Source organism: Budorcas taxicolor, chromosome 16 (assembly GCF_023091745.1).
Source record: "Budorcas taxicolor isolate Tak-1 chromosome 16, Takin1.1, whole genome shotgun sequence".
Taxonomy (NCBI): Eukaryota; Metazoa; Chordata; class Mammalia; order Artiodactyla; family Bovidae; genus Budorcas; species Budorcas taxicolor.
The window spans coordinates 57402570-57546748 of NC_068925.1; the positions used below are offsets into that span (position 1 = coordinate 57402570).

The following is a 144179-nucleotide window of genomic DNA, read 5'->3' on the forward strand; positions in this document are numbered from 1 at the left end:
AGCCTGGTGGGCTGCCGTCTATGGGGTCGCACAGAGTTGGACACGACTGAAGCGACTTAGCAGCAGCAGCAGCAGTACTTACTATACAGCCCATGGAATTTTCCAGGCCAGAAAGCTGGAGTGGGGAGCCTGTTCCTTCTTCAGGGGATCTTCCCAACCCAGGGATCGAACCCAGGTCTCCTGCATTGCAGGTGGATTCTTTACCAACTGAGCCACAAGGGAGTCTTAAAGGCTGGCAGGAGTTTTCCACAAATTTGTCATCTCTTCCCTACCTCTGCCCCTTCACCTTCTAGAAATAAACCTGGAGAAAGTGTTTACTGCGTTCGAAATTATCTGATCGGGAGATGCAAGAAGAAACTGTTTGGGTCTTGGGTCTAGGTGGTGAGCCTATTGAGGTCATTGGTAGGGTGTTTTCTTTTTTTATAAGCACATATCCTGATGTGTTTGCCATTAAACTGCTTCTGAGCAAAGTCCACCTCTATTCCTTCTGAGTCCCTTGAATGAAACTGTGGTGTGTGAGGGTGAGCTCTTTGTGACTATTGTGTTCTGGATCCATCTTTGGGAAGAGCACAGGTGCTTGGAGAAACAGCATAAGCAGGAATCCATGAGTCATGTTATGAAGCTTTGAGTCCAGTTGACCATGGGCCTTGGGGAGATATTGACATACAGTGTCTCTTAACATTGGTGAAAACTTGTGAGAAAATCACTCTACCTAATAAAAGGAATCTATAAATCCTTTTTATAGGAAGTTAGGTGAGCTGGTCTTTGAAGTTCCTTTCTTTGCTTTGAAATTCTTCAACAGGAATCTAGGCAATGCTGCTGATACTATTTATAAAAATGTTCCATAGGATAAAATGGTTCCAGTAGAAGACAGATTTTGGTTCCCATTGATGTTTCTTGGCTTTCACCTGAATTGACAACATGAGGACCCATCATCTTTTCCCGTCTCAGTTCCCTCAATGAGGTGGGCTGTGTTCGTACCACCCAGAACCCCGGGTTCTGCTTTTATGGACGAAATGAGTCCAGCCACTTTCTTGGCACAGTCTTCTTTGCAATGTTTTCGTGTGTGTGTGTGTGTGTGTGTGTGTGTGTCTATATGTCCATGTGTATATGTTTTACTGATGCCTTCTGAATCAGCTGTTCTTTCTCTCTCTCTTTCATAAAGCAGGGCTTCTAGTGAATTTTCATTGCTTAGTTGTGCTTGCTCACCGGTGCCAATTTCCATGTTCAGATCAGAGACTAGCCTTACTGACCGTCAGAACTGAAAGGGAAGTTAGAAGCCATTCTAGTCTCATCCTACCAGATGAGGAAACTGAAGCCCCAAGAGGTGAAACAACCTTCCCGAAGCCATAGCGCCAAAACACGGCAGAGCTGGGCCCACCCCTGAGACCCCAGGCTCCTCGTCCAACAAGCTTCTTGCTGTTCCCTGGGCTCCCACTCTCTAGCTCAATCTTAATTAACAGGTTTCTTGAAAGGATTGTTTCTGTTTCTTCTTCCTTCCCCCTAGTTTTCTGAAGCCCATGGTGAACTGAGAAATGGGAATGTCTCCTCCATTTCCGCCACTGGTCTGACAGTCACAGCCACACCCTGGCAGTGGGCAGTGAACAAGACCTTGGAGACCTACTAAAGGCAGAGGGCAAGGGGCAGCTGACTCCATCCTTGTTACATCCGAAACGTGGTTGCCAGCCTGAGGGACTGTCCGTCCCTGCTTAATAGAGCTCAGTTACATTGGGCATGTTTCCGTTAGAAAATTGTCAGCTCTCAGGCTCATCCAGTGATTGGCTAGGAAAGGCCCAGGATGTCTCAGTTTGACTAAAGGTGGACATTACAAACAACAACAACAAAACCAAACCTGAGGCCTTAAGGAAAAAGAGAGAGGAGGAAACAAGAGGCTAGGGAGACTGGGCATGAATTTTGGCAGACACCGCAGGAATGCTTGTAGCTGACATTTGGTTGGAGAAGTTGAAGGGTCACGGCTTTAGAGCCTCCAGCTCTCTTGGGTATAAAAATCAAATCATGCTTGCAAAGAGAGCACATCTCATAAAACGGGAGGTAGGCCCATACTTCTCCCCTATTCACCTTTGGATTTCTAGATGTAATTTCCTCTGGCACTTTTCATTTTTCCTCTCAAAGGCAGAATAAAAAAAGAAGATGGAGAAAGGCTTCTCGTGAGCTCACCTCATTAAGGAGGTCATTCCTGTTTCTCACTGGACCAAAAGAAAGAGGAGAAAACTGAAACCCAAACCCTGAAATTCCACCTCTTCCCAGAGATTATCAGTCAGGGGAATGGCTGGCTGGTCATATGACTTCTCCTGACTCTTATTAAGCCACTTGCCCTAAGGAGAGCCTGGCTGAAATGAGAGCCTCAGAATTGAGGCTTTAGTTTGCAATTCAGGGAAAAAGAATCCATGACAAATAGGACCAGAAATAGAGAAAATGGAGCTAGGTGGGATCTATGTTCCCCATGGCACCTGTGATCTCAATGGCAGGTTCCGAGGGGAACCCAGATCTGCTTCTTCTGTCTTTCCCTCAGTGCCTGCCCCAAAGTGCTATGAACCATAGCTCTCTCCCCTTCCCAGCTTCAAAGACAGTTGACCTGAGGGAGGGGGCAGGGACTTATGACCCTCAGGCACATGGCCGCTGTGCAGCCCAAGCCAGGTGCAAGCAGCACCTTGGGAACTAGAATCCAAAACAGTGGCTGGGTTTGTGAGGCCACAGGGGATCTTAAGGTAGGATGGAAGTGGGCAAAGGATGGGTTGGCTAGAAAATAGGCCCCTCCACTTGGAAGGTGACAGAGGACACTTGGCTGGTAAGACTAAGAATGTTTGATAAGAATCTTTGGCCCATTACAAAGGACTTGGGTTGCTGGGACAGGATGAGGTTAATCTGTTTCCTTTTAAGGGGACTTGTTGGCAAAGCTCTCTTGCTGGGGCTTCTCTCTCTCTTCTCGGGGCTGGTGTGAGAACCCGGCCACCGAAGGCAGTGACCAGAGCTCGGTTCCTGGAAGTTAAGGGTATCTCAGAAGGAGGGCAGAAAAGAAGGCACGTGCCTGTCACCGATCTGACTCCATGATCTGGCTTTGAGTTGGTCTTTTAAGAAAATGTCTCACTGTTCCTCCTTGCTGGAAAAAGGGGGGATGGTTAGGGATGGCTGGGTAGGAGGGAGCATGGAGACTGAGGGGCAGGCCCGGGGGCAGCAGAAACCACGAGCTGCTGATTCTCAACTGATTCCTGCTACATCCCGCTTCCTTCAAACACTCTTAACATGTTGCAAAGCACATTACTATGCCCCCACCCCTTGTTTCATATTATAAAGTACAAACAAATGACAGAATAGGTCAGTTGGCTCGTAGCCACCCACTGCTTAGAACTGCAAGGACCGCCGCTTTCTCCCTGCCACGAGACGGTGGCTGTATGGACGCATCTTCATCTCCACGAAGGGGATGGAGAACTCGTGGCCTTTCCAGTGGTACCAGTTGATCCCCTGGGAAGGAGAAAGATGAGCCTGTCAGATCACCTTTCCCCACTCAAGCAAACTCCCAGCCTGAAAAGAAAGAGGGTGCTGAGAGCGGGGAATCCAAGATGAACATTTAGCCCTTTTCCATTAACTTGAAGCTTTGTGTCTGAGTTCCTTCCTCCCACAAAAGGGGCCAAAAAACAGATTTTTTTTTTTTTTCTAGCTTTTCTCTTTAGGCATGCTTGTGGTCTGGGCCTATAATAGGAACGTGTAGCAGGTCTTTCCTTACCACTGGCTTTCTGGTTTGGGCTTTCAGGATTGGCATGCACCAGTAAATTTGAATTTCAGATTCCCAACAGTATAGAAGCATTTTGAAGAGCATAACTGTGTTTGACTGCTCATTCTTGATGGGAGTGTTAAGTGGTTTCCATCTATCAGGTGACCAACCATCTTGGTTTGCGCAGGACTAAGGGGTGCCCCTGGCTGCTGGCCTTTCCTGTGCTAAAACCAGAGAGGTCCCAGTTGGTCACCCTATCGTCCAGCCCAACCGATGGATGTGTAGTCTCCAATGGGGAGACATGGTCTCTTTTACACTGCTATTTCTGCTCTCTCCCTTCCTAGGATACTTCTTTGGATGAAGCTGAGCCGAACCTTCTTGGATGAAGTTGTCCCTGAACTTGATAAGCTCTTCACGGGATATCCTAGAGGAGGAAATTAAACGGGACTTGACTGGTCATCAAGGTTTCTCTGGGTGAGTTCTAGCTCCCGGGTCCGGGTGTGTTCCCCTTTTCTTCCTCTGGCTTTGACTCTGCCCTGTTCTTATCTCAGTGTCTGCATTATTTTCCTTTCTATAATAGTCCGTTCTCAACACTCTTGAGTGTATCTTTTTTAAAAGGAAATGCAAGGCCCACCTGTGTACTTAGGACATGGAGCTAAGGCATGTGGGCTGCACGGTGCTGGCTCATCTATGCAGCGGCAGAGTTTCACCCACCTGACTGTGCCTGGACTCGCCGTATTTCCCATTGAGGTTGGTCCGGTGGCAGTTCTTATACCACCAAGCGCCCTTGTATGACATGGCACAGTTGGTAACTGCTATGTCATTGTCTCTGTCCTCCGTGGAGAATGGGCGGCCCTGATGGTAGCTGAGAGAGTCCCCTGGGAAAAAAAACACATGCTTGAAGCTGTCCTTGAACCTGTCATTCTTTTGTCACAACGTTCTGGACATTTGGTCCAGGCCCCAACAAACCTGGCTTCTGCTTCAGAGACCTTCCACTTACCTCTCTGTGTCTATTCAGCTTCAGCCTGGCTATACTGAGCTCTTTCTCCATGTACTCCTGGGATCCGCTACATCTGTGCTGCTCTCTCCAGCTCAGTTCCTCATTCCCCCAGCCTTCTGCTCAGAACTGTGTTCACTCAGCTCCGCCTCGCCATCCCTGCCTGTTTCCTCCAGGCCGGCACTGGGACACAGGCGTGGATGGCTCCTTGTGTCTCAGAGGAGACAGTGATGAGTCATGCTGCCCTGGATAATCCGGGTCACCACTGTGCAGCCTGGCTTTCCCCAGGCTTTGGTCATGTCCAATATCCGCTTGTTCAGAACTTGGGTCCACATGTGAAGAGGGACATTAGCTAACTAGAGTTTCTGTCCGTAGGAAGCAAGATGATAAGAAAATTCTAACCATATTAGAGGAGAAGTGATTGGGAAAACCAGGGCTGTATCTTGGGGAAAAGCAGACTTGTAAGGGGAGACAAGGTTCTAGATCACCGACTCCAGATATTTGATGGGCTATTTAGCAAACAAGCAGAACTCCACCAAACAAACACTCTTTGGAGAAGTATGAGGATCAGTAGGTAGAGACTGTGAAGTTAGAGCTGTTGATAAATGGGATAGACTACTTGGAAATATGGGGATATCTCTAGTTTTAGAAGCTGGGGGTTTTCTTGTTGGGATGTTGTGCAGGCCACGCATATGAACTGAGTATTTAAGTAAGGTATCAAGCTGTAATTAATTTATAACTATTGGCCAAACCTCTGGCAGAACTCGTGGTTAGATATGTTGTGAAGGGTCTCATGCTATTGAATGAGTGTTGTCTAAGATGCTTCCGAGGTCACTTTAAGCCAGGAGAACTCATGGCTCTGGTCCTGTGGCTTCCTGAGTCCACACTCACAGTGGCCCCTCAATGCCTCCAGGTGCTTCTGGTCACAATTTAGTTCTTAGGAGGATGGTCTTTCTTTTATAGGGAAGCCTGGTCCATTCAGGCCAGCTTGGTCCCTAAGTCCATATGTTATTATTTCTATCCCATCGTTTTTATCTCCCTCTCTCAGTCTCTAAACAAACTAGGCTTTACTCTACCCAGAGCTAATCCCACTGACCTACGACTCATTCTTTCTCGTCTCTTCCAGGTCCTGGAGAAGGCAGAAAAGAGTTCTTACTTTTTTTCTTTTTTTTTTTTCATATAGATACAGATAGAGATAGATATATATTGATATTTTGGCATTTTCATTTCTTCTCACCCTAACTCATACTCATTCCCTGTGTCTTAAAAAATACTGGCTTAATCCTACTTTCTAGAGATTCTTTCTTTACCATCAGTCCCCTATTTTGTCTCTGCCCACGTTTCTATATTCGCATCTCCTGCTTATCTCTCTAACCTAGGAGCTGCCCTCCCTGGGAACTGTTCCCTCCTCACTCCCTGGGAACTGTTTCCTCCTGCTTCCCCTTTGGATGTTGCCTGCTGCTGTCTCAGATATGATCCTGATGTTGGTCTTTGTCTCCTCCCCAGATCTGGCCCCCTGCCCATTCCTACTTCATAAATCCACCTCAAATGTTCAGTTCATCTATTATCTAAGTCTTAGTTTTTCTCTCTCAAACTGCTGTTCAGATTGACGCTTTTCTCTTAACTCCTAAGATCAGTCAAGGCTCTTGTGATCTCCTACCAAGATTAATGCAGCAGCTCCAGCTGGTCTCTGTTCTTCACTCAGGTTTGCTTTATCCTATTTACGGCTGACACTTGGATCTCCCTAAAACTCCACGTCCGCTATGTCACTCAGGACCCGCCATGGCTCCCCACTGCCCACCGTATTAAGACAGAACTCCTCTGTCCCCTTAGCATTAAGGCCCTTCAGGGTCTGACTCCACCCTACTCCACCTGCTTCCTTTCTATTCTTTCTGAACGCACACCTTGTCCTGGGCAGCCAGGTCCTCTGCACTTGCCCTCCCTCCACACTAACTGCTTCTTCTGTGACTTCTCCCCCAGGATTTTCTTTCCCTGGAATGTTCCCTTTCCCCTTGGGATCCCAGCCAAATGCTGCTGCTTTCATGAAGCCTTCTTCAACCTCCAGGACCCCCCTTCTCCATTAAACTGGAAGTGAGTACCATTCATTTTGTGGTGAATTGCTTCCAAACTGTTTCTTTTTCAGATAAAAGTTTAGTTCTTGCAGAGGTCATGCCTTATGCTCCTTATGAGTCCTCACAATTCGCACGATGAACTTTTGGAGGTTGCTCAACAACCTTTTAGCCATAATTTGACTTGTAATGTTCAGCTCCAATTCAATTAAGAGTCCTGGTTAGAGACTTGGGTTTTTGCAGACTTGAGAACAATGGAGATGGGAGAAGGGACTGAACTTGGCACTGAAGGCCATGGAGGCCACTGTTCTAGTGGGGCCAATAAAGATGAGCAACATGAAAGACAAAGGCCAGGGGACTTGGGCAATAGTAAGTGCCAGAGAGAGGATGGCCCCTCCTCCCCGGAGACCTTCCAGTCTGGAAAGAACCACCATTGTGTGAAGTTGTCCAGAGAAGGGGCCTACATAAGCCTAGCTTCTCATGGTTTGAAGAAGATGAATTGAATGTTTGACCTACGAGCTCAGACTGCAATTCATTTTTGATGATTGGCCAAACTGTTGGTGGGACTTGCCTCTGAAACGTGAGAGTAGGGCACAGTCCAACAGCTGCGACCTTCGCGGGGTCCAGCAGTGAGACAGAGCTACCCAGAGACTGCAGAGGTTGGGCCCAAGTTCCCCAGGTAAGAGCCCAGCCTGGGGCTGCTGAGGAGGAGGGAGGGGGCTCAGCCATGTGAGGAAGTGGGAGGGCTTGCCTGTCTTTCTGTGGGAGAAATAAGAATGGATTTCTGCAGGCACGATTCTAATCTTAGGGAGTGGTTGGTATCAGGTTATTTCTGAAATGGTTTGGTCTGACATTTTGTGTAATACACTCCATTTCAAATGACTATTTTACATCCAAAGTGTGGGTAAATTGGATCTTTTATTGGGGCACTTCGGGCAAGTCTGATTGCCATGGGGCATGATCTCTCATGTGAACAACAACAAGGGAAAGCATGTCTTATCTTGGGAGAAAAGACATCTGGCTGAGCAGAGAAACAGCTGAGCAGATGCAGTCACTGGAGAGGCAACACTTGATGGTCTTAACTCCAAGAGTCTTGAACATGTTGCTAAATTTATACCCTAGCATTTAGCCATATAACTGGAGTTAATGAAAGGACCAATAACTCCATGTACCAAATACTGGAATATTTGGCAAAACAGGTTTTAGGATATGTACTGGAAGGGAACCTAGGAAATAGATAGGCAGAGCCTAAGAATCAGACTGGGATATGATGTCCTGATAAAACTCTTAATGCGACAGAGCTTATAGAGATGGTTGTTGTACTTAGTGGAAGTGTCATAAAATCTACAGAAAACGTGACCCTCTATGGGTTCTTGTGGAGGACTGAAAAGACATGTGGCCTGTGGGGGGACATGTAGAGCTGTTGTTTGTTCCCTGATGGACGTGTGATGAAGACTGCTGATAGAGGAGGGGACAGCTCAGAATGAGGGCATCTGTCTTATTTTCATTAGTTCAGAGATGATTTTCCTAGCTGTCATTGCAGGGGAGATTTCTATCCAGACAATAGATGATTATGCTTTCACTGGATGAGAGCCCATATTGACTAATCTAGACAAGAAAAATAATCCTTCACCGTTACATGGTACTTTTTTTTTAACTTCCAAAAGCACTTTCACTCTATTTATCACATTATTTTTTCTGTCCGCTCTGTGAACTAGGGCAGGCATCATTATTAAGATTTTCCAGATGAGGAAACTGAAGTCCGTGAGAAATTGATTGCAGGTCACCTGAGTGGTGAGGAGCTTGCGTGCGTGCGAAATCCCTTCAGTTGTGTCTGACTCTTAGCATCCTTATGGACTGTAACCCCCCAGGTTCCTCTGTCCATGGGATTCTCCATGAGAGAATACTGGAGTGTGTTGTCATGCCCTCTTCCAGGGGATTGTTTCAACCCAGGTTGGGGGCAACCTGACCAGAGCCAGCACTTCCAGCCCTCCACCCTCCTCCTTGGCCAGCAGGGACTTCACCAGTACTGTGGGCGCTGCTGTTACTGCCCAGAGCAGCTTGGCCTGGAGTGTGGGGCCCTACTGCACGTCCACTACCATCGGGGGCTGCTCGGGGGCCAGGGTACCTGCGGTGCCGTTATAACCTCCTAGGCGGAGTTTGTACAGGCTTCTGCTGTCCTCAACGGAGAACCTGTCGTAGGAGGCGAAGGCGGCCTCCTGCCCGTCACGCATGTCCACGCGCAGCTCGTAGCGGCCCTGGGACGTGATCCTGTGTATGTTGTCCAGCCCTGTGGAGAAGAGTCAAGATCGCAGTGAGCCTGGCCGTAGTGGCTTTGGATATGGGTGGCAGAATGCAACTGTGGCCTCAAAACAGATGTTCTGGGAAAGAGGAGGAGTACTGGAATTGCTTTCGCTTTTAGCCCTTCCCAGCTGGTTATCAAACAGACCCTTGTTGTTGTTGTTGAGTTCCTAGGTCATGTCTGACTCTGTGACCCCATGGACTGTAGCCCACCAGGCTCCTCTGTCCATGGGATTTCCCAGGCAAGAATACTGGAATGGGTTGCCATTTCCTACTCCAGGGGATCTTCCCGACCCCAAGATTGAACCTGCATCTCTCCTGCACTGGCAGGCGGATTCCTTACCACTGAGCCACCAGGGAAGCCCAATCAGACCTTACCAGACCCCAAATTTCCTCCTGCAAAAAAGCCACCCAGTTCTGCTGGTGAGTTCCCACTGCAGGTCAGCTCAGGGGTCCTGCCATCAAGTACTGACCCAGTAACTGACAAGCTCTGAGCCATAGGATTCCTGGCCTAGGCCTGCCCTCTGCCCCTCCTCCACCTCCCACTCCAAACCAGAGTCTGGATTGAAAATGATGAGCAGCATTATGGGGGTGTGACTCCTTTGGTGTGAGTGGTAGGAAGCGGGAGGTAGGAACATTGATCAGGGGAACTCAGAGTGGACCCTGAGGGTCCAGAGGATCTGGACATCCTACCCAATAGCCTGGGAGGGGGTTCCGTCCACCTTTAATTACAGTGTCTTTCCTGTTTTCTGCTTCAGCCCTCCTGAGGCTCCCATAACTGGGTCAGAGAATATTGTCCCCTGTCTCCTGACGCTAGTTCCTGTCTCTCAGATCTATCTGTTATATCTTTGCGCTGCCACCTCTGCACTCATCTATCTGGTCAGTCACACACCCTCACCCCGCCAGCCCACCCCCTTGGCCTTCCACCACTGTCTCCTTGGCCTCTAAGCTTTCTAGCCTTTGATCTAATAGGTGCAAACCCCAGAAGTCCAGAGTTAGGCAGAGCCCAGATCCTTCTTGGTGATATTTTCCCATATGCATTTTCTTGTCTCTTTGCTCTGGCTGGCTGTGCTCTGGATCTTTCTGATTCTGACCTCCCTGCCCAGACTTGGAACCGCTCCCACCCCCACATTGCTGGTGATCTTGGAATCCTCCTGATTTCTACCTGCTTGCTGAACTGGGGTCCTCTTGCTTTGCTGTGACATTTGATATCTATCAGAATACACCATGATATAGAATTGAAAACATTGCAGATGGAACGGAATTTAGAGATGACTTAGGCTAGTCTCTTTGTTTTGTTGAAAACGTGGCTGAAGTCCAGAGAGGTGACATGGCTGATGGAGGGTCACCTGGATCTTTCTGTTTCCCTGTCCTGTTTGAGAGTTAAAGCCTTACGTTAATTATATATTATATGTTATATAACTGTTTGCTATTTGCTGTTTGCTGGGTTACTGGTACCCTACACTTGGCTTGGGATGTGGTGGATCTTGGTGGTGCCCTACCCAGATGCCCTTTAACTGGTCAGTGGACATAACCTCAGCTGCTAACAACTCACAGCTTTATTGCCCAAACAGGAGTTGCTTCACTCTGGAAGTTACCCTCTCCCTCCCCCATGCCTTGGGGCAGAGCCCCATCAGTGCCTGATATGGCGGGGGGGGAGGTAGTCCCAAATCCCAGCCCCTTTGCTCCACTGGGGACCAACTCTGAGGAGCAGTTCTTGCTCCAGAGCTTCCCTGGAGATCAGACCGATGCTAATCTCCCACCAAGATCACATTGTTAAACTCCTCCCTGCTCTATCCTGTTTCCCCCACCCACTTCTGAGAGCACTCGCCGGATAAATGGCTTGAACAAGAATCCCAGTGTCAGACTTTGCTTCTAGGGAACCCAGCTTACAACATAAACCGTGGTCAGAGTATTACCCCTCACCTGAGTACTGCCACCACACTATACGTCACCAGACTGTGCTTCTACTTAAGCGCCCTCCCTGGCTCCCTATTACGTATGGCATTAAGTCAAAACTTCCCTTCCTCACTCGAGGGACTGTAACATGTCTTCGTTCAACCCACCTCACCTCATTTTCTTCTTTCCCTGAGCTGCATCTTTGCTCTGATTGGATGGTTTTTCACTTTCCCATGTGCTCATGTCAACAGGATCCCTGCCTTCCCTCTTTTCTTATCCCCCTCCCTCCTTCATCCTTTTTACTCACCTCTCAATGCCTTCTGCAGGAAGCTGACTCTTCCTTCTCTGAATATCTGTGGCCTAGCTCATAGATGAGTGCAGTGTTTCTGAGTGTGAGAGGGCATCTCTGATGATATGAGAAGTAATTGGGGAATGTGCTTAGTCATGCCTGACTCTTTGTGACCCCATGGACTATAGCCCACCAGGTTCCTCTGTCCATGGGATATTCCTGGCAAGAATACTGGGGTGGGTTGCCATTTCCTCCTCCAGGGGATTTGCCTGATCTAGGGATCGAATCCATTTCTCCTGAACCTCTTGCATTGGCAGGTGGATTCTTTACCACTGAACCACCCAGGAAGCCATTTTTAGAGTAAGGACTAAATAACTTTAAATGTGTAGGGAGAAAGGTATTTCCAAATTCTGTCTCTTTCTCCGTAGATGGAGGGGAAGCCTTAAGCCTGATTCTAACCATTTCCTCTCAGTCTGGATCTAGTACTTTGTGCATATTCATTGGAAGGACTGACATTGAAGCTGAAGCTCCAATACTTTGGCCACCTGATGCTAAGAGCTGACTCATTGGAAAAGACCCTGATGCTGGAAAAGATTGAAGGCAGGAGGAGAAGGGGATGACAGAGGCTGCGATGGTTTCATCAACTCGATGGACATGAATTTGAGCAGACTCCAGGAGATAGTGAAGGACAGGGGAGCCTGGCGTGCTGCAGGTCATGAAGTTGCAAACAGTCAAACATGACTTAGCGACTGAACAGCAACAACAACAAAAGCTTTGTGGTTTAACACTCAGCACTTTCTAATCTCCATTTTTAACACCACCAGCACCAGCAACAATTGGCATTTAATATTTTTGCTGTTTTCATTGCATTTATTTTTAAGATTCCCTTTTATTTATGGCACATGATGACTCGCTTTCTGTTTTTGGCAATGCTGTGATGTTTCTTTCACAAAAGAATAGATTTCATTTTAAAAAAGTGATACATAGGGACTTTCCTGGTGGTCCAGTGGTCCAGACCCCAAGCTTCCAATGCAAGGGGCCAGGGTTCAGTCCCTGGTCAGGAAACTGGATCCCACGTGCTAAAACTGAGGATCCCATGTGCCACACCTGGGACCCAGCACAGCCAAATAAATAATTTTTTTAAAAGTGATATATAGAAAATTCAAGCGTGCAACAGTTCAGATGTTTCCCAGAAGTGACTGAGGCTGGGGAAGCATGAGCACTGTCCGCTGTGGGCACATCGATTTCTGTGCTTTACACTTACCTCCCAAGCTGTTTGCAAACTCTTAGAAGGCAAGGATACTTTCTATTCACTTCTCTTTCCTTTTTTACCTTCTATTTTTATTACATTCATCAGCAAATACAGATCTGGGCATCTAATAGGCACTCAATAAATTCTTATCAATTGAGTGATTGGTATCTACACTTTCAGTTCAGTTCAGTCACTCAGTCGTGTCTGACTCTTTGCGACCCCATGAATCTCAGCACGCCAGGCCTCCCTGTCCATCACCAACTCCTGGAGTTCACCCAAACTCATGTCCATCGAGTCGGTGATGCCATCCAGCCATCTCATCCTCTGTTGTCCCCTTCTCCTCCTGCCCCCAATCCCTCCCCACATCAGAGTCTTTTTCAATGAGTCAACTCTTCGCATGAGGTGGCCAAAGTACTGGAGTTTCAGCTTTAGCATCATTCCTTCCAAAGAATACCCAGGACTGATCTACTTTAGAATGGACTGGTTGGATCTCCTTGCAGTTCAAGGGACTCTCAAGAGTCTTTTCCAACACCACAGTTCAAAAGCATCAATTCTTAGGCACTCAGCTTTATTCCCAGTCCAACTCTCACATCCATACATGACCACTGGAAAAACCATAGCCTTGACTAGATGGACCTTTGTTGGCAAAGTAATGTCTCTGCTTTTGAATATGCTACCTAGGTTGGTCATAACTTTCCTTCCAAGGAGTAAGTGTCTTTTAATTTCATGGCTGCGATCACCATCAGCAGTGATTTTGGAGCCCCCCAAAATAAAGTCTGTACTTTAGGTACCTACTATCCTCAGCCACTGTGACAGGTAATGAGGTTGAAAATGAATATGGTTAGGTCCTAGGCCTGAAAGAAGTTTACATAGTATAGTCAAGACAGACAGAAAGGAAAATAGACTCTGATTTGGGCCACAAAGGAGAGAGAGTGCTCCTGCAGGCAAAGTTAGAGAAAAATGGATAGGACAGGTCCTACTGGGGAAGAGGAGGTGAGCTGAGGCTTTGAATATGCAGAGAAGCACAGCAAGGTGTATGGGGGTGGAGGAGAGTTGATAGACAGAGGTTCCTTGCAAAGGAAACATTAGTGATTCTAAGGCTTTGGAGTCTGGGGAAAGGGAGGGATGAATTGGGAATTGGGAGTTAACAGATACACATTACTATATACAAATATTGTATTGGCTAAAAAGTTTGTTTGGATTTTCCCATACTACCTTGCAGAAAAATCCAAACGAACTTTTTGATGAACCCAATAGATAAACAATAGGACCTACTATTTATAGCACAGGGAACTATATTCAATATCTTCTAATAACTGATAATGGAAAAGAATCTGGAAAAGAATAGATATCTATATTTATGTGTGTATGTATACCTGCACATTTTGCTGTATACTTGAAACACTGCCAATCAACTATACTTCAATAAGAAAATGTTTGGAGTTTGGTGCAGGGAAGGGGAATGGGGCTCTTGGTGGTGGGGAGCAGGCCCAAGAGGAGGGCCTTGTAGCATAGCTAAGGTGCTGGTGATGAGGACTCACTTAGAAGTTCTACAAATGGGGCTAGCCATTGCTCAGATTTTGGCATGAGGGAGACGGTTCTAGTGGGCATGTAGACAATGGTTGATCCAGGAGGCAGGAAGGCCAGTTATGGGGTTCTTATAGGAGCATCTGAGAGAAAGATGGTGAGGCTGAGCGGGAGATAGAGAGGACCACAGAAATAGAAGACAGTTATTGCCTTTCCTTGGCCTCCCTTCATGATCACTGTGAAAATCTAACAGGGAGATGCAGGCACTAATAAACGTACTGCTTTCTGGAACTGGATCCTCTGCCTTCTGCCTGGGTCGGGTGTGTGTTTACCTTCTCACACCAGTTCGGTTCTCAATCTACACCTCCTGCTTGTATCAGACCTCTAGGAAATTGCCAGTCACCTCTAATGTCATTTTCATTTTTTCTTTTTCCATCCCAAGTCAGGTAATAATATTCCTCCAAGGAACAAGGTCTGAGTGACTGTCTCATTTTCCTCCTGGCCTGTAGGCTGGCTGGCTGATGCCTGGCTTCTGAGAGATGACCCGCCAGCCTATTGCTCCCCCGCCCCCCCCTCCCCCATCAGGCAGCTCACTCCCTTTGTAAAAGTTGCCTCACATCAAGACCCATCAGCATAAGAGACTATTATTAATGAGGATGGGAAGAGACAGAGCAAAGAGGAAAACACCACCACAAGATAAAAACAGATCAATAGTGGAGCCAAACAGAGCAAGAGGCACTGAAAGCAATTCACGAGCTGTCAACTTCTCAGCAGACCCAGGGTTTCTGATAATCCCAGATGGACACAGAAAGGAGAAAGACGGACAAAAAGCCAGAGTAGCATTCCAAGGGAAACAAAAAAGGAGGTGATACCCAGCCAAAACTCATCCTCCAGGTTCCCAAAGCCAACACGGTACTCAGCCCATTTCCGGAAAAAATCAGTTTGGCCATTCTGCCGCCTCTGGAACACCTGTGAAGAGAAAGGGGGACACATGAAAAAAAAAATGCTAAGGAAAATAAACTTTAATGAGTAAAGCTGCTGTAACTGAGTTTTATATCTGCAGTGACAGAGACAGGTAAGGACCACTGCAGTAGAGAGTTCGGGATTTGCACAGTGGTCATGGCAGGAGATGCTTGGAGCCCTTCTCTGAAGCACAGGGGCCTTTGATGAATAGGCTGGGGTGTGATGTTGACACTAATTTGCACCCCTGCAATGTAGAAAGGATTCAGGATACACATCAAACTCCCGATAGTCAAGGGAAATAGGCTAGGCTTTCAAATTCATCTTTTCACACCGTGGCATGCAGCAGAAAGCATTTTTCACCAAAAGAACGGGACCCATTTCAGATCAGCCAGTAATGTCATCATCTTGTTCCAGGCAAAGCGAGTGTGTATCATTCACTTTCTGAGCCGTTTAAGTGCTAATTTCATTTAACCTCCAATATATCAGCCTCGACTTCAACTTCCGATTACGCTTCAAGAAGAAGGCACAAATATGTCAGAAACATAGAAGAAGACATCTCCCAAGAGTGACTGTTTGGAGCCCAGCCACCATCTGACTCCATTCAACAACCATCCATTTGGCACTGTGAAAAATCCAGCAGGGTGTGTTGGTGCTGGAGGCGGGATCCTCAGGAGGAAGGGGGGTGAAGGGGTTGGGTTTCCATCTGCACTGACTTAGCTAATGCTGGGCTGCTTTCCAGCCCAGCTGCCAGACCTCCCCCACCTGCACAGTGGCCTGCAGTGATGTGTGAGGCTGTTGGCCAGGCCGCTCATTCTCTTCTCTGTGTACTGCCCTATTGGACATGGGAGGAGCGGGATAGGAAATGGAGTTTCTCTTTCCCCCACCACTGCTGCTCCCTGAAGACTACGGGGAAGAACCAGAGAGGCCAGCAAAGGATGGAGACAGCCTTTGTAAACAGAGGTGGTCCTCCACTTTCTGCCCCTTAACTGCTCCGCCATATGTGATTCTCCAACAGAAAGATACTGATCACCTCCCCATAGAGACTTCCCTCCTCCTGCGAGGGACTCACCTCCTCTACTCCTTATCATAGCTGCAGTTTTCAGCAGGCAAGACCCTGGGCCTCTCTGAGCTACTTCTCCCTTTCCTTGGCATCCTCCTGCATGAACTATCTCCCCACAAGGAGCTGTTTTCCTGGGTCCCCCTTTCTTGGCTGGGCCCCTGCAGCCTCATATTCTTTTTTCTTCTTCTGCCTGGTCAAACCTGTGATAGGGCTGCTGAACAAGGGCCCTGAGGACGATGCAGAGCTCCAGAGTGGACCTGTGGGGTGGGGGTGGAGGAGAGTGGATGAAAAAATGTCCAAAGAATGGTGAAGTGTGGATGGATGGGTGCTGAGCCAGGTGGATGGAGGCACCAAGATTGCCGGCATGCCCGGAGAACAGCCATAGGTACTTACAATCCAACCACCCCCATCGGTGGTCATGTCGCAGTACACCTGTAACTTCTGGCTTAGCTCTCCGTTGAGGAAGATGGTGTAAACCCCACTCAGAGTGTCTCCATTCATCAAATGCTGGGCACAGTCTTGAGGATGAGGGAAGACCCGGCCCCCTGCACAAGAAAAGAGGCAGTTTCCATAGTGGGGTAGGGACCTCCCACTATGCATGAGAGCCCCTTGGACTGTAAAACATTTTAGAGAATCTGACAGTGCCTCATCAAGAGCTGTAAGGAATCTTCACTGAATCTTCAACTGATGTTGGGTTTATCAGACAGTATACAGCTTTATGGGATCCGAAGACCAAAGAGCTGGGTTCACTGTGTGACTCCTCCACTCCCCCACTTGTTTAGCTTAGGCAAATAGCCTGACTTCCTGGCATCTGTCTTCTCATCAGAAAGATGAGGATAATAAAAATATTCCTCCAGCAAGGGTGAAAGTATGTTAATACAGAGAGTGATGGGTTACTTAGGCGATGATTACAGATACATGGGCCACAATAAATCACCGCAGAGCCCACATCTCAAAAGAATGAGAGGGATTTAAGCACAGCCGTCCACCATCTTCACAGCTGCCCATAAGGAATGCCCCAAACAGGCTTAGTATTAGCAAGAAGATGGATATCTGCTTCTCATGCAAAATAATCTCCTGATTGGACTAAACAATCAAATGGCCATGTTTTACAGTTCAGTTTAAGTTTAAGGAGAGGGCAGAGGAAATAAATTGCTGCTCATCTTTCAGAGAGAACAGCCCAATTTGTAGAACAATATCTAATTAGCTGAAAGAGAAGCTTAAATCATGTGTCTTGAAGAGCTTGGCTTCAGGGCAGATTTTAATGCTCAACAGGCAAGCCAGAAAGCAGAGGTCCCATGGGAGGAGATTTACTGGACTGCAGGAGCTGATGGGAGCTAGTTAAAGGCAGAGCTTGCCACGGGAGGAAAAGTGCCTTGGGTGCCCTGTAAACATAAGATCTCTGGGTCAGTGGAAAGGGTGGTGCACTGCTGTGGTTCTGCATCTTGCGAACTGTAGCAGAATCCTGAAGAGAAGTGGGGTAGGGACCTCATGGGACCCTATAGCGGCCCCTCGTGGCAGAACCGGTGCACTGCAGGTATAACAGAGGGCCACTTGGAGAGTCATCCACTGGGCCGGAGCAAGCAGCAGCACAATGCCGAACAAGGGCGATGACAGCAACCTGAATGAAACATCTGTGTTAGTAAGAGCTTCTGGCGGTTTGGTAGGCTTTATGCAAGACCCCTATTGGAGATGTGTTAACTCCTCTTGCATAAGGAATGTCCAGCGTGCTGCCACACCATGGATTAGGTTCCCCTCCATTTAAGGTAGTGTAGAACAAGCCACCACCTGCTACAGGCATGTCCCGCCAGGGAATACAAAATAGTCCTATAGAACTAGTACTTTACCAGTGTGCATTTATTTCCATGCAGTTCTTGCAAGAAACGTGAGAGGAAGACATTGTTATGGATTGAAGACTTATTTTACAGAGAAGGAAACTAGCTCAGAAAGATCACATGACTTCCTCTGTTCACTTGAACTTAGGTTTTCAGACTCCAGGTCAAGTGCTCCTTACACTACTAAAATGGGGACTATATCTTATGATACAGTTAGCTGGATCTACAGCTATCCAGACAGCAAATGATTAACGAACATCGTATGGATCATCATAAGAATCTGCCTGCCAAGCAGGAGACTCAGGTTCAATCCCTGGGCGGGGAAGATCCCCTGGAGAAATGGAATGGCAACCCACTCCAGTATCCTTGTCTGGGAAATTCTATGGACAGAAGAACCTGGTGGGCTACAGTCCATGGGGTCGCAAGAGTCGTACATGACTTCGAAACTAAACAACAACAAATATTTATCTTATTAGCATATAAGGCCCCAAAGATTAAAGTTAGCTCAACGTTCTTTGTTCACATGAAATATCGTAACCCTCCAAAATGTATTTCTTTAATAGCTATAGAAAAGCTCTCAACTTGCATCTCCAGCCTGTCCAAGAGCTTGTTAGAGTACCTGATCCCACCTGTTCCTAGAGGGTCCAGTTACATTTCAGGGACAGGTGTGAGTGAGCACCTCCCCGCTGCCCCCCTTGCCACCTTGGGAGCACAGTGATTATTTCCTGGCTTCCAGGATATTCTCTAGCTGGTCTTTAAAGCAACTGGCTTGTCTGCCTTCCTTTTTCCTTCATTTTCTCACTGCTTGAGTTTCTCATTTTAGATCAACATAAAACATGCTTGTCTTCAGCTCACTTCTGCCTCATGCACTGATAGCCCTTTCCTCTGAATCCGCCTCAGTTCCTTAAAGGGGCCAGAACCCCACATTTCTTCCCAATACACATATAACACCAGGCCAAACTTTAGAACAGACAAATAAATGATCCTATATAGGCTCCTTCACATTGATAATGTTGATTATCTAATATTTCTGTTTAGATCCTTTCAAAAGGCTCAAAGATATCAGTTGTTTTAAAGGTAGAACTGCCAACAACAAATATAGGACAATGAGATAACTTGTTCTGGGGGAGAGAAACTTTTACATATCTAAATGGCTGTCATATAAAACAGGGATGCATTTTGATAAAGTCAGAAAACAGGGATAAAAATCAAATTAAGAAAAAAGTGGACCTAAGGAGTGTCCTGGGTCAGGAAGATCCCCTGGAGATGGGATAGGCTACCCACTCCAATATTCTTGGGCTTCCCCTGTGGCTCAGCTGGTAAAGAATCTGCCCGTAATGCGGGAGACTTGGGTTTGATCCCTGAGTTGGGAAGATCCCCTGGAGAAAGGAAAGGCTACCCACTCCACTATTCTGGCCTGGAAAATTCCATGGACTGTATAGTCCATGGAGTCGCAAAGAATCAGACACGACTGAGTGACTTTCACTTTTACTTTCAAGGAGTGTATAAGTTTGGATAGGATGAAGGTTCCAGACTGCACCCTGGGAGAGGAAGGGGCATGTTCTCTTCCTTCTGGGACCCCCCACTGGACTGGTTAGTGGAGGAGCTCACCAAACGTGTGCAGGGCTGATGCATGGTTGCTAGATGTGCTTGCCTTACCTTTGACAAATGGCAGGTCCACCTTGTAGCTTAGAGTTCCACTTACTATAATTTAGTCTGTAGCATTAATGGAAAGAATCAAAAGCATTTTGCTTGCATAGACTATCTGGGGCAGCAATATTCACATCTTGGGAGCTTGAAGGAGACGTTTACTATGAAACCACTGCTCTCCATCCTACTCCAGCTTTCAAGACTGTCAAAGTCTTACCTCCCACCACCAGTCCATGATCAAATTATTCCTTTTCAGCTGTTGAGAGGAAGCAGACTCATTAATTGTTCCTAAACCAGAAACTATTAAAACTGAGTTCCCTGGGTTTTGCAGCAAATCTGCTCAATCAGAATGCTGTGGGGCAGTGGCGGGGGGAGGGGTGGCGGGAGGGGGCTGGGTGTCAGGAATCAGTATTTAACTAAAGCTCTTCAGATGAGCCTGAAGACCAGCTGGATTTGAACTCCACAGTTCCTCTAGTATGTTTTCCTCTTCTTAAAGAGTCCAGAGGTGGAATTGGTTAGCTAAACTGTGCTCTAAGGGGTGCAATGATCCACTTTCTCTGCTGACATCCACATGGCAGAGTGGATAAACAGACTGTCTGTCTCTCTCTTGCCCTACCTCCCCTCTTTCCTTCTTTTCTTTCCCATTTTCCCTTTCCTTCTCTCTCCCTTTCCCAGTGGGCACGTCTTGAGTAGGCTGGTCCCAAGATGTGTAGATTGAGCAAGAAGGGATAAGAGACTCTAATTATCCTTGAGTTTAAGCCTTGTGTCCCGGTTTTTACCATTAAATTCTCCTGTGGGGTTATTGGGCCCTGGTTTAGTTAATAATATATAACACACTGGTTCCCAATTTGCTTTGTTCATTGCATATACACTGTGGCTTCATATGTTTTTAGGAGATGATCAGGGCATTTTGGGGGGCATCCTTAGCCCTCTGGACGTTATACATCTAAAATACCAAAAACTCACCTTTAACCCTAACATAGATCATCCCAGTAGTTTTTCCAAGACAGAAATTTTAGGATGAAGACCAAAACTGGAAGGCTTTCCTTCTCTTCCCCTTTGATACAATTACTAGGACCTGGCCTGACAAAGAGGCTTTTTTCTTTTTCTTTCTTTCTTTCTTTTTTTTAAAGCACAGGCTGTGGTGATTACCAAGTTAAGAGGAAAGCAATGCCAAGCGATCGGTACACTGAAATGTCTTACAGCTAAGTGTTTCTAGATGTAATTGGGAGATCCACAGGGTTGGGGCATTCACTGGAAGAATGGCTCAGAAATTGGTTTCTGTTGGGCATCTGGAGGCTGAATGCCAAGTAGAGGGAAGTGAGCTCTGTGATAAACAGTGCAAACAGAGCGCCCCCAGTGGGCTGTCCCTGCTCTGTCCCTTACCTGCTTTGTGTTGTTGAATGTGGTCTTTAAAATGGTCAGAATTAACGGCTTTGGAGAGTGTCTGCCCAATCTACTGGCCTTAGCATCAGAACTGAACTATGATATCAGTATTTATCTCTGAGAACAATCTCAGAAAGACTCTGCAACTGCAGACAAAAGGTGCCGTTTCATATTAGCACAGGTGAGACTACCGCTAGCCACCCACCCTTACACTTTTTTCTCAGAAGTGGGTTTGTGGGTAGCAAAGTTTGGGGAACAAGTCTGAGGCTGTGGACAGAGAAAAGTTATCTGTTTAGCCCACATGGGCTGTCAAACCTACCACCTTGGCCTCCTTCACAGTATCTTCCAATTGATTTATGTGTTTATTCTTTTGTGTATTCATTCAGCAAACATATAGGAAGTGTCTATTGGGTTTTAAATATTGGGATAAGAGATTGAAATATAGGGAAGCATAAGACACAGTCTTATTTTTCAGGTTGCTCACACTCTGGTGGGAGAAAAAAAGCAAATAAAACCCCAAGTTCTGAGTACTCTGGAGAAGAGATAAACAGGAGTATGTTAAGGCTGTATATTGTCACCTTGTTTATTTAACCTATATGCAAAGTACATCATGCAAAATGCTGGAATGGATGAAGCACAAGCTGGAATCAAGATTACCAGGAGAAATAACAACCTCAGATATGCAGATGACACCACCCTTATGGCAGAAAGTGAAGAGGAAAGTGATGAAAATGAAAGAGGAGAGTGAAAAAGCTGGCTTAAAAATCAACATCCAGGAAACTAAGATCATAGCATATGGTCCTATCACTTCATGGCAAATAGATGGGGAAACAGTGGAAATATTGAGAGACTTTATTGTTTTGGGCTCCAAAATCACTGCAGATAATGACTATAGCCATGAAATTAAAAGATGCTTGCTCCTTGGACGAAAAGCTATGACCGACCTAGACAGCATATCAAAAAGCAGAGACATTACTTTGCCAACAAAGGTCCATCCAGTCAAAGCTATGGTTTTTTCAGTAGTCATGTATGGGTGTGAGAGTTGGACCATAAAGAAAGCTGGGCACTGAAGAATTGATGCTTTTGAACTGTGGTATTGGAGAAGACTCTTGAGAGTCCCTTGCACTGCAAGGAGATCAAACCAGTCCATCCTAAAGGATATCAGTCCTGAATACTCATTGGAAGGACTGATGCTGAAGCTGAAGCTCCAGTACTTTGGCCACCTGATGTGAAGAACTGACTCATTTGAAAAGACCCTGATGCTGGGAAAGATTGAAGGCAAGAGGAGAAGGGGACGACAGAGGATGAGATGGATGGCATCACCAACTCAATGGACATGAGTTTGAGTAGGCTCTGGGAGTTGGCGATGGACAGGGACTCCTGGCATTCTGCAGTACATGGGGGTCACAAAGAGTTGAACATGACTGAATGACTGAACTGAACTCAACAAGGAGCTATCAAAATATGGAAGTGCACGTGTAGTGAATTCTGTGGCTGGTGAGGGTAGGGTGAGTGGTGGAGTATGGGGCAGGGGTTAGCAAGTGCTAATCAGAAAGTGCTTCTTATTTTAGGAACCAAAGTAGAAATTAGTCACAAATTGATGGAAGAGGGATATTCTAGGTCTGTGCAAAATGTGGTCTATCTGGGAAACTGTAGGTTTCAGCCAGGAAACAAGAGAAAGAGGTGGATTGAGTGGGTGAAAGAAAGCCTTAGGGAAATAAGAGGGACTGGATCACGACATTTAAGGAACTGGGCCTTCTCCTGAAGGAAATAAGATGAAGAGCCCACTAATGGACTTTAAGCTCAAATTTTTAAAATAGCATTTTCCCTGTAGTGTGGAGAATGAATTAGATGGGGGTGAGAGTGGAGGTGAGACCTCATTCAGGAGGTGGCAGTAGGAATCAAGGTAGAGAGGTAACAATAGCCTTCAAGGAGCCAATGGAAACATAGAAATAACTGTGCAGTCAACAGCTTGGATGGCTTTATCTTAAGCAGAGTTTCTGAGGAAGGTCTTTACGCTCTGAAGACCACTTGCCTTCTACCTACCAAGGGCTAACATAACAGGCTTCTAAATCTTCCCTTTGAAGATCAACTAAAAGCACCCTAAGAGCAAAGAAATGTTCTGACATAATTTACTATTCCTTAGATTTACTAATATGAGGAGATCCAATTCTATGGCAGATTAATTGATCATGGGCTGGCAGTTTCCAGCCTGGCTCTTCTCTGTGGCTCTTGATTTAATATCGCAAGGAAAGGGTGGGGTCATTGTTATGCCTCCTACCTGGTCTCTTCCTGCCATACTGGCCCCACTTGCATCTATTCTCTATATTTTAACCAGGGTAATATTTTTATAATGTAAAAGTGGTACTATCTCATCCTTTCTCTCACTTGCTGAGACCTTCCAAAAGCTCCAATCAGTGGCTCTGATTGTAATGGCTTTTTGCAATTAGAACAAAATCTAAAATCCTTAGCACATCCTATAAATTCCTGCATGGTCTGCCTCTGCCTTGTACCCCTCCCTCTTTCCATTGGCTTTCTTTTAATCTGTTGAATATGCCAAACTTATTCCTCCCTTGAGGTATAGTAATTACTCTTCTCTAGGCTTGGAATGCTCTTCTGTGTGATTCATTCTCATCATTCAAGTCCTGGCTCAAATGGCTCAGCTCAAAGAGAGGTCTTTCCTGACCACCCTTGTTGAGGCCAGAGTCTGGGATGTGGGAAATAGTGGCAAGTGTGTTCCAGTGCAGAGGAGATAATTGGAAAGAAGCCTGGGTCAGACCCACTTGCTTATCTTGGAGAGCCCCTCAAAGAGGCAGAAGGCAACTGGGATGGCCCCTGGGGACATAGATGCTGGTGACAGTGATTTTGGGGAGTCTGTCCTACCACAAGGACACTGGTACTGGCAAGTGCTATTTTGAAATCCTTTCTCTATTCTATTGGCACAAAGGGTTTACCCACTTATCCAGCATCAGCCTTGGACCCCCTGGACCACACAGCTAGCCTTGCCAGAATCTGGCACTGCCCACCATGGGCCAGCAGCTGCCACTTGGCTCAGAGCCTGGCAGCCAACCAGGCCAGGGGCCAGTGCCACCTTCCAGAATACCCACAAGAGTCAGTCCCCCTACAACAGAAGGACCCACAGAGTCCACACAGGGAACACTCCTAGCGTATATAACTCTGTGACCAGAGCAAGTGTGCTGCTGGGCTCCCTAGGATGTTCCTACATAAGGCTACTAATCTGAGGTCAGGAAACATAACTGACCTACTTAATACACAGAAATAAAAACAGAGAATGAGACAGAATGAGAAGACGTAGGACTATGTTCCAATGAAGGAATAAGACAAAACTTCAAAAGAACTAAACAAAGTGGAGATAAGCAGTCTATCCAATAGAGCTCAAGGTAACAGTCATAAGGATGCTTGATGAACTCAGGAGAAGAAGGAATGAACACAGAGAGAAGTTTAACAAAGAGTTGGATGATACAAAGAAAAACCAAACACAGCTAAAGAAAACAATAACTTAATTTATAAAAAAAAACCAACACTAAGAGAAGTCAACAGTGGATTAGATGATACAGATAGATAGATCAGAGATACAGATAGATAGATCAGAGAACTGGAAGACAGACTGGAAATTACCCAAACTGAACAGAAAAAAGAAAAAAAAAGACTTAAACTTGAGGATAGTTTAAGAGACCTCTTGAACAACATCAAGTGTACTAGCATTCTCATTATTGGGGTCCCAGAAGGAGAAGAGAGAGAAAAGAGGGCAAAGAACTCGTTTGAAGAAATAATAGCTGAAAACTTCCATAACCTGGGAAAGGAAACAGACATCCAAGTCCAGGAAGCAGAGTCCCAAGCAAGATGCATCCAGAGGTCCACGTGAAGATGCTTTATGTTTAAAATGGCAAAAATTAAAGGTAAAGAGTCTTAAAAGACTTCCTTGGTGGTCCAGTGGTTAAGAATCCACCTGCCATTGCAGGGGACATGGGTTCAGTCCCTGGTACAGGAAGATAAAGAAAGCTCAGTATCGAAGAATGGATGCTTTTGAACCATGGTGTTGGAGAAGACTTTTTTCTTTTTTTAAATTTAATTTGGAGGCTAATTACTTTACAATATTGTAGTGGTTTTTGCCGTACATTCACATGAATCAGCCATGGGTGTATATGTGTTCCCCCTCCTGACCCTCTCTTCCACCTCCTTCCCCATCCCATCCCTCAGGGTCATCCCAGTGCACCAGCCCTGAGCACCCTGTCTCATGCATTGAACCTGGACTGGCGATCTATTTCACATATGATGATATACATGTTTCAATGTTATTCTCTCAAATCATCCCACTCTTGCCTTCTCCCACAGAGTCCAAAAGTTTGTTCTTTACATCTGTGTCTCTTTTGCTGTCTTGCATATAGGGTCATCATTACCATCTTTCTAAATTCCATATATATGTGTTAATATACTGTATTGGTATTTTCCTTTCTGACTTACTTTGCTCTGTATAATAGGTGGATAAGACTCTTGAGAGTCCCTTGGATAGCAAGGAGATCAAACCAGTCCATCCTAAAGGGTATCAGTCCTGAATATTCATTGGAAGGACTGATGCTGAAGCTGAAGCTCCAGTACTTTGCCCACCAGATGCAAAGAACTGACTCATTTGAAAAGACCCTGATGCTGGGAAAGATTGAAGGCAGGAGGAGAAGAATACGACAGAGGATAAGATGGTTGGATGGCATCACTGACTTTGATGGACCTGAGTTTGAGCAAGCTCTGGGAGTTGGTGATGGACAGGGAGGCCTGGCATGCTGCAGTCCATAGGGTCACAAAGATTCGGACACGACTGAGTGACTGAACTGAACTGAGGGGCAACCAAGCCCATGCTGAAGTCTGAGTGCCTAGAACCCAAGCTCCATAACAAGAGAAGCCACTGCTATGAGAAGCCCCTCACAGTGTAGCATAAAGTAGCCCCTGCCCACTGCAACTAGAGAAAGCCTGCACACAGCAACAAAGACCCAGCACAGCCAAAATTAAATAAATTAATTAATTAAAAAAGAATCTTAAAAGCAGCAAGAAAAAAGCAACTAGTTTCATACAAGGGGACTCCCATAAGATTTTTCACTGACTTTTCGGCAGAAGCTTTGCAGGCCAGAGGGAATAGCATGATATATTCAAAGTGATAAAAGCAAAGAACCTACGACCATACTCTACCCAGCAAGCCCCCCTTTCCAATTTGAAGGAGAGATAAAGAATTTTACAGACAAAAAAGCTAAAAGAGTTCAGCACCACTAAACTGGCATTACAGGAAATGTTAGAGAGACTTCTTCAAGCAGAAAAGAAAAGACTATTATTAAAGACATGAAAATTGCCAAAGGAAAAGTCTCATTGGTAAAGGCAAATGTGCAGTAAAGATAATAGATCAACCAGTTATAAAGCTAGTAGGGAGTTTAAAAGACAATAGCAGTAAAATCACCTATATCCACAATAAGTAGTTAAGGGATACGCAAAGCAGAAAGATGTAAAATATGATGTCAAAAACATTAAATATGGTGGCAGGCATGGTTAAAAAAACCCACAATGTAGTGTTTGCGAAAGAACAGATCAAGAGAGCATGGAATAGAATAGGGAGTTCAGAGTTCAGAGATAAATCCATGTATATATGGGACTTAATATACAATATAGCACCACGAATCAATTGGTTATTCAGTAAAAGAGGGGTTATTCAGTGCTGGGGAAATTGGCTCACTGTGTCCCTACCGAATTTGGTGTTATTGTTTAGTTGCTCAGTTGTGTCCAACTTTTTTTGCAACCGCATGGACTGTAGCTCCACAGGCTCCTCTGTCTATAGGATTTCCCAGGCTAGAATACTGGAGTGGGTTGGCATTTCCTTCTCCAGGAAATCTTCCCAACACAGGGATTGAACCTGCATCTTCTACACTGGCAGGTAGATTCTTTACCACTGAGCCACCTGGCAAACCCATCCCGAACTTATACTGTAAATAAAATTAAGACTAGGTATAACAATACATCCAGAAAGTTAATAGAAGAACATGTAGAAAATATTTGTGTCCTACAGGCAGGGTGAGATTTTTTAAAGAAAGACTTCAAAAGTTCAGATAATTATAGCTAATACTTAACTAGCACAGGAACCCTGATGGAAAGATGGACAAACTATATGAACAGGTAATTTACAAAAAAGGAAACTCAAAAGTCTAACAAGGATTTGAAGAGATATTTTAAAAAAAACATTATTTAATGAAATTCAACTAAAACAGTGACATATCAATCATGCCTATTAGACTGTCAAGAATTACAAAGCTGGATCATGTCAAGTCATCAGGAATGATGTATATCATTAGAAAACAGGATCCTTTGTGCACTGTTGGAGGCAATGTAGACCAGTACAACCATTCAGGAGAGCAGTACTTAGTTAAGCCATATAAACACATACCCTAAGACCCAACAGTTCTCTTCTGGATACATATATCCCAAAGGTATTGCCTCAATGATTTATATGTGGACATGTAAAACATTTGCTTCTGCTTTATTGACTATGCCAAAGCCTTTGACTGTGTGGATCACAATAAACTGTGGAAAATTCTGAAAGAAATGGGAATCCCCGACCACCTGACCTGCCTCTTGAGAAACCCGTATGCAGGTCAGGAAGCAACAGTTAGAACTGGATATGGAACAACTGACTGGTTTAAAATAGGGAAAGGAGTACATCAAGGCTGTATATTGTCACCCTGCTTATTTAACTTACATGCAGAGTACATCATGAGAAACGCTGGGCTGGATGAAGCACAAGCTGGAATCAAGATTGCCGGGAGAAATATCAATAACCTCAGATATGCAGATGACACCACCCTTATGGCAGAAAGTGAAGAACTAAAGAGCCTCTTGATGAAAGTGACAGAGGAGAGTGAAAAAGTTGGCTTAAAGCTCAACATTCAGAAAACAAAGATCATGGCATCTGGTCCCATAACTTCATGGCAAATAGACGGTGAAACAGTGGAAACAGTGTCAGACTTTACATTGGGGGGCTTCAAAATCACTGCAGATGGTAACTGCAGCCATGAAATTAAAAGATGCTTACTCCTTGGAAAGGAAGTTATGACCAACCTAGACAGTATATTAAAAAGCAGAGACATTACTTTGTCAACAAAGGTCTGTCTAGTCAAGGCTATGGTTTTTCCAGTAGTCATGTATGGATATGAGAGTTGGACTATAAAGAAAGCTGAGCACCGAAGAATTGATGCTTTTGAACTGTGGTGTTGGAGAAGACTCTTGAGAGTCCGTTGGACTGCAAGGAGATCCAACCAGTCCATCTTAAAGGAGATCAGTCCTGGATGTTCATTGGAAGGACTGATGTTGAAGCTGAAACTCCAATACTTTGGCCATATGATGCAAAGAGCTGACTCATTGGAGAAGACCCTGATGCTGGGAAAGATTGAGGGCAGGAGGAGAAGGGGATGACAGAGGATGAGATGGTTGGATGGCATCACCGACTCAGTGGACATGAGTTTGGGTAAACTCTGGGAGTTGGTGATGGACAGGAAGGCCTGGCGTGCTGTGGTTCATGGGGTCGCAAAGAGTTGGACACGACTGAGAGACTGAACTGAACTGAACTGATGAGGTATTTACTATAGTACCATTTATGGTGGAGGGAGACTAGAGAAGATGTGATGTTCATCTTCAGGAAAATGAAGAGGTTAAATGCAATGTGTGCACACCATGCAATATTTTGCAATGGTTTGAAGCAAATGATTTTATACATGTATAACACTGTGTGCAAGACCAGGGTTAGTCGTGTCCAACTCTCTGTGACGCCATGGACTGTAGCCCGGCAGGCTCCTCTGTCCATGGAATTCTCCAGGCAATACTACTGGAGTGGGTTGCCATTTCCTTCTACAGGGGATCTTCCTGACCCAGAGATTGAACCCGGGTTTCCTGCATTGCAGGCAGATTCTTTACCAGATGTCTGAGCCACCAAGGAAGCCATTATAACAACATAGATGGATCTTAAAAATGGTGCTGAGCAAAAAAATAGAATAGAGAATGAGTTATGCAATCTAATAACATTGACATACATTTAAAATATACTTAAGGCAACATTTCAAAAATACATTTAAAAAAACACAACAAAAGTTTACGAATTTAGCACATCAAAATGGCTCCATATGAAAGGTGAAAGAAAAGATGGGAGGTAAACAGAAATAAATGAATAAACAGAGAGGGACCTTGCTGGAGACTGACGCTGGTCATATGTGATAAACTGTGTGGTATGATTAATTCAGACCTCTCATCTGACACCCATCTGTCTACCCATGGTGGGCATGCATGGGAATGGTGTGTTCAGATGGGATGTTTAGAGCCCTACCAACCTTCTTCAAATCCAGGTCCCAAAGAAAGGAGAATGTGGGCCTCTCCTTTTAGGGGTCTGCTTGTTTCAACAGCAAGAAGTCAAGCTGTTTCTAAGTAGTGGAGAGGGAAGAAGCCTCTCCAGTGTCCTACTTAGGTGTGGGGAAATATGGCATAGATAGGAATAGATTGCAATGAATAGCGGTCATCATGCTCTCCTTCCCCACTGATAATGATGTGGACTTGCATGACCCACCGTCTGTTGTTCCAGAACCCAGGGTTTGCCCATCTTCATTAATTTTCACAACCTCAGAAAATGAAGCTCATGTTAGATCACACTCTAGGAGTTTTCCTGAAAAGCCCCAGAGAGCAGCTCAGTCTGGCTGCTGGGAGAGCCAGGGACGGAGTGAAGGCAATAAAGAAAACTTCTCATTACCCATCTCTGGGTGCCTCCGAAAATGATTGTCTTCGCTTAACCTCAAGGTCAAGACAACCTTTTTTATAGTGTTCACTGTCTCCGAGGACAAGCTTTAGTGAGCGCCTTGTTTGCTTCTCATAGTATTAAAATAGACAATGAAATCTGCTTCTCGGAAGATCATTTCACCAAGTCCCTGTTGCTCTGTGGGGAATATTTGTTTCCTCATTTATATTCATGTCTCTAAAAGACAAGTAGGCCTTGGATGAAATTTCAGGCGACAGTAAATTATAAATAATGTATCCATATTTTTTTTTCTCTTCTATACTACTTGTATTTAATTCCCCCCAGAGTCTTGTGCAAACACCAGAGACAAGAGGACAGGAAGCTATTAACATGATGGAAACAATGAAACGGGCTTATATTATATGGCAGGAAGGCAATGAGAAGAGACATCTTGATCAAAGGAATTTTTTGAGGTTTTGTGGGAGCCAGTTCTTTTCTTTTTTCCTCTCTTATATTATTTATTTATTATATTATTTTTTTAACATCTCAACTTTTTTTTTTTTTTTCTAAACCATTAAATTGGCATCTGCATGCAATGAGTTCTCTTTGCTTGGCCCACCCAGGATACGATGAGGGTTTGTCAGTGGAGGGAGGCCACTTTGGGGTCCAGCCTTAGACTCTTTTGTTCCCTAAACACGACATAAAAAATACGTAGAACAATCAGCTGAGATCAGTCTAAGAACAGGATACTGCTAAGTGGAAGTTCAGGTACTATTAGTGAAGTCAGAAAGGGTGTCAGTTACTAGAATGAAATTAGCCTATAAACCCATCATCCCTGGTGTTCCTCAGATCTCTTGCTCAGCAGGAGTGATTCATGGGGTTCAGGAAGGCAGCCCTTCAATCTTTTGAGTAAGTGAAGATAACTCTGCTCTTTGTTTTTGTTTCTTTCTCTCCTCTCTCTTTCTCTCTCTCTTTTTAAAGGATGCTGCAGATGGAGCTTGCAGGGTGCTGCATTTGGCTTCAAGGGTGTGCGGGGAGTATGCTCTGGTCCTGCTGGAGGGGCAGGGAAAGGATGGGTTAGAATGTGCTTAGTGTCAGCAGAGGGTGGGGAACTCAGAATTGCACAACCAGGGCTGAGGCACTGCTGCTCCAACCACTTTTCCCAGAGGAAGTCCACTCTCAGGGGATGTCAGGAGATATCCAGGGCAGACAGGGGACTTCTGGGATGAGAAACACCTGGATGCCCAGGTGCCCAGTGAAAGTGAAAGTCATTCAGTCATGTCCAGCTCTTTCCAACCCCATGGACTATACAGTCCATGGAATTCTCCAGGCCAGAATACTGGAGTGGTTAGCTGTTTCCTTCTCCAGGGGATCTTTGGAGGCCTCTTTCCCCCTACCCCACTCCCAGACTCTTCCTCAAGGAGTCTAGCTCATGTCACCTGTCAAGTAAACCCCAGTCCTTTTCTTCTTGGTAGCATCTCCACTCCTACACTTAGAAAGGTCACACACTTGTATTCTCTTCATCTCTAAGAAAATTTGCTTTTTTGGTGAGGGATTTAGGAGAAGGGGGAGGGCATGGCACAGGCAATGAGCACTCGTTAATACTGACATGCATATTTCCAAATTATAGTTTTCTCCAGGAGGAAAGATTGCCTTTCCCCGACACCCTCTTCAGCATTTATTGCTTGTATTTTTTGATGATTGCCAAGCTGACCAGTGAGGTGGTGCCTCATTGTAGTTTTGGTTCGATTTGCATTTCTCTGGTAAGTAGTGATGTTGAGCATCTTTTTATGTGCTTTTTGGCCATCTGTATATCTTCTTTGGAGAAATGTCTATTTAGATCTTCTGCCCATTTCTTGATTGGAATTTTTTTAATATAATAAGCTGCATGAGCTGTTTGTATATTTTGGAGATTAATCCCCTGTTGGTCGCTTCATTTGCAAATATTTTCTCCCATTCTGTGGATTGTCTTTTCATTTTATTTATGGTTTCTTTTTCTGTGCAAAAGCCTTTAAGTGTAATTAGGTCCCATTTAATGTACCCCAATGTCAGCTGCAGCACTGTTTACAATAGCCAGGCATGGAAGCAACCTAAATGTCCATCAATGGAGGAATGGAGAAAGAAGGTATGGGAGACATATATCTACCTCGAATGGAATATTATTAAGCCACAAAAAGGACAAACTAATGCCATTTGCAGTGACATGGATGGGCTAGAGATTGTCATGTTGAGTGAAGTAAGTCAGACAAAGACAAATATCATATGATATCGCTTATATGTGGAATCCAAAAAAATAGTATCAATGAACATATTTACAAAACAGAAAGAGAGTCTCAGATATAGAAAACAAACTTATGGTTAACAAGGGGGAGAGGAGAGGGATGAATTTGGAGCCTGGGATTGACATATACACACTATGTGTGTTAGTCACTCAGTTGTGTCTGATTCTTTGCAACCCTATGGACTGTAGCCCACCAGGCTCCTCTGTCCATGGGATTTCCCAGGCAAGAATGCTGGAGTGGGTTAGAATACTGGAGTGGGTTACCATTTGATAACTAATAAGAACTAATAATAATAGCACAGGGAACTCTACTCAATATTCTGTAATGACCTCTATGGGAAAAGAATCTAAGAGTGGATATATGTATATGTATAAATGATTTGCTTTGCTGCATAGCGGAAACTAACACAACATTGTAAATCAATTGCACTCCAATAAAAGTTAATTAAAAATATTATCAAAACTTTATGGTCACTGTGTCCATTGTGTCTTCATCTTGTCCAGAGCCTGTCATCATGTACACTATAAAATTTACTGTGTCAGTTGCTTTGAATCTTAAAGAAAGTACTGACATGGAAATGACTCTGTAAGCTCTGTGTAATTAATTCACTTGAGGAAATCTGCATGTGAGGTGGCAGAAAGAGCCTGCAATCAGAGAGACACGTGCATCATACTCTGTAAGCAGTCCCTCTTCGCATGGGCTGTCCCTGTAAGGGGTACTGAAAGTCTCCTCCTACGGCTTTTTCATCAGAAACGCCCCTTCCCGGGCTCTGCACCTGGGATTTATCTGTTCCTCTCAACCACCATTTATTATGTCTGCTATGTGCCCAGCTTTGTGCGAGGTGATGTCTTGTGCATTGCTTCTGTCCCTGGGTGGTCACTATGCCACCGGTCACTTCAGTGGGCTTGGGGTGCATCAGTGATTGAGATTTAAATTTGAGCATTCTAGGGAAACTCTGTGAAAACTTCTAGACATAGACCCCTCTTTGCCATGTACCACTGTGGTTGTAGTGGTAAGTCCATCTCTGGTTCCCCAAACTGCATGGAACAACTTGGGTAGTAATTACACTGATGTTACAGGCAAGTGGGCTCTTCAGTGCTTTCCTTTCCAGGGGGGTAGTAACCCTGTGCTGTGGGGGCTCAGTGTCAACAGAAGTCTCACAAAAAGAACAAACACCCAAACACCTAAATACACTGTGATGGTCCCTCTGTGCTGTCCCCGGAACAAAGCCACTACCCTGGGCTCTGTCCCAGATTTCCACAAATTGTCAACCCTCTGTTTACTGGACCTTACTGGGCCCCCAGCTGGATTTGGGATTCTAGACTCAAAACTATTGCACACCCTTTGGCGGTGACTTCATCTAACAGAGGCTAGCGGAGGGCATGGAATCTGGCATGCTCTTACAATCCAGGCAGATACGGAGCAAGGCACAGCTGCAAGATACTGCAGAAACCCCAGGCATATTGTAATCCTGCCCAGCACCACTAGCTGTGGTGTTACTAGGATGGGAATTGAAAGCTCATACTACACTGAGCAAGCAGTGAAACCCATGCATTTGGGGAATGAAATGAGTAGTTTAGACCTAATAAATATGCAGATCAGGGGCTTTGTTTACGTTTCTGTCATCTGTGTCCTTTTTAGCAGAAGGAAAATTTTAATTCAGTGAAAAGCTCCAATCCCTGGGTCTTGGGGGTGGTGGCTTGAGAAGGGAAACCCTGGAGGACCCTTTAATTAACCTGTGAATGTGCAGGGAAGGGCTTGAGCAAGATGGTGACACACCTTGGTTCTGAGGTAAGACACCTCTAGAAAGTCATGGAGCTTGAGCTTACTTGACTTCAGCCCCATAAAAGAGATCAAGTGTCCTCCAAATTCTGCTTGTCAAAGACCCATGTTGGATATATGTCTTCACTGAGTCACCAAGGTTTATTTTCATGTTTTAATTAAAAATCGTTTTTCTGATTATCATGCTCATTGTCAACACTTTGAAAGATATTGAAAAGTATAAAAAGGAAGGAAAAGGGGGACTCAGTCATAATTTCACTACCCTATGGAATCACTAGTGATATTTGGGTGTATTTGAGCCAGTGCCCAGCTTTGTCTTTCAGATCAAGTCTAGTTGGGGAGGTGGAGAAGGCAATGGCACCCCACTCCAGTACTCTTGCTTGGAAAATCCCATGGAAGGAGCCTGGTGGGCTGCACTCCATGGGGTCGCTAGAAGTTGGACACGACTGAGCGACTTCACTTTCACTTTTCACTTTCATGCGTTGGAGAAGGAAATGGCAACCCACTCCAGTGTTCTTGTCTGGAGAATCCCAGGGATGGGGGAGCCTGATGGGCTACCGTCTATGGGGTCACACAGAGTCGGACACGACTGAAGCAACTTAGCAGCAGCAGCAGCAATGGGGGAGACACCTGGGTAGATGGGCGACTTTCTGTCACCTCTCTCCAGTGATGGGAGGATGGGCTCTGGGGGTGGACAGGAATCCAGTCGCCCTGGTGCTCTGAGATGACAGCAGAAGTGTGTCTACAGATAATGAACATGCCTTCACTTGCCCCTGCTGGCTCAGATGGTAAAGAATCAGTGTGCCGAAGCAGAAGCTGCAAGAACTGTGATTTTGATCCCTGGGTCAGCAAGATCCCCTGGAGAAGGAAATGGTGACCCACTCCAGTATTCTTGCCTGGAGAATCCCATGGACAGAGGAGCCTGGCTACCATCCACGGGTTTGTAAAGAATTGGACAAGACTGAGCAACTAACAGCACACTTGCCCCACATGGTGTACAGCCGCCCTCCCCTAAATATGGGGAGACGGAGGATACAGTCTGGACAGGGCAGCACTGCATAACAGACTGCAGAGAGGCACCCCGGAAAGTGGCAGGAAGGGTTGTTAACAACACAGACCGCAGAGCTTGCACACCTGGGCTCAATCCCAGCTGTCCTACCTGAGAGCTATGGGATCTTGGGTGAGTTACCTTATCTCTCTTTGGCCCAGTTTCCATATCTGTAAATAAGGATACTAGAACATACCTCATAGACTGCCATGAGGATTAAGTTAGAATACATAATACTGTTATAACAGTGCCTGTCAAACAGCCCTCAAATATCAGGTGTTAGTTTATTTCCTATTGTACACATTAGATCAACCTTACCCCTTAAGGTGGGGTTCCCTGGTGACTCAGACAGTAACGATTCTGCCTGCGATGCAGGAGACTTGGGTTCTATCCCTGGATGAGGAACACCCCCTGGAGAAGGGAATGGCAACCCACTCCAGTCTTCCTGCCTGGAGAATTCCATGGACAGAGGAGTGTGTAGACTGCAGTCCATGGGGTTGCAAAGAGTCAGACATGACTGAGTGACTAACAATTTCACTTCACTTTTCATCCTTCAAGGGTATTTCCAGTATCTTCTGCTGATATTGGGTTAGCCAAAAAGTTCATTTAGGTTTTTCTGTACAATGAGATGTAAAAACCTGAAGAAACTTTATGACCAACCCAATATTTAGATGAAGGAAGGCAGAAGGAATGCTGGATTTAGAAGTGGAAGACCTTGGTTTAAGTTCTGACCCAGCACTTACTACCATGTAAGTCATTTGATTTCCAGGCACCTAAGTTTCATCATCTGAGGTGAATGGGGATAATAAGACCCTTCTTACCAGTTGTTGTAAAAGAATGGGTTGCTACCATAGAAATGCAGAAGTGCTTTGTGGATGGAGAACCGTACACTTCATACTGGGGCTTTATTTGTGCAGGTTTTACAGGCAGCAGAGGCAAGAAGGAGGGAAGGACAAGCTGTGCTGGAAAAACCTTTGCAGAAAATCTGCACAGGAGCCTGCTCTCTTACTTGGTGCATTTAGTTGGTGCAGGAGGACCAGGAATTTGTGCTGTTGGTTCCTATGGTTGCCTCGGTAGCAAGAGGTTCCTGGCAGGGCTGTGGCAGTGGGGGAAGGCAGGAGTTCAGTTCAGTTCAGTCGCTCAGTCATGTCCGACTCTTTGCGACCCCATGAATCGCAGCACGCCAGGCATCCCTGTCCATCACCAACTCTCGGAGTTCACTCAGACTCATGTCCATCGAGTCCGTGATGCCATCCAGCCATCTCATCCTGGGTCGTCCCCTTCTCCTCCTGCCCCCAATCCCTCCCAGATTCAGAGTCTTTTCCAATGAGTCAACTCTTCGCATGAGGTGGCCAAAGTACTGGAGCTTCAGCTTTAGCATCATTCCTTCCAAAGAAATCCGAGGGTTGATCTCCTTCAGAATGGACTGGTTGGATCTCCTTGCAGTCCAAGGGACTCTCAAGAGTCTTCTCCAACACCACTGTTCAAAAGCATCAATTCTTTGGCACTCAGCCTTCTTCACAGTCCAAATTTCACATCCATACATGACCACAGGAAAAACCATAGCCTTGACTAGACGGACATTAGTCGGCAAAGTAATGTCTCTGCTTTTGAATATGCTATCTAGGTTGGTCATAACTTTTCTTCCAAGGAGTAAGTGTCTTTTAATTTCATGGCTGCAGTCACCATCTGCAGTGATTCTGGAGCCCCCCAAAATAAACTCTGACACTGCTTCTACTGTTTCCCCATCTATTTGCCATGAAGTGATGGGACCGGATGCCATGATCTTCATTTTCTGAATGTTGAGCTTTAAGCCAACTTTTTTGCTCTCCTCTTTCACTTTCTTCAAGAGGCTTTTTAGCTCCTCTTCACTTTCTGCCATAAGGGTGGTGTCATCTGCATATCTGAGGTTATTGATATTTCTCCCGGCAATCTTGATTCCAGCTTGTGTTTCTTCCAGCCCAGCCTTTCTCATGATGTACTCTGCATAGAAGTTAAATAAGCAGGGTGACAATATACAGCCTTGACATACTCCTTTTCCTATTTGGAACCAGTCTGTTGTTCCTGTCCAGTTCTAACTGTTGCTTCCTGACCTGCATACAGGTTTCTCAAGAGGCAGGTTAGGTGGTCTGGGATTCCCATTTCTTTCAGAATTTTCCACAGTTTATTGTGATCCACACAGTCAAAGGCTTTGGCATAGTCAATAAGGCAGAAATAGATGTTTTTCTGGAACTCTCTTGCTTTTTCCATGATCCAGCAGATGTTGGCAATTTGATCTCTGGTTCCTCTGCCTTTTCTAAAACCAGTTTGAACATCAGGGAGTTCACGGTTCACGTATTGCTGAAGTCTGGCTTGGAGAATTTTGAGCATTACTTTACTAGCATGTGAGATGAGTGCAATTGTGCGGTAGTTTCAGCATTCTTTGGCATTGCCTTTCTTTGGAATTAGAATGAAAACTGACCCTTTCCAGTCCTGTGGCCACTGCTGAGTTTTCCAAATGTGCTGGCATATTGAGTGCAGCACTTTCACAGCATCATCTTTCAGGATTTGAAACAGCTCAACTGGAATTCCATCACCTTCACTAGCTTTGTTCATAGTGATGCTTTCTAAGGCCCACTTGACTTCACATTCCAAGATGTCTGGCTCTAGATTAGTGATCACATCCTCATGACTATCTTGGTTGTGAAGATCTTTTTTGTACAGTTCTTCTGTGTATTCTTGCCACCTCTTCTTAATATCTTCTGCTTCTGTTAGGTCCATACCATTTCTGTCCTTTATTGAGCCCATCTTTGCATGAAATGTTCCCTTGGTATGTCTAATTTTCTTGAAGAGATCTCTAGTCTTTCCCAATCTGTTGTTTTCCTCTATTTCTTTGCATTGATTGCTGAAGAAGGGTTTCTTATCTCTTCTTGCTATTCTTTGGAACTCTGCATTCAGATGCTTATATCTTTCCTTTTCTCCTTTGGTTTTCGCCTCTCTTCTTTTCACAGCTACATCTACTACTGCGGGCAGGAATCCCTCAGAAGAAATGAAGTAGCCATCATGGTCAACAAAAGAGTCTGAAATGCAGTACTTGGATGCAGTCTCAAAAATGACAGAATGATCTCTGTTCGTCTCCAAGGCAAACCATTCAATATCACAGTTATCCAAGTCTATGCCCCAACCAGTAATGCTGAAGAAACTGAAGTTGAATGGTTTTATGAAGACCTACAAGATCTTTTAGAACTAACACCCAAAAAAGATGTCCTTTTCATTATAGGGGATTGGAATGCAAAAGTAGAAAGTCAAGAAACACCTGGAGTAACAGGCAAATTTGGCCTTGGAATGCAGAATGAAGCAGGGCAAAGACTAATAGAGTTTTGCCAAGAAAATGCACTGGTCATAGCAAACACCCTCTTCCAACAACACAAGAGAAAACTCTACACATGAACATCACCAGATGGTCAACACCGAAATCATTGATTCTATTCTTCGCAGCCAAAGATGGAGAAGCTCTATACAGTCAACAAAAACAAGACCGGGAGCGGACTGTGGCTCAGATCATGAACTCCTTATTACCAAATTCAGACTTAAATTGAAGAAAGTAGGGAAAACTGCTAGACCATTCAGGTATGACCTAAATCAAATCCTTTATGATTCTACAGTGCAAGTGAGAAATAGATTTAAGGGCCTAGATCTGATAGATAGAGTGCCTGATGAACTATGGAATAAGGTTCGTGACATTGTACAGGAGACAGGGATCAAGACCATCCCCATGGAAAAGAAATGCAAAAAAGCAAAATGGCTGTCTGGGGAGGCCTTACAAATAGCTGTGAAGAGAAGAGAGGTGAAAAGCAAAGGAGAAAAGGAAAGATATAGGCATCTGAATGCAGAGTTCCAAAGAATAGCAAGAAGAGATAAGAAAGCCTTCTTCAGCGGTCAATGCAAAGGGGGGAAGGCAGGAGTAGGGGAAAATAATTATTTTCTTTTGCAAGAAGAGGCAGTTGAGTTTCTCTGATGGGCGCCTCCCTGGCCAAGTCTCAGCAGAGGCTGCTGAGGAGCCCAGTGCTATGTAGGGGAGGAGAAGACAGCAGGGTGGAGGTACCCCTCTCACCTGTGGCAAAGGCGGTGGAGGTGACGCTGCTCCGCTCCATGTCCTGGGCCGCCTGCAGGAGCACCGTGTAGTCTGTGCTCTCCAACAGGCCCTCCAGTCGGATCCACGTGTCCTCCGCGTCCACAATCAGCTCCTGCAGGATGAACCAGGGGAGGGAGGTGGAAGGATGGAGGGGATCAGGGAAGGGAAGTCCAGACCCCATGGTCACTATTACTGTGACTATTTTTATTCCACATCACATAAGGAGAAGATGTTCCAATAAGCAGAGAGAACATGTCCTATGTGGGACTGACGCCAGCTCCCCTCCCATGGATGCATGCTGGACAAGCTTAGCCGTGGGTTATTGAACTCTGTGGTTTTCAGATCACACGGGGTCTCCTGGAGGTGTGATGAAGGGAGGAACCTCCCTCTTCCACACCCGCAGACTAGCTCTATTGAAACCTATTCTGTTTATTTGGTTTCTGAATATGATTTCACTTTACAAAAAAAAAAAAAAAAAAGGATTTCACCATTAACAAACATTTGACAACCAGTGCTATAGGTGGCCTGTTTCAACTACCACCTAAAACAGAAATTTGTGACCTCTTTACTGTGGGCTGTATAGATGGAGCCTTTATCGTGCTTATCGAGAGGCACATGAGACTGTTGAATCTGGTATCCAGCTCATGTTTGCATGGCCCTGTTACTGAAAATTCATTCCAACACTATGTACTTATTAATTGGCTTGGAAGCTGGTATTGGCAGCATCAGTCACAACCGAGTGAAGTTGCAGGGTAAGATGCCCCTATTACCTAGAGCAGAAACTGAGGCTCAGAGAGATTGAGTGTTTTGCCTTAACTTGCACAGAGACTAACACTCAAATGTCTGGCTTGCAGATGAGTGCTCTTTCCTCAACAGCCTGCTGTGTATCTGTAATGGCAAACTTGGTTTACTCCCTGTGGGTTGCTTCCAGAAAAATCTCACCTTGCGGCTTCCATCAGTGGATTTGTAGGTCAAGATGTAGTTTTCAATCTCTGCTCTGGGAGGCTGCCAGGAGATCAGGGCACTTTGTCTGGTGACTTCACTAGCTGTCAGATTTGCAGGAGCATCCAGGACTGCAAAGAAGAGAAAATGTGAGGAGTGGACACCCCTCCAGCTCCTCCCTCTTTGATGCCAGGCATGTGGACCAATTTGTCTATCTATGTGATCTCTGGGCTGCTCACATGGTGACCCCAGTTCTCGTTTGGACAGGAGCATAAAGGACACTCCTGGGCAGAAGGTAATCCTTCAGCATCATGATCATTCCTAAAGCTATCCCCTCTTCCCTCACCTGGTCCCCTGGGCCTGGATGTGGCATCATCCAGTCTGAAATCATGACCTTGTTAAACTTGCATGTCTGTGAGTTCACTCTTGAATTTACATCATTCCCACATGTAGAATTTTGTCTACTGTCCTCCTGGCCATGACAGCACCTGGCAATTCTCTCCCAGATATTAAGCCCTTTAGTATCCATCAGACTTTAATGGGCCAGATGCATTGCCGGTACTGGCCTCTCTTGACCTGGTTCTACTGCTCTCAGCCAGACTCAGGAAGAGAGTTGCAGCCCACTTTCACTGGCATTTGGGCTGCAGTTAACTAAAATAAGAATACCTCATAACTGCATTGTCCAAAACCTATAGACTCTAATCTAGTCTAGCCCTTGGAAACTGATCATTTTCAGGATCCATAAAGGCCTCCCGGGATATTGACATGGAGCTGACCACTCGAGTACTCACGGGTAGAGAAGTTGGTACTGACGGTACCACTGGTGAGAGGCCCGCTGGTGGCATACATGGTGACAGTGTAGTGGGTCCTAGGAAGCAGGTCAACAAGCTGGAATTCCTCACTGTCCCCATCAACCAGGATGGTCTCTCCAGCAACTGAAATCAGATGGATATGGATAAGGATTGAACAAGACTATTCAAATGCACTGTTAGAGTATTTTGGAAAAAATCCTTTAGAGGTTATTTAATTTGGCATTATATTCCATACAAAGCTCCCCCTCATCTTGTTTTTCATCATAACTGAGAAATTATTTGGAGGCCAGGTAGTCTTTCATATAACATCTACTTGGGTCTCTGGAGTTAGAATAAACCAAATCTCTTGTTTCATGACCCCTTCCTGCCCTTCACTATTCCTAATCAGGTTTTCTCTCCTCTAGACTAAGAGCATTCAGCCCAACCCCCATTACATGTATGAAAGTGAAAGAAAGTGAAGTCGCTTAGTCATGTCCAACTCTTTGCAACCCCATAGACTGTAGCCTGCCAGGCTCCTCCGTCCATGGGATTTTCCAGGCAAGAATACTGGAGTGGGTCGCCATTTCCGTCTCCAGAGGATCTTATGAGATGATTCTAAAACTGTCACATTCCTGGCCACTTTTCTCTAAACAAGGAACTGTTTATCAGTGTCCCTGCTGAAATGCAAAACTCAGAAGAGGACTGAGAACAATAATTGAGATGAGCTGACAACGAAAGAAACAGGTTAAGACTCTGCTTTTATTTGTGCCAAGTATGTATATTAATCCTGGTCCTAGGATATTGTTATCATAGGCTGAGATTAAAAATCATCAAAGATCATGTTTAAAACCCCTCCCAAGCTTACCTTGTGTAGTTGATTTTTTGCACCCATGGGAAGGGATTTGCATTCATTTCTACTGCATTTTTCCTTGTTGACTGAGTGTGGGGCTACCACTGCAGTTTACTAAAATATATCTGAATTTGGATTCTAACAATCACAGTTTTGTTTGAAACATAAATTTTGTATTCATATCTTTTCTATATTCATTCAAGCTGTTGATAAAACTGTTCATTAGATCAAGGCCAAGCCTCTTATTGTGTCTTGAGAATACTTCTGAGTCATTCAGCATTTAATAGAGTTTACTGGGCACTTCTCCAAACAATGGCAGGGCTGAAGTTTCAATTTTTTGTGGTCTAATGACATAGAAGAGCATGCGAACAAGTTAAAATCTAAACTAGCCCTTTGAAAGAGCTCATATAATGGCTCTATCTTTTTAATCTCCTTTGCAACATGGTGCCAATAGTCAGTGCTCCAGCCACATCAACTATGGCAGTTCCTGAGACTCTCCAAGCTTTCTCTCTAAATGCACCACAGGCTGCTCTTTTTCTTGGAGTTCACGTCTTTTTCTTTTTCTCTTTTTCTCAGATCTAAGATCTGCCTTCTTTCTTCCCCTCCACACCCTCACTCCAAATCATAGTGGCCCATCAGGTGTGGCAGACTGGTATTTCGTACTTGCCCACATCATGATGCTGCCCACATTGGGTTGTAACTTGTTACTTGTCTGCATCCTTACTAGAAGTGAATTTTTCGAAGATAAGAACTCGTGTTTTGCTTTGAATCATTGTAGTCTCAGAGAGTGCATGGCACTTTGGAGGAAAAGCAAAAGTAGTTGTTGAATGAATGGAAATTGCTATGATGGAACTCTGTCCTTCATATCTGTGAGCAGGTGCATCTGACTGCCTTAAGGGAATAATGAGAGCTTTGATCTAGGAGATTGTGTTGGAACTGAGACTTAAAGGATGAGTTTAGTAGGTAGATAAGTGGGAAAAGAGTTTCCTGGTACAGGAAAGAACATGTGCAAATGCATGTTGGCTTGAGAAGGCAGGTGAGAATTTAGAAATGCAGGGTCATAATGTGTAGGGAGGGGTGGTAGGGTTGAAGTGGCTTGCACATGCACACAGCAGGGTTAGGATGTATCCACAGTAATGATGTTCATTCTCTGGGGAGGGTCAGTCATTCAATCAGCTGTAACTCCAAATATGATCCACCATGCAGTTTTCCATCTAAATGGGAGGTGGGCATTCTAATGCCTTGCTGAGGTACTGATGTGCCAGCAGATTTGCCAGTGAGAAAAAGGGGGCAAAAAGTGGTTTGGGCAAAACTCATACTTTGCGAACCTGTTCTGGTATGTAGTAATCATTAATTCCTTTCCAACTTATTTAATAGTCTGTTTTGGTTTCTACTTTCCCAAGCTTTGACAATCAGTTTACTTTGCAGCTTACAGAATTGACTTAATCTGTCATTTTTGAAAATCAAGACATCTGCCTGCCTTCTGTCTTCTGGTATCTTTGTTCTCTGGATTCCTGCCTATAACCCACAATATTCTGTGAGCACATGTATAATTTAGACAGAGAAATAATTTCCTAGGCCTAGACACTTGAACTACTCAATAGCATTCTGCTTTGGGCTTCTCTATTCAACTTCAAATAGCATTAAGGTGAGTAAGTATGGCAAAGAAGACATTAAAACTCAAGATCTCATGTTGGCTCAACCTTTGGGGTTGGATATGGGTAGAGAAGATCAAAGCGACAGAAAAATTTAGTAGTTCTGAATCCTTTGTCACTTGTTATCATGGATGGTCCTTTAGCGTTTTCTTCACTTTGTAAAATATCTAGAAAAGTCATCTTTCTTGCCCATAACATTCTGGGGCAAATTCTGAGTTTTGTCTTTCAAATGCCACTTCTGTTTCTGTATTGGTTACATGCCCTTTTTGTACTTTTTAGATTTAACTTCTCAACTCCCATAGTTGATACAGTTCTCAGAGTTTGGGGGCTATCTTGAGGGCTTTATGCTGAAATTAAAGCAGGGAAAATTTTTTAATTTTCTTTCAGATTAAAAAGATTTTTAAAAAATTTTCATGCTGGTCTTCAGCCCCAATCCCCACCGTTCCCACCTGCCTAATGCATTGACCTGCAGACACCTACCTGCAAAGTGGGTGAGAACAATGACGTAGTTCTCTACTTCGCTCATGGGCGCCTTCCACTGCAGCAGGGCTTCGGTTGGGGTGATGTTGGTAGCAGTCAGATCTGCAGGATTGTCCATGGCTGAAACAACATAGGAAAATACCAGGTAAAGGTAAGAGGAACTGCAGTGTGGAAGAGGAGAGAACTATCTCCTGTAGTTTCACCTAGAATGCATGGCTGCTGCTGTGTGACACAAAATAATGAGGTGAATGAAGACCTCTTTTCTTTCTCCCCTTCTGATTCCATCAGCCCCTTCCCCTTCTCCCATTTCTCCTTCCTTTCAAGCACGTAGCACTCCCTTAATTATTCTCAGATCTTTTTTTTTTAATTGATTCATTAACTTCTTATGTGCAGAGCAGTCGGGTGTTATGGGGGAGTCCAAGGTATGACTCTTGTGCTTTAGACATTTAAACCTAGATAGAGAAACTAAGAACACATCAAAACTGTTATATTTTTGTAGCTGATGATCTAATATGCTTCCCAGGCTCTTTTTACTTGTATAAATGTTGATAGAAGGGGCATGCCATGTGGAACAGTCTCTGTTGATGAACTGCAGGAAGTGTAGTGGGAGTTCCATGAAGTCAGGGAATAACCCCAGCACCTAGAACTTAGACGTTGCTCAGTAAATACTTGTGGAATGAAGAATGGGACTCAGGTTGCCTTTAAAGTCATATCTGTTCATTGAACTCTTGCTTTGCTACTCACAAGGCTGACTCTGTACTGAGTCCTGGGCTCTTTTTTTGGCATAGAGAGTCAAGGGACTTGGTCCAGGCTTAAAGCCAGGAGTGCCTGTTGACGAACAGAGTTAGTTTGTTCATCATAGCACCATATTCTTATTCTCACTTGCACATGTGGTTTAGTTGCTTCAGTCACGTCTGACTCTTTGCGACACTATGGACTGTAGCCCACCAGACTCCTCTGTCCATGGGATTCTCCAGGCAAGAATACTGGAGTGGGTGGCCATTTCCTTCTCCAAGGGACCTCGAACTCTCATCTCTTACATTGCAGGTGGATTCTTTACTGCTCCTGTTCCCTGCCTCATTTCCTTACTGCACCTCTGTTTCATAAAGTTGGGATTTATCTTAGAAATGCAGGTTATTACAGTAGTTTAGGTATCAGCTCAACCTATGTGTCATGTATTTTAATTTTGGGGACCCAGATATACTATTAATCTCTTCCTCTTCTCTAACTGGAGGCTCTTATTGCTTGTCTATGTCCTTTATTTCAAAGAAACAACCATTTACAATTTTAACATCTGAATTGTGTCCATAATCTATGCCTTGAACAAGGTCTTCAAATGCAACCTTCCAAAGAGGAACAAAGAAGAAAAATCTTGAGAGACTACATTTAGCTTGACCTCTCTGAGACCTACCATGAGACCTTGAGGAGTAATCATTGTCAAAAGTTACAAAATCATAGACCTCACACTAAAGCAACAGCAGCAGCAAAAGAACAAAATAAAATGTTTCTGTGAGTAATCTAGTTGTTGGGAGTTGCCAAAATAGCTCTGTCTGAACTTGAAGGAGGGAAGCTGGGACAGTGCACTATAGAATATATGATTTAGAAATACTTACTTATGACCAAGAACTCAAGGAATGAGTGTTTGACCTAAGTTGTTCTCTTATACTTTTGGGTTTGGAGCCTCGTGAAATCCATTTTATTGTCCTCACTGAGAAAAACCCTAATTTCTTTAATGTGAATTTCTAAGACATAGAGGAATGGACGAGGAGGGTTTCTTTACATTCACTGGGAATGAAATAAAATGGACTGGAATGGGTGAATTTAACTCAGATGACCATTATATCTACGACTGCAGGCAGGAATCCCTCAGAAGAAATGGAGTAGCCATCATGGTCAACAAAAGAGTCCAAAATGCAGTACTTGGATGCAATCTCAAAAATGACAGAATGATCTCTGTTCGTCTCCAAGGCAAACCATTCAATATCACAGTTATCCAAGTCTATGCCCCAACCAGTAATGCTGAAGAAGCTGAAGTTGAATGGTTTTATGAAGACCTACAAGACCTTTTGGAACTAACACCCAAAAAAGATGTCCTTTTCATTATAGGGGACTGCAATGCAAAAGCAGGAAGTCAAGAAACACCTGGAGTAACAGGCAAATTTGGCCTTGGAGTGCAGAATGAAGCAGGGCAAAGACTAATAGAGTTTTGCCAAGAAAATGCACTGGTCATAGCAAACACCCTCTTCCAACAACACAAGAGAAGACTCTACACATGGACATCACCAGATGGTCAACACCGAAATCAGATTGATTCTATTCTTTGCAGCCAAATATGGAGAAGCTCTATACAGTCAACAAAAACAAGACCAGGAGCTGACTGTGGCTCAGATCATGAATTCCTTATTACCAAATTCAGACTTAAATTGAAGAAAGTAGGGAAAACCACTAGACCATTCAGGTATGGCCTAAATCAAATCCCTTATGATTCTACAGTGGAAGTGAGAAATAGATTTAAGGGCCTAGATCTGATAGATAGAGTGCCCGATGAACTATGGAATGAGGTTTGTGACATTGTACAGGAGACAGGGATCAAGACCATCCCCATGGAAAAGAAATGCAAAAAGCAAAATGGCTGTCTGGGGAGGCCTTACAAATAGCTGTGAAGAGAAGAGAGGTGAAAAGCAAAGGAGAAAAGGAAAGATATAGGCATCTAAATGCAGAGTTCCAAAGAATAGCAAGAAGAGATAAGAAAGCCTTCTTCAGCGATCAAAGCAAAGAAATAGAGGAAAAGAACAGAATGGGAAAGACTAGAGATCTCTTCAAGAAAATTAGAGATACCAAGGGATCATTTCATGCAAAGATGGGCTCAATAAAGGACAGAAATGGTATGGACCTAACAGAAGCAGAAGATATTAAGAAGAGGTGGCAAGAATACATGGAAGAACTGTACAAAAAAGATCTTCACGACCCAGATAGTCATGATGATGTGATCACTAATCTAGAGCCAGACATCTTGGAATGTGAAGTCAAGTGGGCCTTAGAAAGCATCACTACAAACAAAGCTAGTGGAGATGATGGAATTCCAGCTGATCTGTTTCAAATCCTGAAAGATGATGCTGTGAAAGTGCTGCACTCAATATGCCAGCAAGTTTGGAAAACTCAGCAGTGGCCACAGGACTGGAAAGGGTCAGTTTTCATTCTAATTCCAAAGAGAGGCAATGCCAAAGAATGCTGAAACTACCACACTATTGCACTCATCTCACATGCTAGTAAAGTAATGCTCAAAATTCTCCAAGACAGGCCTCAGCAATACGTGAACCATGAACTCCCTGATGTTCAAGCTGGTTTTAGAAAAGGCAGAGGAAGCAGAGATCAAATTGCCAACATCCGCTGGATCATGGAAAAAGCAAGAGAGTTCCAGAAAGACATCTATTTCTGCCTTATTGACTATGCCAAAGCCTTTGACTGTTTGGATCACAATAAACTGTGGAAAATTCTGAAAGAGATGTTAATACCAGACCACCTAACCTGCCTCTTGAGAAATCTGTATGCAGGTGAGGAAGCAACAGTTAGAACTGGACATGGAACAACAGACTGGTTCCAAATAGGAAAAGGAGTATGTCAAGGCTGTATATTGTCACCCTGCTTATTGAACTTCTATGCAGAGTACATCATGAGAAATGCTGGACTGGAAGAATCACAAGCTGGAATCAAGATTGCCAGGAGAAATATCAACAACCTCAGATATGCAGATGACACCACCCTTATGGCAGAAAGTGAAGAGAGGCTAAAAAGCCTCTTGATGAAAGTGAAAGAGGAGAGCGAAAAATTTGGCCTAAAGCTCAACATTCAGAAAACGAAGATCATGGCATCCGGTCCCATCACTTCATGGGAAATAGATGGGGAAAGAGTGGAAACAGTGTCAGACTTTATTTTTTTGGGCTCCAGAATCACTGCAGATGGTGACTGCACCCATGAAATTAAAAGACACTTACTCCTTGGAAGGAAAGTTATGACCAACCTAGATAGCATATTCAAAAGCACAGACATTACTTTGCTGACTAAGATCCGTCTAGTCAAGGCTATGGTTTTTCCTGTGGTCATGTATGGATGTGAGAGTTGGACTGTGAAGAAGGCTGAGTGCCAAAGAATTGATGCTTTTGAACTGTGGTGTTGGAGAAGACTCTTGAGAGTCCCTTGGACTGCAAGGAGATCCAACCAGTCCATTCTGAAGGAGATCAGCCCTGGGATTTCTTTGGAAGGAATGATGCTAAAGCTGAAACTCCAGTACTTTGGCCACCTCATGAGAAGTGTTGACTCATTGGAAAAAACTCTGATGCTGGGAGGGATTGGGGGCAGGAGGAGAAGGGGATGACAGAGGATGAGATGGCTGGATGGCATCACGGACTCAATGGACGTGAGTCTGAGTGAACTCCGGGAGATGGTGATGTACAGGGATGCCTGGTGTGCTGTGATTCATGGGGTTGCAAAGAGTCAGACACGACTGAACGACTGAACTGACTAACTGACTGAACTGGGCATCCCTTCAGGTCAACATGTATTGATACTTTTATGGTCATAGATATCTTGATTTGAGGGGTAAGATTGAACCCAAAACATGGCTGTGCTATATGTAGTCACAGGCAAGGAAGGACGGTAGGGAAGATGTGAATGTCCTGTGATGTCTTCAGATAAATAACTTTTTGAGTTTCTGAAGGAATATTTCTTTGGCCGTGGTCTTAGAGATGCTCCTTCTGGGCTAGTGAGCGTATCTAAAAGAGCAGTGAGGAATTCCAAGTTGCTCTCATTCACCAAGTACTGTTCATTCCCCGAGGGAAGTAAACAGCCTCAGGAAATCCAGGTGTTCTCTTAACGAGGCAAGCTGGATGCCCTCCTGTGTGCTGCGTCAGTGCCCTACTGAGTATATGCTTCAATATACAGGAACTATATCGTCACTGAGCCTTGCGTCTGGGGTTGGAACCAAAAACTTTCACTGTTCCCTCTTATGTTTTCTGTGGAAAACCTGTCCTAGTTCTGCGTGATGAGCTGGCTGAGGAGTCGGAAAAGAAGGGCAGGGTAGGGGCTGTCGGAGCCCTGTTCTCAAGTCCATCATTTTTTCCAGAGAAAAGCACCTCCTTCCTTCTCCCTGGATGATAAAGCAAAAGCAAGTGCAGCTACTTGGTGGTTCTGGTCATGTAGAATAAGGGGTTTCATGATTCCAAGGGTCGTTACTGGAATAACAGACTCCTTTTGTTTTTTCTCTAAGGTAAAGTTTCCCTGTCAGAGTCTTTTAAAAAATTAGATGGGATGAATCACATGTCTGTTCTGGAATTTACTTCTGTCACAAGTCTTTGGAGGGTTACTTTTCATATTGGAAATGCCATGAAAATGTCTGACCTAAACCGTTAAGACTCTTAGAGGGTGACTCTCTAAACTCCTAGTATTACAGAGGAGCTCCAAGGGAGGAACTTTGCAAATTGCTTCAAATTGTGAGTCCAAGGAACACCCTGGAGGGCAACCTCCCATCCCCAACCCAGAACCAGTGTCCTCTGAGTTAGCCAGGATAACTTCTGTTGGTCCCAGGTCCTCAGCTGGGGTCCCACGTTGGCCCTCCACGGGGAGATGTGCCCACCTGTGTGCACAAGAGTGCAGATCCGCTCACTCTCCTCCCTTCCCCGCACACTGTTGAGGCTGATTTCATATTCTGTAGCTGGGTATAGCTTGGTGATGGTGAATTCTGTCACCGTGTTGGGCACCACTGAGCTGTCCAGTCGTCCTACTAAGTAAGAGCAGAAGCCACAGGTCAAGTTCCATGAATCTCACATCAATGCAGCTCATGATACAGGATCTCCCAGGGGCACTTTGTCATGCAGGCCATATAGATGAGCACAAGGGTCAGCACCCAGTTGGGAGAGAGGGGGCTGGGAATGTTGGAATTTGAAGATACCTTGCATGCTGATCCCACCCCCATATTGTATAGGATCCTAAGAACAAAGGGGGAAGAAAACTATCTATTAGGTGATTTTCTAACAAGCTGGTCTTCAAGTAGTATAGAAAGCATGGCTGCAGACTGGCCCATGCAGCCCAGAGATCTGGAAAATTATGCCTCCAACTCACTGGAAGTAAGCATACCCTCTACTTCCTTAATAATTCCACATGCAGCAGCAAGAGCTGGCAGGATGCAAGTGAGGTCTGGCCCTATTTCTTCTGACTTGGATGGAGCAGCAGTAACAGGACCACCATCATGGTAGTTCCCTCCATATGACTGTGGTATCTTCAGGCACCCCCAGGGGGTTTAGTCTTGGACTTGAATTCTCTCAGTAGTGTCCTACTCTTTGAAACTTCTCTGGTGGCTCAGTCAGTAGAGTCGGGAAGATCCCTGGAGAAGGAAATGGCACCCCACTCCAGTATCCTTGCCTGGAGAATCCCATGGACGGAGGAGCCTGGTAGACTACAGTCCACGGGGGTTGCAAAGAGTCGGACACGACTGAGCAACTTCACTTTCACTTTAATTCTCTCGGAAAGGTGCATGTGACCCTGGCTCTTGGCAGATTCTTTTAGAGTTCTTTGTTTCTCACTACACTGTCTGGATAGTGGTGACTGATGACCAGGTTCACTCTACCTGTAAAGGGCCTGCTTCCTGTGTGAATATAATCAAGCCTTTTGTGAGAGGAGCTGGTATGTTCTGGGTTCCTTGGCTACTTCTCATTACCCACTCTCATTCTGATGGAGCGTGCTATAGAGGAGGAAATTGCAGGCAGGGGGGTGATATCCCCTGGGATATGCTAGTTCTGCCATAATAGTCTTCATCCAGTTCCAAATTCTATTCATCTTTGAGAAATCAAGTAACTGTATTACCTTGTGTTGGCCGATAGGATACTCGGTAGTAATCAAAAGATGCAACGGGAGGGCTCCAGGAGACCATAACTGAGTCCTTGGTCACATTGCTAATTGTGATGTCTTTGGGAGGATCAATTCCTACAAGGATCCAGGTGGTTGTGGGGAAAAGACAGAAAGCATAATATGAAAAACAATTTCCTATTTTTGGTTTTATGTGGACCAAGAGCTATTGGTGTCTCAGAGGCAATCAAGACCTTGCTTTATACTAAGGCAACCTTAAAACCGTGATCAGGCTGAAGTATCACTTGAAAGCTCATAGATATGGCCAGAGCCATGCACCTAGAGAGTATCTTAACAACATGAAATCAAGCTGTCAAGGTCTATGCCTCTGTAGCGACTCTTACCTGTCTGAAGGCCAACTGGAAAATATCCTTCAAGTTTGTTGTTTTGTTTTGAACTAGGAGTAATGGTCATTTTCTTTGGGGCAGCTTCTTTTGAACAAACCCAACTCTCTCTTTCTCTTTTTTGTATCAACCACCTTTGGTCAATTTGGAAAAATTGCTATTGACTGTACAGGGATTTCAGAGTACAAGCCTAGAACAAATCCACTTTCCTAAACTGTTTTTTTATTTATACTGTATGCTCTATTTTTTTTTTTTTTTTTTTTTTACTACTGGCAGGTTACAGGGCCAAAACCAGCTGAGTGTTTTATCTACTTGTTCAATTCTTGTATATAAGAAATCACTCAAACACACATGTTCTCACCCACATCACACTCGTATTTGTGACTGTATGTAAGAAGGATGAGATGCAAGTGATTCAGTGCATCTCAGAGTACCTGTGTTTTTCAGACAACATGCAGATCAACCCCATTCTCAGAGTACCAGGTCCCTATATAGTTGCATGCCAGTCTCATATGATTCATCATTCACAAATTGAACTGATTGGGCAGTCAAGAGATGGCTCTCCAGAAAAGGAACAGATGTCTCCTCACTGTAGAAGGGTGTCCTCTTGGATACTAGCTCTCTCCAGAATTTTCTTCTAAGTTGATAGAAGGATCATCATTGAACCTCTGGATCAATGCATTAAAGCCCTGGCCTCCTTAAAACATCAAGTCCATCCTATCTTCTAAGTGGAAGCTTCCTATCTTATACATTTTGTGCAGCCCTGGAAGAGGTGACTGTTTAAGAACAACTCATACATAGACCCTCTCTGAATAAACAAGGTGGTCCCCTACTCCTTGGGTGTTTCTCTTTGTAAATTTCATAAAGGTCACCGTGGGAATCCCCATTATCACCTGCTGCCAAGTCCTCCAGCCCCACCTGTGGTGATGGAGCCCACGATGGGCTCAGAGGTCACTGTGCCATGGACTGCCACCAGATTCACAATGTACTCGGTAGCTGGCTGCAGGCCCATCAGGACAGCATGCCTCTTGGTGGCATCCAGGGAGACCTCCATCATTTCTTCCTCTTCATCCCGGGGGCTGTAGTTGAGAATGAGTCTGTCTGCCGGAGGGGATGGGTCACTCCAGGTGATGTTCACACTGGAGGAGGTCACGTGAGAAAAGTGCAAATGGGAGATGGGGCGGAAGCCTGAAAACAGAGGAAATGAATGGTTCTGAAATGCACATAAACTGGTGGGGCCACTGGGATAGAGGAGGTATCTGACCAAAGAAATCTGCTTTCCCTGTTAGTAAGGACTACACCTGCACTTGTTAACAGAGCGCCCACATCCTCACTCTGCTATCTCATCCACTCTCCTTTCTCCAAGCCAGATACTGAAAACTGAATGCCCTCAGCAGTATAAAAACAGCATCACCTCTGTGAATTATTCATAATACTGATGGAGGATTTAAAACTTCTATCCTGGAAGGAATTGAACATGATCCCATGGACCCTCTGAATGCCCACTGACTTAGTGCAGGCAGAAAATGAACAGAATTAACTACTCTGACCAGCCTATAGGAAACCAGACATAATTTCAGGCACCCAGGTAGCCTTGTTCATCTCTCCCCTTCACCTCCAGCCATTCTCTCTTAGGCTTCCCAGATGACTCAGTGGTAAAGAGTCTGCCTGCCAGTGCAGGAGACACACGGGAGACAGAGGTTCAGTCCCTGGGTTGGAAAGATCCCCTGGGGTAGGAAACGGCAACCAACTCCAGTATTTTTGCCTGTAAAATTTCATGAACAGAGGAGCCTGTTGGGCTACAGTTCATGGGGTTGTAAAGAGTCGGACACAACTGAGTGACTGAGCACACACATGCACATTCTTTCTTGAGGTACTTATTAGTCTTCTCTGTCCCTTCTTTTTCTCCCTTTCTCTAGAATTCTTCCTTTCTTTAGAGGCAATGGGGTGTTGGAAGAGTGGGTTGCCTAGATGATCTTCTCATCCTAAGACCCACTGATCCCTGAACCCAGCTGAGATTTCTGCTGCCCTGATACCTGTGAAGGCATCCACGGTGGACTCCAGGCTCTGCTGCCGGCCCCTCTCGGCTGTGATTGAAATGATGTACTCTGCCCCGGGCTCTAGATCTGTCAGTGTATACGAGGTCCTGTCCTTGGGCACGGTGACTTCAGAGGCAATCCCAGAGGATGGCGTAAAGGTAATTCGGTAGTGGTCAATGGGGCCGCTGGCCTTGGTCCAGATGAGGGAGATGGAGGTTTCCGAGGAGGCTGTCACCATGAGGTCTCGAGGACTGTCGAGTTCTGTAGGTCAAAATAAGCAGCGTATTTTACGTAAGTTCCACACGAGGGCCAGTATTTATTGGAATTAGGCCCCCAGTGGATTTCTAAGCTATCAGCGGGTCTGCTGACCATGAAGATTGGCTTGTCATTGCTGATACTAATCTCACACTTTGTTAAGCACCTTCCCTTTGAAAGATGGCCAGGGGCTTGGCATATAGATGAATAATCTGCAGGAAGGCATTAGTAACTCAAGACACCCACCTGTGGGACAAAGCTGGCTGCTGAGTTTTAAGCTCTCCATTTTCTCCCAGCCTTTCTCAGTAAGCGAACCAGGGCAAAACAGGTGCTACCATCAAGTACGGATATGCTGCTCCTGGCAACCATAACTACCTCTGTTCCTGGTGACATTCTGACTGACCTGGCCACAGGTGTGTAGGCAACAAGATCTGAGGACTCCTGGGGACCCATGTCTTGAGGTTCTCTAGAGAGGTTGTCTATGCTCGACAACCTTGGGACAGGGATTGGTTCAGAATTCCCAGCCCAGCCCAGGCTGCTACCACTTACTAAAATGACTTTGGAATTTGCCTGGGATTTGAAACCAGAATTGTTGAATCCAGAATAGCAAGAGTCTCAGTGGACTTCTTCTTTCTCCAAGCTCAGATGGGTTGTTTCCAAGTCTAGACCTTCAGCCTGTGGCCTTTCTGAAGGTTCTGTCCTATGGGGTGAGAAGTATCACATTCTGCCTGCTGTGAGACGATCTAGAAGGAAATATGACTTGCTACAACACTGGCTTTTATGGGGCTTTACACCTCTGCTCTGCACAACAGTGGGCAACCCTTCAGACCATTGGGTGCCAAGTGTGAGGGGAGGGTGGGGCTCCATCCTGCATGTCAGATGTCAGAGGGTAGGCACAGGGAATCAGAGAGCTACAAGTGGGTGGTGTTGCTAGGCCAATAATCCTCACCCAGGGACCTGTTCGCTGGGGGGAATTGCCATCTGACCAGTCCTCGGTGTCCCTCAGGTCACAGAGTGTCCTGGGCTCTTTCCACACCAGTCTTCCTACTCACCAGTCCTGGCATTCATGGTGGCTGGTACACTTTGCTGTGAGTTCATGACGGCAGATATTCCAATTCCATACTCAGTGCCAGGCACCAGATCTGTTGGTAGATGCAGAAACAAATGTCATCCCATGTATGTCAGGGATGGGGAAGGCTGAATTGGGATGGGGTGGAGCAAATGACCTTAGGCTCCTGTTCAGATCTTGTGTTTAATTCCCTCCTAATTTTATCCATTTGCATTGCATGTGCGCACAGTCATGTCTGACTCCTTGTGACCCCATGGACTTAGCTTGCCAGGATCCTCTGTCCATGCGATTTTCCAGGCAAGAATACTGGAGTGGGTTACCATTTCCTCATTTTACCTATTAGGAAATCCTAATTTCACCACGTAGGAAATCCACACCAAGTCAAGAGGATGAACTGGTCAGGGCACAGCTTCCTTTTTGCTGCCAGTCTCCTTGGGAGGGCAGTGGGGCTGTCCTGGTCGTGACCTTCAGAACTGTGCTCTGCTGTGGAAGTCTTCTTGAGGCACTTAGAGTCTCAGGTTGGCTACAGCTGGTGAGGGTATTTCTTGCTTACACTGAATTGGGGGAGTGTGTAATTGAGGACTTTATGGACATAAGTTTGTAAAGCATTTGTTGAACATTGTGGATGAAGAACAAGCTGTACCTGTTATAGACAGGGACTAAGGCCATATGAGGATGTCTGCCTCCTTTCTGGGGAGCAACTGTAGATGGACTGTCTCACTGAGCACAAGGCTGTTGGGTCTTTAATGTAAGGGCATGTAGTGCCCTGTAGTAGCTACCAAGGGCACTTCAATGTGAGGATGACTTCTGGGGGACCTAGGGAGCTGGAGAAAATAGAAAAAAACTTCCCAACTACAGAGGGAAATTCTTTAGGATTTGATACAAAGGATCTCTGGGGATCTCCCAGAATATCTAGAATTATCTGGGGTGTCTCCCTATCCTCTTACCTACATTCATTTTCCGTTCAACCAGTTTGATGGATCTATTAATTTCCTATTTATGTTGCAACAAATTACCACAGGCTAGTGGTTCAAAACAATACATCTATTATTTTACAGTTCAGGAGTTTGGCAGGGCAGTGTTCTTTCTGGGAAAGAATTTATGTCTTTACCATTTCTAGCTTCTACAGGTTGCCTGCATCCCTTGGCTTGTGGTCTCATAATCCATCTTGAAAGTCAGAGGTATAACATTTTTTCAAATCGGTTTTTTCTCTGAGCTCTTCTTCCATGATTCCATCTTCTACTCTGATCTCTTTGCATCCTTTAAAAAGGATCCTTGAGATTACACTGGTCTTGATTAGCATGGGATTGTCTCCCCATCTTAAGACCCTTAACCTAATTACATCTATACTTCCTTTTGTCAGTGTAAGATGACATAGTCACACATTCCAGGGATTACAATGTGGACATCTTTGGGGGCCTTTATTCTAGCACCAAACTAGCATCAAACTCACCCTCATTTATTAAGACTGAAATTGTAAAAAAAACAATACAACAAGATCAAATCATCATCTGTGGGTCCCTTGTTGTCAGTCTGAAGCCTTTTGGGTCTCTCTTTGTGTAGGCTCAACTAGAACCAAGATTGATGATCATGCTGTTCTGTATTTGTATAATAACACTTGTTCTTTTCAAGCTACCTGTTTTTTGACAAAAAATATTTTATAGGAATACAGTTGCTTTACACTGTGTGTTAGTTTCTGTGTACAGCAAAGTGAATCAGCTGTATGTATACATATACATATATTCCATCTTTTCTGGATTTCTTCCCATTTAGGTTCCTCAGTGCTCTGGTGATCTGACTGTGTTTTGATCGTTACCACAACCTTATGAGGAATGTGAGATGGGGAGTCTTTTCCCCATCTGCCTTAGTTTCCCTCATGACTAGTCATCTCCCAAAGGCTCCATCTCCTAATATCATCACACTGGAATGAGGATTGCAGTAGATGAATTTTGGGGGGACACAAACATTTTGGGCTTCCCTGGTGGCTCAGTCAGAAAAGAATCCACCAGCAATGTGGGAGACCTGGGTGGCCGCCATGACAAAGGATGACAAACTTGGCTTAAAACAACAGAAACGTATCATCTCCCAGTTCTGGTGTCTAGAGGGCCAAATCAAGGTGTTGGGAGACCCATGCTCCTTGCAAAGGCTTTAAACGGGGAATATTCTTGGCTCTTCCTAGCTCCCAGGAGCTGCTGGGACTCCTTGGTGGTGTGCCTTGGCTTACCAGCTGCATCACTCCAGTCTCCACCTCTGCTGGCCCACGGTGTCTTTGTCTGCTTAGGCTGCTATGGGCTGGTGACTCAAACAATAAACATGTGTTTCTCACAGTTCTGGAGGCTAAGAAGTTCAAGATCAAGGCACCAGCAGATTTGATGTCTGGTGAGCTCCTGCTTCCTGGTTCATGGACCATCTTCTCGCTGTGTTTTCATACAGCAAAAAAAGCAAGACAACTCTCTGAAGTCTCTTTTACAAGATCACTAGTCCCATTCATGAGGACTCTACCCTCATGACCTAGCCATCTCTCAAAGGCTCCATCTTCTAATACCATCACACTGGAATGAGGATTACAATAGATGAATTGTGGGGGAAACACAAACATTTCAGACCTCCCTGGTGGCTCAGGTGGTAAAGAATCTGCCTGCAATGTGGGAGACCTGGGGTCAATCCATGGGTTGGGAAGATCTCCTGGAGGAGGCCATGGCAACCCACTGCAGTCTTCTTGCCTGGAGAATCCCCAAGGTCAGAGGAGCCTGGCGGGCTTCAGTCCAAAGGGTCACAAAAGAGTCGGACATGACTGAGCGACTAAGCACACACACAAGGCAAAGAGTAAGTCTGTGACCAGCTGGAGATGACCCTTGGCTTCTGGCCTGAGGGGTCAGGGCTTTTAGGACTGAATGCCTTACTCTTCCCTTCAGTTCTTCCCCTTCCCAGAGCAGTTGTGACCTCCCAGGAGCCTTGAAGGAGGAGGGACGATTTCAACAGGAAATGCATTGAGCAACCCTTCCTTAACAAGGGCTTGGTTTCAGGAGGGTGAATGCTGTGTGGGAGCCAGAGGGTTCTGCACTCCCTCCTCAGTGTGATTTTAGTACAGCCTGTGCAGTGAGCCCCTCCATGCCTGGGTAAGGCCTTACTGACCAGGCTCTCAGGTCAGAATGTGTTAGAATCAGCCCTTTTTTCCCTCTTCTCAAACCAGTTCCAGTCAGTTCCTTACCTTTAGTTCTTTCTTTCTCTAAAGTGTCAACATTAGTGGTCCATTGGTTAAGAATTGCCTTCCAATGCAGGGGATGTGGGTTCAATCCCTGGTTGGGGAACTATGATCCCACATGCCAGTCAGGAACTGAGCCTGTGAGTCACAACTACTGAGCCCACGCACTCCAGAGCCCACACACCACAACTAGACAGAAGCCTGCGCACCGCCAACAGAAGATCCCACGTGAAGCAGCAGAGATCCTGCATGCCACAACTAAGACCTGGCTCAGTCAAACATAAAAAATAAATATTAAAAAAAATAAAGTGTCAACACTGGTGGAGGTGAACTTTGAGGTCTGCTGGACATTAATATTCAGGTTCTGCCACTTTCTATTAGGTTGGTTCAAATGTAATTGCAGTAGTTTTGCACTGTGAATTTTAAATCATTGTAACTCATTTCAAACACATTTTTATTAATTAAAATAGGAATCATTACAATTAACACAATTTTTCCAATGAGAAATAAGCTTGCTTATTCCTATAGTGTAAAAAGCCATGCTTCAGGATTTAACAAACTCTTGGAAAGCATCTTTTGTCTCCTGGTGGTTGTGGAAGTGTTTTCCCTGAAAAAAGTTGTCCAGATGCTTGAAGAAGTGGTAGTTGGTTGGCGAGCGGTGACGTGAATATGGTGGATGAGGCAAAACTTTGTAGCCCAATTCGTTCGACTTTTGAAGTGCTGGTTGTGTGACCTGTGGCTGGGCGTTGTTGTGGAGAAGAACTGGGCCCTTTCTGTTGACCAGTGCCAGCTGCAGGCATTGCAGTTTTCAGTGCATCTCATCAATTTGCTGAGCATACTTCTCAGATGTAATGGTCTCACTGGGATTCAGAAAGCTGTAGTGGATCGGACGGGCAGTAGACTACCAAAAAGTGCCCATGACCTTTCACTGGTGCAAGTTTTGCTCTGGGAAGTGCTTTAGAACTGCTTAGTCCAACCACTGAGCTGGTCATTGTCAGTTGTCATATAAAATCCACTTTTCATCACACATCACAATCCAATCAAGTAATGGTTCCTTGTTGCACAGAATAAGAGAAGATACTTCCAAATGGCATTTTTTTAAAAACTTTTGGTCAGCTCAGGAGGCATCCACTTATTGAACTTTTTCACCTTTTCAATTTGTTTCAAATGCTGAATGACCATAGAGTGGTCGACGTTGAGTTCTCCGGCAACTCCTCACGTAGTTGTGAGAGGGTCAGCTTTGATGATTGCTCTCAATTGTTGTCAACTTCTGATGGCCAGCCACTATGCTCCTCATCTTCAAAGCTCTCATCTTCTTTACAAAACTTCTTGAACCACCACCGCACTGTACGTTCATTAGCAGTTCCTGAGCCAAATGGATTGTTGATATTGGAAGTTATCTCTGCTGCTTTACAACCCGTTTTGAACTCAAATAAGAAAATCACTCAAATTTGATTTTTGTCTAATATCACTTCCATAGTGTAAAATACATATAAAATACACAGCAAGTAATGTCATTAGCAAGAAACCTGAAGTGAGAAATATGCATTAAAATGATGTATAACATAAGAACATTTATTTAAGAATGTATTCCAATATTCAATGGCAAATTCCAACAATGCAAAACCTCAATACCTTTGCACCAATTGAACATACTTGTGTAACTTTGATTCCTTCATGTCTTTGAGCTTTATTGTCTGTAGAATGGTAAGAGTAGTAGTGTCTATCTCAGAGGGTCCTGGGGATTAAATGAGCCAATGTAGAGAAAGTGTAGTACCTGCTGCATCGTAAGAGTAGCCTGTAGCATTATTACCTCGCTCAGGGAACTATTCTAGAATTTTGAGTCATTTTTTGGTGAGCCCCAGACAGGTACAGGTTGGTCCTCAGCACACCTGTTGTCAGTTTGCTGAAGCTTAGCCCACTGACTCTGATGAAACCAGGGATTTAGGGAGTTCAGGTGTCAGCAAGGAGCTGGCCCCTGGCTGGGCTGGTACCTGGCACTGGATTGAGTTGGGCTATTGCAACACCCCCAGATCCGTTCAAAGCACATATTTATCTCCACCAGTATGTTCGGCAAGTCCCAGATACATACTTGGCTGGAGAAATTAGATTACCTTTGGGACATAAACTACTCTCAGACAACTGATTGAGACCTTCAATTGCCTATAACGAAGTAGAAATTTTCCAACGTAGATGGAGGGTGACAGATTGAGGAAGGAAGACAGAAATTATATGTTGCCAAACGGATCCAGCATGTACCGATTTCATCTGAGTTTCTTATTTATGAAGCTTAAATGAAATGTTCAATAATTTACAACGGAATCATCTTCTCCCAGAAAAGTGCAGAGTAGAATTTAAAGTGCTCTCTTTCCAAGCTTTCTGTCTAGGGGATGGGGAAGTGGGACTCGCTTATAGGCTCCTGCCTGCTGCTTTTCTTTGATTTTCAGCAGCTTTCTTCCTGTGCTACAAGTGAATTGTTGCTCTTTGCCAGCAGGTAAAATACACTTTCTGCTGGAAAAGGAAATGCGTACCCAAGGCATAGAGGGTACACTTATATATCAGCACTTGGAAGACTCCTAGAGATTTCTCACTTTTTAAAGACTCCATTGCTCTCTGTCAATGCTCCCTTTATCTTTCTGTCCAACTCCTGCAAGTAGTAGCATATGAATGGCTCTGCTCCCTTTTTAACAATAGCTCAGAAAATTCATCCCATGGGAAACCACCACTCTCCATCCCTTATAGAACTTCATTGGTTCAACTCAGAGGATGACACTTCTCTCAACTCTTTCCCTGCGTATCCATTGTTCTTTGAACACGCAAAGCACACAGTTCATGCACTCAACAAACATGACTGAAGGTCTCCTTTGCACTGGGCACAGGGTTGTGTACTTGATACAAGGGTGAGCTGAATGGAATCACCCTTGTCCTTAAAGATATAAAAAGAAGTTTGTACTGAAAAGGAAATTCATTACTTGTTGAGCACCCATATATACCTTGAATATTCACTGGAAGGACTGATGCCAAAGCTGAAGCTCCAGTACTTTGGTCACCTGATGCAAAGAGCTGACTCATTGGAAAAGGCCCTGATGCTGGGAAAGATTGAAGGAGAGGAGAAGGGGAGGACAGAGGATGAGATGGTTGATTGGCATCATGGGCTCAACAGAGTTTAACTCAATGAGTTTAAGCAAACTCCAGGAGATAGTAAAGGAAAGAGAAGCCTGGTGCGCTGCAGTCCTTGGGGGTCTCAAAGAGCTGGATATGACTTAGTGACTGAATAACAAGAATATGCCAAGCACTGAGCTGCAGGCAATGGGTAATCTACAAGAATAATAAAAAAGAAAGAGAGGGAATAAAGGAGGGATAAAAATCAAAAGAGAACTTTGAGTGCCTGGTGGCCAAGAGGTCCATTATTGATTGACTAGTTTCTTAGAGATTCATACATGTTATCTTGTTTTCCACTCTACCGGGAGGGCATTACTTATGGGTAAACAGAGGACTGGAGAAGTCCATTTCTCAAACCAAGGTCACAATGCTAATACACAATGAAACAGGGTTTGGAATCCAGGTTCACTGTTCTTTCTGATACATCATAGCATGGTCCCTATGAGTCTTACAGGCTAGGAGAGGGAAATGGAGTAAGCAAATTGGAATTTGAAGGTGATTTGGTACCACTCCATGGGAAGCTAAGAAAACAGTTTCAGAGTGGGGATGAAATCAGCATGGGCTGGGCTGGAGTAGCCAGAGAAGACTTTCTAGAGAAGGGACTTGAATTGAATCTTGAAAGCTAGCCAAGATTAGGAAAGGTTGAGGGGCGGAGATATGGAATTCTCCAGTGGGCAGGATGGGGCATGGTGAACAGGAAGAGATTAGAGCTAGAGAGCAACTAGCTCTAATTATGAGCTCAATGAGCCCAACTAGCTCAATGAGCAGATTCTCACCTGCACTGCAAGGACTGTGGGTGGGTGATAAAGGCAGGATGACTCACTTCCCTCTGTCTAGGAGACCTGTTCTTCATGCTTCCTGCTGCTGGCAGGAAAGTAGTGGGAGAAGGAGGCCTAAGAAACTGAGATTGCTGTGTCTTTCCAGCAAAAGCATGAATAAGACACCTGGGGTCTGCAGGCTTGGTTAGGTTCACAGGGGCATTCAGAAATATGGAACCTTTCCATCTCTAAATCCCTGTGTTCATCTCCAGAGTATCTGTGAAGGTCAAGCCTACCAAACTGGGGTTGGGGATTTGGTTTGCTGAAGCATCACTACGAACAAAGCTAGTGGAGGTGATGGAATTCCAGTTGAGCTATTTCAAATCCTAAAAGATGATGCTGTGAAAATGCTGCACTCAACATGCCAGCAAATTTGGAAAACTCAGCAGTGGCCACAGGACTGGAAAAGGTCAGTTTTCATTTTAATCCCAAAGAAAGGCGATACCGAAGAATGTTCAGACTACCTCACAATTGCACTTATCTCACACAGTAGCAAAGTAATTCTCAAAATTCTCCAAGCCAGGCTTCAACAGTACGTGAACTGTGAACTTCTAGATGTTTAAACTGGATTTAGAAAAGGCAGAGGAACCAGAGATCAAATTGCCAACTTCAGTTAGATCATCAAAAAAGCAAGAGAATACCAGAAAAACATCTATTTCTGCTTTATTGACTACGCCAAAGCCTTTGACTATGTGGGTCACAACAAACTATGGAAAATTCTTAAAGAGGTGGGAATACCAGACCACCTGACCTGCCTCCTGAGAAATCTGTATGTAGATCAAGAAGCCACAGTTAGAAGTGGACATGGTACAACAGACTGGTTCCAAATCAGGAAAGGAGTATGTCAAGGCTGTATATTGTCACTCTGCTTATTTAATTTATATGCAGAATACATCATGAGAAATGCTGGGCTGGATAAAGCACAAGTTGGAATCAAGATTGCCAGGAGAAATATCAATAACCTCAGATATACAGATGACACCACCCTATGGCAGAAAGTGAAGAAGAACTAGAAAGCCTCTTGATGAAAGAGAAGAGTGAAAAAGTTGGCTTAAAACTCAACATTCAGAAAACTAAGATCATGGCATCTGGTCCCATCAGTTCATGGCAAATAGATGGGGAAACAATGGAAACAGTGAGAGACTTTATTTTTGGGGGCTCCAAAATCACTGTAAATGGTGACTGCAGCCATGAAATTAAAAGATGCTTGCTCCTCGGAGGAAAAGCTATCACCAACCTAGACAGCATATTCAAAAGCAGAGACATTACTTTTCCAACAAAGGTCTGTCTAGTCAAAGCTATGGTTTTTCCAGTAGTCAGGTATGGATGTGAGAGTTGGACTATAAAGAAAGCTGAGTGCTGAAGAATTGATGCTTTTGAACTGTGGTGTTGGAGAAGACTCTTGAGAGTCCCTTGCACTGCAAGGAGATCCAACCAGTCCATCCTAAAGGAAATCAGTCCTGAATATTCACTGGCAGGACTGATGCTGAAGTTGAAACTCCAATATTTTGGCTACCTGATGCAAAGAGCTGACTCATTTGAAAAGACACTGATGCTGGGAAAGATTGAAGGCAGGAGGAGAAGGGGACAACAAAGGATGAGATGGTTGGATGGCATCACTGACTCTATGGACAGACATGAGTCTGAGTAAACTCTGGGAGTTGGTGATGGACAGGGGAGCCTGGTATGTTGCAGTCCATGAGGTTGCAAAGAGTCTGACATGCCTGAGGGACTGGACTGAACTGAGTGCACTTAAAAGATGCCTGCCTTTGGACTTCCCTGGTGGTCCAGTGGTTAGGAATCCGCCTGCCAATACAGGGGATGTGGGTTTGATCCCTGACCCGGGAAGATCCAACATGTCCCAGGTACCACAACTACTGAAATAGCACAGCTAAGCCCGTGCCCGGCAACTACCGAAGCCCACGCACCCAGAGCCAGTGCTCCGCAACAAGAGGAGACGCCGCAGGGGGAAGTCTGCGTGCTGCAACTAGGGAGCAGCCCCACTCACTGCGCGAGAGAATGCCCGCACACAGCGACAAAGACTCAGCACAGCCAAAAATGCATAGATGGTGAAACCAAGACCTTTAAAGGAAAAGAATGACACCTGCCTTTAAAGGAGGGGCAAACCAAGGACCCTGTCCCCAGGGAGTTTGCAGCTCCTCTCTTAGTGTTCCTAACAACCATGCTGCTGCTGCTAAGTCGCTTCAGTTGTGTCCGACTCTGTGCGACCCCATAGACGGCAGCCCACCAGACTCCCCCGTCCCTGGGATTCTCCAGGCAAGAACACTGGAGTGGGTTGCCATTTCCTTCTCCAATGCATGAAAGTGAAAAGTGAAAGTGAAGTCGCTCCGTCATATCCGACTCTTAGTGACCCCACAGACTGCAGCCTACCAGGCTCCTCCGTCCACGGGATTTTCCAGGCAAGAGTACAGGAGTGGGGCGCCACTGCCTTCTCCAACAACCATGCTATTATGTTGTTATTGTTAGTTTTCTCGTTAGTCTCCTCGCTATACTCTTAGGTCTCTGGGTCAAGCGACGTGATTTTTTAAATATTTTAATTCAGTGTGTAGTATAGTGAAAAAAATGTATAATGTGGACAAGCAGCGTGGCAGGGCCAACAATGATGTTGGGAAGACTTCTATGAGAGAATATCTGAGCTGAGTCTGAATGATCAGGGGATATTTGGTTGGGGAAAGAGCATTGCAGGCTGAGGGAATAACATAGGCAAATATCTGGTCAAAGAATTCATGAAAACCAGGGACCCAGTTTGGGACTTCTCACAGGGAAATCTCCAGCAGGGAATTTCATAGATGGTTTCATGGATGGGGGGATATTTGGAGACAGAGGATCTTCTGGGAACCCCTGAAATCATGCCAGGTAGGCAACAATCTACTTTTTGCTGTTCTGGGTCTAACCTCTCAGGCTTCCCCCTTCTGATCTTGTTGAGGGGAATGGCAGATGCTTCTCCAGGGTTCCCTGAATGAGAGAGGCTTTGGAGGACACCTCCCTGATTTGAGGCTGTGGATGATGTTCAAGCATCAAGAGAAGACTCCATGCTGACTTCAAGGAAGGGACTGGTCCTACAAACTTATGTTTAAAACAGAAAATCATCACCAAGGACTGTTCTCATATACAGCTTTTTTGTTGCCAGTGGGATTAATGAGGAACATGGGTCATCACCCTCTGTCCTATAGGAACATCCCACCTGTGGGTCTTTACTGTAAACAAGCATTCCCTGCTGAAGAAGTCAAAGCAGAAACAAAAATTCCCACCTGGCTTGACTCCTGGTCCCCTTGTATCAGCCCTTTAGTGCAAATAGGGAGCAGAGGCCCGTAGGCACCAGCTATGAGGATGGTGTGGAAGCCTCCACTCTTTCTGTCCTTTCTTCTGTTTGGGTCTCTGCAGCCCCTGGGAGGTGGTGCTACGCTCAGAGGGTGCCTTACCAAAGTGACCACTTGGGGTCACTGTGACTTCGCCCAAAGCAGGTTGAGCACCATCTGGCCCCGGCCCCAGGCCCATTGCCCAGCCCATTGCCAGAAGAGCCTGCAGGGTGTTGAAGGTCTGGCGCTGGGTCTGGGGCTTGTGGCCTGGCATGTCAGGGAGTGCAGACAGGATGAAGTGAACATCAAGTGCCTCCATCAGCACCGATTTGCCAGCTGGACTGCTTTAAGGGGGTCTCGGGTTTCTCCATGGAAAGTCCTCCTGTGGACAAGCACCTCTAGGAGCCCCTCTTCTCACCACGAGACCTCCACTGGGGCCCCAAGGGAACAAAGTAGGCTCTGGTCGAGGCCTTGCTTTCCTTTCCCCAGCTACCATAAGCCTGGAGGGCAGCAACTCGCAGGGCCTGACCGGGGCATGCTTGTAGACATCAGCCTTGTGCTAGTGTGCGTGTGTGTGGACGTCGTGTGTGGCTGGCTGCAGGTCTTTGTTTTCTTGTGGTCCCGTGTTACACCATGAGGTCTGTAGGAATCTGCACGCCCCTGGATTTCCTAACCCTGTGGATGATTTTTCTGATTAGCAGTTTGTGGACTGGAGTTCCAGGTGGTCGCCATGCAGAGGCAGCTGGTGAGGAGGTGTCATCAAGAGATGTTTAGGGGCTGCCCCATGGAGAAGAGGTGATAGCCAGGTCCCCGGAGCTGGGTTACAGCCTAGGGCTCACATGGCCCTAGGGGTCAGCTCCTTTTGCCCTTCTCCTGACCACAGGGGTCCTCAAATGTGGGCTCCTGTTCCTGAGGGGGACCAGGCAAGACTCTTCATGGCTGAAGACACCCCGTTCCCCTGTCCACAGAATACTGCAGCCACAGGATTTTCAGAGGGCAGGGTAGTAGAGTCCCTTCAGACACAGGCCAGAGCAGTGTTTATAACCTGCATCAATCTCAGGCAGGGTTTTATTGTTGTTGTTTTGTTTTTTTTAACCAAAGCCCAGTCAAACAATGAGGATCTCCTTCCTTCCCCCTCCCCACTTCCTCACTTCCTGCCACTCTCCCTCCACTAGGAGTTTTCTGTATGGTTTATGGTTTGTCACTGCTTTTCAGGAAACAGTGGTGATGCCAGTCCCTGGCGCCTGCTGCCAGTTCTAACCTAGAGGGAAGTCAGTGAGTGGTGAGCCTATAATGGTATATAATACTCAGGGACCCCTTTGGGACTCCAGGTATGGAACACAGGCCAAGCAGACACGGTCCAGGCTGAGCGCGTGAGTGCTAAGTAGCCTCAGTTGTGTTCAACTCTGCGACCCTACAGACTGTAGCCTGGCTCCTCTGTCCATGGGATTCTCTAGGCAAGAATACTAGAGTGGGTTGCCATGCCCTCCTTCAGGGGGTCTTCCCAACCCAGCGATTGAACCCCCATTTCTTATGTCTCCTGCATTGGCAGGAGAGTTCTTTATCACTAGTGCCACCTGGGAAGCCCCCCAGGCTGAGAGGCTGAGCCTACAAAAAAAGACTTATCATTAAAGACATAGAAGCTACCAGAGCAGAGAGAAAAATCACTGTAGACATGGAGTCTGTTGTTGAGAAACAAATCCATACTCCAGAGGGAATTTGCTGGGTATTGCCTAGAGAGACCATTGGAGAAGAAAGGTTTGGTATTCTGTGTCCCAGCCTGGCCTCTGCATTGCAAAGGGTAGGGTGGGTTATATGATGGGGGAGGTGGGGTGGGGAGGTGCTGTGAGCTCTCTGTGTGACTCTGAGCCCTGGAGTCAGGAAGGGCCTGTGTTCCACAGTAAAGGGGTAAGAGGTGACTGCAGAGACAAGGGCTTCTTCAAAGAATATCCAATACAGGTGCCATAGAACTTGAGGGACTTGGAGTCACCTAACTCTGAGAATAAAGGGCATGTGAACTTGTGCCTGGGAGAGGCCAGGTTGCCAGGGACCCAGGCTGAGCTTTGTAGGGATTAAAAATGATAAAAGGTTAAATGGCTACTGAATATTTGTTATGTGCCTGTGTTCAGATACATAAATAAATATGATTTCATTGAATCCTCAAAACAACCTGTGAGGTAGACCTGATGTCCTTCGGGCCAGGAAGCAGAAACACAGAAATTGAAGCAATTTGCCAAAGGCACACATCAATGAAGTTGGTCTCAAGCCTAAGTGGGCGATTTCAAAAGCCACGCTCTAGGTATTCCTTTTTATGGCTGAGTAATAGTCCATTGTTATATGCACCACATATTCTTTCCATTCCTTTACATAAAGCTGGTTCACTTTGCTATGCAGTAGAAAGTAACACAACATTGTAAAGCAACTATACTCCAATAAAAATGAATAAAACATAAAAAGGCAGTGATGAAAACTTGGTAATCTAAAAAAGAAGAAGCCACGCTCAGACTGGGTGCTTCTTGCCCATTAATGTGCACACAGATCCCCAAGGAGCTTTTAAAATGCAGACTCTGATTCTATAGGTCTAGGGGGAGAGGGCTCTGCCCATTACCACAGGTCCCCCCACACACCCCACTTTAAGAAGCTGGGAATCTGCTCTGTACCATACTTATACACGGTGTCATTCCAAACCATCTCTTAGCTCATAGACCTCCTCCTCTGCCTCTTTATTCATCATCATCATTGTCATCATCTGAGTATTGAATACTTTGCTATGTTAGAAGAATGGCCTTAAATTTATTAAGTTCATGATCTCACTAAAGCCCCATCAAATGCTATGAGGCAGGTGGCAACAGTCCCTTTTTACATATGATGAAACAGAGGCTTACAAAGGTCATGTCAATGGCTCCAAACCACACAGGATGTAGTTGAGCCTAGATATAGAGTCTTAGGACCTCCCTGGAGGCTTAGATGGGAAAGAATTTGCCTGCAATGTAGGAGACCTGGGTTCAATCCCTGGATTGGGAAGATCCCCTGGAGAAGAGAATGGCTACCCACTCCAATATTCTTGGCTGGAGAATCCCATGGACAGAGGAGCCTGGTGGGCTACAGTCCATGGAATTGCAAAGAGCTGGATGTGACTGTGCAACTAACACACACACACACAGTTTAGAGTCTCGGCTCTTAATGTGTCCCATGGAACTGAGCATTCAAATAAAATGGGGCAGGAGAGATGGTACCTTCTGTTATGGTTGCAGTTGTTTTTTACTAAGGGATAGGGAGGGTTGGGATAGCAGCACTGAAGTTTCTAGTCCTTCCTGTGCTTTCTGGCCAGGGAGGAATTGTTTCAGATGAGCCTGGAATTGTACTTCCCACTGAGCCCAGAGTCCTGTTTTATATATACAAGCAAATAACTTGCTGGGAACCAAAAACAAACAAATTGAACAACAACAACAACAACAAAAATCCCAAAACAAGTCTTGGGAGCTGAAAAACTTGCCTTTTTAGCATCCAGGTAGCACAATGAGGGAGAAAACAGAACTATTAAGAGCTGGGATCAAACTTCTCCCTCTTTTTGCCTTGCCTCCAGCAGGGTCCTTCCTTCTCTTTCCCTAGACACCACAGTAAGAGCGCCGGTGATCCTTGTAATTGGTATCTCAGCAAGTACAGACATACTTGATTTCCTTACATGCCTATAATCCCTTTTTAAATCACATAAGGTTATTTGCCTTTATAAATCTTCCCAGCAGTGAGCTCCCTGGGATAATTATACGTAATATATATTTATAGTTTTATTTCATAAGCCCAACTCAAATAAAAAAACCAACATCTCTGAGCTCACTCCTTGATAATAATCTTCCCATTCCTTGGAAGTCTGCAACATTTAAATTTTGACCCTTCCTTCACTGTTGCTTCTTTAGTAAGAGCAGCTGTGAAAATGGATGGGAGCTTTTGACTAGGCGTCACAACTGCCTTTCATGGCTGCCTGGCTAGTTTTGGGGACACGGGCAAGCTTCCAAACTCTCTGAGCCTCAGTTTCCTTATCTGTAAAATGGGGATGATGACTGGGGTGGCTGTAATGTGATGGCTGACAGCTGTGGCACCTTAGTTGACTGATATGGCAGGCAATATTTTTGTTCCCATGTCCCTCACGAGTCTTGTTGTTGTGAAGATGAAATAAGCTAAAACTATGTGAAGGTCCCTGGAATAACAGATGACCAATGAATGTAGGATCTTCTTTTTTTCCACTAATGGGAAATAATAGCTAGGATGTGAGTGAGTTCTTGTCTATATCCCGTGATTTTATAGTGTATCCTCCAGCCGAACATCAAGCCATCATCTTTGTAAAGCTGCTAATTGCCAAAGCAGCCTGTGGCTCTGGGCAGGGATATGCTATGCCTAGAACCAGTTCCCTCTTGTATCATTGCAGGTTTTTTTGTTTAGCTGAATTTTTGTGCATGTCTCCAGCTCTCTGGAAAGGCCCTATGCCAGCTGGTCTGTTCCTGCTATGTTTAATTCACCCCCATTAACCTGCTTGGTCAGCATATCTTTCCATCTCTTTTCTGTGTTTTCAGGAGTGCGTCTGTCTGGAAAAAGCATTTATTATGTTTACTTTAACTAGCCTCATTTGGCAAGGCGGTCTGGGATTTCAGTTCAGGAGGAAAACAGCTCTGATTATCCTGCCCTTGTTTACTCTACGCACTCTTTGCTGTGGATCCCTGGTCTACCGAGATGACAAATGCTTTTGCGAGAAGCCAAGACACAGGATAAACAAAGTCTCTGTCAGCACACCACCAGCCTCTGGTCCATGGCTGTTTTGCACAGTCTCCATCTAAAAACTGTACCCCCATTTCCAGCCATCTATCTTTCAGCAAAGCCTAGCAGGTAGGTTTTCCTGGATGGGTGTGTCTAAGGCCCAGGAAGAGCATTAGCTGGGCTCCACAACCACATGGGGACACACAATGCTCCTCAGCTAAGCATCACAGTGACCTGGGGCATCGTGTTAGTTCACACCACTACTATTGCTCCCTTTGACTCCGAACAGCCTCCTGACCACTGTCTGCCTCTGACCTTGCCCTCCTGTCTGATCTCCACTGTAGCTGTACAGATCTGCACTGCATCACCTATTTAAGACCTTTCAACAACTCCTCACTCACACTCTTTACAGGATGCAGAAGGCATGACCAGGCTTTTAATTTGTCAGCTTATCACTGGCTTCTTGTAGCCTGTGAGCTGTTGCTCTCATTCATGCATGCACGCATTTATCCATTCATTCTCCACTTATCCAGATTTATCCATTCATTCTCCATTTATCCAGGACCTAGTAAGTGCTAGATGTTGTCTAGATGCTGGGGAATCATGGTGATCAAAACCAGACATGATCCCCCTTTCACAGAGCTTCAGTCTAAGCTGGAGATTAACAACTCAGTAATCATACCCACAAGCGCACAAGGATACCTTGAGAAGTGCTGTGAGGTGAGGGGTTACCAGGCCAGGCAGGATGACCTGACCTCACCTGGGAACCAGCCAGGGTTCCAGAGAAGTGACAGGTGAACTGAGAGCTGGAAGGGAAGCTGCCATCATGAGGTGAAGAGAGTTGTGGGGGGAGAGAGCCTGATAAGCAGAGGGAATGTCATGTGCCAAGCCCTGGGGCAGGAGGGTGTTTGAGGAACTAAAAAAAGTAGGCCTGTGGGCCTGGAACACTGGGAGCACCAGGAGATATGGGAGATGGAGGAGACTGGAGAAGACGGTGGGGAAACTAAGGCCATGGCAAGGTTTGGAGTGTATCATAAAAGCAACTGAAGTCCTTGAAATGGATGCACAATAGGATGGCATAGTTAGAAATGTACTTTGAAAAGATCGCTGATGGAGTGAAGAGGACAGTGGAGGGGCCAGGAGAGAATGGGGGGTTATTGCAGTGGTGGAGACAAGAAGTGATAGTAGCTTAGACCAGGGGATGGCAGTGCAATGGAGAACAGTAGATACATGCCATAGGTACTTGGTGGGTTAAATCAGAGGGATTTGGCAGTGGCTGGATGTGGGCTTGCAGGGCTGGGGAGAGCGCTGGGAGGAGCTCAGGAACTGCCGTGCCCCCGGGAGCCAGGGCTTACTCACCGGTGAGTGTGGCTCTGCTGGTTGGTCCGATGCTTTTAGAGACCAGCAGCTCATGGTACTGCTCGCCTGCCAAGGTGCTGTACTCAACCTTGTACTCTTGAACCTCTGCTTCACTGTTGTCCCACTCGAGGTCAAGGCTGGTTGCTGTGCGGGAACCAACCCGCAGGTTCTTGGGGGCATCAATCTCTTAAAAAAAAAAAGACATCACCGACATCACACAGGATAATGTGTACTTGCCGTGCACCTTGAACTCGAATAGGCTCTGCAGTGACAGCCCACATCTCACCCTCTGCCTTTTGTTTGAGCGAACCCCAGGCGTTGCCCCTTAGCTTTTGGTCTGCCAGGTTGGCCATGACAGATTCCATGGGCAGGCTGGAGAGTTTTATTTGGTAGTTAGACATCAATACACTTTACACGTCCCCCATTCCCATTCAGGAGTTCTAGTGGTGTTCTAGAAATTGACAAATGAACTAGTTAGTATCATAAGCCTGAGATTAAGGGAATTCCTGGAAGGAGGAAATCAGAGATGGCACCCGATTGAGATGAAGGAGTGTAATTTCATAGTTGATCACCAAGCAACAAATCAGAGGATTGGTTGCAAGATTTTGAAGTATAAGATGTCTTCCCTTGGATTTACTTGCATAGACATGCTGAAAGGTTTGCACAGCGAGAGGGGATGTGATATAGTGGAAACCAGTCAGCTTTGGAGTCAGGTCAGTTTGATCCCCACTTCTAATTCTAAATGTAATGGGACCATAGGCAAGTCTTCATCTGGCTGGGCCTTGATGGTCACATCTGTAAGATGGGCTAACAATACTGCTTTTCTAGTTGTAAAGATGGGACAATGCATGTGGAAGTGTACAGTTTGGGGACTGGTACAAAATTAGGTGTTCACGCCCTGGGTTGACTTAATGGTGCTTCCGCAATTCTCCCTGAGATCTAACAATCTGGCACCCCCATGCCTGCTCCCTGGAGTTCCAAGAACTCCACAGTAATGAAAAGACCTCTGGCGTTGGTGTCTCTCCCTCAACTGTGGGGGGCTGGTTCTCTCTCCCAGGACTGGTCATTCTGGCAGGCTTATTTGAGCAGAAACAGCATAAAACAACTTACAGGGTAAGAAGGTGCTGTCTTGACAAACTGTCACTTGAAAAGTTCTAAATAGGTCTTGACTTTCAGACTTGAATTTAACTTTGGAGTGGACCAGCCATTTGTTTTGGGAAAACCTCAAGTGGACTGTTTTACTTTGTAAATACCAGGCAAGTCTCCACCGATTGTTCTTTTGGAAGATGGGATGTTGTGAATCGGTCTGAGCGCAGCTGCTGCAGAGTGAGAAGTGTTCTGTTTAGGGATGTAAATTGGGTGAATCTCTTAGCAGATTTATGCCTCTGCAGCTTATTTTTCTGAGAAATGTTTCCTTACTCAGTGTGGGTTTAGCATGCGGGAAACCGTGCATTCTGCACGTGCTGTGTGTGTAATTTCTCCAGAAATTGTATGGAGAGAGGAGCTTGAGTAGAGGGGCATGTGGGAGGAATACTCTGGACTGCAGGTCCCTAAATCTCACATCCCTCAATCTTTCTGGGGATGGGGTGGGGTGTGGGGGAAGAGAGGCTGGCAAACGACTGGGTGGGGCTTAGGGGTGTGGTCTGAATGGAACTGGAGCCAAAAAAAAAAAAAATCACTTAGGTTCCAGGTTGAGTCTCCTATTTACCTACTGCTCTTCACAACTAAAGACCTTGGAAATGGTAGACTGTAGTTTTTTGGAAATGGTAAACTGTGGTTTTCTTTGCTGCATTTTTTGGGGCCTTAGGGTCTATGCCCTGTGGACAGGCAGTGGTGTTTCTTCTGAAGGGACTGGACATTTCCAATGTCAGGGATCCCCAAAGAGATCAGTCCTGGGAATGAGAACTGGAGAAGGGGGGTGTCTTAGGACTAGGGTGGAGTGAAATGGTTTGCTCCCCCTTGGAGCCTGACCTCCAGGAGGGCCAGCTGAAGGGCCCTCTGGCAAGTGGGAGCTGGGCTGGCCTCTGCAACACGCCAGCAAGCCAGGGGCAAGGCAAAATCAGATGCCCAGTGGAGGCCCTGGGGAGGGGCTGGGACTGTGGACTCTCAACTTGAAACATAAATTAGATCAAGCACTTCGGCTGAAAATTTTCCATTGTTTCCTACTACAAGTTCCTAATGGTAGCACACCATTAGCTGGTGATGGACAGGGAAGGCTGGCATGCTGCAGTCCGTGGGGTCGCAAAGAGTTGGACACGACTGAGTGACTGAACTGAACTTCAAGGTGGCCCACAGGGCTCGGCATGGTCAGGCCCTGCCTGCTTCTCAGGTGGCACCTCAGAGCATTCTTCCCTTATTCATTGTGCTCCAGCTGAACTGCCTTTTTCCTACTCCTGACTCATTCAAGCGTATTCTCACCTCTGGGCTCTGCACTGACTGCTTCTTTTGCCGAGAATGCTCTTCCCAGACCCTCACATGGCTGAGGTCACTTTGCTGTTGGTGTTTAGTCGCTAAGTTGTGTCTGACTCTTTGGCAACCCCATGGACTGGCTCCTCTGTCTATGGGATTTCCCAGGCAAGAATACTGGAGTGGGTTGCCATTTCCTTCTCCAGGGGATTGAACCTGAGTCTGTCAGGCAGATTCTTTACCACCAAGCCACCTGGGAAGCCCATATGAGGTCACTTAGGTCTTGATTCAAACCTCAGCCCCTCAGAGAGACTTTTCTGACTACTCCCTCTGTGTCATTAATTTCATTTTTTAGCATGGTCCTCATAATTGAGATGGTCCCATATGTTCATATGTTCCTTTTTTTCCCCTTGTCCAGTTCCCCTCACTGGAATATAACTCACATGCACTGGGATCTTGTCTGTCTTGTTTATTCTGCAGCCTTCCTGCCTAGGACAGTGCTTGGCACCTCTAGGTGTTCTTGAAACACATGTGAAACAAATACTGTCCATTCTCTGTCTTGTCTGTTCCTTCGAAACCATCGAGAAAGTCTTGTTAGATATTCTGGCTGGGGACTGTGAGGATGCTCAGGGTGAGGGCGTGCAGGAAGAGCTTTGACTGAGGGCAGCTGGTCCTGGCTGGCTGACAAGCACCATCAGGGTTGAACTTGCGGAGGCATTTCCTGGGGAATCCCAGAGCATACTCCCTGCCCAGCAGGTGGGAGCTCCAACTGTTGTGGGGCCTTTGAATGAGTTTCCAGGACTGCTGCAACCAAGGGCCACAGTCTGGTTGGGCTTACACAATAGAAACATATTGTCTCACACACTGGAAGTCTGAGATCAAGGTGTTGGCTCCCTTCTGAGGGCTGTGAGGGAGAATCTGAGGGCTGTGAGGAAGAATCCACCAGAAGAGGAGCTTCCCTGGTGGTCCAGAGTTTAAGACTTCCCCTTCCAATACAGGGGGGATGGGGTTCGATCCCTGATCTGGAAGCTAAGTACATGTCTTGTAGCCAAAACACCGAAACATAAAACAGAAGCAATATTGTAATGTGCTTTCTTACTTAGTCGTGTCTGACTCTTAGCGACCCCATGGACTGTAGCCTGCCAGCCTCCTCTGTCCATGGGATTTCCCAGGCAAGAGCACTGGAGTGGGTTGCCATTTCCTTCTCCAGGGGATCTCCTTGACTCAGGGATCAAACCTGTGTCTCTTGTGTTGCAGGCAGATCCTTTATCTGCTGAGCCATCTGGGAATTTAATAAAAATTTTAAAATGGTTCACATAAAAAAAAATCACCAGGAGAGTCCTAGGAATTCCCCTATGAGGGTAATTGCAACCAGAGCTACGTATGGAGAGTGGGGAAGTTCATGAGACTGGCCTCCGGGTCTCCCTGGACCCCTTCTCTCTAACCATTGGCTTTGGTGGGCTTCCATCAATGCCTTCCTTTTTCCGAGCGGCAATAAGACCCAGGCAGATATCCTGCTCACCACTCGGGAAGCAAATCTCTGTTTTAATTGCCTGTGCAATTAGTGTGCTCCTAGTGTCGAAGCCATCACCTGGAAAAGCACTTTGGCTAATTTGAATTTAAGCGGAGTTCTAAAATGACTGAGGGCCCTGCTGTGAGGGTCCAGGCACCATCTCATCATTCAGCACAGCACCTGTCAACTCTGGGCCCTGAGAGCTGGTGAGCAAATCTGTCCACAGCTCCCCGCCCCCACGGCCCCCTCACCCCCCACCCCCTCGAGCAGGGCAGGGCAGGTTGCAGGTACAGGCTGCTGCTGCGTGCAGAAAGCAGGCACCTAACAGCTGCCCATGCACCAAGCAACCAGAAACAGAATCACGCCAAGAACGGAAACGCATGTTGGGGAGTGGGGGCCTCTAGGAGGCAGGATGTAATTGTCTTGATTGAAATTTTCCTGGGCCACCAGCCAGTCCTGCTTCTATCTCGTCAACCTAAACATCAAGAATTCCCTTTTCGTGCTTCCGCCTGAAAGCTCTCGTCTCCTTTTCAGCCTCTTCAAACTCCTTATCTGAGCACAGCCACAAAGAAACCACTTTTCACACAAAAACTATCTTGACATTGAAAAAGAATGCAGGACTTGTGGCTCTCAGGAGGTCCCACCACCTGAGCAGGCCTTGCTGTGGGGGTGCTAAGGTTGGGGGTGGGCAGGACTGACCTTGAATTCACCAGGAAGGGACCTTGTGTGAGGCTCCGAGCAGCTTTGGCTGAGTGAGGGAAAAGAAGGCAAGAGAAATGGGCAGAATGTAGTTCTTTTGTTCTAAAAATACACAGTCACGGGGGAACCCAACATCTGTTCAGTAGAAAATCAGACCAGGGACCCCTGGCTGGGGTGGAGTCTAGCACAGGGGCAGGAGAGAAAGCATGAGAGGGTCTCTTTCGGAATCAACTGTCTTCGTTTCCTCAGTGTTCACACTTGGTCTCTTCAATAGGGAAATCTTCTCCCTAACCCAATGTTTCCTTTGAGGTGGAGGGAAAGCTGTTACAAGATTCCCAGCCTTTTTCTTCCATGGGGAAGATGGACTCGCCTCAGTGGTGAGTTTTGTAGTGAGACTGGGCACAACCCTTCTGTTTCCCCTCTCAAGGGAGCCCTCTGCCCGTGGGGATCAGCCTCTGCTTGTTCCTCTGTGCTATAAGCCCTAACCTCAGTAGCCCCCAACTTCTACCACACGGGGGTCTTGCCCAGACTCACAGGGGCCATCAGTTGGCAAGCCCATTCGACCGTAACACTAAGCTGCCTGTTTTAATCTATGGGATATTTTGGCCTCCATCTGTCTTACTCTTGGCTGTATTTATCAGCTGATTTTAAACACAAGCAGAGGGTAATGGAGCCTCCCTGGAGCCCCTTGGCTGACTTGCCCCATCCTGTAACAGGCTCTTAGGCCACCACTTAATGTGGGATGCTTGAATTAGTGATTCTCCTACTTCATTCTGATGGAAGATGCTGGTTCTTAGATCTTACAGATGCCTGCAGTTCCCTTTGATCGCTGTGCCACCTTGGAAGCTGGCAGAGACGTTCCTTGACCTGTGACCTCCAGAGGGCAGATAGGCCGAGACACAGAGTCTGGATTAGATAGAGACTCACTCTTGGATCTCAGCCCCCGCTGATCCAGGAAGAGCACTGGCGAGCCTGCATCTGCATGTGCCTGACCTACTTGTCCACTAGCTGGCTGGCCGGATGAGCTCCAAGAGAGCCAGGGAGCAAGCAGGTCATGAGGTCTGGCCTTTCCTAAGGCTCTTTAAAAGTCCTGACAGCCTTGGGAAGTGGGTGGCGGGTCATCCCAGCTGGGCAGGAGGCACTGACATAGGCTTCATTCAGCCTGCCCTCTGTGGGAGCCAGGTCTACGTTAGCCCTCTTGCAAGTGCTCACAAGGATGAGTAAAGCATTCTCAGGCAGAAGGCCTGCTTCGACATGGATGGGCTTTGCACAACTCCAAGGTGTGCCGTGGTGCTGGATCTATGGAATCATTACCACTGTTTCCAGCAAATAGCAATAAAATGTCGCCAGGAAGGGTCACTGAACTCTCACAAATTTTCCCTTTGGGTTAGCAATGGGGATGTGTCAGTGACTTCAGGACAAACGTTTCATTTTATAAAGGAGAGATGTGAGACCCGAGGGGAAGAGTTATGTCACAGACCTGGCTGGCAGCGGAAGCAAGACAGGAACCCAGCTCTCCCATCCACAGGTGGCTGGTGCTCCTCCGGCCTGTGATGCAACCTCACCGGGATGCCCGGAAACCTCTCGCTTCCCTCTGGCAGTGCCCTTGATATTTGTGGATGCAGGCACACACATCATCTCTCTCCCTGGATTCCCCGCCCCTGCCCCGACGATACCCGCTGGCTCAGCGCCCTCTCCCCTCCCAAGGCTTGCCCCAACTCACAGCCTCACCTGTTGTGAACTGGGTGGCGGTGGCCTCGCTCTCGTTGGTTCCTCGCACTGCACTGACCCACACCTCATATCGGGAGCCTGGCCGCAGGGCCTGCACCGAGTACTGGCTCAGGGGAGGCTGCAGCCGGAAGGTGGTCTTCCCACCTTCCCCGCCTACCAGGCCGTACTTCAAGAGAATGAAATCGACTTTGGCTCGAGGTGGGGTCCACTCCACGAAGGCCACGGTGTCGGAGACATCTCGAACTAGGATATGTGTGGGCCCATCAATGACTAAATGAGGAAGAGCCGATAGAAAAAAAAAGGTTTGAGAAGTGAGCCTTTGGCTTTAGTAAGCTCTTTCCTTTCCTTTCCTCCTTACATTAGCCTGGTCTGTTAGAGAGAGGATGGGTATTGTTATCCCATTTTACAGATGGGGATAATGAGACAATGAGATGGAATCTCTTTCCTGGGGACACATGGTTTTGCAATGGGTGAAAGGACACTGGATCTCAGGTCCCCTGAGGCTGTGATTTTTTTCAGGGCTGGCACTTCCCAGTTTGGGTGGAGGAAGGGCACTTAATGGCTTGAGAGGACCAGCCCTGCTCTGTCAGGAGTTTATGAGACAAAGGACAGAGAACTGTGCTTCTTGGTGTGTGCCCAGCTGTCCAGCCTTCACCTTCTTTGAGCCCCAAGGAAAGATCTATGAATTAGCAGTCCTGTCTAAACATCTGAGACTTCAAACTTGGTTGCCAGTGAGGGCATCATGAATATCCAAAAGATGTCCCTGCTCAGCCATACCAACAGCTCAGTCAACCAGTTGCTAAGATGCTCAAAAAACCAACAGACATTTATATTTGTGTATATGAAATATGCCTTCTGGGGAAACTTGCTCTTCTGTTAAAAAAAAAAAGATATCAATCTTGGAACAGCCTCTTGTGGGCTATTTTTTCCCCACTGGTTCTTGCATATTCCTGAGCCAGAGGGCACTGCGTCACACCCAGTCCTTCTGGGCTTCCAGATATACAGCACGTGTCCCTCACGAGTCCTGGCCCTGGCACCAAGCAGCCAGAGGAAACCACTATGCAATGGCCTTATCTCGAAAAAACTGGTTGATTTCCTAGGGGGCCCACCATCCATGGTTCTGATATCCACTTAGGGTCCTGTTCATATTGAATTAAACGATGGTGGAGGTGGGGCAAGGTGAGAGAATGTAGAAGGGAACTAGAAAGGCCTTAGTGAGTAGGGTAGAAAATGGTGTTCTCAATTCCTCATGGCATGTCGACATGGCTAACATGCCCTCTTTTAATTACTCATTATCTTCTAGAAAGAGCTGACTCTGCTTCCATGTTTTTATTTATTACAAATGACACCCTTCTAGCTGGGGCTGATTAATGTTAATATTAATATTCTTCAAGGATTAGGAACTGGAACCACAGGCTCTGGCTCTCTGAAGAGTTGGTGAGCCAGGACTAGTGTGGCCATTCTCTACCATCCTCACACATAAATAGAAAACATCTGATCTGGATGGAGCAGGGAGGGAGAGAGAGGGAAAGAGAGAGAGAGAAAAAGGGGAAAGAGAGGGAGGGAGAGACAGAGAGGAAGGGGGAGGGAAGAAGGCAAAGGGGAAAATGTGATTTATAGTAAATACATATATGGTCTTCCCTTCTTGGCACAGAGCTCCTAAAATCCTTGCTATTTTCTAAGTGATCAAAGTGGTAAAGTTGTCTCTTGTTGAATGGACTTGTGGACACAGCGGGGGTGAAAGGGTGGGGCAAATTGAGAGGGTAGCATTGACATATATACACTACCATGTGTAAAACAGACAGCCACTGGGAAGCAGCTGGATAGCACAGGGAGCCCAGGCTGGTGCTCTGTGATGACCTAGAGGAGCTAGGAGGGAGGTCCAAGAGGGACGGGATATATATATAGTTATGACTGATTCCCATTTTTGTATGGCAGAAACCAGCACTACATTATAAAGCAATTATCCTCCAGTTAAAAAAAAGAAAGAAAGAAACATGATCAAGCTTTCCCTATTTAAAAAAAACAAAACAAAACACCAATTTCCTTTTCCTCTCTGTAAAAAAGTTGTCTGTCTCTTGTTATGTTAATGAATCAAGGTTGGAAGCTTGTTGTCAAGGGACCCAACTAGGTGATTAGAGGGTTGGAACTTTCAGTCTCACTCCTGACATCTGGTCAGTCCATCACTCGTGCTCAAGTAATGAAGCTTCCATAAAACCCCAAAAGGATTGGGTTCGGAGAGCTCCCAGTTTAGGGAACCAGAATGCTTCCATGTGCCGCTATGACAGGACCCCAGTTCCATGGGGGCAGAAGCTCCTTTGTTTAGGACCTCTCCTGTGTATCTCTTCATATGGCTGTTGATTTGTGTCCTTAAATATCCTTTGTGATAAACCAGTAATTTGGTGAGAACATGGGTTTCCCGAGTTCAGTGAGCTGCTCTAGCAAATTGATGAAACCCAGAGAGAGGGTTGATAGAACCTCTAATCTGTAGGCGGTCAGTCAGAAGGACAGGTGACAACACCTGGGTTTGTGATTGGCATCTGAAGTGGAGGATGGTCTTAAAGGAGTGAGCCTTCAACCTGTGGAGTCTGATGCTCTCAGATGGTAGATGGTGTCAGAACTGAGTTGAATGGTAGGATACGTAGCTGGTAAACAAAGAATTGCTTGGTGTGGGAGATCCCTCCCTCAAACAGACACACACTGGAACTGGGTGCAGAATTTTAGGTGCAAAAGAAGAGAGAGAAGCAGAAATGAGTGACCATGTGGCACTTCTAGAAAGATACAGAGAATAACTTGATTCTTGACTTTCCATTTCCTGGTTCAAGTCTTCTGTGAGACTCAGATGCATTTCAGGCCCTGGGGTTCCATGAGATACTCTGTGTCCTTCGAGTAAATTCTCTTTTTTCTTCAGCTACTTTATGACCATTTTTCTTCTATATTACCAGTGTGTCTTGACTAAGATTGTTTTTTTTTTTTTTTAAACAATCCACACTGGATCACAATCTCGATTATCTCCAGGATGGAGTGTCCTCCTCAGGACTGTCTTAGCCTGACTTTGAGCCTCTCAGTCTTTCTGAGTTGGACCTTTCCCTGGGCACCCCACCCTTTTTGAGGGTCTAGCCTAGTCCTGCTCTCTATTAAACAGCTTGGGATTTGGGGTCTGGCACCAGCCAAAATAAAAATCACCAGATCATTTGGTTTTGGTGCCACCTGGTTTGGAGTTAAAATGTTCTGTTTTTCATATTTGGAGTAATGATGAGATCTAACAGAACCCATCCAGATGTTTTCTTTCTTTCATGCTGTATTTCATGGTTTTAGATAACTTGGGCTTTTTTATTTTATTTAATTTAATAATGAGATGGGGGAGATGTTCTCCGAGCAGCTGAATAAGCATAATACCTGAAACACAGTAGACACTCAGTACATGGGTGCTGAGTAAATGAAATAAAGAGATGATTCTCAATAGTCATAAGAAAGAAAAGGAAGCATTTCAATGAACTGGAGCTTCTTGAAAAAAAAAAAAAGTCACAAAAACTCTAATGACCGTGTCAGGCTTTTTCCATCAGCCCTTTAAATCTCCCAATCCTAGTCATAATGATTGCTCATATTAGAGTGTCATTGTGAAGCACCAAGGCCTCTGGCTGCAGGAGGTCTTGTAATTTGAATTCCCAAAATGGCCCGACTGGAAGAAGCCAGTTTGTGTGCCAGACAAGGACTCAGAGCTTTGCAGGAGAGGGTTGGTGTGGATCAGACCTGAGCAGAAGGAAATAATTAAACAATGGTTTCTTAAAAACAGCAGACGGGGCTGGGAGCCAACCATCTTTTCTGCAGCCACCCTTGGATTCGGCCCTTCAGTTGGCCACTGGGTAGCTGTGTCCCATTCTGGTCAAGGAGGTATCAGCTTGCTTTCAATTTAGGCCCTAATTTTTAAACAAACACATATTCTCCTCAAAAGGTAAACTGGAATAAATATTTTTCTTTCCATTTCTTTGTGATTCTGTACACAATCCCAAAATATGAACTAGGACATATTTTCCTAATTGAAAAAAAAAAAAATTTTGGCCTGGCTTTACCACAGATGACAAGATCAGGAGCTTTTCATTTTAATATTAAGAAAATTCCAAATTAAAAAAAAAGCCTGCCAATTTTGTCAAAATGTGGTGTAAGTAGAAGCCTAAAGCAGTCTGTCTTTTCTAAGTGTCAGTATTTTGGAAGAAAAGCATCCTACATCTGTAGTGTGCTTCTCTGCGCTCTTAGGTACCATCTTCTTCTAGCTTTTTGTTTTCTGCTAATACTGTCTTGGTATCAAGTCTCAGAAATGATTTAGGGACCCTGAAACGTTCCAAATCAGAAGAGGAGAATGAACAATTACCTAACCAACTCTTCAGGGCCCAGCATAACCTTGGGAAGCAAGACTGGGGGAAAACTCTGGCCACTGGAGAGAGTCCTACAGAGCACGTTTAGCTTTATGGCTCTAGTTTCTTCTAAAAGATATTGGGATTAGTACAGTGGTTTTAAAGCCTTTAGGGGAGGAAGGGGGTCGTATTCTTTTTTTTAAAAGAAGAAAATCTTAAATGATTGTACAAAATATAAAAGAGATGAAAGTGGAACTAACTGCCTTGGTGGGAAGGTGGGAGGGACAGGGAGTGGGAGTAATAAGAGGCCGGGATCTCTACTTCCTCCTTGCCTTGAGGAGCTGTCACGGAACCCTGGGGCTCTAATGAAGCATAATCTGGTGCCACAATAGTTTTAAACCAATGTTTTCTTGACTGAGCACAAACCTCAGCACCTGAGGCTGTTTAGTTTGGATCCAGTTAACAAAGTATGAGTCACTAATCCATAAACATGGGCTCATTATATAGTGTTGTGGTTCCCTTTTCGGGCCAACCTGGCCTTCACCCTGGACTCATGACTGGTTTTCTTAGGTGTCAGTTTCTGTTTATAAAAAAATAAAGCTCTCCCAATATTCGCCTAACGCAGTCTCTGTTACAGGGAGTGTTGCTTAACCTTTGAGTCTCAGCTCCTCTATCAATAGAATGAGAACCAAAAGTGATACCAGAAGCTATTTATAACTTTTGAGAAATCCTTGGTTGAGGGCACACACACGCATTATATTTGTTAATTTACAGCTTTGAGGTTGAACATCCTTTGTTAGCTAAGGAAACAATAAAGTAAAATGTGATACAGTTAATGACTCAAACATAGAAATATAATGATCTTGCATGAGAAGAACCGTGGAGATGAAATAATTATCTACTTAAGTTGTCACCTTGAACAGTGACCCAACCCACACTTACTGGTTTGGAATGATGTGTTTGCTCCTACTCTGTCACTTCGAAAGGTGTTCTCTGAGTATATGTATACACACTGTCATCAACTCAGTGCTAATCACTTTGTGTGCTTTATCTGATTTAATCCTCATGTCATTTCTTTGAAGAAAGTATTATCATTCCTCATTGTCAAATGGATCGAGGTTTGGGAAGGGTCTTAGGACTTTCTGCACGCCTCACAATAAGCAAGAGTGTATTAGCTCTTGCTGGTTCCAAAGCTCAAGATAATAGGGGCTGACAAATGAAGTATCTTAATGAGTAAGATCAGAATACAGACACACTGGAGATCTGAACAAAGAATTTCTCATAGAATACTCTCCTGGGTTTCTGGGTTTGCAAGAATAAGGAAGATGTTCACCTAAGCATCTGGTGGAGTAAGCTCCATCTCCAGGCACCAAAATTAATCTCAGCTGTGGGAGAAGTCCTAGCATCCCTTTGTCTCTCTTGATTGAGTCTGCAGTTCTTCTTGAGTGAACCTTGGGTTGTCAGAGGGAGAAAGGTTGGAGGCACTCACCAGTGGAGACGCTGGCCGAGGTAGGGGGGCTCCGGGCTTGCTCTTTCAAAGCCACCACATTGACAATGTATTCCTCCCCAGGCTTTAGTCCTGTCTGGTTGAAGGATGTGACATCACTGGGGAGCTGGGCAATCACCCCTCCTTCATTGTTCTGGTGGGTGGAAGGAAGGGAGAAGCAGAGAAACCAGAAGAGGAAATCAATAGGAGGGGAAAGGATGGGACCCTGATGGTGAGTTAAAGATGAGGAATACTTCTCTGCCCTCCAGGCTGACAGCTGATTGTCTGGAGCCAGGAATGGCTCCCAGCAGGCTCAAGAAGAATGCCACCACTCTATGAGGATTTGGCAAAGGGAGAACCAATTTTCAAGAACATTTCTTTGGCTTCGCCTGCTTCTGCTGAGTTTGCCAATAAAAATTAGTCATGAGGTGATGTAGATATTTTTGCCAAAAATGAAATGTTTGATGCTTACCATCTATCAGATTTCTTTTTGGCATTTATCGTGGTGAGCATGCCTTTGGCTATTTAGAAGAGTCTAGTTGTGTGTGTGTGTGTGTGTAAACATCTTTATGTACACAACAACATATTTCATGCGAAGACGTTCCCAGTTTTTTAATGAGCCGGAGCTATTATTTTGCTGTGTCTGGAGTTTCTCATAGTGTTACCCTGGCTTCAAATCTGTCATTGTCTTGTTTCCCTTTTACCCAGATGAGTTAGGAACCAGTGACCCAACCATGGAGTACAAAGAAGAGGAAAAGGGTAGAACAAAGAATAACACAAAGGAGAGAAGAAAGAGGAAGTGAAAAAGATCAACATGACGTTCGGTCCAGGGCTTAGCGTCTCTCTGCCCACCTGTCTGTCTGTTGGCCTATTCTTATACATTTCCTCTTTGTGTCTCTGGAAGTGGAGGTTGCAAGAGGGCTAATTTTTGTGGCACAGTCCTTTTCTTATAATCTTTGGTCTCTGTTCATGTCACCTGGAGTGCCCTATATGTATTTTATATACATACTCTTATAAATCAATGTGACAAGTACCTCCCACTAGCCTCAACCTACAGATCATACAGTTATTGTATGTGGCTGTATATTGACCTAGGTATGCCCTGGCTAGCCCCACTCTCATTTGGAATTTACATATTGGATGTAAAACAGGCAATCCTGGCATTGTTTTGTCTTGCTTGAGCAGCAGAATGGCATGATTCTTTCTGCTCTGTCATGAATCCAATCGCCCACCATACCTCTTTGACCGTTTTAATGCAGATAAAATGTATAAGAAACTACATATATAGAATATCTGCTTAGATGTAGTTAGCTTGGCATGTCATGACTATATCCCCACAAGAGAAGGAGGTATCCTGTCCAGTTCAGGGGACAGAGCCCTGGAATAAGATGTGGAGACCAGGTTCTTGTTTTAAGCCTGCCACCAACCAGCTGTCTGATATCATTTAAGTTAACTGAGTCTTATTCTCTGTAAACTAAACAAACTAGATATAAAATGAAGGGTCATTCTCTGTGAATCTGAAAGTCTTTCGTAGTTTCAACAATTCATGCCTCTAAGAATTTTGAAGTAAAAGGAATGGTAAAATCATATTAGCCAAAAATGTGTCATCTGCCATTAAGTCTGATGAATGATTTGAAAAAATGCTCTTTGATATTGAAAGATGAAGACAAAGGAAAGGAATGCGATTAAACATTTTATGTATATGTATGTATGTGTGTATATATATATATATATATATATATGCCCTCATGAGTGATATAATTAGGGAAAACAGCAGTGGCATTAATAACTCCTAGAACATTAGAACTAGTCAGGTACCTCTGGCAACTTAGAAAAGTTAATTTTCAGATTAATAAAATAAAATACCACTTTGATGAATGGAAAGAAATCTTAAGATCCTTTTCAGCTCAACATGCTTAACGAAAATTTTTCTCAATGAATAGGCTATGCATGGTGTTTTTGTGCTACATCTCTGAGTTTCAGAGCCTGAAGCCATGTAGGCTGACTTTTGGGGCCTCTGCCTGCACAGAATGAAGCTGTGGGTTAAGACTGATTGGCTTTAGCTTTCTTTGTGTCCTAAAGAGAAGCCCCAACTTTTTGAAAGTCTAGGTTTTCAGACCACTGAAGTCGCAGCTTGCTAAAAACCTAAAGCTTTTTGAGCAGAGCGCTGGGTCGTGGCTGCTCCCTCTTTCTCCTGTCATCCAAGGCCTGGGTACCAGGCTTGGGGCCATTCTTGTTAATCAGTCATTACCACGCCTTTGTGAAAGAAATGCTCTGGAGCCCGCCAAGTGCCCCTTTGTGTCCTTAATGGCATGGAGAGAGAGACAGAGATTGTGTGTGTGTGTGTGGAGGGGGTGGCTTTTTTGCTGCCCCAATCCTAAGTCAAGGGTGTGGCCATCTGACAGGTGGGGGTTACCTTTGGAATGAAGCTGATCTCCCACCCATCGAAGGAGAATGAGAAGGGTTCCCACTGCACCTCCACGGTGGTCTCTGTGATCGTCTTGAATCGGAGCCCTTGAGGCGTGGAGAGATCTGGAACACAGCAATGTGGGTGACGGTGTCATGGTGAGCCCTGGCGGGGCAGAGAGCATTACCTGGGCTCCCTCCACGCCATGGATGCCGTGGCGTGTGATGGGCTATCCCAACCTCATTACAGACGTGCTGGGTTCCAGGCAAGGGGTGGGCCCAGGCCACTGTGGTGCTGGCGCTCAGTGTGAGCGAGCAGAGGAATGAACCCAGCGAGCACCTAATAAATACTTTCTATGCTTTCTATTCCACAATAGGTTGATGTTAAAATCCAAAAGTCACACTCCCCTTTCCTTGCTAAGGTGTTGAGTCTTGGCATTTAACATAATGCCTTTTTCAGAGAAACCAAACGCCGTCTTTGGAGGCTTGAAGGGTTTCCGAGAGGCAGTGTGAAGGTTAATGTCACTGTTCCTTCTCACACCCGGGAGAAGAGGGCACAGAGAGAATTAGCGAAAGGCGTGGAGCAAGCCAACTTCAGAACAGAGACTGGAACGCTTTTCTCCATCACATGATGTGCACTAAGAATATCTTGTTTAGCTCAAATCACCACCTCTAGGATGGCCTGAAATTTCCATTTTGTATAGCAAAATGTGTAGCCAAGCCAAGCAAAGGTGTAAATAAGGGACAGTAACAGATACTGGAGTTTCTGCTTTCACTCCATGAGTTGCTGCTTTTCTTTCTCCAGCGGTCGCTTGGTTCTCTCTTCCCTCTCTCCCTCACTCACCTTCACCTCAATCTTGTCTTTAGTTCCTCTCCTAATTCCCTGGCTTTCCACTCCCCACACCCTCCCACCCCTCCCGCCCCGAAACGCACACATGCACGCACAGGTGGAAGTAGGCTGGTCCTAATGGAGCTCCAATTACCAGCCCTGAAATACGACAGCACGGCTTTTCTCACTTCTCCAGGGAGCCTGATCCCATTTTAGCTGCGCCTCTCCTGGGACCTTCCCATTGGAAGACGGACAGATTCTCATCCTTCCTGTTTGGAAGCTTCCTCAGGCTTCTTGGTGAGAGGCAGGGCGGCTCCTGCACCCACTTGAAGGTGTGTCGGGTGAGTTTACATGATCCTGTCCTTGTCACCTGGGAGCTTGCCCGAGGGGATGCCCTGAATTGGCAGAATAAACGCCACGGGAGGTGGAAACCTCACCACAGCGCGTGGTGCACGTGGATCAGAGCAGAGAGGCCTGGGAGTCGGGCCAGGCTCTCGCTGTGGTGACTCATCCCAGAGCAAGGTGGGGAAAGCAGCAGATGGTGACCTGCCTCTCTATGCGATCACTGCAGATATTTTAAACTGGTTCTCAGGCACCAGAGGAATTGAAGAAAAAAAAAAAAGGTCAGATATAAACAGAGGTAATTATAGGCATATTAAAAAAAAAGTCAGCATTCAGAGGGGGGAGTCCAATATTCTAACAGGATCTTTGTCACCTGAGAAGCAAGGGGACGAAATGACTTCTTAAATCCTTTCGCCTCTGCCTGCCTATGCTTGCAGCACAGCTCAAGACCCTGGCCTCCACGAAGCCTTCCAAGCGAACTCCTCCTACTTTGTGAGTGTGCTCAGTCGCTTCAGTCGTGTCTGACTCTTTTCGACCCTGTGGACTATAGCCCTCCAGGAGTCTCGCCCATGGGATCTCCCAGGCAAGAATACTGGAGTGGGTTGCCATGAGCTCCTCCAGGGGATCTTCCTGACCCAGGGATCCAGCCCCCATCTCTTATGTCTCCTGCATTGACAGGCGGGTTCTTAACCATCAGCACCACCTTCCTACTTCAACCTCTTATTCTGAACTTTCTTGGCATTTGTTACCCAAATACCATCTTGTCAGTTGAGACCTACACCAAATGGGCTTGGATCGCTCGTCCCATATTTGGTGATAAGTCTCATTTACCAACCCAGGGGCTGATATTTCACGGTCACATCTTGTTCTGGTTTCCTGCCACTACTAAAACCTCTGTGTGATGTAATTTAAAAAAAAGTAAGTTTTTAGTCTTTGTCCTGACACAACAGCTCCTAAAACCCTAGGAATGCCCAGAGGGAAAAGAGTATCTTTTGTATGATCATGAGATAACTGGTAGCCTGGGCCTCCTAGATAGCTGGTTTGAAGAAAAACCCAGGAGTGATTTAAGGAGACGGTTGGAACTCCTGCCCCCCACCTCCAGTGAGGGGAAAGGGGCTGACTGGAGTTAATCACCAATGGCTAGGGGTTTTACCAATCATGCCTTCATAATGAAACCTCCATAAAGGCCCTAAGCAATGGGGTTCCGAGAGCTTCTGGATTGGTGAGCACATGGAGTTACTGAGAGTTACTGTGCAGAGAGAACATGGAAACCCTACACACCATACTTTGCCCTATGTGTATCTTCCATTTGGCTGTTCTTGACTTGCCTCCTTTCTAAGAAATTGGTTATAGAGAGCAAAGTGCTTTCTTGAGCTCTGTGAGTTCTAAGGAATTATGAAAATTAAGGAGGGGTTGTGGGAACCCCTTAAATGTAGAGCTGGCTATTCAGAAGACCTGTGACAACCTGGGACTTGTGGCTGAAAACCGATGAGGAAGCAGCCCTGAGAGACAGATTTTTAGCTTGTCGGATCTGATGCTAACTCCAGGTGGATAGATATTGAGTTGAATTGAATTCTACAATGCCCAGGTGGCATTTGAGAGCTGGAGAAGTGGGGTTGGAAAGACAATTGAAGAATTCCGAGGTATATAAAGAAAACGAAATAACAGCCCCTTCCCATCTCTTTCTTATTCTGCTCTTTGATGTAATTAATGTTAATAGTTGGTATGCAATCTTTTAAAATGTTTCTGTTCTTAAATAAGCATGCAAAATATAGATACATACCTATAGCAGTTTCTCTGTTATAAATAAAAGAGAATCTTCCATTTCTCATAAAAAAGGGTTTAGCATGCTCTCTGTCTCTCTTTGCCCATTGACTCTTCCTAAATGATGCTTTGGAGATTCAATGTTTATAATCGAAATGGACCATCAGGGTATTTTACTAAACAAAAGATTACAAAGACATAATGCCACTTCTCTCTGAGGAGAAGTGGGTGTTTTCAGTTGTGGTTTTAAATAAGCTTTTTTTCCCACTGTGCTATACACTTGCCATCTGTGATATACCATTTAGCACTTGCTTATTATATGTCCTATTTCATATCTGCTGGTTTTGAATCTCTAACTAGATTCAAAGTCTGTGTAAGTCTCATACTTACTTGACTTCTAATCAGACTCAAGCTTATAACAAGTCCAAACTCAACCATTACAGTACTTTTTGTCCTTTTGGCTCTATAATAGATAGAGGCTGTCTGGGATGTGGAAACTCTGCTCTTTTGGAAGTGTCTTTTTAATGATGTGCCCTTTCCTAAGTGGGTCACGTTGGAAGCCCTTCCCTTTGAGAGCAATGATAACTGCAGGCATCCCTGAAGAATTAAGAAAAGACACTACCATCATGAATGCCCATGATCTTATGTAGGAGAAAAGAAAAATGAAGCAGGAGGGGGAAATGGTACGTACGGGTGGCCACCTTGGCAGTGATGGGAAGGCTGAGGATGTTGCTAATGACAGCGTAGACGCTGATGTTGTAGGTGAGACCTGGCTCCAGCTCTGAGATGGTGACGCCACTCCAATCTCCAGGCACCCGCTGCTGGAGCTGGAGGCCCCCCAGGGCCGTCGGCTGGTAAGAGATCACATATTCCGTCACTGCCATCGGCCCGTCCCATTCCAGCTCAATGGACCTGTCGCTGATACCAGCCACTCGCAAGTCCTCTGGAGGGGCAACTACCAGGAGGCAATACACAGATAGCATGAGCTCAGAGGTCTGCCTTCCCCATGCTGGACTCAACTTCCTTCCTCACCTCTCACCCCACATGCCCTATCTGTGTGCTTAGCCCACTGACATGGAGTGATCGGGAAGTCCCTTGGCAGGCAGGTTCTTGTCTTTTCTGTGCTCAGTACTCTCATCTCTATAGGGCCCTGAGTTAGCAGCGGGCTGGAGCCTGCTCCTACTGGCTTGGAAAAGTTAGTTGTCAAATTTTGCAAGATGTTTTTTAATAGTCATTGTGAAAGATGAAATTGTCTAAACTTAGAATTAGATAATTATCTTAAGAACAAAAGTAATAAATACTCCAGACTCATCACTGGCAAATGACTTCACTACATTTTACTGTTATCTGTGCCCTACCTGTGTTGTATCTCTTTGGTAGAAATAGTGCATGTGTGCTCAGTTGCTAAGTTGTGTCCGACTCTTTGCGATCCCATAGACTGTAGCCAACCAGGCTCCTCTGCCCATGGGACTTCCAGGCAACAATACTGGAACAGGTTGCCGTTTCCTCCTCCAGGAGATCTTCCTAACCCAGGGATCGAACCCATGTCTCCTGCATCACAGGCGGGTTCTTTACCACTAAGCCACTGGGGAAGAAATATTTGGCCAAAAAGTTCGTTTGGGTTTTCCATACACTGGGTGGACAACCCAAATGAATTTTTTGGCCAACCCAGTACTATTTGATTGTGTTATAGTGCACAGCTGTTTCCAACTCAGTGTTTAGTGACTTCACGCTGGTAGTTTGAAACTGGCTATGGAGGGAGTATTTATACCATGGGAGCTGGTGAATGCTACAAAGTGGGGCTTGTTACTTTTTCCCTCAGAGAGCTAGTTGTTAGGTATTTAACAGCATACATTGGCTAATATTTTTGGTTATCAGATAACCAAACAATAAATGATTATATCAGATTACTCTGGAAATGTAACTTGTGTTACACAAATTTTTATTAACCTCGATATAGGGGATGATGACAAAGGAGCATTCCTGTTCTACTTCTCAGACTATTCAGTAGCCTTTCATGTATAGTTCCCTTGGGAAGTGAAGATTCAGTGGTAGTGGGGGTATTAAATAATTGAAACTTTAAGACCAATTAGGAAGTTAATACCAGTGTGCCTGTAATTGGACCTGTCTGTAGATGAAATCAAAGATCAGGCCAGTATTTAAATAGTCATAATTAACTTATAAATTTATGTGTAGTGGAGGCTTCGTTTAGCTTAAGTGTTGTCATTGGGGTTGAATTTTCTAAGAATTCTCACTCTTTCCCCTTTACACAAGCAAAGGACTGAGGACTGCTAGTCATGGGGCCATGTGAGTGGGAAGTGCCTGCTCTCTCTATGGTGCTCAACCTCAAATCCTCATCAGAGGCAGAAATAGACTCATTGGATGGGCATTAGGAACACATATTTGCAGTATTAGGCATTTGCTTCAGGAACTACTCATGATTTGAAACAGTCTAGAGAGCAGAACTTCTTGTGATTTAAGAAGTCATATATTGACCAAAACAAACAAAATTAATGTTATTTTAAACAATTTATATAGCGAGATGTATGTAAATGAAATTTAAATAAAGTTTCAAGTAACTTGTAAGCTTATCATTTCTAACTCTGACATAATTAGAGCTTTGAATTCCACTAAGATCTTTGGGTTAGCCTGTATAATGCATACCGAATGACTCTTGGACCAAAGAAGGAACAGTTGTTATATAGAATCAACAGTATATTGTATGGTTATATTAATTATTTATTATGCACCAAGCACTAGGCTAAACATTCTGACATGGATTTTCTCATCTCATCCTCTCACCAACACTATGGGATCAGTATTATTTTTACCCCTGTTTTACAGAGAAGAAAACTGGGTCACCCAATCAATGAATACAGAAGCTAGGATTTGAACCCAGGTGCAATGATTTTAGAAACGCTAAGCCAGGGTGCAATACAACTTACATTTGCATAGCATCTCGATCTATGAAACACCATCTAACTAGAATTTTTTTTTAAAATTATTTAATAGCAGCTCTATGAGGTAGATTGGGAAGATACAATTATTTCAAGTTTACAAATGGAGAAACAGGCCCGGGCAAAAGGACTTGCCAAAAGTAAGGGAGTTGGGTCGTAGCTGAACTGATCATCAAGCGGAGGTCTTCCACCCTCAGTCTACACTCTTCTACCCTGGATGTTCTTCCCCCTGCAATTTGTAGGATGGGTTATGGATTGTGCCAGATGCTTTCTTTCATTTGTACAGAGCCTCAAAAATAAACTACATCAGCAAATAATTCAGACTGTCTTTTAGGATGGAAATTCCAGACTGGTGCTTATCCTAGTGGTCAGAAACCTCTTTTAAGAAGGAGTCTCTAGTGCCTGCCTTTCGTGATTCAACACATTAATTCCAAGTTTCCAATGTAGGACTCCTCCTGTCATGATGACAGAAATGGCCATTCCAAATTTCGTCACCAATAAATCTTAGGCATTCAGAACAAGTCGGTGATTTCATTTTTTGTTCCTTTCTCCAGAAAATAAAGCTAATCATGACAATAGAGAATGATCCAAGCAGCACATTTGATGATTTTAAAGTTAAAAAGACTGCAGAAGGATTTTCTCATCTTGACAACTTAGCTTGGCAGATTTTTAATCTTGAGACCTGAGCCTGGGTGGTGGGAAAAACAACCTTCACGTCTGATGAGAAAGAAGCAGTAATGTCCATGGTGGAAGAAGCATTCTTGAGAGCAGTGGCTCAGCAGAAGAGACCATCACTGCTCACCCTATAATTTAGCAGGCACTGTATACAATGGGTGTCAATAATTCTTATAAAAATTAAATGATATTGAACTAGAAAGCAAACTATAAAAGAGCTGTATGCCTTGATTCAAGGAATTTAGTGGGGCTGATGCAAAGTATTCTTTTATTTAATTCTTTTTGGCTGCCTTGGGTCTTTGCTGCATGAAGTCTTTCTCTAGTTGCTGTGGACGGGGACTACTCTCTGTTGCAGTGTGCAGGCTTCTCATTGCGGTGGCTTCCCTTGTTGCAGAGCTTGGGCTCTAGGCACTTCAGTAGTTGTGGCACACTGGCTTTGTTGCCCCATGGCATACGAAATCTTCCCAGAGCAGGGATCACACCTCTATCCCCTGCATTGGCAGGCAGATTCTTAACCACTGGACCACCAGGGAAACCACACAAAGTATTCTTACTCTTGCTTTCTTTGGGGCTCCAACTTGGAAACTTGTGGATGAGCAGGCAGTTAAAAAGAATTAACTGTAGCTTTAGGAACTGGAGTTGCTTATCTGCAAAGATACCATGCTGTTTACTTTTTAGATCTGGCATCAATTTTGCATATATGCGGTGAGAGCAGTTGGAATTAGTTCCATGAAGTGTCTTGCTCAGAGGAGCGAGTGAGGTTGGGTGCCAAAGTTCGGACTGGCAGCAGTACTGGCCAATGCAGAGGCTGATGGTGATGAATCTCTGCACGTCTGACCAAAGTCCAAGGAATGGCTTTCTGGATTGTTTCAAGCCCCAACTCTGGAGCTTCTTCACAGGGACTTGTGACCAGTTCACTGGCCACCTCCCACACTAACCTTCACTGGGGGCACATGTGGAGAAATGGTTGGATGAGCACCCCTATCCAGTCTCCAACACTTAATATTTTTTTTATCACCTGACAGAGCTCAGCTTTCATATCAAAAGACTATTTCTTTATGCATGTGGCTTTTACCATTTTTGTTTTCCAATTCCACTCTACTTAGCATCCTAGGGAGGATTAAAGAGTGCTAGAAGTTGGTAGGAGACCAGGGTTCTTATTCTTGTTCTGCCATTAATTAGCTGTCTGGCTCAGGAAAATCTTCCTGTCTCCCAGGGCTGCTGCTTTTTCAGTTTGTGACGTGAGAAGCCCCGAGTAGCTTCTTTCTAAGGCCTGGTTTAAGTGTTCATATTCTTTTTTTGGTTGTTGTTCTATTATCTTTACCCGGCCAGAGAATAGAGGAGGAAAGGTTGAGATCTGGTCTCATGGCCCACTGTGAGAAAGATCAAGGCTGGGAGTCAAATAGAGTGGTCTTGTCAACTCTATTCAATTGCATTCAAGCTCTAGCAGCCTAAGGGACCTCAGAATGAAGTCCACACAGTGGGCCTCCATTCTCCATACCCTTGCCAGCGAGAAAGGAAAGTCAGGGAGTGTGTTGTGGCTCTCCCCAGTTTCACCTTTCCCACTCTCCTCTCTCCTCTCCTTCCTGCTGTTGGTGAGACAAACAGTAATGCTGGAGTGTGTGCATCTGGCCAGAAATGTCAAACAGCCGGTAAACAGCCCCTCTCCTCCAGCCTTCTCACCAAGAGCAGGCGAAGTAGCACTTTAGATAATGACCTAGATACTTCTCTGGAAGAGACCCATGGCATTTGGTTTAAAAGACAAGCATTGAAAGCAGCACCTCCAGCAATGAGTGGTGGCTCCATGGTTGCTATAGAAACAGAGGGAAATTATGCAACTGTCCCTCCTCACGTGCTTTGGGAACCTATAAAGTAATTTATCTGGTTGTCCAAAAGCCTCCCTCAATCAAACAGCACAGAGGTAACGTGTTGGAGGTAACATGTGGCTCATGGATTGAGTTCTGCCTTGTTGTAGTTATGCTAGCAGCTGCTGAGTCTTCCTCACATGACCAGAAGGGTCATCTCCAGCTCAGTTTGTACTCTGGATCAGATTAAGGTTCTAATTGCAAATGAACCCATCCCTGTGGAAAAGGAGGGTCAGGAAGAACATGACAGGTATGTACAACCCAACAGAGATCAATTTTATTAAGAAGAATGTGAACTATACAGTAGCCACACATAGAGAAGGGCCCAAAAGAACCTTTAGCATCCTCTGATGGGGCCTCATAGAGCCTTGTCCTGTGAGTGAGAACTGGGATCATGCTTCAACTTCCCCTTTCCAGCAATTACTTAGTGACCTTGGGTCTGTAAATGATGCAGCTTAATTTCTGCTTAAATTTTCCTTCTGAACGATTGGTATAATGACTATATTTTCAGAAAGATATTCAGTAAACAAAAGTAGGAGGCTACGTGAAACCATTGACTATGGAAAAAATGGAGAAACACTTTTTTCCTAAGCAGTGAATTGTTTTTTTTTTTTTTCCTTTACCTTGTTGCATTCATGTTTCAAAAGAAATTTAAATTGCAGATGCAGAAGACTTGTCTGACTGCTCTGGGACTTAGGTGGGAATCACTCCTGATGCTCAAGAATAAAAGACCTGGCCTCCCAGAATCTCCCCCTTAAACTGAGGTCAGAAATCTAATCAGAAAAATTCCTAGAACCAACTCATCAGAAGATTTAATAATGTTTGTTTCTTGTTATTTTTTATTTTAAATCTTCTCAATGAGCCCTCTGAGCTGACTGTTACAGATTGTACTATGAATGAGAAGGCTGAAGATCAATCACTTAATCTGTATTGTTTAAAATACAAATTTATCAGCGACAGTCACTGATTTAGAAGACGACGAGCAGTCACTGAGATAATGAAAATAATCTGATTTTAGGCAAAAGAAAATGATCTCCAATGAAATATTGGTATGTTCTTACTGATGGACTTGGGGCCTCCTTTCGGGACATCACCCTTGTGTTGGTTTTCATGATGCAGACACATGAAGGGTTGATTCCAGTTTGTTATATGTCCTCTGGAACAAACTGAATCATAGCATTTTAGTTAGACTGTGAGTTCTTGCTTAATGGAGGTCTTTAGTAATTTATTCCTGTTTACATATAATTCCTTGCCTATGAATACTTTCATCCATGTGGATTCTAGATCATTTCATAAATTAATAACACTTTGCCATATGGAAGCTCCCAAAATAACCAGAGTGCCCAGTGAGTCTGATTATCACAGACAATGCCCCGTCTCATGCACTAGCATTGTGAAAGGAGTGTCCTCAGAATATGGCAACGGGAAAGGGGAATATTTCAGAGTGGGTGGAGCTCTGGGAAGTCTGCTGAGTTAGAGAGGGGTCCCATGGCTAAGGGGTCCTTTGACTCTGCTTTCTTCCATCTCAAGGACAGTGAAATGCTGTCTCCATTATTACCATTGACTTTGTTCCAGCCTCGGGGTAAGATTCAACTTTCATCCCAAGCTTGGACCTTTTCTGGTTTCCACTCTTCTCCCCTTAAACCCGTGTCGTCAATTGCGATCAACTTAAGACATCACCTCTCTTGGAAAGCAGAGGAGCACGACCCATTTGGCAATTCTTTGGCCTAAATTCATTTTCCCTCCTATCTCTCTTCCCGCCTCCAGCTAGCTGGCTGGACCGCCCTTGCCAACGGCCCCACAGAGCCCCCCTGCCTACCTGCTGAGCAGTCAGGGCCCTGGTAGCCCTCTTCACAGAGGCACAGCCCCTCCTGGCAGAGTCCTCGGCCGCTGCAGGCATTTGGACACCGCCGCTGGCTGCAGTCCTCACCGATGTAGCCCTCCTGGCACAGGCAGGTACCGTTGGCACAGGTCCCCTTCCCTGAACAGTCCCCGGGGCACCTCAGCTCACTGCAGTCCTCGCCTGTGTAGGCCTCTTCGCAGACGCACTCCCCATTCACACACAGCCCCCGGGAGCTGCAGTCCGTCGGGCACCGGAGCTCCGAGCAGTCATCCCCGCTGTACTCGCTGTCACAGATGCACTGGCCGTCCACACACACGCCCCGACTGGAGCAGCCCAGGGGGCAGTAGGGCTCTGAGCAGTTCTTGCCAAACCAGCCTTGATCGCAGATACAGCCACAGGACTCCAGGCTAAAGTTGCCATGGCCACTGCAGTGAGGGATATAGTCCAGTTGTCCTGGAATGGCCAAGGAGAAGGTCAAAGGGCAGCTGTGAAACCTCCTGGCAGTGGGGTATGGGGAGGGGGACAGGCCAAGACCTCGGCTCGCTCACTGACCAGATTTGTGTTGCTGAGAGAGAAGCTCAAGCTAGCTTGGCACGTCAACAGCTTCATGAATCTTTTTACCTAATGTGGGTTGTGTGTGTCTGGCATAGGGTTGAGGGTAAGGATGAGTGAGATTGGGTCTCTTGTCCTTTAGGAGCTCACCTGCAGTGTGTCTTGGCTTGGATTCCCTAGTGACTAATTGGGAGGTGCTCCCAGCAAAAAACTGGTTGGGGAGAAGGGGAGACCAGGGAGGGAGGAGCCCAAGCCAAGAATATTATCAGGCAAAGTCCCAGGGAGGGTGACTTGGGTTCAGTCCTGCAGAGTCTTCTGGCCACAGAGCAAGCCACACCTCACCTGGGATGAAGGGCTGTCCCTGGAGGGTGTCAATGCTCAGGCTCATCTGTTCTCTACCCTGGGCAGGTCAAGGAGGTTCTCAGAGCCTGGGGGCAGTCCCTGACCAACACGCCCAGGTGCTGGTGCTGGGGCCTGAAGGGGACCGAGGGGATGGAGGCTGAGAATCAGGCCTGTGAGGCAGGTCAAGATCACATGTGCTGCAGATGCATCCTATTCCTCTCCTTCCTGCCATCTAACTAACTGCTCATCCTTCACAGCTCAGCTCCAGGGTCACTTCAAAGGTTTCCCAGAACTTGTCTCATTTGGTGACTGTTTGCTGTGATCTTTTAAGCATTCCATGCGTATCTCCTGCCCTAGGCTTTATCATGCAATAACTAGAGTGGTTAATTTACCTGTCCAGCACGAATCAAACAAACTTATTAAATGAACACCATAGCAGTACTTGCTTGGCATCCTTCTCGGCACTTCCTATCCTTGGGGATAGGAAGTCAAGTAAGTTATGTCCTTGTTTCATTTTGCCACTGCATGCACCCCCTCCCCCCATGGCCCAAAAGGATACTATACTGACATTGATTAACATAGATCTTCCTTATAGATCTTTTCACATCTTCCCAGGGAACCTGGTGGGAAGCTGACTAAAAAAAAAAAAGTCCACTTACAGAAGCTACCAGCTTCCCAGGCATTGAAGACCCATGTCCATGGATACCTGTGTCTTTCCTATATTCCCCAGCTCCACTGAAAAGGTGATCTCACTGAGGAACGAGAGTTTGAACACCTGGACTTTGTCCTCTCAGTTTCAGATTGTTTATAGTTTTGGTTATAAGGAGGAAGAGATGAGAAAACCCAAGAAATATTTCTCTTCTCAAAGACTACACCCAGTCTTGGTGTCTCAGAATGAGTGTGTTGGACATCTCTCTGGACATGTGGGCCATTTCTTCCTATTAAAATGCCATTCCTGACACCTCTTTCATCCTTGGGCAAGGCTTGAGATATTAGACCCTAGAGAGGTAGGAGCCTGAACCCAAGATAGTAAGACCCAGTCCTTTTCTCATTACAGACTGAATCGAATGGATAGAAGGTACTGTTTTGGGTAAGAGATGCTGGGCACAAAAGGGGGCACACTTTCTGCTCACTGGGGATCTGCTGATAATAGCTACTGAATATGAAGTGCCTACTAGAGGCCGGGCTTTCATCTGAGTGAAGGTTTTTATATTTAATAACTCCTTGTTGTTCTAGTCTGTCGAGGGGGAAAGGAACGCATGGGTTAAGCAACTTGTTCAAGTCACAGGCTTGCAAATAGCAGAGACAGGACATGAAGTTAGGAAGTCTGGCCCTGAAAATGAGCTGACTTCTCCCAGAGAAGTCGAAAGAGTCATTCATAAGTGTTAGTAGTTAGGATGTGGGTGAGGCTACATATCCAAGTTTTGGATACTCAGCCTTTGATTGGGAAGAGGCTTGTAAGAAGCTCTGTGGGTGGGTGTGCGCACGCGTGCATGCACAGCCACATGTTTTGGTGGAGGGGGCAGAGGCTGAAACTTCCAGCTTGCCAGAGAAGATGGGGCCAGGTCCTCTGAGGTTTTAATGACTGTAATTTTCTCAGACAGGAGAAAAGCTGAGACGGAATGAACAGAACGCCTGTATTCTCTAGTCCCTCCGGTTAATATGGATAGATAACAATTCAACAGCCTGTGAAAACCAAAGCTGAATGAAGACAGACATCAAATTCCCTGCTCACCACAGCAGTTGCTGTGCTGAACCGATGTACCATTCCCTGACTCATCACCCCCAAATTAGGTTAATGTATTTCAGACGGGCTAAGCACTGTAGAGAGTCCCTATGCCGAATCCCCTGGGAAAGGACCACACTTAGATCTTAGGGGTGTATTAACAGAGAGCTGCAGACCAGGGCACTTTTTTTTTCCTCCTCTGTGTGAAGAGGTGCCAGATTTCTCAGGCACTGGTGTAATCACCCAGATTCCCGCTCCACGTCTGCTCAGCACCCTCCCTCCCCTGCGGAGACTGGCTGTAAGCTCCAGAACTCTACCTGTGGCCGCACTCTCTGGGCAGCAGTTGCTGGTGCATTGGTCCCGCAGCACTGACACCTCCCTCTCCAGCATCTCAATTCGGCTCAGCAGCTCCTGTAGCACCTGGGCCGAGCTGGCACACGGGCAGGCCTTCTTGGGGAGGTTGATCCTGTGCGTGAAGGTGACCTGGCTCTCGTGGTCCGAGGTCTGGCCCGTGTACTCCGTCAGCACCTCGTCTTCGGTGCTCACTTCATGCTCGGCCGAGGCCTCCAGTCCTGAGGAGCAGAGGCTGTCCAGGGGCACATTGATGTTGTACACGTGGTTGAAGACCACCGGCTGCTCCTTGCTGGATGCGTTGTAGCTGGCAGTGCCTCCTTCCTCCTCCACTGCTGGTCTCTGGACCCTTTCCATGGTGACCTCCAGCTGACACTCCGAGGGCTTGAGCAAGGAGCCCAGAAGGATCAGGTTGACGCCAATGAGCACGTTCTTCAAGACCACTGTCTCCCTGTCTGCCCCCATCCTCTCAGTAGAGCTCCGGGTTCAAGACTAGCCTGCAGCAGAAAGCATGGAATATGCAAGAGAAACCAGGGGATGAACGAGATGGCCTCTGAGACCTGCACCTGGGCACAGTGCAGTACACAGTCCTACAAAACTAAAGGATAGCAGTGAAGCTTTTTAAGGGGATGTTTGGGAAGTGACTACCAGGGTCCTGAAACCCAGGGCTTTTTGTCCTCTAGAGAAGTCCCTGAGAATGGACACTGCTTCTGCAGAAAGGCATTTTAATTTTCCGAAAGGTTTATCTAGAATGCATGAGTCTGGCCCCTCACTGGGCAGGTGGTTCCAACAAAGAGGACCCGCAAGGACTCGGGACAGGGGCTCTGTGGATAGGAGAACTCAGAGCTTCATTTCACTTCTGGGTGAGAATTAGGATGCTGGGTACCATGAAGACTTAGGCATACCCTCATATTTCCCTAGATGTGTATTAGGATGGGGCCCCGCCATCCACTGCAAAATAACTTATAAACTCAAATACAAGTTGACTTTAGAATAACCAAGCAGGCAGATAATATAGTTCCAGGTAATTGTGGTTGTTAATAATCCTTGGGTACATTTGTGATTATCTGGAACTGTGTAAGCTGAACTTTCTTTTAATCTTCTCATTAGTACAATCCCAGTGCTTTGTGACCACAGGGTGCCTTTCTTCCGAGGTCCTGTTTGAATTGCTAAAATAATGAATTAGCTCCTCTGCTGGTTACCTAGTCACCAAGAACCAGGAAGCATGATAAATTTACTACAATGCAAATCAGTTTTACAGAAATTATATTTCTTTTGTACTCCCTGTGTAACAGAGAAAAGAGGCTTACAGACTTTGGTTCTAAAGGTAACGTTAGAGCTAAGAAGATTCAGGACAAAGGAGCAGAGTGAAAATATATATATGAGTTTGGGAAGAAGGCAATGAATGACAGCTAACATCAACTGAATACGTACTGCACACAGACTGCGCTGTTCACCTCACATGGGATCTTGACCCTCAGAACAACCTTATGATCAAATGTTATGATTGTCTCTATCTATTACAAGACAGAGTGAAGTCTGGAGTGAGTTCTGCCTAGAAAGCTTAAGATTTGAATGCAGATCTGACTCCAAAACCTGTGTTCTTAATGGCTATGCTCCAGTGCTTTTCCTGAAAAGAATGTTCAGTTTTCTCTAGTCTCTGATGGAAATTGTGTTAGTTCTGGGATCTTCCCGACAATATTGAGATTAGAAAGTTTTGCTAGGACTGGAGCCAGTGTTTCTTCCTCTACGGAGCATTCCGCTCTCACCTTTTTATTCCTGTTCCATCAGGAGGCTAAGGAGCATCCCCAGCACTGGCTAAGTTCATCCCTGACTCCTTATAAACCCTCTCTGCGAGCATTTGCCACACTAGACCATGAGTTTCCTTTGCTTCTGTCCCTGCCAGCCCCACCTCCTCCCTCCTCCCACTGGACCCAAACTGCTAAGTCAGTTTAGGTCAGACCACATCTTATCCACAGGCTTCCCAGGTGACTCAGTGGATAAACAATCCATCTGCCAATGCAGGAGACACAGGAGATGTGGTTTGATCCCTGGGTCAGGAAGATCTCCTGGAGAAGGAAATGGCAATCCACTCCAGTACTCTTGCCTGGAGAATCCCATGGACAGAGGAGCCTGGCAGGCTGCAGTCCATGGGGTCACATGACTGAGTGAGCACGCAACACACATTTTATCCACAGTATTTAATATGTGTGTAGGGCAGCAAGAGTGCTTAATGCCCTGGTTGTTGAATGAATAAGTGGGTGGATACATGGAATGATGGATAAACAGGTGAATTAGTGAGTAAATGCCCGGTGAGCAAAAGGCTGAATCATTCTCCAACTCATTTGATATCTTTGCATTATCCTCAAGTTATTCACTATTCTCTTCAATTTCGGTTCAACTGGACCATTTCTGAGGGTTGATTTTATTCAGAGTAATCTGTATTAGTGACTATTATGAAAACCATTTCCAGTATTACATTTTCTATGTTACATATTAGACTAAAATCTTCATTTCCAATATGAAGAGGAAGCAGAGCAGAGTAGAGCTATTATCATTCCAGACTCTAGAGCCAGACTGCCTGGTTCTTCCCCTATCCAAGGACTCCCTTGAAATCACTGGAACATGTGAGAAATCCCCTCCATCATTTGACGGCAAAAAGTTCAACCTTACAATGCCCTGGTTCAAAGAAGTGTGAGGTTCCTGGAATGATGGGAGAGGTGGCTATCCCCTGGTTACATCAGATGAGGTGAGTTAACCTTAAGGATAGATGGAGTGACATGTCTGAACCAAAGTGCCCTCATGACTCGAAGCTCTTTCCAAGCCCTTCTATCTGAGGCATGACTAGGATTCCCATTTTCAGATGCTCTAGGCATTACATCCTTGGAGTGGCATCTGCCCATATATCATTGAAAGCTTCTGATAAAAGTCATTTAACTTACATATACACTTAAGGCTAAGAGTCTTAGCTACCTCATTTGCTAAACTAGAGTTGGGCTGTCTGATCCATGTTGATATTGCCGAACAGCTTTTTTTCCTAAGAATTGTAAGATTATCATGTAACACCCATAGCACTTAACATAGCTTTTTGCACAGAGCCGACACTCAATAAGTAAGTGAAAGAAATGAAAAGGAAGATCTGTGACAGGAAAATTAAGAGGGAAAAACGTTAGGTGCCACACCTAAGTCTAAAGCAACAACTACAAAATTATATGTAGAGAGAAAAGTATAGCTTTAACTGTGAAAAACAAGGGGCTTTCGTCAATAACCAAACTGCCAATGAATTAGTCAACAGTGTGATTTTTTGTTACTTCCAAAACCTTATTTAGACTCAGGCTTTGTTTATTTATTTATTTACTTGTGTATATATTTAGTTACTTACTTATTGAGGTATAGTTGATTTACAGAGTCAGGCTTCATTAATTGCAATAAGACTATGGGACTTCCTTGATACCTAGGTGGGTAAAGAATTCGCTTGCAGTGCAGGAGACACGAGAACTGGGTTCTATCCCTGGGTGGGGAAGATCCCCTGGAGGAGGAAAATGGCAACCCACTCCAGGATTCTTGCCTGAAAAATCCCAAGGACAGAGGAGCCTGGCAGCCTGCAGTCCAAAGGGTTGCAAAGAGTCCAACATGACTCAGTGACTAAGCACAGATAGACTAAGCTGTTGCTGTTGTTTAGCCACTAAGTTGTGTCTGATTCTTTTGCCATTCTATGGACTGTAGCCCGCCAGGCTCCTTTGTTCACGGGATTTTCCAGGTAAGAACACTGGAGTGGGTTGCCATTTCCTTCTCCAGGGGATCTTACCAACCCAAGGATCGAACTTGCATCTCCTGCTTGGCAGGTAGAGTCTTTACCACTTAGCCTCCTGAGAAGCCCAGGCGAGGCTGAGCACGGGGATGTTTCATTCTGTCCTGCACTCACTTTTGATAACTTCTGGGTGGTGAGGTTGCTGAAGGTACTAAAATCCTGACATAGGAGAGGGAGGAGTTTAGCGTTATTGTCCAGGAAAGTGATAGCTCTGGAGATATTGTTCTCTTATCATTCATTCCTTTGACAGATATTTATTGAGTACCTCCTGTTGCACTGGTTCTTCATTCATGGAAGTTATATTTAAGTGTGTGTGTAGGGGAAGGAGTGGCAGGGGGAGGGCAAACAACACATCAATACCCACAGTTGTATTGTGTATCATATGTAATATATGATACAGTGCATATTATATGATACTTTAATACATGATGATGTAATATTCATTTGTGTGTGCTGTGTCAGCAAGTGGTAACTGCAGGGGAGGAAGAGAAGAGAGAAGGGGGCAGAGGAGGCACCAGGGCAGTAGAGTCACATGGCTGTCTTATGGCGCCTGGCCAGGGAAGGCTGTCCCGGGAGGTGACCGCTCAGCAGAGAGCTGAAGGAAGTGAGTAATGAGCTTAGCAGATGGCTGAGGAAGAGCGTTCCAGGCACAGGGAACATCAAGGAGGAGGGCTCTGATGCAGGAGCCGGCCTGGTGAGTTTGAGTGACAGCGAAACTGGAGGCCAGTGAATGAGGGAGCAGCTGGGGGGGTGAGGCCAGAGAAGGAGTGGGGGCCACACCAGAAAGGCCTTGTGAACCATTGTAAGGACCTGTCCTCTTACTGTGGGGATATAGACGGTCGTTGTTCTCAAATGCATCTGCATACCAAGTGTTTCTGATGACCTAGTCCCTATCTTTGAGAAACAATCGGCCTCATGAAAGAGATGGAAAGACAAGAAAATATAATGCCAAGGCAGTGTGATCGTTATCATGACCAACAAACACACAAAATGCCCCTGAGAAGGCTGGAGGTGACACAGCGACTTTGCCTGGGGCGCAGGAGGAAGCTGAGCCGAGGGTGGTGGGTAACAGGCAGTGACAGTTGCCAAGTGTTTCTGGCTTGCCTTTCCAGACACGTGGTAGGACTACTCCTTCCAGGACTGTTTTCCTGCCCCCTGTTGGTAAGGTGGGAGAAGGCAATGGCACCCCACTCCAGTACTCTTGCCTGGAAAGTCCCATGGGCAGAGGAGCCTGGTAGGCTGCGGGCCATGGGGTCTCGAAGAGTCGGACACGACTGAGCGACTTCACTTTCACTTTTCACTTCCATGCATTGGAGAAGGAGGTGGCAGCCCACTCCAGTGTTCTTGCCTGGAGAATCCCAGGGATAGGGGAGCCTGGTAGGCTGCCGTCTATGTGGTCGCACAGAGTCGGACACGACTGAAGTGACTTAGCAGTGGGTAAGGTGAGGCCATGTCACTAGTGCTGGCCAATGGTTGTGAGAGGAACTCATGGGGATCACTTCTTTGGCAGGGGGTCATTAATTGCTGACGGGTGGCTTCCCAGGTGGCTCTGTGGTAAAGAATCCACCGTCAGTGCAGGAGACACAGATGCTTGGGTTCAATCCCTGGGTCGTGAAGATCTCCTAGAGAAGGGAATGACAACGCACTCCAGTATTCTTGCCAGGGAAATCACATGAACAGAGGAGCCTTGTCAGCTATCGTCCATGGGGTCATCACAAAGAGTCGGATCATCACAAAGATTGAGCACTACCCTCTAGAGCTTTCTCTGCATTGATGGTGATTGGCAATGTTCAAGACGGTGACTGCCTTCTCAGTCTGAATGACTATGATAAAGGGTGTCCTGCCTGGGTACAGTGGATGTTCCTTGCATAAGAGAGAAATAAACCTTGGGTGTTTGAAGCACAGATTTTGGTATGACTTTTCCCTACAGCATAACTTGGTCTATCAGATGATAATATGGAACTGGAATTTAATAGCTGACTTTTTAGGTAGGGAAGACAGATATTCATTATAGACAAAAGAAATTGCATTTGCTAAAACTGATAAGTGCACAAATATGACTTATTCAGGAATGCAGATATTTGAAGGGCTGTTAAATGCTTCAGCATTGGGCTTTTACAAAGCAAAAGGTCCAAGGGAGGTAATTTCCCCCAGATGGGAGAATCTACAAGGAAACAGATTTTGGCTCCATGTAAAGAACAATTTTTCTAATACTTGGAGCTATTGGGTTGTCAGGAGAGGGAGTGAGTCCCTGGTCACTGGAGGTGTTCAAATACAAGCCCCAAGACTGCTCAGTGAGAATGCTGAAGATGAGTTTTCAAGCATCACATGAGATATTGAACTAAAGTGAACGTTAAAGACTTCTGTTTCCTGATGTTTTATGAATTCATGGTCTTATTATCCTTTGAGGAGTCTACCCATGATAATACTGTATTAGTTTCCTAGGGCTGTCTTAACAAACCACCACAAACTTGGTAGCCTGAAGCCATAGATCTTCCTTCTCTCACTGTTCTGGAGACTAGAAGGCCAAAATGAAGATGTCATTAGGGTTAGTCCCCTCTGAGCTCTGAGGGAAACTCTCTTGCATGCCTCTCTCCTAGCTTCTGGTGATGGCAGGCAGTGCTTGGCATTCCTCAGCTAGAAGATACATCATTCCAGTCTCTGCCTCCATCTTCACTTTGCTCTCTGCTTGCATCTCTGTGTCACCATGGGGCCATCTTCTTTCAAGGACATCATTCATCTTGGACTGGGGCTCATCACTCCAGTATAACCTCATCCTAACTAATTACATCCCCAATGACCCTATTTCCAACTAAGGTCACCTTCTGAGATATCGGGGTCAGAACTGCAACATTATCTTATTTAACCCATAATACATACCAGTAATGAACTGAGCATTTACCAGGCACCAGATTAATCATTTTCCTTATATTATGTCATTCATTCCTTACAACAACCCTATATGCTAAGAGGAGTGACATTTAGGAGTTATTTAGCAACTGGTATGGCTCAGGCTTCCCAGGTGGTGCTAGTGGTAAAGAATCCACCTGCCAATTCAGGAGATGCAAAAGATGAGGGTTTGATCCCTGGGTCAGGAAGATCCCCTGGAGTAGGAAATAGCAACACACTCCAGTAATCTTGCCTGGAAAACTCCATGGGCAGAGGATCCTGGCAGTCTACAGTGCAAGGGGTTGCAGAGAGTCAGACACAACTGAGCACAGAGCCCATGGCTCAGGCAACAGCCAATCCGAAGGGGGCATCCATCGTCAGACCCGCTCTAAACGGGTTGCAGAGCAGGGCTCTGTGTTGATTTCAGCATGGTGGTAGGTCCTCTTTCAAGTTCCATTATTGGAGACGAGGAAAATGAGCTTCAGGAAAGGCCAAAGAATGTGACCAAGATTTCACAGCTAATGAGCACAGGAGCCAAGGCTGAACCCAGATCTTGCTGACCACGGTTTGTACTCTTAGCTGCTGTTTTTTTCAGGCAGCTTTAATTAGCGGCCACATAGCACTCTCATGAAAAGACTGAGAGATCTTACAAATCAACACTCTCTTCTCCCAGGATCAGATTTAGGACTTACTGACAGCGATGACTTTTCGCTTAATGTTTTCTCCACCCAGTCCAGGCTACTACCCTCAGAAATTGCTTTAGCTTCTCCCCCTGGAGGGAAAGCTTGTCTGCTGGCTCTTTATTTAAAAGTGCCCAGCCTCCATAGTGTCTCAGAGAATCAAGAGCAGTGCTAGCTAAGCCAGTAAACCTGATCCTAGGGGGGTCGGGAGACATTTTTTACACTTACCCTTTCCCAGGACAGTTCCCACCAGCCAGCAGTTACAGAAACCCAGGGCTTGCCCTGGCCCCTTCCGGCTTTACTCACTTCTCTGAGCTCTCTCTGGCTTGTCCCCAGCCTGCTCAGTCACAAGCTATTGTTAACTACCCTGAGGACCTCTCTGCTTCTATCTTCTGTCTCCATTTGCATTTGACTGAGAAAGCTTTCTGAGGGCAGGCAGAGAGAAGGGGTGGGATGGATGGAATGGGAGGCTTCGCTTTTTCTCATTTCATCTGAAGCCTGCTGGAGGCTGGAGGGGAAGACGCTTATGCTTATATAATGCCTACTTAATAAATGTGCCCTTAGTTTTGCTAAGCTCATTTCACTTAATAATTATTTCAAAGTGGCTTTCCTTTCTTGCGTCCCTGAAAGCTTCCCTTTCTGACTTCCTTCTCTACCTTCCTCTCCATTTCCTCTGGAGCACAAGGAATGTTGACTGTTCTGCACGTGGTCTCTTTCCGTGGCACTCCTTAGCGATGCTGCTGGGCAGATTTTTGCAACTAACTTCCTACGAGGAAGGCCTGGTCGAATCCTGTGGCATATCCAAGAATGCCACGTTCCATGTGTTGGTCTCATTTAGAGGGGTCCTGCCTGCTCTGAGACCTGTGGTCTGGCTTTGGTGTGAGGTGGTGGCTGTACCTCTAAGCTAGATGCAGAATCTCTGTCACCACAAACAGCTGAGGAGACTGGAGGCGACCAGCAGAGCCCCTCAGGGGCTCCCTCACTCTCTTCCTATCTCTCAGGTGAGTCATCCCACTACAGCTGTAAGACTCCAGGATAGAAGCAAAACCGGTCAGAGGATGAAGTGGGGGGAGTGGTGGGGAGGGGAACAGGGGGAAAGCAGAGAAGATGGGGAAGACGAAATAGCAGAGCGCCAGGCTGGAGAGAGGAGCAGAGAAAGTTCTACGTTAGGTAGCGGGAGAAAACGTCAGCCTGAGGGACAAAATAATACATTTGGGGTTCGAAGATGCACTAACACTTGTGAGCAAGATAGGTAGCTAATGACTCTCCAAATGAGAGTGCAAGCAAGTATTGCAGCTATTCAATAGCTCCATACCCAAGAAATCCATGTGATGCCATTGATTTATTTCCTCCACTCCAGCCTCCTTATCAGTATAATTATCATGGAGCACCAGAGGTGTTTCTAGGGCATGTGTAAGAGGCGACATGGTCCTGGATGGTCCTCCAGACCTAGGGGATACCATGTTACTGGGGTGTGCCCTCCTCTCTGGGTGGCATGTGGGGAGAGCTTGGGTCACCCAGGCTTGGCCAACTCTTGTCCTAGCTAAAATTTTTCTTAAGTAGCTTTTCTTTCCCTTGGCCTTCTCCAGTGCCGTCTCCCAGCTTTACTTCTTCACATTGAAGAACTTTGCTACTGTTATAGAAAAATATTCTGGGAGCCATCACCTTTACCCAGGTTCAGAGAAAAAGAAAATTGGTCTCAAGAAGGTGGGATGTGGGGTAGGAGGAAGGTGGAGGAGGTGATGACGAGGGAGAGAAAAAGCCACAAGTCACTCACGTGGAAGCTATGCCTTTGAGTTTTTTTCAGTTTTATTTCCTCCTAGAACCACAGAGGGAGTGAAAGGGACAAACTCAGGTTGAGGAACTTCAGGAAAAATAGAAGTGTGTAGGTTGTTGGGCAGGTAAGGAGAGGTGATCTGGGGATTGGTGGCCAGTGCTGTCTAGATTTTCTAGCTTCCACCAACGTTAGTCCCTGGGAGTGATTTATAAACCAGAACCATATCTGTGAAAAAATGACAGTCTTTTTTGTGCTTTTTTTTTTTTTTTTTCAGTTAGTTAGAATTAGTTTAAAAATAGTTCCCTGCCTGCCTTTGGGATGCTCTGTCACTTGGAGAAAGAGGGTAATTATGAAAGACGAGGGTGTAATGTGATTACAGCCGGCCCCATTGTGTCAGTGGAGGAAGCGTCAGGGCTGCTGGGAGGACCGGGGCCCGCTCGTCTCCATCAGCACTGGGCCTTTATTGGGCTTGTCAGGTTTCTGAAAAGAACCTGAGGGCAGAAACCTCCCTGCAGCCAGGACTCTGTGGCTGGCCCGGAGCTGTCAGGAAGGACAGATGCAAGGCCGGGCTTGGGTGTCGTCTCCCGCCAGGATTGGCCGCCCCACCCCGGCTCCTGACCCGCGTTCCCTCATGGACCCCCTCGAGGGGTCTGCAGGACGGGTCTTTGGTTCAGAATGTGATACAGCCACATTCGTTTTCTGGCACAAGTGTTCAGTTCAGCATATTTGTGTGTGTGTGTCCCTGGGGGATAGAGAAAAGCACTGCTGGATCGAGAAATTTGGCTTCTGGTCTTGTCCTCAGCTCCATCTTGTACCATCTGTGATCATTCCAAGTGACCTGGCCTCTCAGAGTGGTTCCTTCTTCATCCGGAAAGTGGGGTCCTGAATATCCAGCAAGACAGTGACAAAGTCCACCGACCGGAAGCGAATGTGAGGCCATCCTGATTTGAATCCCTGCTTTACAATACAAGGGGCAAGGCTGGGCAAGTTTTACCGCTGGGGGAGCACCTGTTTCCTTTTGGGAGCAGCTAAGGCTGATGGTATGCCTTTCAGGTTTTCCCATGAATTTTGGTAAATAGAGATCCCATTTAGGTGAAAATTTATTCAATTTTTATAGATCCCAGAGAATTCTAAGCATCTGTAGAACATTCAACTACATACATACATACATATATATATGAAACCATGGACATACATAGTTATATATATATGAGTGAAGTGACTGAATTCGCTCAGTCGTGTCCGACTCTTTGCAGCCCCATGGACTGTAGCCTACCAGGCTCCTCCATCCATGGGATTTTCCAGGCAAGAATACTGGAGTGGGTTGCCATACACACACACACACACACACACACACACACACACACACACACACACATATATATGGAGAAGGGCAAGGCAACCCACTCCAGTATTCTTGCCTGGAAAATTCCACAGACAGAGGAGCCTGATGGGCTACAGTCCATAGGATCAAAAGGAGTCAGACATGACTGAAGTGACTTAGTATGCATGTACATGTGTGTGTATATATATACACTCACACACACATCTATATTTATATATGGCTTCCCATGTGGCTCAGTCGTAAAGAATCCACCTGCCAATGCAGGAGATACAGGGGTCGAGGGTTTGATCCCTGGGTCAGGAAGATCCCCTGGAGAAGGAAATGGCAACCCAGTGCAGTATTCTTACCTGGAAAATCCCGTGGACAGAGGACCCTGGTGGGCTACAGTCCATGGGGTCGCAAAGAGACAGACACAACTGAGCATGTGTGTGTGTGTCTGTGTGTGTGTATGTAAAATATAGTATCCCATTTAATCCTCAAAACAAGCAATAGGATTATTCCAGTTTTATAGACCAGCTCAAAGTATGGGAGTGATTTGCCCAGTTACACACAGTGAGTTAGAGCTGAGTTAAATGCTGAGTCACATTTCCAGACTCTCAGTTCTGTCATAGAGGCCACAGCCTCCCTCCCCCAGCCACCTTTGTCCTTTGGAAATAGGTAGGATATAAATAATGAATTCCCATTTAATCTCCACCATTTTGGTTTGGAAATTCTTCCAAGAGCCTGACCTTTTGCTATCATTAATATCTATTTTTCATCTGTGTTTCTCGAGCTAGGAGAAGAGCATGTCACCATTTGCTGATCAATTATTCTTCTTGAACAGTCATCATCCTGCTTTTCATCTTTCTCTTCTTTCCATTTAATAAAACTGCAAAGCAAAGTCTCATCTAAGAAAGATGACCACTCAGACTGCAGCCCAAACCGATGCTTTTTTTTTTTTTTTGCCCACGACACCCCTTAAAACAGATGGAGAAATTGGTTTAGAATATGAAAAGTAGTCTCTGGCCTCATGGGGTTTATAATCTAGTTGAGGAGACTAGGCTTATACATGTGAAACTGAAGGACAAGGCAAGGCTGTTCATTGGTACTATTGGCCACTTGAAGGTTAATATATGCTCCCCACAGTGTGGGAGAGGTGACCAGAAAAAGACTTTCTGGAGAGGTAGTGTCCCAGGCTGCACAGAAGGGTGGTGTTGGAAAGGTGGATAAGAGCTGTGGGGAGTGAGGGGGAAGGGGGCAATGGGCACAGCACAAGTTGACTGAAGTCTCAAGGCTAAATGCAAGGAAGTTCTGCCTCTGAAGGGACTATCTTCAGTCTGCATGAAGGTTTAAAATCAATTAAAACTATATTTCAAAAACGTATACAATAATCCCTCCATGTTCTATGTGTGCCTGAGAATAAGGGAGTGTGCAGGTCCCATGTCTCAGCAATGATTCCAGGGCTGGATATTCAGGTGGTCAATTCGGGGCCAGGCTAATTTACGAACGTGGGTTCAGAATATTTTTTTTTCCATATTCACCTTTTTATTTTGTATTAGGGTATAGCCAATCAACAATGTTGTGATAGTTTCACAGGTGAACAGTGAGGGGATTCAGCCACACATATACACGTATCCTTTCTCCCCTGAACTCCCCTCCCATCCAGGCTGCCATATAACATTGAGCAGAAAAAAAAACCCAAAAAACAAAAAAAAACCATTGAGCAGAGTTCCATGTGCTATACTGCGGATCCTTATTGGTTATCCATTGTAAATATAGCAGTGTGTGCACATCCATCCAAAACTCCCTCCCTACCCCTTCTTCCCAACCTTCCTCCCCGGCAACCACAGGTTCGTCCTCTAAGTCTGTGAGTCTCTTTTGTAAGTTCATTTGTATCCTTTCTTTCTAGATCCCACATATAAGGGATGTCATGCAATATTTTTCTTCTCTGTCTGACTTACTTCACTCAATACGACACTCTCTAGGTCCAACCCTGTTGCTGCAAATGGCATTATTTCTTTCTTTTTAATGGCCGAGTAATATTCCATTGTGTATACATACCACATCTTCTTTATCTGCTCCTCTGTTGACGGACATTTAGGTTGCTTCCATGTCTTGGCTGTTGTAAACAGTGCTGCAATGAACACTGGGGTGCCTGTTTCCTTTCAGATCGTGTTTTTCTCTGGATGTATGCCCAGCGGTGGAATTGCTGGATCACATGGTAACTCTATATTTAGTTTTTTAAGGAACCTCCGTACTGTTCTCCATGGTAGCTGTACCAATTTACATTCCCACCAACAGTGTTGGGTGGTTCCCTTCTCTTCACACCTTCCCCAGCATTTATTGTTTGTGAATTTTTTGACACTAGCCATTCTGGCTGATGTGAGGTGATATCTCATTGCAGTTTTGAATTGCATTTCTTCAATAATTAGTCATGTCGAACATCTATTCGTGTACCTCTGGGCCATTTGTATGTCTTCTTTGGAGAAATGTCTGTTTAGGTCTTCTGCCCATTTGTTGATTGGGTTGTCTGTTTAGATGCTTTTAAGTGTCAAGAATGCTGGGAGAAATATCCATAACCTCAGATACACAGGTGACACCACCCTTATGGCAGAAAGTGAAGAACTAAAGAGCCTCTTGATGAAAGTGAAAGAGAAGAGTGAAAAAGTTGGCTTAAAACTCAACATTCAGAAAACTAAGATCATGGCATCCGGTCCCATCACTTCATGGCAAATAGATAGTGAAACAGTGGAAACAGTGGCAGACTTTATTTTTGGGGTCTCCAAAAACACTGCAGATGGTGACTGCAGCCATGAAATTAAAAGACGCTTACTCCTTGGAAGAAAAGCTATGACAACCTGGACAGCATATTCAAAAGCAGAGACATTACTTTGCCAACAAAGGTCCATCTGGTCAAAGCTATGATTTTTCCAGTAGTCATGTATGGATGTGAGAGTTGGGCTATAAAGAAAGCTGAGCGCCAACGAATACTGCAAGGAGATCCAACCAGTAAATCCTAAAGGAAATAAGTCCTGAATATTCATTGGAAGGGCTGATGCTGAAGCTGAAACTGCAATACTTGCCGCCTGATGCGAAGAGCTGACTCATTTGAAAAAACTCTGATGATAGGAAAGATTGAAGGCAGGAGGAGAAGGGGACGACAAAAGATGAGATAGTTGGATGGCATCACTGACTCGATGGACATGAGTTTGAGCAAGCTCTGAGAACTGGTGATGGACAGGGACCCTGGTGTACTGCAGTCCATAGGGTTGCAAGGAGTTGGACACGACTGAGTGACTGAACTGAAGTGTCATAAGCTGTTTGTAAGAATTATAAGTATAAATGTAAGAGTTGTTTGTTTGATTGCTTGGACGTTGAAACCACTTAGAAACAAGCAGATCTTAGGAGTAGTTACCTGGAGAAGTTATACTCACCCACATCCAAAAGACCAGATAATTCATCTCCTCAAAAAATACCTAATGACAGATTCAAATATCAAATCATGCTGTTTCCAATTATATGACAGAACTACACTGGAACTGATCCTTTTATCAGGAACTGAGTATTGCTTAAATGTTAGATATCTATTAATTTATCCAGATGACATGTGTGTTGAAGGTGGTAGCTTATGAAAGTTTAGCTCTAGAGGTCTGAAGGAGTTACTTACTTTTAGTGTGCAAATTATGTATTTTCGACCATGAAAAAGCACCATTCTGACCCAAAGACTACACACGGGTGAATTCTGTCTTCTAGTGGATGAAATAACATTTTCTAACTGAAATTCAAGGAAACTCTGAGGGTACCAGTATATGGAGCACAACCTGCTTAATTAAATTCAGTTGCACACTGATTGCATGTCAGGAACTGGGCTAGGTTTCATCTAAGACATCAGGGGTGAGTTAGAGAAACTTCAGGTAATTTCCTGTGTAACTAGGATGAAGGTATTTATATAACAAGAATAAATAGCAAACCATGATAAGCACCATATCTGAGATATGAAGAAATACTTCTGGGAGCCCAGCAGAAGGAACCATTTCAACTGAAAGACTCTAGAGAAATCTCAATGGAAAAGGCATCCTTTTAGCTGGGTCTTGAAGAATTAGAAAGATTTTGAAAGCATAAGCCAGGGGCAGGGGCAGAAGAAGAGGGCATGGTAGGGTGGTGGTATAGGGAGTGTTTGTGTATGTTCAGAGTTGAGGGGACTAAGAAGATGTCACAGAGCCTGGATTGGCATCTTAAGATATTTCCTCCGTATTCTGTGGGCTGGTTGAGCCTCAGTGTTATTTAAGCAGTGCATGACATGATTAAAGAAATCCTTTCACCTCTTCAGTTGCAATTGGCTCCAGAGATGAATTCTAATCTGAAAAACTCAAAAAAGATTTTTTTTGGCTTGTCGTTTATCTTATTTTGCAGCTATTTAGTTGGTGAGGCCCGGATTAGCCTTGCTCATTACTTTAGAGGGTGCTTTTTCAGGGTACATAATTTCTTAAATTCCTTTTCTCTCATTCTCTGTCTTGACAAAATGCATTTTGCTCTCCATTAAGTTAGCATCATCTTTGTTTATTACGGTTAAAAGGGGACGCCAATGGGATTCACACGTTGTTTTATTAACTGCTAAATCCAGGATATGCATTGCAAGATATTGGACTTTTAAAATGTTTTCAATTTGAATAAAGATAAGAATTGAGGATTTAGCTCCAAGCAGCTGCCTTTCTGACAAATTAAGAATGCAGACGGCATGGAGTTGGCTCTGAGTATAGCCAGGCTTTGGTAAGCAAAGTACAGTTTTGTGGGTTCCCAAAGTCTGTGTATGGACTTCCGTGGTGGCTCAGTGTTAAAGAATCCATTTACCAATGCAGGAGACACAGGTTCGATCTCTGGGTCTGGAAGATCCCTGCAGAAGGAAACAGCAACCCACTCCAGTATTCTTGCCAGGAAAATCCCATGGACAGAGGAGCCTGGCAGGCTGCCAGCCATAGGGTCACAAAAGAGTCAGATAGGACTTATCGACTAAACAACAGCAACAAAGTCCATGTGTGATCCACTTAAGGTACAGAAAAACCTCATAAGAAGATGCAGAATGCCCCTGGTGGGGTTGATGATAGAAATAACTTGCGCATGGTCTCCTTTTCTCTTTAATGGGAGTTCTCCTTCCCCAGTTCAACTCCCCTTTCCCTCCAGCCTCTGTGCACATGCCTAGGCCTGCCTCCCTGTCCTGCACACATAATTCTGGCATTCTCTCGTTTGCCCCTCCAGATCATCTTTCCACTGTTCTCTTCCTGGATCTGATCTTTCTTCCTAGACGGCTTCCCATTCAGCTAAAGAGGCTCCCCAGTAGGGAGCCCTCACTTCAGCTCAGGGTACAGGGAGTGTGGTCCTGACTTCCTCCCTGGGAGGGTATGCATGCATGCATCCTAAATCACTTCAGTTGTGTCTGATTCTTTGTGACCCTGTGGACTGTAGCCTGCCAGGCTCCTCTGTCCATGGGATTCTCCAGGCAAGAATACTGGAGTGGATTGCCATTTCTGGAGGTCACCTGCTGACCATATCCCTCAGCTGAAGGGCATTGTATCTCTCAAGGTGACCTTCTCTCTGGGACTGACTCTCTTTCCAGGTTCTGGTAACCTCTTTGCCAAGTTCACTCACCTCTTTGGGGACTTATGGAGGCTAACAGTTCAGCTTCTACTAATCCCAGATGGTCTGGGTATAAGGTCCTCACTGAGTGACCTGTGGTTATCCAGTGCTCATCTCCCCAGGTCCCCACAGAGTCCTGCCTTCCTGGGAAGGGCTATTTACCCCAGGCATTTCCTTCTGGCTCCAAACCTGCTTAAAACTTACCTGTCCTCTGCGCCTCATTCCCTCAGTAGTCAAATGCCAGAGTAACACAAGATACAGTGTTGGCAATAAATTAATACCTTCTAGAAAGCTATTTGGAAACACATAGGCCTTAAACCATAAATAACAGTGACATTTTCATTTTAACAACAGCCTTCAACTAACCTAACAGTGGACATGGTTCAGTGTGGCTTCATACTGTAGCAGAGAATAAGATTCATTGCCTGTAAAAGGTTTCAACATTTTTTTTCTCACGCTGATCTTTCTACCTTTCCTCTGTTGAAAAGCAATACAATGAGTCAGAATAGAACACCTGGCATCTGCGGAGCTCATTACAGTTTTCAAGATGCTTTCATAAGCATCAAACGATGCTTTCAGTTGATCGCTCTATGAATTTTGTAAGTATATAAGGTGGCTATGTTGTCCCATGTTACAGATGAGAAAACTAAGGCTTATTCCTATGAATAACCTGCCATAAGGCTGATATTAAGAAATTTCGTTTTCTGAGGAAAACTTGACAAATTTACCTCTGACAACTTTACAGTGTGAAAAGAAATTCGACTCCCATCTTCTTGGGTTTGTTTTCCTGATGGGGAAACTGGAAACGTATAGTGATATTGCGTGCATGCGTGTTCAGTCACTCAGTCGTGTCCGACTCTCTGTGACACCGTGGCCCGCCAGGCTCCTCTGTCCATGGGGATTTTCCAGGCAAGAACCCTGGAGTGGGTTGCCATGTCCTCCTCCAGGGGATCTTCCTGACCCAAGGATAGGACCCATGTCTCCTGCATCTCCTGCTTTGGCAGGCTGATTAATAAGAATAATAAAGTCACGGGTTTATTTATTCCTGAAAGAGAATATATTCTCTGAGTTAAAAAATAGTTCCAGCCTTATACCTTTTTGACTCTTTGGCCATTTATAGGTGCTTTAATAAGCAGCTGCCTTGAGTAGGGGTCTTGGGGTGGGAGGTGGGTTGCCATTGATTTTTAGCTGCATGGCTGGGGGCAGGGTGGGCCTGGCAGCCAAGGGTGAGAAGAGAGTTCGTGGAGGAGCCTACACTGGTTGGGGCAGAGGAAACCTGTTTCTCTCTGGATTTACTCAACCACTCTCCTACTTGAGGGCTGGAGGACTATACCATGAGAGGCTCTCAGATTCCCTAGTGACAACTCAAAAGTGGATCCATTCTCTGGAGTTTGTGATGGGAAAAACGTATCCCTTTGATCCTAGTTTGCATTATCACACAGGTGTCCTGCAAGAAAGTCATTGTGAAAGAGATTCCCGTGTAGAGCCAAACGCCAGCCTGAGTCAATGGGAAGCCCAGCATTGGCGCAGTGTTTCCTAAGCCAGCTCTGAGAATTTTCTATGCTTCATTCCTGTGTGTGAAGATAATTATGAAGTAGGCATTGGCATGCCTTTCTACCATTCTGTAATATTATATCTTCATTAGTCTAGACCCATAAATGTGTCTAGAATGATCCAAACTTTTGATCAACACTATGAGTCCACAGTATTTAGATCATTAATAGGTATTGTCTTTCTGGACTTTTCCAAACTTTTGATCAACATGATGGGTCCACAGTATTCAAATCAATGATGGATACTTATTGCCTTTCTGGACTTCTCTTTGAAGACCGAGGATGTGGGACTGGTGGCTGGGTTTGTCCAAACCAGCTGCTTTTGGTTAGGAAGGGAAAATCCTCACTACCCTCACCTTTACATAAAAAATGCACAACATCAACCCAGGATGTGTGCCTTCAACTGCACTGTGATACATGGGCAGGACTGTTATGAAAAGAAAGGGAAGGTTTCTCTGACTGTCACCTACATATTTCAGACATATGCCAGGTATTCATCCAAGGGCATTACATATTAACTCCCTTAACCCTCACAACAACCATACAAACTACCATGATTGTCCCCATTTTACAGATGAGGAAACTGAGTCAGAAAGAGTTTAAAGTGACTTGTCAAAAATCACAAAGCATTTTAAAACAGGCACCAAGATTCAATTTTTTTTTTTTTGGTTGAGGGATGTATCCAGTGGGTCTGGAAGCCTTTGCATGAGAGGGAATTTGTGACAATTAATCTCCCTTTCTGAGCTCAGGCAGAACTTATTGTTATACTTATCACAATAGTTACCTGCAAAGTTGTTCCCCTCCCTGCCCCCGCTCCCTGCCCCCACTCCCTGCCACCAGCCAGCACAGGGTCCCTGGAGGGCAGGTCTATAAACTAGTTCTCTTTGGTCCCAGCATATAGCGTGATTCCTGGAGTCTAATAGATTCTCTCTTTCTCTCTCTAAATACCTATATACACAAACATGTGATGTGGTTCTAGCCGTCCTTACCCACTCAGGTGTCCCTACAATCTGGTTTTTCCTGCTGCCAAAGTTTCTATGCAGTGTCAGCCAGAAGAACTGCTCCTGGGAGTGTGTGCGGTGACCCCGAGGGGGCCAAGGACACATTGTGCTGCTGGCCATCAGCAGTTTATTGTTCAGGTAAGAAATGTGCTGCCTACCCCTTCCAGGCTCCCTCGCTGATAGCTTCAGGATTGTAGGGCTTCCCCTCACACTTATTTTGATTACTGCTGCCTGTCACAGTGTTTCTTATTATTGACCTTGGTGCCTGTCAGACCATTCACACCCCCTAATTGTCTTTACCTGCCACTTGTCCGTCTTCACTGAAAGGCTGGTTTCTCTGATTACTCAGGCCCTAACAGCTTCTCATGGATTTACTTGATTCTTCTCAGAAGTGAAGGAGTGCTGTGTGGCCTTCTTTGCCATTGGACTTGATGAAGGTTGTTGGCTGTGAGTCGGATCATAGACGGTCCTCTCCAGAGGGCCACCTTTTAGAGAGCGGTCATGGCCTAAGTTGTGGGGAGGGGCTGCCTTGAAGACAACATCTCTCTGACTTTCCTGCATTTTCATTTACTGGCTTTCTGAGCTTGAGCAAGCCATGTGCTTGCTCTCAGTCTCAGTGTTCTTATCTGTAAAGTGGGAATTACTTAAAGTAAGAATCAAGTCAATGTGAAAATACTGCTCCGTCCAAATGAATCTTCTTTTAGGTAGAGCTCTCGGAGAAGGCAATGGCACCCCACTCCAGTACTCTTGCCTGGAAAATCCCATGGATGGAGGAGCCTGGTGGGCTGCAGTCCATGGGGTCGCTAAGAGTCGAGCACCACTGAGCGACTTCCCTTTCACTTTTCACTTTCATGCATTGGAGAAGGGAATGGCAACCCACTCCAGTGTTCTTGCCTGGAGAAAGTCGGACACGACTGAAGCAACTTAGCAGCAGCAGCTGAGCTTTTCAGAGGGGTTTAAGAATTGTGTGCTGGCCTCCCTGGTAGCTCAGGGGTAAAGAATCCACCTGCAATGCAGGAGCCACAGGAGACGCGGGTTCAGTCCCTGGGTCAGGAAGATCCCCTGGAGAGGGGAATGGCAACCCACTCCAGGATTCTTGCCTGGAAAATCCCATGGACAGAGGAGTCTGGTGGGCTACAGTTCATAGGGTTGCAAAGAGTCGGACACAACTGAAGTGACTTAGCACACACACAAGGATTGTGTGCTACATGGAGAACACACCTGTGGCTGCCAAGGGGGAAGAGAAGCGGGGGAGGGATGGATTGGGAGTTTGGCATTAGCAGATGCAAACTATTGTATATATAAGGGATAAATAACCAGGTCCTACTATATTGCACAGGAAATTATATTCAATATCCTGTGATAAACCATAATGGAAAAGAATATGAAAAAGAATGTATGTGAATCACAAAAGAATATATCTGACTCACTTTACTATACAGCAGAAATTAACACAACATTGTAACTCAACTATACTTCAATTTTAAAAAAATTGTGTTCTGGGTTGGAGGGGATATTGTATCAACTCTGAAGTAAACAGTGGGAAGCTGTTAGCATCAATAACATACAACAAATAAAAAACCACATGGTCTCCATTTCTGCATGGACCAGAGATTCATTATTGACCTACAGCCATGGAATTGTGTTTCCTCCTCAGTTGTCCCTCAGCCCCAGCATTTAGAAGGGGCACGAGCAGTATGGTGGGTCCTTACCAAGTGCTCAATTAGTCATTGTTGGATTGAATGGAACCGAGGATGCTCAGGTGGCAGGGAGTGATAAATCCCATGGCAGCATGCATGGTGCATCTTCTTGGGCCACAAGTACAGAGAAGGACCATCACTTCATGAAGATGATCAGCAACCTCCAGGGAACGGTCTGCTCTCCAGAGGGGGCTTAATTAGGATGTAAAAAGAGAACTCAATTGTCTAGGAATTACAAGGATTCCTGAATGATTCCATGGCTATTCCTGGGCTAAATTTCATCCCTGAAACTGGACTTTAAGAAACCAGAGGGACACCAGAGGTCAGAAGCTATTCACTCGGTTACAGCAACCAGACACGAGGCCTGGGAGGCCAGCTTTGGGGACCGAGGCCAAGATAGGGCTGTCTTGAGATGGACAAGCCTGGGGTAGACAACGTGGTCTATCCAGGACACAGCCAGGGTCAACTGAAAGTCACAGAGTTGGATCAAAGCCACTAGAACCAGAAACTAAAGGAGAGGAGATGCATCAACAGAACTAGGTTGCACATTCTAGGTGTCACAGGGCTAAAGTGGGGTATATGCCAGCCAAACACCATAAGCCTTGGCAGTTACAATACCCACACTGATGGCCTAAATCTAAGCAACGAGTCTCTATTAAAAAAATTTTTTTTCTGATTAAAAGAAAATTGCATATTCATTATAAACTAATCAGAACAGATAATAAAGTTGAATTTTTAATAACTTCACCCAGTAAAAGTCACTAGTATTTTTAGAGTATTTTTCCCTAATTTTTTCTCTGCATGTATTTATATAATTGAAATTGCATACTATTTGAATAGACACTTAAAGCCAATATATGTCTTGGGCTTGCTATCTTTAGGGATGCACCCCCTGGTGATAGTTCAGGCAGGCCCAGAAGGTAGTTCTAAGGCTGACGAGGGTCCAAATCAGCTGCCAAGCAGCAGGGTCATGCAGGTAAGGCACGTGCCAGGCATGGCCAGGCAGTGGGGGGACTGAGCAGATCTCATCCAGGGGGCAACTACTGTGCTTTTTCCTCCTCCCTGGCACATAGCACGTTTCTCTGTCTACTGGAAGACTGGGCAAGTGTTGATGGGGTGACTAGCTTCCTCTGCACACTTCTCAGTAACGTGTGTGTCTGAATGCATGGCTGTTGTGAGGGACATTGCATTTCGGTCCTGATTAGAGTGATGAACCAAGTTTCTTTGAGAGTCTTGAGAAAGATCAGGGTCAGCCCACTCCCAACACTGATTTCTGCCCAATCTGAACAGTAGAGCTCACGGCAGGTGGGCCTGAAGCCCTGGGAAAATTTCAGCAGGGGTGGGCATGCTGGGAGCACAAAGCAGGCATGATTGGGTGGGGATGAAGTCATGAAGTCCTTGGGCTCCCATGTGCCACCCTGCACCCCTCCCACCATCAGAGGGAGCTAGGGAGGGCCAGTGGCCAAGTTCGAGCGGAAGACAGAAGCCGCTAGCCAAGACGGAAGTGTGCTCAGAGAGAGCTTTGGAGAAGAACAGAGAACAGAACAGAAGAACAGAGAACCTGTGATGTCAGTTCTGGAAGCAGGGTCCTGATTGGCTGTGAGAATAGCCTTTGGTGACAATCACTGGGCAGGATAAAGAGCAGACAGTGGCAGCTGGATGTGTCTGCATCCTTTCTCCTTATACACTGCCCACAGCCACTGCCTGTGAATTTGCAGATAAGCTTTTCATCTGCATCCCCATGGACTGGGGCCTGGGAGCACGGGACCCCTCGGACTCTTGGAGCATAGTTGGGGTCAAGCAGCTGTTATGATGCAAGGAGCTACAGCTTACAAGGTTTCTATGGCTTTGCAGCACTGGGGTGAGGTCAGGACAGCCACCAGTGAGGTTGTTCCAACCGCAGCTCATCACTGAGCTGTTGTGGGGTCTTCAATCAACCTGGTGCTGGTCTTTGACCCCCCAGAGAGTGCTGCCTAGGGAGCCGGCTGAGATGACGGAGGCCCAGCCTTTGGAAAGTGCAGGGGGTTGCATTTTCTGATTTAATTACCTGGAGGGAAGAGGTCTTTGTGTTTTGGATACCCTGACAAGCCTGGAGAGGAAACCTCCCCCATCATGCAGGGATGGGATGAAGGAAAGAGCAGACCTCGCTGGATAAATTAGTAACACGAGGTCTAATTCGCCTTTGAGTGGGCATTGCTTCCTGCTCCTCAGGGCCCTTGGATGCTGTTTGCCTCCTGCCTTCATCTGCCTGGACCCCAGGAGCCCTTGGAGTCGCAGGGCAGCACTTAGCTGCTTTCTCCTCGGGGCTCTGTATACTTACATGACTCACAGAGATGGTTAAAGAACAGTGTAGGTGCCCTTCTCTAGCTTTACAACAACATCAAGAGAGGCTGCCAGGTTTCCATGTGCAGAACTTAAAAGCTGTAGCACTGACCTGACTCATCTCAGAATCTCCCTGGTTGGATACAAATTGTATAGCCTTTGTTTTTACACTGGAACATTCTGACCTGAGGAAGTACTGTCTTATCATGAGCAATTCAGAAAAGGGGTGCTGAAACACGTTTTTACTCTGTTGGCAGTAAAAGAAAATATTTCTAACCTTATAACTCAATACATCATATGTAAATCCTAGAACTGAAATCAAATTTCACAAAACAATACTTCTATTTTGACTATATTTCCATCCATTCTGTTATAGAATATATATGCTATCCTCCTTCATTAAGGAAGAATAGGTTGTAACCCACTAAACTGGTTTCATACTCTATTAATACATCACAACCCACAATTTTGAAATTATTGCTTTAGAGCAGCACTGTCCAATAATGGTATAAGGCAAGTCACTAGTACAAGTGTTGTATGTAATTTAAAATTTTCTAGTTAGCCACACTAAAAAGGTAAAGATAAACAGGCAAAATTAATTTTAATCATATGTTTATATAGCTAAAATATTATGATTTCAACATGTAATCAATATTTAAAATGATGAATGAGCTATTTTCCTTTTTTATACCAAGCTTTTGAAATCTTAGTAGGTATTTTACGCTCACAGCATATCTCAGATTAGACTAGGCACATCTCAACAAGTGCTCAATAAGGAGTCATATGGGGCCGGTGACTCCCCTTTGGGCCAAGTTTAGAGGATACTTCATGGGAAATAGATAGGGAAACAGTGGAAACAGTGTCAGACTTTATTTTGGGGGGCTCCAAAATCACTGCAGATGGTGACTGCAGCCATGAAATTAAAAGGCGCTTACTCCTTGGAAGAAAAGTTATGATCAACCTAGATAGCATATTCAAAAGCAGAGACATTACTTTGCTGACTAAGGTCTGTCTAGTCAAGGCTATGGTTTTCCCTCTGGTCATGTATGGATATGAGAGTTGGACTGTGAAGAAGGCTGAGTGCTGAAGAATTGATGCTTTTGAACTGTGGTGTTGGAGAAGACTCTTGAGAGTCCCTTGGACTGCAAGGAGATCCAACCAGTCCATTCTGAAGGATATCAACCCTGGGATTTCTTTGGAAGGAATGATGCTAAAGCTGAACCTCCAGTACTTTGGCCACCTCATGCGAAGAGTTGACTCATTGGAAAAGACTCTGATGCTGGGAGGGATTGGGGGCAGGAGGAGAAGGGGACGACCGAAGATGAGATGGCTGGATGGCATCACTGACTCGATGGACGTGAGTCTGAGTGAACTCCGGGAGTTGGTGATGGACAGGGAGGCCTGGCGTGCCGCAATTCATGGGGTCACAAAGAGTCGAACATGACTGAGCAACTGAACTGAACTGAACTGAACTGAGAGGATACTTCAGGGAGGAAGAATCAAGGGCTTATCCTGGTGTTTCTACAGGTGTGTGAGATCCTGGCAACATGTTTATCTTTCTGAAGCTGCATTTTCTTGGCACCTCTGCTCCAGCACCAAGAGATATAGCAAAATGGACTTGGAGTTGGTGTCTGGATTTGCTATTAGAAAGCCTATCTTTTCTGTAGCTTTGGGGGAACATTCAAGGAGAAGGTAAGGGGAACATTATTCTACCTCCTAAGTAAACCTTAAGATGTAGAAGTTGGCTGAATTCACCGAACTGTCATTGAACAGTTACTGTGTATCAACTGTAAACCAAGGTCTCAACATCTAAGTGGTTTTGGTGGGGGGCTGTCTTCCTCAGAGCCAGAGGGTGATTTGCTTAGGGATTGACCCTGCTTTGTCGCTAGTGGCCTTTCTTTGAACTCTTTCTGTACTGGGGGCTTTTTTTTTTTTTTCCCTGTAAGTCTGCTATTGACCAGCATCTCCTACTCTGGGCATGACTCAGGTGGAGACCTGGCTGAGAGATCTGGTGTAAGCTGGAAGACTAGGCTTCAGATCCAACAAAGTTAATTATTGTTGATGATGACAGCATCTCCAGCTGACGTTGATATCAGCCTTTAAGATGAACACTCACAACTACACCATCTGATTTAATTTTCACAGCCACCCTGGAAACTGAAATCATTATTATCAGCTTCATTTGATATATGAGCAAACCAAGGCTCAGGGAGGCTAAGCAAAGAGGGGGGAAATGTATCTGTTGGGGGCTTCTTGTGTCAGATTACTTTAGAAATCACTTAATTAAACAGAGTTAAATAGATTTCTTTACAGAAGAAATTTTAAGAGCCTTTAATATGCTAATGTGATTTGTGAGTCATGAAGATAGGCATAGATTTACAGTACATGTGTAAAGATACACATTATAAAGATAGATATAGAAATTGGAGCCAGCATGATGTGATGGTTAAATGAATGTATTCCAGATTTGGATTGCCAGATGGAAATTTGGCTCCTCTGGTTGTGTGACCTCTCTTGCCTCAGTTTTCCTCATCTGTAGAATGGGCATCATGAAAAGATCACTGTGAGGATTAACTTAACTGATACATGCAAAGCTCTTAGAGCAAAATTTGTGACATGATGGATGCTCAATAACTCCTCAGTGAAAATGTTAGCTATATTTAGCATGCAGCATTTCCCAAATGTCAGATCTAAAGCCCTTCTTTTAATAGCATCTTCTGGGATTAATATACAGGGATACTCTTTGTAAAATATGTCTCAAGTACTTAGAGCACGGGTTGGAACTGGAGGAACCTGGTAGGATGTGGCTATGTTGTAGAATGGAATGAGACTGTTGTATGATATCGCTGGTTGAGAGAGAGGTTGTCACTGGAGGAATGGGGTCCTCTCCATTGCAGTTTCATCTTCATGAAGGCACAGGTTGGTCATCCAAGAACCTGGCACCCAGGTTCAGCAAATAAGTGCCATGTATGCCATTACTTCTGCCATTTCCCCTCATGAAGACATTGCTAATGATCATGAAGCTCTCTCCTGCTAACCTTCTCAACTCAGCCCTTCATGCAACTCTACAAGAAGGGTGGAAACTGCATATGAGATAAAACCTGCTTTCTAGCCCTGGGTCAGTCATCATTTGGTGATGAGGAAAATAGCTTCAACACTTCAGCAACACAAACATTGCTAAAACCCTTGATGTGTGGATCAAACAACTAATTCTACTGAGACACGAACTTCTCAGCCAACTTTGTTTAAAGCTGGCTCTGAACAGAGGCTGAGGAAGTTAACGAACAACCAAAATCATGGTAGTTATGAAAGTGAAAGTGTTAGTCACTCAGTCCTGTCTGACTCTGCGACCCTGCAGACTGCGAGCCCCCCAGGCTCCTCTGTCCATGGGGATTCTCCAGGCCAGAATACTGGAATGGGTTGCCATGCCCTCCTCCAGGGGATCTTCCCAACCAGGGATTGAGCCTGGGTCTCCCGCATTGCAGGCAAATTCTTTACCATCTGAGTCACCAAGGAAGCCTCTTACATGAGAGTCGTTTATCTACTATGAAATATCATGGGCAGAGGAACCTGGCAGGCTACAGTCTATGGGGTCCCAAAGGGTCAGACACAACTTAGCGACCAAACAGCAACAAAAGCAACAGAGAAGAGGACCCAATGAAATCTCATTGTTTAAAGGAAAATTTTTACTGCAAGAGTGCTTTCATACTTTGGAGTAAAAAGCATTTTTTTTTTTTTCAATGAAGAGAAGGAAAGTTTTGTTTTGGTGCTACTCCGAGTATTTTGGAGTCCCTCTTGGGCCCAATGTGGGCATCCTGTTTTGCACGTTCATTTGTAGGAATGAACTGGTGGAGATATTTGACCTCATCATCCTCCTTTCCTCATATGAGTACCTATTCCAGGAATGGAATCTTTCACATCTCCCCACAGAGCCTGGGGAGCAGCCTGCATTTTTGCATAATCATCTGTATGACATTCAGCCTCGGACATCCTCAAAACTGCCTTTTCACTTGGGGGCTGTACCAAATGGACATGTAGGGAGGAATGAATCAGTTGGGAGAAAAAAATGGAACCTGAACCCTTTCCAAGAAAGTTTTTCATATTAACTAGTTCTGTGGAAAGAAATGTAAAGTGTGTGTCACAGCTACATGGAGCTGAGAAAATAGACATGTTCTCATATATTTATTTGGAGAAGGCAATGGCACCCCACTCCAGTACTCTTGCGTGCAAAATCCCATGGACGGAGGAGCCTGGTGGGCTGCAGTCCATGGGGTTGCTAAGAGTTGGACACAACTAAGCGACTTCCCTTTCCCTTTTCACTTTCATGCCCTGGAGAAGGAAATGGCAACCCACTCCAGTGTTCTTGCCTGGAGAATCCCAGGGACAGGGGAGCCTGGTGGGCTTCTGACTATGGGGTTGCACAGAGTTGGACATGATTGAACTGACTTAGCAGCAGCAGCATATATTTATTTAACAGGTATTATCAACTATCTGGGGCTTCCCAGGTGGAGCTAGTAGTAAAGAACCTGCCTGCCACTGCCCAAAGATTCCATCCTGGGGTCTGAAAGATCACCTGGAGGAGGGAATGGCTACCCACTCCAGTATTTTTTGCCTGGAGAATCCCATGGACAGAGGAGCCTGGTGGGCTACAGTCCATAGGGTTGCAAATGGTCGGACATGACTCAGTAACTAACACTTAAACTTCACACTCAAGGGCAGCCCAGAAATAGAGGAACCTGTCTGCCCCCATTTTCTAGGCATTGCAGGAGAAGGAGCTGTAACATCTGTGGTTACAAGCAGAAGTGGGGAGCCCTGTTCCTAGGAGGGCATAGAAGAAGACTGTAGCATTGTGAAATAGGAAGCCAAAACTTCCCTGGTACTAAAAGTCATTCCTAAAAGTGGCAAATGGAGGCTCATGAAACAACTGGGTTACATTTTGCCTTCTCTCCTTCCTTTAACCCTCTTTCCTTCTCCCTTTTTCTTATTTTCAGGTTTCTTTTTTCTTCTCTCCCTCCCTGTTTCTCTCTCTCCTTCCTTCCTTCTTTATTCTTTCTTCTTCCTTTCTTTTCCTTCTCTCCTTGATTGTTTTTTCCTTCCTCTTCTCTCGATCCTTCCATTATTCTAGGATTTGTTCTCTCTGTTGACTATCTGATGGGATTTTAGGTTCCATGGTATTAAACAAAGAGCTAGGGTCCTCTCTTCCTCATATGATTATAACCTAACTGCCACCGAGACTGCTAGACTCCACCCAGTTTTCATTACCCTCTTTTAGTGAAAAACATGATGTTATATGGGGCCATATTGCATCCAACCAAAAGCCTACATTTCCCAGTCTTTCCTGCTAGAGTGGCCAGGTAACCAGGTAGGGTGGTGAGACATAAGCAGAGTGTTATGTGGGGGATTCTGGGAAAGTTGCCCACAGGAAGCTGACCCACTGAGAGCTGCAGCCTTCTTGCCCTTTCACACTCCTCCCCCCCATTGATTGGAGCATGGACATAATGGCTGGAGCTCCTGGAATCATTTTGGACCATGCAATGAACTTGAGGATAGAATCTACACTGTAAGAAGCGTAGAGAAAAGATAGAAGGAGTCTGGATTCTTGATGGCACTGTGTGTCTGCTATACCAGCCTTGGACTGAATGTCTCCGGACTTTTTACGTGAGAGAGAAATACATTTTTAAGTTGTTTAAGCCAGTGTTATTTCCAGTCTCTGTCCTACGGCTGATCCACTAACCTCACCAAAAACTGTTTCCCATACTCCATTATCCCTTCCTGGGTCATTGACCCTCTGTCTTCACTATCAGGTAGGACAGGAGGCTTTGAGGAGCAGTCTGGTCATTCTTGAGTTAGATGACTCATCACAGGGAACGGGGCGCCCCTGGCTCAGTGCTCCATCCAACAAACCCTTCATGGGCACAGTGTAGAACTTCAAGGAGTGTGGAGTGTGGAGCTGCAGCAGCTGAAGGCTTGAGTCCCTTGTACCCACAGCTGAGTGTCCTAGAGAAATGCCTCATGGAGAAGCAAAGGCAATCTGTCTGAGGCTGTCAGCTGTCCAAGATCCCGGACAGGGCAACAATTTATGAGGCGCCATAAGACACTGAATGTAAGAGAGGGCTTCATCAAGCAGATTTTGCTGGCTGTGTTGTATATACATTCACAAAGTAATTTACAGTTCCCTTGGAAACATGAAATAGTTTGGATCTAAATTTAGGGTGTTCATTCTGAGCTGTTGTAATGAGCTCAAAGAATATTCAGAGTGAAGGAACAGAAGGAAGAGATATGGGACAGTTCACCCATCAGTCTAAGTACCAGCCCATCCACTGGGCCACAGAGACCGGGGTTGCTCCTGCAGGAGGCCAGCACCCCCCCATTGCTCTCAGTCACGGAGCAGAGGGGAGGTGGCCACTTCGTCTGCTCTAGGAACTCTGGCTCCAGTGCTTTGTTTCTTGGTTTATTCCCTTGCCTTCTCTGTTGTGTGAGGCCCCACGACATTTGCCATCTGTTTTCTGTTAAATTTTCTTGCAAAGTGTCTCAGTGTATGGTCCCAGAGAATCAGCATGTGAAACTCCCAGGATGCAACCAAATTGAATTTTCAAGATTTATCTACATGCTGGGTGCCCAGGAAGGTTCTGGCAGCCTGCAAGGGTAGCACACATCCATTTCCAGAGAGCAGGTGTGAGATGAAGCCCTGGAAGAGGAGTGAAGACTCTAGATAAGCTCTACCTTTTATGATCACGACATATGGGTGTCGGCCATCTCTGGGAACACTGTTCCTTCCCCGGGCTCAATAATCCATCATCTCATGCCTAAATCGGAATATGAGTCCTCCAGCTGACCTTTCACTGCTTCCTGTGTGTCTCCCTCCCACCCATCCTCCATCCTGCCTGGAGAGTGATCCGACTTGGATTGTACTCCACTCCTTCCTGCGCTATAGCTGCCCACTGACCTCCCTGCTGGACCATAACTGTGGCTGCAGAGCCATTTGCCCAACAGTTGGCACTTTGCCTATATTAATTCTAAAGAATTTTATTGAGTTCCTGAGTGAATAGCACCATCATCCTTTTGCATATAACCTTGAAATATGTCCCTGTCATCTATGTCCCAAGCTTACTAACTTGGCTTTGAAGTGCTTCATGATATGACTCTCTTTAGGTCTCCAGCCTCATCTCTTACCAATCCTGGTTTCTTGGTTTATGCTTAGGAGTGTGTTTCTACTATTCTGGTTCCTACCATGTACTGACATGCACCCTGGAGAAGGAAATGGTTACCCACCCCAGGATTCTTTTCTGGGGATCCAATGGACAAAGAAGACTGGTAGGCTACAGTCCATGGGGTTTCAAAGAGTCACACATCAGACTAGCTTGCAGCACATTTTCTGAATTCTCTGGATTTGCTCCAACTGACCCTCTCCTTAAAAGCTCTTGACAGTTTTCCCTATTCCTTCCTCTCTCTTTCCACCAATGCATCTCACCTAGCTGACTCCTCCTTGATTTTAAGACTCTGATTATCACCTCTTCCAAGAAGTTTTCTATAATCTTTCCCAGTTTGCAATAGTAATTGTATCTCTTTTTCGCTTCCAGAGTTTGCTGTCATTGTCTTTCTACATTGCCTGTGAGTGAATTTTTATATCTCTATCTGTTCTGCTGGACTATGAGCTCCTTAAGGGCAAGGTGTGTGTATGTGTGCTAAGTCACTTCAGTCGTGTCCAACTCTGTGTGACCCTATGGAGTGTAGGCTGCCAGGCTCCTCTGTCCATGGGGAATCTCCAGGCGAGAATACTGGAGTAGGTAGTCATTTCCTCCTCCAGGGGATCTTCCTGACCCAGGGATTGAACCTGTGTCTCTTACGTCTCCTGCACTGGCAGGCAGGTTCTTTACCACTAGTGCCACCTAGGAAGCAAGGTCAAGGGCCAAGCTTTTAATTCTGCTCATTAATATGTATTTATTGAGTATCTAGTATATTTTAAGTAATAGGGATATTAGCTCCCAAGGAACTTACACTTCAGTCGTGGAAGAGAGACAATAGGCATATAAATGGAATATAGCCAGTAGATGAGTGCTATAAAGAAAGCTCAAACAGAATAAACGTGGATAGCAAAGTGATGCTAGGGCTCTTAGGACACCTCTGATGAGAAATATTTAAGCCGAGACTTGGAGGAAGTAGGAGAACAAGCCATGCAGATATCTAGAGGAGAAGCGTTCTAGTCAGAGAGACCAGCAAGTGCAAAGGCCCTGAGGTTGGATTATGTTTGAGATTTTTCAAGTGAGAGGGAGAGTGACATGAGATAAAGTCAGAGGTGCTGGAAGCAGTGTCCATTATGTAGGGCCTTGGAAGCCTTAATTAAGACTGCAGTGGTTTTTTTTTTTTCTGAATAGGATGGGGAACCACTGGAGGTTTATGAGCAGAGGTGTGACATGATGTGACTTATGTGACATTATGAAGGAGGAAATAATGAAGTTTGATGACAGATTGACTGTGGTAGGTGAGAGAAATAAAGACTGAAAGAGAGCACCAAGATATTTGGCCTAAGCAAATAGAGAAAAGGCAATGCAATTAACAAGACGGGAAAGAGCAGGGAGGACCAGGTTTTGAGCACAGAGGTTTCAAATGGGGATAAATAAAGTTTACGGCAACTATTAGAACTCCAAGAGGTCATATTGAGGAGGAAGTTGGACATAAGTGTCTATGATTCAAGGAAGATGTTGGGGTAGAGATATATTTTTGAAAGTTATTGGTGAATATTCATGGAAATGGATGGAGTGAGTACAGGAGGAGGACAGCAGGATTCCAAAGATTAACTTATATGAGGAACCAGAATAGATGAATGAGAATGGAGCATCTACTGAGGCATGAAGAGAATCAAGAGAGAGCGGATTCTTCAGTACCAACAGAAGACAGTATTTCAAGGAGGAGAGGGGATTCAATTGTATTAGAAGCAGTGAATCAGTCCACCAAGATGAGGACTGAGAATTAACCATTGGATTTGGCAATGTGGAAGTCATAAGTGACGTCAGAGCAGAGGAGAATAGGTGATGCAGAATAGAGAGGATGTTCAGAGAGTAGGTGTCCTTAGGTGGTCAAGAGAGGTTGAGAACCAGGATTCAGATGGAGAGTGAAAGTGAAAGTGAAGTCTCTGAGTTGTGTCTGACTCTGCGACCCCATAGATTGTAGCCTATCAGGCTCCTCCATCCATGGAATTTTCCAGGCAAGAATACTGGAGTGGATTGCCATTTCCTTCTCCAGGAGGTCTTCCCAACCCAGGGATTGAACCCGGGTCTCCGCCTTATAGGCAGACGCTTTACTGTCTGGGCCACCATTCAAATGGAGAGAGGTGACTTGAATAAGAGCCTAGTCACTGAAGGGAAGGCAGAGTAAAAGCCAAGTGGGTTGGTAAATGGGAAAGTGGGAGTGGACAGAATTTCTCTTCTGATTGCTTCCATTTCTCGAAGTGAGAAGCCAGGTAATCAGCTGAGAATGAAGGTAAGGGCATGTGTCTTATTCACTTCTGGGTCCCCAGCAATGAACATGCTGCCTGGCACATGTTTGGTATTACCACATGGTGGATTAATTAACCTCATCCAGTGGCTTGGCATTTTCTGCTTGTTTGGGAAATGAAACATCACTCTAGATTTGTGTTGTTTGCTCAGAACTCTTGTTGGAATAGTACAAGATGAGAAGATAGAATACTATGGGAGAAACAAAATGCTTTGTGGTAAAAAATTAGTGTGCATATTCATCTACTGTATATATATATATATATATAATAGACATTACATTTACGTTACAATGCAAACTTAAACCAATTGAAACAGATATTATCAATTACAATGTATTAGATAAACCCAGCTTAGATCATTGTTCTTCCTTGTAAGATACATTCTGCCAGCTGTAGAAATGCACTGACTTTCAAAAGATTATGGGAAGGCAAGTCCGTGGGAGGCTGGTAGAGGAGCTATGGTAGGAGAAGGGAGCCTTGAGGTAGTCCTTTGAGCTACACTAGAGGGTTTCCCAGGTGACGCAGTGGTAAAGAATCCACCTGCTGATTCAGGAGATGCGAGAGACGCAGATTCCATCCCTAGGTCAGAAAGATGCCCTGGAGGAGGAAGTGAGAACCCACTCCAGTATTCTTGCCTGGAAAATTCCATGGACAGAGGAGCCTGGCAGATTACTGTCCATGGGGTTGCAAAGAGTCAGACAGGACTGGGCACACACACATACACACACACACACACACACACACACACACACACACGGAAATCACTACATCTCATCCACCAGCCCTAACCCTGGCTGGGGGAGGACCTGGTCTCCCATCCTAGCTGATGATTTCCAACCAGCTACTTCTTAGTGACTTGGTCCAAATATTCCCAACACACTATCAGCCTGCCAAACAAGAATATGAAGAAGCTCTTTTAAAAAGAACTGAAAAACCAAGGCAGGGGTTAGATAAGTGAGGAAAGGGAGTGTGAATGACTAAAAGAACAGAATTGAAAAGTTATGTCTAAATGTGACATGCTTTGCATTTGGAAACCTTCCCAGTCCAGAACTAACTACGGTGGGAACAGAGGGGCACAGCCTGACATCTGTTGGCTGACGGTGGCTCCTCGGGGATGCTGCGACTTCAGCCGACAGAGAGGTAGCATGTCTTTGCTCTCCAGAGTGGGAGCTCTGGAGGAATCTAGGAGGCAAAGCCGTGGGGTAACTTTTAGCTTGCCTCACTGACCTACCTGTTTTTGCATCTTATTTTTCTCTTGTCCCCCCCTCACCTTCTCCAACCAGTTCACAGTATTCCCTGTGAATAGCAAGCAGCAGGACACGTACACTAGCCTCATAAACTAGGACAGGAGGATTCTCATCAGCTTGACTGAGAACCACAGAAGTAACAGGAGACTTAAGCAGAAACAAGATGAAGGTGAATGGAGATAGACTAGCTCAGGGGTCACGCCTGATGAGAGGCTGTCAGATGGGAGAGAGCTGCGTTGAAACACTGATTTTGAATCCCAAACTCCGAAAGTATATTGGCTGGATCATAAGCACATTCAGAGTGAGAGGGTGGTCTCAGAGATGACTCCAGAAGTGAAGAGAGATAGCATTTGGAATCCCCAGACCATAACTCAATGTATCATAGTCTATCAAGAGAGACACATACAGAAAGAGCTGAGAGAAGACGCAAAAGCTTTCACCCACCTGCTTCCAGGCAACCCTCAGCCATTAGCTCTTCTGTTTCCAAGCGTTAAAGTACAATAAATATGAAAAGTCCTGTCAACTGCCCCAAACCACATTTATTCAAATCAGCCCAAAGAAGCTTTCAAAAGTAAATGTCAACATAACAGAAAGATGCAGGGGATCTGGGAAAAAGAAGTCCTAAAAAAAAAAAACAAACACCTCCCAAATACATTCTCACACTCTGACAATTGGTTTAATTCCAGGATCAACAATTTATGCTGTATACTTTGTTGTAAAATACCCATACGTTTCCAAGTACTCAGTGATCGTTTGGCTTCAGAAGGCTGAGGGAAGTGGGAAATGAGTTGTAAAGATAGTAACATATTCACCCATGTATATTTACAACACATTACTGCCGGCAACTTGTAGCTCAATGCAGCATTTACTCTGTAGCATAATCATTCAAAAATATTACATGCATTAATAAAGGTAATTTAAAAAAAGCCTCATAAAGTCATTTGACTTTTTTGCCAATTGCCACAGTAATAAAATGCCTTAACATTATGCTGCCATAGAAAAGCTCTGCCCTTTTGCCTGATTAAGTCCCTTCCACATTTACAACTGGATATTTGTGTGTCACGTTATTGCCATCTTATTTTAATTTGAACTATGAGGTTCCTGTCTTTGGGTGACATTGCCCTTATAGTTTTGGAGAAGGGAACTCTTATTCCACACACTAGGGGGATCGAGGTCATGAATGCTAGCTTAAAATGTTCTATCACTGTCAGGGTCCATGATAGTTATACCTTACCCCCAGGATTCCCAGGTCAACCAGGGCCTCCAGTCAATGCTCAGCAAGTGTTTACTGTCACTGACTAAGTGCTCAGCATTTTGAAAGAGACAATGGAGGATGTTGAGGCAAAATCATAAGCTGAGGGAAGACATTTTTAAAAGGCTTTGCCTCCTTGAGCCTGCAGTCGAGGCTGAGACACCCCTAATACATACGCATTCAGATTCCATGCACAATCACCACATTTCTCTGCCAGAGTCAAGGAGAATTGTTTCGGCTCCAAGATAGTGGGCGGGGGGTGGGGGGGGGGCAGGGCAAGGAAGGAGAGACAGGAATTAAAAGAAGGGAGGACCCTCAGGAAGGATGACAGAGTCTGGATGGAGTAGTTGGGAAGGATTCGAGCAGAAGGGAAAGCAAAAAGATGCGTTCTGAGATGGACTGCTCCAAGAACTGAAATATGATTTCTTTCTTTGTGGCTTCCAAAACCTTTGGGAGATTTTACCGTCCCAACAAATATTCTGTTTGGGGTCTGATGTTTTGAGGGAAGGGCCTCTTCAAAGCATCTGCACTGGATAGTAAGTAGAGAGCTGAATCGCAGCGTGACGTAGGAGTCGTGAAACCACAAGCCTATGGGAGAGCAACTGGGATTTGTCTGGCCATGACCTTGGCAGGAGTGGGGGTGGGGTCTGTGTCCACTAAATCAGTCAGAGAGGCACCAGAATCAGAGTCTCTACTCGAAATACTCACACTCTGGTAGGAGAATCACAACCAACATACAAAGCCAAAGTACCTGATAGAGACAGAACGGAGTTAAATGGTGAATCGAGAGGGCCGTGGTTGTTAGAGGGAGAGGAAGGAGCCCTGTAACATGAAGAAGGTTTTTAAGGAATCTCTTGATATTCTGACCAAGGAACCTAGGACATTTTAAAAGGAGGAAATGAACTTATGGGGGCTTAGAGGAGCTAACAATGGGCAGAAGAGAATTGGGGTGCAGGCCAAAAGCGGGACCCACATAGACAGGTGCAGTGGGGGAACAGGAAGTGCAGCTGGTCCCCCCATGTGCCTCCCCTGTTGGTCTGTGGACAGAGCTTCCTGGCCGTCATCCCTGTGACTGTGTCATAAGTCCCAACTCAAATACACCCTTTTATACATTATATATATATAAAAATAACGAACAGCAACAAATAGCATGGTTAACCCACCCATCCGTCCATTCAGTCATCAAGTGCATGGAAGATAGTATGCTTGTTGCTAGGATTACAGTGGTAAATAATACAGACACAATCTCTGCCACTCTGTCCCCTGGGAGAGACAGAGGCCTGGCACATAAACCCACAACTAAACGATTCTAAATTAGGAACAGTGACCTCGAGGGCATCAACAGGGTGCTGAGATGAATATTGTTGGGCAAGCAGAAGCTACTTGAGAAAAGACATTTAGGGAACACCTCGCTGAAAAGGTGATATATTTCCCCCCCCTTTTTTAAGGAAAAAAACCTAATTTTTTTAATTGACAGAAGATTCTAACAGACACGTCACCCCTACTGTATAGCACAGGGAACTCTGCTCAATATTATGTAACAACCTAACTGGGAAAAGAATTTGAAAAAGAATAGACACAGGTATATGAATAACTGAATCACTTTGTTATAGACCTGAAACCAACACAACATTGTTAATCAACTATGTGCCAGTATAAAATAAAAAGTTAAAAAAAGAAGATATACAAATAGCTATAATCATATAAAAAGATGTTCAATATCATTCAGTTCAGTTCAGTTCAGTTCAGTCGCTCAGTCGTGTCTGACTCTTTGCGACCCCATGAATCGCAGCACGCCAGGCCTGCCTGTCCATCACCAACTCCCGGAGTTCACTCAGACTCATGTCCATCGAGTCAGTGATGCCATCCAGCCATCTCATCCTCTGTCGTCCCCTTCTCCTCCTGCCCCCAATCCCTCCACATTAGTAAATTACAAATGATATTACAAGAGAGCCTATTACAAAGGCTGAAAATTTAAAAACCAACAGCAACCAGTGATCACAATGATACGTGGAACAGCAGAACTCTGATACATTGCTGGTTGGACGGGAAGATGGTACAACCAACTTGAAAAACAGTTTTGCAGTTTCTTATACATGTAAACATAGATTTGTCCTATGACCCAGCAATCCCAAGGAGGTGATATATAAACTGGAACTTGTAGAATGAGAGAAAGTCGGGCAGAGAGTGTGGGGGTGGAGACAAATGACTCAGGGGCAGGGAAAGCATGTGCAAAGGTCCTGAGTTGGAAAAGAACTTGGCCCCTTCAAAGATTCTTGAAGCAGAAGATACCTGATGTGGTTAGTCAGGAAGTGATGGACATGACCCAGAGTTGGGGAGCCAATTCAACCAGACCATGGGAGGCCTTATAAACCCAACAAAAGAGTCTACATTCTCTTCTGATTGCAATGAGAACTCATCAAAAGATTTTGAGCAGACGTTTTAAACCCATTTAAGGCTGTTTTCATTCCTTGGTCTCTGTAAACACTTTCAATAACAAATTCTCAATACTTTGCTGGGGCAGATATGCCCCAGTCTCTGTGCTATAGAAGCTGGCATGAACCTGCTGGGGTTTACTCATTACAGGTCTCTGAACAAGCAATGGATGGATAATAACATTTAGTCACTGTGGACCAGTAATTGCAGTATATATTTAAAGAAGAAATAGCTACATTTCCTGCTTCAAGCTCTCTCTTATGAAGTGGAGAACCAATATCTTTCAAATTGTATACCAGAGACACAATCCATAGTTCTCAGGACTGACTGAAACCTCCCCAAGGTTAATAATTCATGCATGACCTGTGATTGCAGTGCTACATTTTATGTTTTCATTAGATGTTCTCCTTTATTGAGTTTTCACAGTGTACATCAGTAGCCTCTGTGTGCCCCTGTTTGAAATAAGCAGCCTGCTTTTAAAATGTTCTGGACAATATAATTTCATCTGAACCATTATGGGGAACACATGGTTGCTGTGTGTCTGGCTTTCTAAATCTTTTCACATGGGTCTCTAAGACTGTGGTGGGTTGTTGATCTCAAGCTTGTGCGGGTCTAAAGAGTTGTGGCTCTCACTGTCTTAGGGATCAAGTTGCCCCTCCTGCTACCCAATGCAGAGCTCTCTGATCCTGAGAGGAGGGTTTCTAACGCAGGGCATTTTGCAAGAAGGCACTGCAATATTTGGAAAGGAACAAAGTCTTGGGTCTGCAAGCAGCAGGGAGAGGATGACATCTTGGCCCTCCTGGGCCTGACATTGGCACCCCCCTCCCATGCAGCATCAGAACCAGAGCGCACAGTCTGGCCTGGTGTACATTATATCCCTGGGTCAGAAGCTGGGCTCCATCCCTTCTTTACTCCAAGGCACATTCTTCCAGCCACAAGGTGGCTATGAATTTCCCTTTATTTTCCTGGGACTATATAGAAATTCCTGAATTAACGTTAGCCTCGTAATTACTTGTGACATAGTGTAGTTTATGGCTGTAGTCCTTCTCAGTCTGATTGTAAAGTGAAAAGAAAGTGAAAGTTGCTCAGTCATGTCTGATTCTTTGTGACCCCATGGACTATATAGTTCATGGAATTCTCCAGGCCAGAATACTAGAGTGGGTAGCCGTTCCCTTCTCCAGGGGATCTTCCCGACCCAGGGATCAAACCCAGGTCTCCAACATTCCAAGCAGATTCTTTACCAGTTGAACCACCAAGGAAGCCCAAAAATATTGGAGTGGGTAGCCTATCCCTTCACCAACTGGAAACTATTTTGCTATAAAAATATACCTAATTTGTATAGATCTATATATAGACATGTGCCTACACACCAGTTATTAATAGTGGCCATCTCTGGATGGCAGGATTTTAACTATTTTTCCTTTTGCTCATCTGTATTTTCTTTTTTGCCATGAAAAGTTTATTCAGGTTACATTATCTTGAATTATTTATCCAATAAAAAAGTAAAGAAAGGAAAAACACTTGCTGGGTCTTGGTGCCCAGAACAAGAGACCTGGCCATCACAGTGAGCCAGGGGAAGGAGAGAAGTGACAGCCCCTAAGACATCCTGCAGGACCACCCCCACCCAGGTACTCAAGGTGTGTGTGTGCCCCCAACGTCCGCTGTGTGTCTGTGTGGTGTGTGTGCGTGCCTGTTCCAGAGACTCAAAGCCTCCCTCTGCTGCTCCCTGCAATGTAAACCCGGGAACACTTGGCCCAAGTTCCTTGCATCTTCTGGCAGTAGTGGTGGCATGGAGGGGGTCCAGAGAGGTGCTGAGAGGGTGGGGAAGAGAGAGTCCTGGCTTCTCTAGGAGACCCTGGCTCCTCTCGTTTCAGGTCCTGCCCTGCTTCTCTGTAGATTGTCCTTGTCTACCTCCTCCTCCCCCTTCTGTATCTCCCCCTCCTTTTATTTTCATTCTTGCTCCTTTCTTCTTTCTTTTTTTGACTGGGTCTGGAGAAGGTGTAGTTCTTAAACCATTCATCATCTGCCTTCTCCGCAGTCCCTGTTGTTGGCAGACACTTTTAGTATCCAGTCCCTCCTACTCTGACTCTTCATAATCAAAGTCAAAGTTCTGGAATGTAAAAAATATCTTCTCTATGAAACAGCAAATCAAAAAGCCCCAGTTCTTTTGTCCATCAAAACCCCTGGGACTTCAAGACTGTGGTCTCTAATGTGACTCTTACAGTGCCCATTTGGAGACATGATCAATTTCTGTGTTTTCTCTGTTTTTTTTTTTTTCTTTCTATTGTTGTTGCTATTCATTGGTTGTTTTTTGTTTTTGATTTTTGTATTCATCCCCAATATTTGTGAACAAGGCATAGCTTCTGAGGCAATGAAGGCTTTGACTTCACATGGGGAGGGAGGTATGTGGTGCTCAACAAGGGAAAATTTCTTAGTTAACATCATCAAATTTTATTTCACCACACGTAATGTGGGACCAATTATGTACCTCTCCTCTTAAGGTTGTTATGAGGAGTTCACAAGCTAATCCATGAGAACCTTCAACGCACTGGCTGGTGGTAAGGCATAGGAGGGGCTCATTTAATGCCACCTATTATTATCATTGCTGATACTATCGGCTACTCATTATTTCCCACTGGGAAAAGACAGCAGATGCCTGCATTGCTTTCCCCAAGGTATGAATGGGGGTGGTTTGGAGCCACACAGGATCTCCAGTGAACCACACCTGGCTTCCCCACCCCAGGTAGGCTCCTGAGTCCTGGCACAGAGGCTCTACCTTCATCTCCCAGATCCTGCTCTAAGGGGCTTTGGGGGGTCTTGCTGGCTTCCCATTCTGGTGTCAATGGCCCACTGTACTACCCTGTCCACCCCTGAGGCCAAGGTGTGGGTTTTTTTTTTTTTTTCTGAAAGAGTAGAGACCACTTGAAGTAGGAAACGCTGTGGCAACTGCTGCCTCCCAAGCAGCCTGACTGATGGCACCTCTAGACTGCTGCAGAACTGGCTGGCAGAACCACCAGTTCCCCAGGGAGCCGGGCTACTGCCTCCTCACACACAGGAACACGTTCAGCCACACACCCATGCACACACATGCACAGGCACCTGGGCACACATACAGAAGCACACACACATGCAGGCATGTACACACAAAGGCATGCGTGCACACACACCCATGGACACACACACACGCCCACAGCAATGTCCAGGGTACCTGCGCATCCCTAGTACCTCGGGAGTGGGCTGGTCCTGTAGGATGTCTTAAGGGCCATCACTTCTCCCGCTTTCCCCCTTCCTTGCTCCTCTGCAAATGCTAGATTCTTGAAAATACTGAGTGGTTGTGCAGGCCAGTTAGAAAACATTTGCATTTTGTGCTGGGCCAGTTGTTAAATGAAAGGCCCTGGAGATCACATCCTCGTGGATGCCGTCTGTCCTGACATGGCGTTTGTGAAGATTAAGGTGAAGAACAGACAAAAAAGATGGAGCTCTAAGCAAATGCTGAGGATTTACTAACGTCTCGGAGGAGACTGGGTCTCCACTGACCCGGGCTGAATTTGGAGGGATTCTCTCTCATCTGCACACATAGAAAAGGGGCCTTTGAGTTCTGGGACCCATGGAAACTGCCACTTTTCATCAGAGATTTGGAAGCCTCCCTCCTAAGGGCTTCCTTCTTTTATAGCCCAGAGAGTGTTCATGTTTCTGCCTGACACGGGTCGGCTTCACCTGCAGTCTCATTTCCTACTTTCAGCACACTTGTGCTTTGCTTCTGCAGCACTGGTTTGCTCTCCCATGCTGACTCATTGGTCCCCAGGCCCCCATTTTCTCCTGGGCCTGCCCCCTCCTGGTGCCCCTTCCTTCTCTCCATCTGAGTCCTGACCTGTCACATAGACCTCTCTATCGGCAAGTCCAGCTCTCTTACTCTCTTGCTCATCTACTGAAACTCCTGTAATAATCTAACACTCCACTGATGGAACCCTCCACCCTACCTGGAAGAACACCTGTCTCCCAACCTTGTCATTTGGTGTCATTAAAGATTTACGACCGAGCGAGTCTTCAACATCCCTCTCTCTGTCCCTCCATCAGACCCTCAACTCCTCTTCCCAAGCCCCCTGGTACTGCTGTCACTCCACAGTCCCTTGCAACTTTGAGCTGCTTTTAACCTTTAGCAAGACAAAAATAGAGACATTTAGATAGAATCTACCAAGATAAGCTTAGGTGTCACCTCCTCCAGGGAGACCTCCCTGATAGCAGAGTACTCCTCCCAACTCTGGGTTAAGTTCTCCGCTCTGGAGTCCTGTAGCAGCTTGTGCGTCTCTTCTCCATAGCACTTATCACGTCTGACTGCTGTGGCCTGTTCGTGCTGTTTACTTGCCTCTCTGAATGGGGAGCTCCTGGAGAACAAGGACCTTATCCTGCATCTCTATATCTAGAGTGCCTGGCACAAAGTAAGTTCTCAAGACACTTTTGTTTGATGAATGAATAAATGAATGAATGAAGCCTACCCCTCATGGAAACGTGGACCCTGACCAGGCAGATTGCATGGTACAGAGTAGTCAGGCCAGGGGTTCTCCCCCAAAGGGGCCTGTGGAAATCCAAGGGGTCCCAGGAAACCATCTGCAGCATGGATATCTGAAACACAGCCAGTTGCATCCTCATAAAAATGAGAAAGCTGTTTTCGTCAACTGGCATTCTGTCGATTTTTAGCTGATCATTTTCAGGAGCAGGAGAGTAATTTCTTTTCCTGCTCTTCTTATCCTCAAAGATAAATTCACCCTTGGCTTAAGAGTCCTGAAGTAGACTACGAGCTGGGGCAAGGCAGAATGTGAAGGGGATACAAGCAGCGTTTGGTCGCCCCCTCCCATCGAGAGATGTCCCAGAGAGATGTCACATCTCTCTGGAGCTTCTTGCTGCACCTGGCTTACAATGTCCAGACTTTACACGGCCCTGTAGACCGTCTGGCTCAATTATTTGCTTTTTTTCTTTGTGGAACTGGGGCCCAAAGGAGTTAGTTCAAAGACTTGTCAATGCCACCTGGTTAGTAAAATAGGTGGATCTGGGGGCCAGGCCTCCCAGCTTCCAGCCTGTGTCTGAGTTCCCATGCAACATCCTTCTAGCAGGTCTTGGTTACGTCATCTCTCCAGTGGCAGACGCTATCCCTGAGGTGCTAGGATTGGCCATCCAGCTCTAGCCCCCACCACCCAAGGACGGGAGCCTCTGATAGTGCCTAACAGCAGCTGTGTGGCACCCACCAAACACAGGATGGTGGCTGGCAGCCTCTGCACCTTTGATGGAGCCACCTATCTCGGCAGCAGGTAGAGCTATCTGTTCCCGGCTTGGCAGGACTGTAGCTCTTAGTGATGGAAGAGAAAGCAAGCCAAGCCTGAAAAATAACTTAGCATTCTAACATTGAGGAGACACAGGCTAATGGGTCTCTCCTTGTCTATATTAGGTGGTATGGTAACTTAGGGGCATGCCTATGAAGAATGGCACTGGCCAGACCCAGCCAGGTTTCCCCTGTCACCTCCGCAGAGTGGACATGTGCCCGGGGTTTATTGTGCCAAGTGTGCCCTGCCATGCCAGATGCTTGTCTGACCAGGGCTCCCACTTGGAGGCAGCCAAAGCAGCCACTGAAGGAAGTTTGCAGCAGAGGCGGGATGTAACGGGAACCAGAATTGTGTGCCCCAAGTCCTCCTTCTGTCAACACCTTTCAGAGTCCTGTGATGCCTCTGTCCCACTATACTTCCACACAGCACTGTCAGGTCTGACTTCTGGATATATTCATTCCACAAACACGGAATACACTCTGTGTTCCAGGCCCTGTCTGGGCTCTGGGGTTCAGCAGTGAGTGAGACAGCCTGCTCTACAGCCTAGAGTGTGGAGAAGGCAACGCCAACAGGGATGTTCTGTGATGTCAGGGTGCAACTGTTTGGGAGCAAACAACCTAGAAGCAGGACCTGGTGACTGGATGGGCACTTGGGCTACTGCAACTCATGTGCCTGAGGAAGAGGAAAGCCTGAATGAAAAGAAGGATCTAGCGTCTCTTGAGTCTGGGGGGAAGCATTCCAGATAGGGGGAAGAGCATGTGCAAAGGGCCTCATGAGGACAGGCTTGGTGAGTTTCAGAAATGAACTGAACAGAAAGCTGGTACAGGACTTCTCTGGCAATCCAGTGGCTAAGGTTCAGTGCCTCCAATGCAGAGGGCACAGGTTTGATTCCTGGTGGGGAGGATCCCACCTGCCATATGGCGTGGCCAAAAAGTTTTTTTTTTTTTTGAAAAAAAAAGAAGACTGTATGACTGGATCCTGGTAAGCTCGGAGAAGAGAGAACAGAGGGTGAACCTACAGGAAATAGTGGACAGACAAAAGAAGTTTGGATTTTATTCTTAGCATAAAGCTTTGGAGAACTTGAAGGGAGTGGAGAGTGGCAGAAACTGGTTTGTGTTTTGAAAAAGATGATCCTCTCTGCCAACCTTTATAGCAACATTATTCTCAATAGCCAAAAGGAAGGAAACAACCCACACGTCCATCTACGAAAGAATAAATAAACAAAGTACGGTCTATCCATGCAGTGGAATATCATTCAGTGTTAAAAGGAAAGGAATTCCAACGTGTAACAGGATGCATAAACCTTGAAGACACTGCCGCAGGAAATAAGCCAGACACAAAGGACAGACACCGTATGGTTTCATTTATGCGAGGAGCCTGGAGAGAGATACCTGTGGTCCCAGAGAGCCTAGATTCAGAGACAGAAAGTAGAATGGTGGTTCCCAGATGCTGGCCTGGAGGGGAGGACGGAGAGTCATTGTTCAATGGGCAGAGAGTTTCCATTTGATGAAAAATTTCTGGGAACGGATGCTGGTGATGGTTACACGACAATGTGAATGTCCTTCATATTACTGAATTGTACACAAGGTAACAGTTCAAAAGATAAGTGTTACATTATGCATGTCTTATTAAAATTAAGAAAAAGACAAATAAGAACAAACAAAACCCAAATAAAGACCACCTGGCTTGCACAAGCGTTGAAGCAGAAAAACAAACAATAAATAATAGCTGAGGCAAATGTAACAATCCAGATGATGGTGGTATGGATGAAAGTGGATATTTTGGAAGGAATGGAGAGAAAAAAAAAGGAGGAAGGTAATTTCAGACTTAGAGAAAAAGGGCAAAAATAGGACAGAAATTCCAAGTAACTCTTTACCCAGGTAATCAGTGGAGTAGCTTGGAAATTAAGTCAAGTCAGACTTGACGATGGACCAGCCTGAGGGCTGGAAAGAGAGAAACTTATAGCCCATTGGTGCACTTCAGGAAGTTAGGTGTGAGGGGCAGAAATCAAGTCATAGACCATTAAGAACCAGCCAATAAAGGCAGGGCCCAGAGAAGGGCGGCGAGCTCTCCTGGGACATGCAGCCAATACATGGCAGGGCCAGGATGTGAGCTCAGGTCTTTGATCTGCAGTTTTTGATCAAGGGTGAAAGTGCTTTCATTATAGCCACATTTCACCTTTATGAAAAGGTCAGGGAGGAGTGCGCAGAGTCAGATTGTCAGAGATGGACCCTGACTTCCTGCTCCCAGGCTCCTGTTATCCTTACAGGGAGAGGAAGGCGAGCTGAGGCCTGTTAACTACTGAAGCTACCGGACTGTTGCACAGTTCCTGCATCTTCTAAATGAGTCTAGCAATCTGTCTGTTGGGGCTGCGTATGGGAGTAAAAGAATATTTCTTTCTGTTAAAAGGGTTTTAGTAGACAGAGTTCTACCCGACATCTCTCCCCACACCCCTGAGTGTCTTCCATACCTCTTGCCACGGGGACTGAACTCTCAGTGGTAAAACCGTTCCTTGGGATTGCAAGGAGAGGTCAGAAAACGCTCAGAAGCAGATGGTCATGCAGCATTCATTCATTCATAATGCGTCCAGCTATGCCAAGCACAGAGGGACAGCACTGAGACGTTCTCTCTTCCCCACCATGGGCATCTGGTATTGTGGAAAGAACATGTGCTTTGCAGACAGACAGAGCCCTTGGAGTACCGGCTCCATGATGCTTTAGCTATGTGATACTGAACAAGGAGGCCTCACTCTCTGAGTCTTGGTTCCTCCATCTGCACCATGGGAACGATGGCAGCTGGAAAACATGGCTGAGTCCCTACAGATGATGGCTTTTTGGAGTTTGTTTCTTATTTTGATCAATAGTCCACTTCTTAAATCTGTCTTCTAAATTATGCTTTCAATTAGACGTTGGTCAGGGTGGATAACTCCCTTCACAGAGGATAGCTAACCAGAGACACTTTCTTTGATGTCATAGACTGTCTGCATAAGATGTTGC

At 45.4% G+C, this 144179-nt stretch overlaps 1 protein-coding gene across 1 annotated transcript; it reads right to left on the bottom strand.

Annotated features, from left to right (window-relative positions):
- Positions 1–3363: 3363 nt before the first annotated feature.
- Positions 3364–99208, bottom strand: TNR (tenascin R). The gene is made up of 21 exons (XM_052653959.1): positions 98710–99208; positions 95749–96225; positions 89124–89387; positions 85508–85623; positions 83095–83245; positions 77251–77520; positions 70902–71087; positions 54269–54358; positions 52959–53222; positions 51841–52110; positions 50537–50656; positions 49311–49457; positions 43679–43798; positions 40694–40837; positions 39903–40033; positions 38940–39072; positions 16484–16635; positions 14940–15036; positions 8928–9089; positions 4448–4611; positions 3364–3483 (listed from the first exon to the last, which is right to left on the bottom strand). The coding sequence occupies exons 1-21, from the start codon at positions 99206–99208 to the stop codon at positions 3364–3366; spliced, it is 4077 nt and encodes a 1358-aa protein (XP_052509919.1).
- Positions 99209–144179: the final 44971 nt, after the last annotated feature.

Bases quoted from the DNA above. Each gene is read 5' to 3' on its own strand.
- TNR (XM_052653959.1), bottom strand. From the start codon at position 99,208: ATGGGGGCAGACAGGGAGACAGTGGTCTTGAAGAACGTGCTCATTGGC. The intron at 83,246-85,507 runs GTAACCCCCACC...TCCACCCACCAG, and splicing joins AGATCAGCTTCATTCCAAAG to AACAATGAAGGAGGGGTGAT. The intron at 40,034-40,693 runs GTGAGTACTCGA...TCTTCTTTGCAG, and splicing joins CAGTACCAACTTCTCTACCC to TCCTGGATGCTCCTGCAAAT.